We start from the raw sequence: 144,179 nt of genomic DNA on the forward strand, positions 1-144,179 counted from the left end.
GTAAGCAGCTAAAACCCAAATAAGAGAGAAAGGAAAAATTTCCTAGACCTTGGAAGACTGCCAGCTGACAATGCAGTGGAACCATTTGCTATGTCTCAGGGTGGCAACACTTTTCCCACGAGGGCTATTACTACTAGATAGCAATACTGTCTAGCATAGATCAGAGTATAGGCAAATACAGAGACAGGCCACCCCTAAGTTCACTTTTTGATTCTACACCTAGGTCTGCCTAAGTCTAGAGAGAAGTGAGAGAAAGAGCACCATTTACAGATTGCTGGAGAAGGCAATGGCACCCCACTCCAGTACTCTTGCCTGGAAAATCCCATGGATGGAGGAGCCTGGTAGGCTGCAATCCATGGGGTCGCTAAGAGTCGGACATGACTGAGAAACTTCACTTTCACTTTTCACTTTCATGCATTGGAGAAGGAAATGGCAACCCGCTCCAGTGTTCTTGCCTGGAGAATCCCAGGGACGGGGGAGCCTGGTGGGCTGCCGTCTACCGGGTCGCACAGAGTTGGACACGATTGAAGCGACTTAGCAGCAGCAGTAGCAGCTGAAGAATATCTCACCTGCTTTAGGACAGTACCTCATTCTTGCAAGAATTGTTTCCAAGATGCTGTTCTAACTGTGTCCTCAATGGGCTCATCCACAATGCTGTAACATTGGTTGCTTCTGGGGGTGAGATATAGGATAAGACCAGTAAATCCTTACATCTACTATAAATTAGTTCCTTGGTCAGAAACAGTGTTGTATATAAGATATGCTGATGGTGAATAGACATTCAGTAAGTTCAAGGATGATGATGTTGGCAGAAGGACGGTGAACAGCTAAGCATGTATTAGTCCAGAGTAAGTGTCTATTCTGGTGGCAATTTCCCTTCTTGATGGTGGAGGCTCAGTGTGCTAAACTGCCACTAGGTGGCAGTCTTGATTACTGGGGACCTGGTCCCATGTTGGGGTCCCAGGGTTGGGTGCTGCAGCTGGCAAACTGGGCCCTGAGGATTTGAACCCCTACAGATAATTTATACTTGTGTTCCTCTAACTGCTTAAGAAAAAAGCCCTTTTGGTGAATATAAAAATCTCATTATCACCACATACTGACTTTTTGATATATTCACCCTAGTACGGCATACTTTCAGTTAAGAATAATTACATTTTTTTAGTATTCTCTATCTTCACTAGCCAGAATATGTTTGTGACACCTGGAGTTTCCAAAAAAAGTTCACTTTTAAATAGAAAATAGTGTATTAGTTAAAATATTTATTTATTTATCAGTGGAAGCCTTTCCCCAATTCTGTCTTTTCCTTCCCCTGCCAAATGCCCCCTTCTGATTTTTTAATGCCAAGAAAGGAGAATGTCTGTCCTACAGAATTTAGTTTTGTTGGTTTCAGCTACTGTTCAAGATCTTATCTATGTTTTTTTTTTTTTCAAACTGGTGACCGTGTGTCTTTGGTGTCCAAAAGATTTTCAATCCTTTGGGTTGTAATTGGTAATCTAGGAGCTTTGTAAAGATTTTTCAATGATCTGTAGGCACAATGCAACATACTTCCTGATAAATCCAGTATCTATAATCGCCATGAGTATGATCTTAATTGTGTGACTTTAGATAAGTCATTTTTGGTCTATGGGCCTCTGTTGTCTTAACTGTGGTTTATGGACGTGGGTCTATGCCAGTGGTTTCCAATTCTGATAGATGGAATAACTCCTTTGAAGTGTTGTTAGTATTTTGAAATTCTCCTTGATACGGCTGAGCTTCAGCGTTATCTTTGTTGTCCCGAAATAAAATTGATATGTAAAATAAGCCACCAATGCAAATAATCTTGAAACATTTATATAATATCCTAACTGTGATAAAGATGATAACTAAAAAGAAGTGGTTAACCACAGATAATGATGTGTTTTTAATATGAAAATAACTGATCATTGGCTATAATAAAAGAAAAGTAGAGAAATCAGATGTTTGCATCTATTTGGAGGATTACTGTGAATATAATAGTACAAATGCAGATGGATTAGGTATGTAGAAATGTGACTCAAACGTTGTGAAAAGTGTTGCTATTGATAATGTTATTTTGCAAAATGTTGAACATCCATGATAAAGTTCTGAACTAGTTTTCCAAGTATACAATCTTCCTTTTATGTCCATGGTCTTTGCATTCCTGACAATCAGGCAAAAGTACTTTGTTTTTGTGTATATTAAAGTCTGTGGGTGTGTTAGTTGCTCAGTCGTGTCTGACTCTTTGTGATCCCATAGCCCGTAGCCAGCCAGGTTTCTCTGGCCATGGAATTCTCCAGGCAAGGATACTAGAGTGGGTTGTCATTCCCTTTTCCAGGGGATTTTCTTGACCCAGGGATTGAACCTGGGTCTCCCGCATTGCAAGCAGATTCTTTACTGTCAGAGCCACCAGGGAAGCCCATATTAGAGTCTGGCTTTAGATTAAAAAATTTCTTGAGAAATTTGTATGCAGGTCAGGAAGCAACAGTTAGAACTGGACATGGAACAAAAGACTGGTTCCAAATAGGAAAAGGAGTTCGTCAAGGCTGTATATTGTCACCCTGCTTATTTAACTTATATGCAGAGTACATCACGAGAAACGCTGGACTGGAAGAAACACAAGCTGGAATCAAGATTGCCGGGAGAAATATCAATAACCTCAGATACGCAGATGACACCACCCTTATGGCAGAAAGTGAAGAGGAACTAAAAAGCCTCTTGATGAAAGTGAAAGAGGAAAGTGAAAAAGTTGGCTTAAAGCTCAACATTCAGAAAACGAAGATCATGGCATCCGGTCCCACCACTTCCTGGGAAATAGATGGGGAAACAGTGGAAACAGTGTCAGATTTTATTTTTCTGAGCTCCAAAATCACTACAGATGGTGACTGCAGCCATGACATTAAAAGACGCTTACTCCTTGGAAGGAAAGTTATGACCAACCTAGATAGCATATTCAAAAGCAGAGACATTACTTTGCCAACAAAGGTCCATCTAGTCAAGGCTATGGTTTTTCCTGTGGTCATGTATGGATGTGAGAGTTGGACTGTGAAGAAGGCTGAGCACCGAAGCATTGATGCTTTTGAACTGTGGTGTTGGAGAAGACTGTTGAGAGTCCCTTGACTGCAAGGAGATCCAACCAGTCCATTCTGAAGGAGATCAGCCCTGGCATTTCTTTGGAAGGAATGATGCTAAAGTTGAAACTCCAGTACTTTGGCCACCTCATGTAAAGAGTTGACTCATTGGACAAGACTCTGATGATGGGAGGGATTGGGAGCAAGAGGAGAAGGGGACGACAGAGGATGAGATGGCTGGATGGCATCACTGACTCGATGGACGTGAGTCTGAGTGAACTCTGGGAGTTGGTGATGGACAGGGAGGCCTGGCGTGCTGCGATTCATCGGGTCACAAAGAGTCGGACATGACTGAGCGACTGATCTTAGATAAACAAGCTTTAACCACATGAAATGAGTCTTTATTCTTTAGCCAATCTGACAACTTGCCATTTCATTAGAGTTTTTAGGCTATTTAGGTTGAATGTTACTATTGGAATGACTGGGCTTAAACCTACCATTTTGCTATTTATTATCTGTTTTTCTCGTTTGGTATTTGTTCCCTCTGTCCTCTTTGTTTTTATTTGAGCTAATTGACCATAGTTTATGGTTCCATTTTGTCTCTTGTATCATCTTGTTAGCTATACCGCCTTTTTGAATTTTTTTTTTTAATGGCAGCTTTTAGGTTTATGACACACATAAATCCTGTGAATGGCAGTCTGCCTTCAGGGAATATCATACAACTGCACACATGACACAACAACCCTATTACAGCATATTTTCATTTCTGCCTGGACCATCCATTGTGGTGTGCATGCATGTGTGTGTATATATATACTATATATGTATATATAAAATAAAAGTATTTATTTATTTAGCTTAGATTCTTAGGTAGTGAGTTTGTTTTCTTCATCAAATTTTGGAAAATTTCGGCTATAATCTCTTCAAATATTCCCCCTCCTTTAAGGACTTCAATTATACATATGTTAAGCTGCTTACTGATGCTCTGATTATTTTCTTTTCAGTTTTTTTCTCTGTATGTTTTGTCTTGGACAGTTTCTATTGCTATATCTTCAGGTTCACTAATCTTTTTTTCTTTAGTGTCTACAATACTATTAATATTAATTTCATCTAGGGTATTTTTTCATCACAGGCATTGAATTTTTCATCTCTAAAATTTCAAGTTAGGTTTTCTTTATTAATATCTTCTATGTCTCCACATGGCATGCTTAATCTTTCCTCTATATTCTTGAGCATGTAGGATATAGTTTCATGTTTTAATATTTTTGTTTACTAATTCTATAGTTATGTATAATTTATGAACCAGTTTCTATTAATAGACAATACTGCATGTTTGATGGCCCGTATTTACCCATTTCCTTGCATGCTTGGTAACTTTTGTTTGATGCCATATATTTGGAATTTTACCTTTATAAGGTACTGGAAGTTTTTGTATTATTATAAGAATATTTAAACTTTGTTCTAGGATGCAACTGAGTTACTTGGAAATAGTTTGTTCCTTTTGAGACTTTGCTTTTAACTTTTGTTAGGGCTAGAAAAACTTTTGTCTAGGGCTAATTTTAGCCCACTGCTGAAACAATACAAGTTCTGGGTACTGTGTACTCTGCTGAAATGCCCAGTGAATTACAAAGACTCTCACTCTGGCTGGTGGGAATAAGTGCTATTTCTGGACTTGTGTGAGCTTTGAGAATTGTTCCCTCTGCCTCTTTCCCCAGCAGTAGGTAACTTCCTCATATACATGCACTGAACTATTAATATACGCTCAACTGAAGACTTCACAGAGACCCTCTGCTGACCTTTGGAGTTCTCTGCCCGTTTTCTTTTATCTTATCAGGGCTTTCTTCTGTGAAGTCTAGTGTCTCAAACTCCAGCTCCCTCTCTTCAATTCAAGGAGATCACCAGACTCCAACAGAGCTCTTCCTTTTTACATAGCAGTCTAGAAATTCCCTCCAATTATCTGGGGGAATCATGGGGCTTATGTTATTTGTTTCCTCTCCCTCATGGATCACTGTTGCCTGGTGCCCAATGTGTGAAAACTATTATCTCATATAGTTTATTCTTTTTGAAACATTGTTTCAGGTGGGTAAGTTAAATCCAGACCCTCTCCCTTCATCTTGGTTGGAAGCAGAAGTCTCCTGAGCCTTCTTTCTTTTCCGAAGTTTGGGGCAACTATGTTTATAATGTATCTATGCCTTGAAAATACGGTAAACATTTGTAAAATCATCCAGGCATGGGTCTTTTACATTTTGCTTGTTTTATTTTGCTCTTTTCTGCTTTTTGTATTGTGGGAAAGAAGAAGTGATTGTATTTATCACTCTATTTTTAAATTATTGCTCTTTTCAAATCGTCTATTTCTTTTTGTGCCGATTGTGCATTTCACATTTGTCTAAAATTCAGTCTTTGCATCTAGGTTTTCAAAAAGATGGGCATGTAGTTTTCCACATATGATTTTATGGCCTTTACTACTTCTGTGTCAGCAATGTATCCCCATTTTCCCTGTAATTTGTTCATTTTTATCTTTTATTAGTCCTCCCAGAAAATTATCTCTGTTATTGGACTTTCACAGGAAAATTTTTTTTAAATCGGTATTATTATTTTTTGCTCTCCTTTCAATTTTTCCCCCTGTTTTTCTTGTCTTAGATTGATTTCATTACTCTTTATCAAATATTGCCTTCATTGTTATTCATTTATAGTATTTCACAATTCCTTTACAATGTCTATTTTATCTAATGGCTGATCTAAAAATAATTATTTTAATTTTCATACAAATGAGTAATACAACAATGTTTTTATTAGTTGTCTGTAATTTTTTCATCATTTTATTGTGACTATAATTTTTAAGACTCTGAGACAGAGTCTGTCTAATAATGATCATTTGGAATTAATTTATATTTCTTCCATCACTTAATACATACTTAAAAATATATTTCATAGCTACTCTAGAAGGATCATAAGCTGTATTTTTGGGAGGTGACTGTTCAAATATCTATTCATGTTTGATTTTTGTCTGCCTGATCTATAATTTTTGGACATAAATGTGTTAAAATCTTCAACTATAATGTACTATAGACTTGACTACTTTCTTCTTTCTATCCATTGTTGCATTGATGTGTTATATAATTATAATAGAAAAAGAAGAAAAATATATTATTGATACATATCCATTTATGATTGCATACCTTCTTATAATATTTTTCTTTTTACCATTTGAAAACTTTGAGGTATTTTAGAATTTTTACTTTAATATTGTCACTCATGTGTTTTGGGTTTTTGCTTGTTTCATATTTGTCTTGTGTATCTTTTAAAAAATCTTTTCATTTTCAACTTCTCTGCTGTCTGTCCCTTCACCTTCTATAGTCAACAATGATGTATCTTTTTGAAAGGTAAAAATAATTTGATAATCTCCTTATTTTAGTCATTGAGTTTAATTATTCTGCTTATTATAGTTACTTAATACTTATTACTGTATTAAGACTTATTTATGATGTTTATGAGCATGAGAGTGCATTTTTTATTTTCTATGCTTATTATTTTTCTTTTCCCATGCTGACCTTTCTATTTTGCTATCAATGATTTGAAAGGACAAGAATTTTTCTTTGTTTTCTTTTCATTTTTCTACTGGTGAGAAGCATACATTCTATTTTTATATTTTCTGCTAGTTTTTCATACTCACTAAGAGCCATTCTGATACTCATATTTCCCCTATCAATGTCTTAGGCTTATCACTTATAATGTCTTCACCTCAGACAGAATAAGAACTTTACCATACTTTCAGCTTTTTTGGTACCTTCTCTTGCTCCAGATCTCTTGTAGGATTATTTAAGATTTTATTTCTAGGTAATTAGTCAGTATATACTTTTGTAGTTATTTATTTAGAGATTTTTAAAAATATATTTATTTATACATCCCATTGTTTCCCTTTGGGTTAATTTTTATTTTTACTAGAATGCTTTTAAGTCCTGTATTGACTACAAATATCTTTATTTTATTCCATGAAAATAAAAGTTGTTGTTTATTTTCTACTAAGAGTAATCTGTTGAGAAGATAGATGTTTATTTGATTCCTATTTTGCTTTTTCCTCTTCTGTAAACTTTTCAACTATTGATGCCAATTCTGAGGTACCTGGGTGTGGTTTTTAAATTTATATTTATTAAAATATCAAATATTATTATACATGTTTGCTAGGCATTCTATGATCCCTTTCAATCTATGATTACTTTTAATTACTAGGGACTCTCTCAGTTTTTATTAATAGGTCTTCACTTATTGCCTCTCCTTCTTCTTGTCCTTTTGAGATTTTTGTTAAGTTGCTATTGGCATTTCTTTTTCTGACCTTGTATCTCTTACCATTATTAGTATACCTTTCACCTCTTTATTTGTTCCAAATTGTTTGTTCGACTCTTGGCTTATAAATTTACTCTTTGGCTTTTCTAAGTCTGTCTTTCATTATGCACATCAAGTTGTTTACTTTGACAAATACATTTCATGGACACTGTATTAGTTTTCTATCGTTGCTATTGCAATTTAGCACAATCTTAATGACAGAAGTTTGCTATCTTGCAATTCTGTAGGTCAGAAGTCTGACTCAGGTCTCACCGGGTTAGAACCAAGGTGTGGCAGAGCTGTGTGGAAACCCTTGGGGGAGAATTGTCCCCAAGCTCAATTAAGTTTTTGGCAGAATTCAGGCTCGTGTGGTTGCTGGACTGAGGTTCCTGTTTCCTTGCTAGCTGTCCCCTCTCCGGTTCTGGCAGCTGCTCACACACCTTGGCTCAGGAGTTCCTTTGTCTATGAAGCTAGTGATGTTGAGTCCTTGTCATGCCTCATCTCTCTCACAGATATTTAAAGGCTGAATTTTAAGGGGTCTTATGATTAAGTTGAAGCCACTTATATAACCCAGGATAACCTTCCAATCATAAAATCTGTAATCTTAATTATATCTACAATATCCCTTTTGCCAGGCTACATAGCATAGTCAGGGACCACATCTGACAGAAACCAGACAGAAAAGCAGTTGATTCTGGACTTGGGAACCCAGAGCTGAGGGTGCTGCTGAGGTTCTAGGGAGTTCTTCACCTTACTTGATACTTGGTCCTTTCACAAGGTCCTATTTCCTCTAATAACTTTTGAAGGCTGGTTGGCTGATGGAGAGTGCTCTGGGGTCTGTGCCCAGACCCAGTTCCTCTGGTATTACTGCTCTTTCATTCAGGATGTAATAAATCACTAGTATCAGTACCTTGCCTTTACATTCAGAGCTCTTACGTAAGGAGTACGCGTGCTTAGTCTCTCAGTTGTGTCTGACTCTTTGCGACCCCATGGACTGTAGCCCACCGGGCTTCTCTGTCCATGGGGATTCTCCAGGCAAGAATACTGGAGTGGGTTGCCATGCCCCCCTCCAGAGGATCTTCCTTACCCAGGGATCGAACCCAGGTCTCTCGCATTGCAGGTGGATTCTTTATTGTCTGAGCCACCAGCGAAGTGTGCCTAGTTTGCAGAATACTGAATCTTTGTTGTAATAATAGTGCACATATTTCATTGCATTTCAAATTAAGTTACATGTTGTTCTTTATAAGGCAGGCAAACAGTTTTCACTAGATTTCCTTTCTCACGTAATTATTTATTCAGTCAGTGAATCTTGTCTCTTCCATCCCACCATTCCATCCTATCCCATCATCCCATCCCATTCCATCCCACACCATATTACAAACATGTATTGCTAAGTCGCGTCAGTCGTGTCCGACTCTGTGTGACCCGACCCCAGAGACAGCAGCCCACCAGGCTCCCCCGTCCCTGGGATTCTCCAGGCAAAAACACTGGAGTGGGTTGCCATTGCCTTCTCCAATGCATGAAAGTGAAAAGTGAAAGTGAAGTTGCTCAGTCGTGTCCAACTCCTAGCGACCCCATGGACTGCAGCCCACCAGGCTCCTCTGTCCATGGGATTTGCCAGGCAAGAGTACTGGAGTGGGTTGCCATTGCCTTCTCCAATTGGGTACCTCCTAAATGCCAGGCCCTATATGGGCTATAAAGGCTACAGGGGAAAGCCTATGTCTGGTGCTTTTTGGAATCTTTGTACTGAGACATAAAGTTGCTGAGAGCAGAGACAGGACTGAGGGATCCTGGGCCATTCGCCCATTCTCAGCCTGAGCTAAGCGCATCACCCAGGCCCAGACATTCCTTGCTTGGTCTTTGGTATGCCTGGCTGTCCACTCTTTTCTACTCCCTCTGCGCTGTACTCCGTTTACCCCGCAGGTGCTAGGGAAACCTTCCCAAGACAGCATTAATGTCACAGCTCCCTGCTGTCTTCTTTCTTTGCTGATGTCCTGCTGCATACAAAAGGCCATTTCAAGTCTTTCTGCCCAAGTCCTTGTCTCCAAGAAGGGAATAAATGCAAAATTCCATGGCCTGAGGATAGAGCTCAATAGATGAATTTTTGCAAAATTGCAAAACCGGTATTTAAACAATAAGTCCTTGTATTTTGTCTTTAAAAGACACAGGGCTTTGGCATTTCGTATGTACTTCTGAATGCTTTAATGTAAGTCATCTTAAAATAATTTTTGATGAAAATTTTCAATTTCTGTACACATCCCACCACGACTCTAAAAACTTTGACCAATTAGAAATATGCATCTACTTTGTTTGTGGCTTCTCATATTCTCTGCTCCCCTCTCCCCGCTGCCCTCTGCTGTGTGGACCTGGGAACTCTGAGATCTGGACTTAATGAATGAAAACCAAAATTCTTAGCTCAGCTGTTTAGGGCCTCCAGAAATCTGCCCTCCAGACTGTTCAGTTGTCTTCTCCAGATCCACCTTCTTCTTAGAGGAGCATATTCACGGGGGTCAGGTCACGGTTTCTTGACCTTGGAGAGTGTGGTTTGCTACGCCCAAAGGCTCATCAGTTTGGGAAAATAAAGCCGTTTGCCACAGTTTAATCCCATTAGAGATGTAGCTTCGAGTACCGGTGCTTTTTATTCCTTCCTTTCCCAGCGTCCTCTTTTCTGCTCTGTCTTTTCTTCCTTCCTCCTTCCCCTCCTCCTCTTTACCAAAAAATCAGGTATAAATATTTATTTCTTGATCGATCATGAAACTTTTCCTACCACTGTTTCTTCCCAGGCTCTATTTGTATTCAAGAGTAGGATGACCGGCTTCCCGGGTTCCTAGGCACACCTATTGTCCTTGCAAGGTTATGACTCCTACTCCTTTCACTCTCAAAAATGTCAGGGTTTGGGAGATGAGTTAAATCACAACTCTACTGTCATATGAACCTGTTATTGCTACTAAATATGTTGCTGGAGTTGGGAACATGGATGAATTCAGTTGGATGTGCAGGACACTTTGTGGGTAGTGACCCCTCACTCTCTCCATGCATCAGCACTACATTCCATAGTTACAGGGAATGGCTGAATTAGTTCAACATGATCCTTTCTCCACATGCTGTACTGCTGAGGTTTTAAAATTGTGAATATAGATACAAGTGATTCCAATTTTAATAATTTAAAATACAGTAACACTGTGGTTAATATTATGGATGGGTTAATAAAACCTTTCCTGTGTGACAACTGTGCATGGTCCTTACATGTTTTCATTTCTTGATGGTGGAGGTGGGGGTTTGCTAACATGAACAATAATCTAACAAGTGACCACCATTTAAAACAATTTGTAACTTTTAAAATAGTTTTCCTCCCATTGTCTCCCTCTCATGATAACTTTGAGGTAGAAACCACAGGTGTTATTGTTACCTATTCTGTGGATGAAGAAACTGAGGCTTGAAGAGTTTTGTTGAGTTGCTTCTGGTCAAATGGTAAGTTGGAAGTAACTAGGGCTTCTAACACTGCATTTCTTTTTAACAAGCCTAGGCTAAGCTGAGATAAAAGGTAGACTCCTTGATTTTAGTAGCTGGAAAAAACAAAGACTTCTCACATAAAATCTGCTGTGAAGTAGCAGCTTCCTTCTATCTCGTATCTATGTCACTTGGAACATTAGAATTCCAAGGTCACTGAAGCAGGAAGATAGAACCATGGAAGAGGTCCCTGGCTCTTAATGCCTTAACATGGCAGGATGCCAGTTATCGCTGCCCTTGGCTTTAGCTAGGAAAAGTCACATGACCCTGACCTAGGTATAAAGACTGGAGGATATGGTAACCCCCAACTGTTTCTGGCACAGCCACATACATATTGATCTTCTGGAAAATCTTTAGTAAGTACACATATCAAGCAAAACACTATATTTTCTTAAACATGCTTTAACATTCTATAAAGAAAAAGTGGGGAGGACTGAAGGATGAAAGAATATTGGCAAAGTGTTGTTAACTGTTGAAGATGAGGGGTGAATACATGAATACATGAGAAATTATGATATTATTGTACTTTTGGGTATCTCTGAAAATTTTCATTATATATATATATTTAAATAAAAGAATAAACATTGATCTAGGGGGCCCTTAATCTGTATATCTGAGGTGAGCATTTAGCAAAATTTTTCCAGATAACCTAGGTTCAATCCCTGAGGGGAGAAGATCCACTGGAGAAAGGAATGGCTACTCACTCCAGTATTCTTGCCCGGAGAATACCATGAACAGAGGAGCCTGGAGGGCTACAGTCTATAGGGTTGCAAAGAGTCGACCACAACTGAGTGACTAACACTTTCGTTTTCATACGGGCTTTCCTGATGTCTTAGCAATAAAGAATCTGCCTGCAAAGCAGGAGACCCTGGTTGGATCCCTGGGTCGGGAAGATTCTCTGGAGAAGGAAATGGCAACCCTCTCCAGTGTTCTTGCATGGGAAATCCCATGGACAGAGGAGCCTGGCAGGTTAACAGCCCATGGGTGGCAAAGAGTCAGAAATGACTTAGCCACTAAACCACCACTACATATATACATATATATATGTATACATATGTATACATATGGGATTTATAATTTATGGGATTCCCTGGTGGCTCAGATGGTAAAGAGTCTGCCTGTAATGCAGGAAACCCGGGTTCGGTCTCTGGGTTGGGAATATCCCCTAGAGAAACAAAAGGCAACCCACTCTAATATTCTTGCCTGGAAAATCCCATGGATGGAGGAGACTGGCAGGCTACAGTCCACGGGGTTGCAAAAAGTCAGACATGACTGAGAGACTTCACTTTCTTTCACTTTCATACTTATTTCTAGCTATTGGAAGTTTAGTTCATGAAAATGATTGAGTTTCATTATTTGCTTTCTGATTACATGTTGAATTTTCCTTAACTTTGAGTCGTTTTGAATCTGGTAATTCTTAATGTTACGAACTAAATGTTCCTTTCCTATGAAGAAATGAAAAAATTAAATAAAACTCTGCTGGGGCCAGAATGTTAAGTCCTCTCCACTTCTGCATTTTGGAAATCTGATGGTGTGCTTGATTTAAAAGGGCCACTGTTCCTGCAGTTTCTGCCATAGAGAATGGGCTCTATTTTCCTACTCTTGGATTTGGATGGTCCTTGTGGCTACTTTGACCAATAGAATGTAGCAGGAAGGATTTGTAGGAGGTGTCAGCCTAGGCACAGGCTTCTGTTCTCACCGTCCAGTGATCAGCTGCCCTGTGAGGAAGCCCATGCTCGCTTGCTGGAGCTATGTGACCCAGTCCACCATCACACCAACCACAGGACATATGAGTGACAGCTACAGTTAAGCCTCCAGACACCTACAGGTATGTGGGAGACCCTAAGTGAGATCAACGCAAGAACCACTCCTCTGAGTCCAGCTCAAATTGTTGACCCTCAGATTCATAAGCAAATCAAATAGCTGTTATTTTAAGCCACTGAGTTTTGGAATAGTTTGTTATGCAGCAGAAGACGAGCGATCAGAAAAAATAGTGTTCCACCCACAGGCCCCCAAGGCAACGGTTAAAATTTCAAAATGCGTTTTCTATTTTGGGGAAGCTTTTCTTCTTTTTTCCCATTTCTTGAAAATCTCTAGGCAGCACAACTTAGAGATGATAAGAACTGCGTCTCAGAAGTCTCTGAGCTAAAAAAAAAAAAAATATCAAACTGTATTTCTCTTGGAGGGAATTGGTGTCCTTTATTCACTCAGCTTTAGTTTTATCTACTTTTCTGACATCTGAATTGCACAAGGATGTGATTTAATTCTGGGCTTCGAACAGAATTTACATTGGCACTGGGGGACTTTTCCTGAGAGATAAATTTCAAGGAAACACATATTGTAATTCAAGGGAAAGTGTGAGTTTCAAACCAATATGATTTTGAGAGCAACAGAGTTGAGGGGCTGAAGACTAACTTCGTCCCCAGTGGAGTGGATACTTACCTCTTCTGGGATTAACCCGAGAGCTGCATGAGGCAGGAGACGTTCGCTACGGAGGTGATGAAAGTAAGACTGAAAAAAAACAAAAACAAAAACCTCTTTCACGTGTCCTAGTTTCTATCACAGTTCGGAGAGGTATAATGTTCTTCACAATTACACCAAGGCCCTAGATTTTAATGAAGCAAACCCTCCCTTTCCTATCAATCTTCAGTGGATCAGACAGAGAGGACCATTGTTTCCCAACCACTCTGTTCTGAGTCTCTTTGCATTTAGAGAAGTTTGAGAAAGAAACTTGCATTCCAGATACAGCTCCGTATATGTCCTGAAGCAGAATAAAGCTGAATTTATGAATTCCTGAACTCCACCAGTGAGTCTGAACTACATGAATTCCTGAACTACACCAGTGAGTCTGAGCATCTTTGGGAATGATTTGCTAAACTGCTGTTTTTCAGGTTAAGGTACCTTTGCTACAGATTGAATCTTGCCTATGAGAGCCAGTCTAAAAGAGAATCATGAATTGAAATGTATCACTTTGGAGAGTGCCTTTCATCTTCAGAATACTCACTGTATATATTAGAGTTTACAATCTGGAATCTTTGACCCTTGGTAATCATTTTCAAAATATATTGTAGCCAAGAATAACTGTTTTTTCCTGTCCCTAAGAGGCTATATTAGATTTATTTTTCAAGGATGTGAATAGTTCACATCTTTTCTACTAAAAAAAAGTCATGAATGGGAACAAAGATATTTACCAGGAGAGAAGGCTGAACACTGTATGAGGGGTTGAATGGATAAAACAGGCGATTTATTCAAGCCTGGAAGCCTACTGACAAAGAAAGTGCTTGAAAGAGCGGAGAAATTCAACAAGAGGAGTTTGATGGGTTGCTTCTCTGTGCAAGGCCTTGAACCTGGGGCTGTTATGACTCCAAAAATAATGAGACACAGCTTGTCTATCCTCAGGAACTTACAGCCTATGAAGGCATGAAAGACATAATGTATCTGAAAAGTTAAGGGCAATGTAACAGGGAAACACCAACAGAGCAGACTGACACATCACAGAAGTGCCAGGTAAACATGAAATGACTATATAGTGTGTGCTATAAGAACTCAGGTGCAGCAGAGATTGTTGAAGCCTGGGCCTGGGAGAAGGTCATGCATTTTATGCTGCTGGAGTGAATGAGGATCCTGAAGAATGGACAGGATTTGGAAAAGCTGAAAGGGATGGGGAGGTAATTCAGTCTGCAGAAGAATAGAGAAATTGGTACATGGGATGACAAAGGAAAGAGGCAAGACAATATACGACATGAAACATATTTGGTAGACAGTGAGTAGAAGAGTTTAACTAGAACAGACTGAAGGTGTATGTTGATGGATTTTGGGGTGATGAACTGTATTTGAGCCTGATTGTGGCTCACCTCTTTAGTGGTTAAGGAGTTTGATCTATATTTTCTTGGTAATTGTGATCTTATACAAATCTTTTGATCGTTTCAAACATTTGTTAAGGGACACAAAAGACTAAAGATTTTGTGGGGCCTTGATGAATGAACAGGTACTTTCTGAAGGGTTATAAGCTGAAATAAGATACATTACTCTTTCCATCTTTGGATTAAAAAAGTGATCAGAAACCCAGCCAATCTATTAATTAAGATCAGGTTGAGAACCTCTCTACACCAAAATATGAACTTGGTTCTATCATCTAAATTAGGTTTCTCACATGAAACTGGACAAAAAGAAATTGAACAGTAAGCTTCACCATTCTCCTCTACCCAAAAACACACATGTGCACTCAGAAATGATATTCAAAATATCCAACATTCAGAAAGTAATAGAAAACATAGCTTACAAATGATACATGTGGGGATACATGTGTCATTGTACTGCTTATTGAGTGATTTAAAATGAGGTGCAAATTGCTCATAAAATCATTTTAATAATTTCCAAATAATTTGTTGATGAACAGAGATGGTGATTGCAATATTTGACATGACTGTCATCCAAAAAATAATGACCTGGTCTCAACTTTGGTTTGATGAAGGAAATTACATTGAATGGCACCAAACTGTTCCAAAGTGATTTCATCGAATTGTGAGCCTTTAGGTCCTTGGGGACCAGACACTTTGTAGCGGACAGAGGAGAGAGGATGCACAGTCTGCTTTGTGGCTTGGCATCCACTTGGGCACAAGGGCTTTTCATGAAGCTGGGGCTGGCCTGAAGATCTCTGTTGCCTTCCTCCTCCCCCACTGCACTCCAAAGGTGGCTCTCGGAGCTGGAAGCAGAGATGTGGACACCCCTTGCTCCCTCTTGTGTGCAGCATCAGCTTCATTACCACGAGGGCTGGGTTTAATGGCGTTATATAAGAAGTGACCGAAGCAGGACTTACATTTTCTGAGCAACGAAGGCTGCCACTTCTGCCTTGATTTCAATAGGATGGATCTGTGCCTGTAACAGTGAGTTTAAAACACAAACAAAAAACGACAGAAAAACTCCTCAAGTTGTAGTAAGAGAGAACTCGGGCAAGGGCAGACCTCTATGTTAAGTCAGATGCTGGCAAAACCATGCCCAAAGGTGAATGCAGATAATTCTAACAGCAGTATAGAGAGCACATGTGTGTGTGTGTGTGTGTGTGTGTGTGTGTGTGTGTGAGTGTTAATAGCTCAGTCATATTTGTCTCTCTGAGACCTCATGGACTGTAGCCTACCAGGCTCTTCTGTCCATGGAATTCTCCAGACAAGAGTACTGGAGTGGGTTGCCATTCCCTTCTCCTGGCTCTCTTCCTGACCCAGGGATCAAACCTGGATCTCCCATATTGCAGGCAGATTCTTAACCCACCAAGCCACTAGGGAAGCCCCCTAGAGAGATCTGTGTCACAGCAGAGAATGCAGACTAGATGAGCTTTGGCCTCTTTCAGAGGCACTCATCATTTTTTCAGTTAGGAGACTATGTTCAAAACTCAGTTACCTATCAGTGTGTATAAGAAATGGAAATTGGTTTTCTGTATAGAATGGCCTGAACTGATCTGTCATCTTTATAAAATCTCAAGGAAAATAACTCTCTTTGGATATTGCTTAATATAAATACTTGGACTAGGTAGACCATTCTTGCTATAAATGTCAAGATCAAGTAATACAGGTAAGTAGCTCCCGTTTCAACATTCTATAACCATGAAGTCTACTACAGCCTGGACACACTAAATACGTTAGTGTCTGAATAGGATCACAAAGGATTATCTGGGTTCAAGGTTGAGAGGTTCAATCCTTAAAGTGCTTTGTGACGACCAAAGGAAGTTGTAGAAGAACAGATCTTGGGTTCCATTCCAGAGATGCTGATTCATCAGGGAAGGGCTCTGGAATCTCCTTTTTTTTGCAAATGCCTAAGGTACTTGGCTGTCCATATGGCCCTGTGTTACCGAACCTTAAGAAACACTGAACTAAAGCTTTTAGTTTCAGGAGACTGTAATTGCAGACTTTTTGAAGGAAGGAGAGAATGATTAAGGGTGTAGGATAGAGGGAAGATAATGATGGTATTCTTGTTATCTACATCAAGAAGTGAAACCATTGGTGAGCAGCTTCTATCTTCCCAAGAACTGCCCGAACAGCCACAGTTTTCTAGAAGCTGTACAAAACAGGAAGGTTCTGCTGTTAATTTCTCACAAAGTTATAATCAGATTATGACAGAGACAGAAGGCAGGGAGAAGGGGAGAGGCGGGTGTCATCCTGCTAGTTTCTTACTTCCAAACCTATTATCATCTCTGAATGAAATGAACACACTGCCAACTCTGATTCTAGATCGTTAACCAAGAATTTAAATTTAATAAAATCCCTGACTAATCCAGACAATTGGTGGCCAACTAGAAACTTTCCCATCAAATTCTTAAATAGTATTTACTTTTATAAGATGCTCATGGTTTCCAAGTCAATTATCATGCTAGAGAATACTACACATGAGTCAGAAGAAATGAGCTTGATTTACATGTAGCAACATGAGTGGATCTCAAAAACAAAAGACTGAATTGAAAAAGTAACACACAGAGGTTGATAGTAAAATACCACTTATGTATATAATATGCACACACAAAAACAATGCTTTTTCCAGCCTGAGTACACATCTAAAAAAAAGTTGGAATGGGAATATATGTGTTAAATAGACTAAAATGAGGGCCTGTGTTGGGAAAATTAAAACTGGAGATAGACAATAAAAAGGAAAAATAATTCACACTATACCAAACCAAATAAAACCAGGACCTTGCCACAGATAAACAATAATTGTGGATCTTGAGTTGAACAGTATGATATGGACTCAATTTGGGACCTTTGGACCTCTGAGGGACAAAAGGAAAAATGTTCACGACTTGGTCTCTGTACTTATGGAATTGCACTATAGCTGGATTACATACATGGAATAAATATGATACTGTAATAGAACCACAGTGGCCAAGGGGTAAAGAATCTGCCTGCAATGCAAGAGACACAGGAGGCATGGGTTCGATTCCTGGGTCAGGAAGATCATCTGGAGAAGGAAATGGCCACCACTCCAGTATTCTTGCCTGGAGAATTCCACGGACAGAGGAGCCTGGTGGGCTGCTGTCCACTGGTGACAAAAGAGTCAGACACAACCTAATGTCTAAACAACAACAACTATAGAGCCTGTCCTGGCGCAGCCTTTAGCAGGCAGCCATTGCTTCTCAGTCAAGAAGCAACAGTTAGAACCAGACATGGAACAACAGACTGGTTCAAATTGGGAAAGGAGTGTGTCAAAGTTGTATATTGTCACCATGATTATTTAACTTATATGCAGAGTACATCATGTCAAATGCTGGGCTGGATGAAGCACAAGCTGGAATCAAGACTGTGGGGGGAAATAATCAATAACCTCAGATATGCAGATGACACCACCCTTATGGCGGAAAGTGAAGAAGAACTAAAGAGCCTCTTGAAAGTTAAAGAGGAAAGTGAAAAAATTGGCTTAAAACTCAACATTCAGAAAATGAAGATCATGGTATCCGGTCCCATCACTCCATGGCAAATAGATGGGGATACAATGGAAACAGAGACTTTATTTTGGGGGGCTCCAAAATCACTGCAGATGGTGACTGCAGCCATGAAATTAAAAGACGCTTGCTCCTTGGAAGAAAAGCTATGATCAGCCTAGCAGAGACATATTAAAAAGCAGAGACACTACTTTGCCAACAAAAGTCTGTTTAGTCAAAGCTATATTTCCGGTTGTCATGTATGGATGTGAGAGTAGGACTATAAAGAAAGCTGAGCGCCAGAGAATTGATGCTTTTGAACTGTGGTGTTGGAGAAGACTCTTGAGAGTCCCTTGGATTGCAAGGAGATGCAATCAGTCCATCCTAAAGGAAATCAGCCCTGAATGCTCATTAGAATGACTGATGCTGAAGGTGAAACTCCTATACTTTGGCCACCTCATGCGAAGAGTTGACTCATTGGAAAAAACTCTGATGCTGGGAGGGATTGGGGGCAGGAGGAGAAGGGGACGACAGAGGATGAGATGGTTGGATGGCATCACCAACTCGGACATGAGTTTGAGTGAACTCCGGGAGTTGGTGATGGACAGGGAGGCCTGGAGTGCTGTTATTCATGGGGTTGCAGAGGCAGACACGACTGAGTAACTGAACTGAACTGAGCGACTTAACTGACTGACTGCTTCACGTAACCCAACTCCACTCCTGCCCCCCACCACTCTGTTACTAGGCAGCAGTTGCCATGGGACCATTCGTGATTCTGCCCAGCCATTGGTCGGCACTGCAGGGGCTCCTCCCCCAAGCTAGCAACTGTCACTGAACGACCATTAATAGACCTGCTCAGCCATTGGTCAGTGATGCAGTTGGTCCCTCCCCAAAGTGAGCACCTGCCTGAGAGCGACAATTAGTGGGACTTTTCAGCCAAAGTTGGTAGAGTGGTGGTCGTCTAGAGGAGAGTGAGGTAAGAGGCTTCTCCCCTCCAGCTCACTTGGCTTCGGACCAGCAGGAACAGGCTGAGGGCTGTGTCCTGCTGCTCCAGAGCCCTCGCCAAGGCCACCCACTGGCTTGGCCCAGGCCTCGAGGTGGTGGTGAACTTCTCCCTGAGCCCTGCCTCTGCAACATAATGGCGGCGGCCGACTGCATGGGACAGTGGTCTGAGGGACCTGGTTCCTGCCATTTGGGTGGCCCAAGGAGCCTGAGGGCTGGCTGGTCCTGGACACCTGGCTCCCACAGTGATGTAGCTGGGCAGGGTCTGGGGCCCGACCCTGAGGGAGCTGCCACCTGAGACCTGCTTCCTCTCAGCCAGGGCTGGACCTCAGGGTGAAAGTGGTCCCTGAGGACCTTGCCCTTACTTGTCAGAACAGAGAATAACATTCATTTGGTAGAGATTTATGGGAACTTTGTTACCTGACGGTGACCTTACTTCAAGAACCAAGGCTCTAACACCAAGATGTTTGCAACAACTCACCGTGCCCCTCCCTCATCTTTCTTAGAAAAGGGCTTTTCTGAGAACTTTCGGAGAGTTTGGAGTTTTTAAAGCATGAGCCACCCATCTCCTTGCGTTATTGTTGCTCAGTTGCTAAGTCGTGTCCGAGTCTTTGTGACCCCATGGACTGCAGCACACCAGGTTTCTCTGTCCCCCACTGTCTTCCAGAGTTTGCTCAAATTCATGTCCATTGAGTCAGTGATGCTGTCTAACCATCTCATCCTCTGTCACACCCTTCTTCGCTTGCCCTCAGTCTTTCCCAGGATCAGGGTTCTTTTCCAGTGAGTCAGCTCTTTGCATCAGGTGGCCAAAGTATTGGAGCATCAGCTTCAGCATTAGTCCTTCCGATGAATATTCAGGATTGATTTTCTTTAGTATTGACTGGTTGGATCTCCTTGCAGTCCAAGGACTCTCAAGAGTCTTCTCCAGCACCACAGTTCGAAAGCATCAATTCTTGGGTGCTCAGCCTTCTTTATGGTCCTACCCTCACATCCATATGTGACTACTGGAAAAACCATAGCTTTGACTATACAGACCTGTGTCTACAAAGTGATGTCTGTGGTTTTAAATACGGTGTCTTGGTTTGTCATAGTTTTCCTTCCAAGGAGCATGTGTTTTTTAATTTCATGGCTGCAATCACTGTCTGCAGTGACTTTGGAGCCCAAGAAAACAAAATCTGTCACTGCTTCCATTTTTTTCCCCTTCTATTTGCTAAAACCTTTCTCTGATCCAAACGCCAACATTTTGACATTTGACCCCACTGTGCGTTGGGCACACAGACTTGCATTTCAGTAGCAAAATAGTCAAGTGTTAGGCAATACCATGGAGAAGGAAATGGCTTCCACTCCAGTATTCTTGCCTGGAGAATCCCAGGGACAGAGGAGCCTAGTGGGCTGCTGTCTATGGGATCGCACAGAGTCTGACACGACTGAAGAGACTTAGCAGCAGCAGCAGCAGGCAATACCAGTGACTACTATAATAGTTCAGAGACTGGGAAAAAAAGAAAAAGAAAATTACAGAAAATTTTAAGGTGAAAGGAAAGGAAAAAGCAAACATTTGTCCGTGTCTGCTAGTGGTCCTTAATGGATTTTCCTGTGTGACAATCTTTGAAAGTCTGTTCTTTTCACCATTTCCTCAAGAGTCTGCAAGAATTAATACCAGTATAGATCCTCTAGGCCTATCCTAGTTTCAAAGAACTATTTTGTTCACTTTGTTCTTTTCCAGATGACTGAACTTTGCATACATGAGGATGATGTTATTTTAATCTAATTTCATGTATTTATTCTTATTGTTTTTTATATTGATTTTAAAAATATTTTTTCTGTAAGGCGAGGTAATATATGCAAAAGTTTCCCAGTGTTAAAGTGTGCTCTTCTGCCTCACATTAGTTAAGGTGATGCTAACTACAGTAGACACACATCAGAGGCTGAAGACTCACATTACAGTACAATGATGGTTCTCCTGGTCTACTGGCTCTTCTCCATGCAGTGATTCCAGACTTCAGTTTCCTGCAGTGTTGAATCTTTGCCATGTTATACATATGATTCTCAAATTTCTCTGGGGGACTTTTCCATTCCAGCCTGCTGGAAGAGGGAAAGAGGATGGAACACCATGTTTGGAGAATTTGATGGACCAAAACTGGAAGAAGTGTTACATCACTTCTTAACTCCATGCCCTTGGCTAGAGCTCAGATGGAGGACTAACAAGACGGTTGTGAAAGGTAATCTTTCCGTATGCTCAGGGATATGGGGAGATAGTCTGCCATGTAACTCCTTCTTATTTATTTATTTTCATTGAGCTTCCCTTGTGGGTCAGCTAGTAAAGAATCTGCCTGCAGTGCGGGAGACCTGGGTTTGATCCCTGGGTTGGGAAGATCTCCTGGAGAATTCCATGTCCTATATAGACCATGGGGTCGCAAAGAGTCGGACATGACAAAATGACTTTCACTTTCACTTCACTTTTTTCATAAGATGTGTAGAAATAGAAAATGTTAAAACTCATAGGAAATATCCCTTTGACTTAACTTGATATGTTTGATATATTGAATCTGAAGTTGGATAAAAGGACTTGGTTGTGCCCTTTTAAAGTCTTCTTCATTAATTGATCATAAAATAAAGAAGGCTATATGAATAGCACAACTGTATGAATTGAAAAAGTTTGCAAGCCTTCACCTGAAAAATATTCTGGCATCTGGCCAACCGGGGCACTAATCAGCCATTCACCTCTCCTTCTTAAGCTGCCTTTTCTGACTTCTCTGAGCCAATAAATATCCAGATGTCTGAATCTTCCAGTCTTGATTAAATTTTATAGATTTTACCCCTGACCTGCCCACAGGGAATAGCCTGGGCCTTTACGCCTTAGCGGTTTTCCTTGGACTCCCATTTCCTGACAGCCTGAATTTCTCTGCCTAATTGCTTCAGCCATGGCTGTGCTGGTATAGAATTTCCTTCCAGCTTTTTCAAAGCAAGGATCAGCTCCCTCCTAAGTAGCTAGATTCTGGGTAGTGCTATATCCTGCTTAGTATCACTTTGTTGCTATCTTCATCTCATTGTAACTCTGGCGTACTAATAGTTGGGATTTATATGTGAAATCCCCACAAAAGAGCTTACTATTTTATCCTGTATATGTTTGGAAGAGTGCTGAGTCATCCAGATATTTCAAATAGAAATTTAAATCTGAATCCTGTAAGAAAGTTCTCCTGGAGATATCTGCTCCAGTGTCTCTGCCACGTGTTTGGGAATTTGCTCATCATTTTTGGTAACTGTTCAAAGTTGTAGAGGGAATGGAATCAAATTTCAACTCAGGCCTAGGAAAGTCAATGTGACTGAACACAGACTTTGTTCCTTGGATAACCTGGGGTCTAAAGTGTGTGCAGCTGGGTTATCAATTCATAATACAAATATCGGTAATATATCTTTTAATCACACTTTTACATAAACTGATTGATAATGAATAGTGCAATCATTTCCTTGCCTTTGCCTTATTATAAAGGTCAGATATTGGCAAATTACCATCTGTTGGTCAAATCTGGCCCGCTGCCTATTTTGGTAAATAAAGTTTTATTGGAACATAGCAGTACTCATCTTTTCACTTATTGTCTCTAGCTACTTTCATGCCACAACAGCATAGTTGAGTAGTTGTGACAGAGACTGTAGGGCTTCCCAGGTGGCTCAGTGGTAAAAGAGTCCGCCTGTGAATGCAGGAGACACAGGAGACCTAGGTTCAATTCCTGGGTCAGGAAGATCCCCGGGAGGAGGAAATGGCAACCCACTCCAGTATTCTTGCCTGAAAAATTCAATGGACAGAGGAGCCTGGTGGGCTATAGTCCAAGGGGTTGCAAAAGAGTCAGACTCAACTGAGTGACTGAGCACACACTACGGAGACTGTATGGCCATCACAGACTGAAATATTTATTATCTGGTCCTTTACACAAAACGTGTGCCTATTTCTTATATGATTTATATGATTCCTAACATCCCTTACATGATTTATATGACTTATATGATTCCTAACACAGAATATGGCCAGTGAATGTGAATTTTTGATCCCACCTTCCTTTGCTTAGACTGTTGCTTCTACCTGGAGAGCTTTGACTCTCCAATCATTTATTCACTTATCCAACAGGCACTGTTCTTGGTGCTGGGTCAGTGAAGATCACACACAGATGCTCTGTTGGGGCTTCTGTTCTTCTGGGGTAGGAGACGAGGTTCCAGGTAAGCGAGTAGATGCGTAACATCACGTCTCCTCACGATTAGCCTCACAAAGGCAAATAAAGCAGTGCACAGGGCCTGTTTAATTCCTCCTCGTTTTCCAAAGTTTTGCGCAAGCCCCACTTCCTTCACGAGATGTTCCTTGGTCTCCCCATTTCGTCTTTGCCTCCCTGTTAGCTCACAGATCCTTCTATTTTGTGCTTTTTTGTGTTATTCCACTTTGAACTGGAGTTCTTTGTGGATGTTTTTCTTCGTAACCAGAGATTGTGAGCCTTAATAACAAGAGTCATATGACAACTTTTTTTGTTCCCAACAGTAACTAACACAGTAACTGAAAACAGGAAACTGGTGAATAGCCCCAGTTAAGCCCGGTTCTAACAATGGAGGTCTTTAGTAAAGTACAATTTAATGCACCCGCCTCACAGTCTGTAGTATTCCTGAGTTTGTGATCATCACTGTGGTCCACCAGTTGCTTACAAGAGAGGAGGAGAAAATTTCCCACTTTTTAAGGAGCTGGGATCCTTTCAGAAATTAACTACACCCACAGATATATCCTAGCCATAAGTTTTATCTTCTCTTTTGATATAGAAATCAGATAAAATTTTAATTGATTTACCCTAAATTTCCCCCAGTCAAGGGGGAAAAGTCCAAGCAATCAAGCAAATAAAAGAGAGAAAGGGATGAAGTTGCATATACCAAAGCAGTTACCAAATAGGTGATATAAATGAGAAATTCTTGGCATTTTGTTGCTGTATTAAATCATTAAATCACACACACACACATACACCCTCTGAGTTCATGGGCTGGTCTGTCAAGAAAAAAAACAGGTTACTTTGTTGGAAAGAAGCTAGCGTTGGAGGTTGCATTAATCAGTGCTTAGGGATCAGCCAATTTCTCCCCTGATTGGGATGAATGGGGTTATTCATGAGAGGGCATCTGGGAAGGAAGTGGGGGGAGTTGTGGCTTGCTGGGCTGGCTAGTGCCTGAGAGTGGAAGGAAAATCTGTCATCAGAACAAATGAACATCAGCGAGGTGAGGGCAAAGGCCAAAGGTGCTGGTGGAAGCTGAGTGAGAAGGCAATGAAGAGCTGCAGCCTGTTAGAAATTCGCACGTTTCTCCAGGCAAAGCCAGAGACACAGAGCTGGGCTACAGATTATGAGCCTATCGTATTTCACTCATCACAGAGGCCTTCGCGGAAAAGACCCGAGTCTGTAACCCTTGGCCTGGAAGAGACTAATTTTATTATTGCCTCATTCTCTTCAGCATCATCACCAATGTCCCCCAGTGTTTCTCAGCACTGACTGGGAGGAAAGAGCCGGTATGGAGGTCTTGTAATGCCTAATAAAATCGTACAGCTCCTAGGTACTTGTAGCTTCTATCTCAGGACACCCAAGTGCTACTGAACTAGTAAGTCTGGAAATTTCTGTTGATGATGAGAGTGAATTGGAGACAAGACAGCAGTCTTGCCTGCTGTGGGGCCTTGGATAAGATCCTCTCCTCAGCCCACAGTGTTAACCTTCCCTTTGAACTTGACCCATGCTCATTCCCACTCTGTTACAACTACATATCCTTGAAAAAAGCAATCAAGGACTCTGGCCTGTTGGAATTCAGACTGTGTTTTTGAGAACAAACTGTTTTATGGGACAACCTGCAGGCACCTGGGCTAGGAGTGCCCCCTGGGACAGACAGTGCAGTGGTTGGTTAGGCAGTGGGCTTGACTGCCCTGTAGGTTTCTCTCACTGTGTATTTCAAGTCTTTCCCATGAAGGTTGTACCTCTTGATGCTCATGTCTTTGCATATTTATAAAATGAGACTGATTCCATTCCTAAGATTCTATGCTCGTGTTTCTAGTACAGTCTAAATTCCCCAACACTATCACTGTGAACTTGAGCTGTCTATAATGACAGTCACAGCACTTGTCCTGTAGTAAATATAAGTGCATTTGTCCGATGATATAGACACTACTGTCATAAAAATGGGCCTCCCAGGTGGCGCTAGTGGTAAGGAACCTGCTTGCCAGTACGGGAAACACAAGAGACACAGGTTCAGTCTCTGGGTGGGGAAGATCCCCTGGAGTAGGAAATGGCAACCCACTCCAGCCTTCTTGCCTGGAGAATCCCCTGGACAGAGGAGTCTTGACGGGCTATAGTCCATGGGGGTCACAAAGAGTTGGACACGACTGAAGCAACTTAGCGTAGCACACATTATAATAATAGCTATCATTAATCAATAACTTACTATGTGCCTGCTACCCTGCTAAACACTTAAAAATTATTTGATATACTTATACATTGCAAAATGATTGCCACCATAGAGTTAGCTAACACATCCATCATCTTACATAATTACAATTTTTTTTTTTTTGTGGTGAGAACAACAAAGATCTACTCTTTTAGCAACTTTTAGGTGTATAATACAATATTATTACCTATAGCCAGCAGTACATTGTACATGAGACTCCCAGAATTTATTTGTCTTATTACTTTGACCAACATTTCACATCTGTCTCATTCTCCCACCTCTCAGCTCCTGGCTAGTACCATTCTACTGTGTCTCTGTGAATTTAGCTTTTTTAGATTCCACGTATAGATAATGATATGTAATGATATTTGTCTTTCTCTGTTTGACATTTTATTTATTATTAACTTACTAATTATTAACTTAGCATAATACCCTGAAGCTCCGTCCATGTTCTTGTAAACAGCAGAATTTCCTTGTTTCTCATATATAAATATAAATATATATAATATGAATATGTATATCTTCTTTGTCCATTTATCTGTTCAGGGACACAGACACTTGGGTTGTTTCTATGTATTGATGACTGTTAATTTTGAACAGTGCTGCAATAAATATGGGAATACAGATAAAAACATACAAAGTAACATTTGCAATAACACTATGAGGTAAGTACTAATATTCTTCCCTTTTTATAGATGGGGAATGTGAGGCTTAGGTTAAATATCTTTCCCAAAGACTCACAGTCAGAATCTGCAAAGCTAATTCCAGAACCCAGGCTCTTAGCTTCTGTGTTATGATTGCTCCAGTTCACACAGCCTAACGAGGGAGGGTAACTGAGGTTCAGGCGCCGGCAGCTGGGCTCAGAGGCGCCACTCTTCTTCAGTGCTCTATGCTTTTATTTGTGTCTGTGTTTACATATGTTTTCACCAGATTTGCTGCACTGAGTGGTAGCTCTTTTTTTTCTTGGGGACAAGTGGAAGTCAGGAGAACTCACGGCCTGAGGCTTAGTAACTGTGCATTTTACAGTGTAGGTTAGCTCTGTGCATTTATGGAAGAATGAGACATGGCACTGAGATGTAGAAATAGTCATAGGCACTTTTAAAACTGTGCACTTGTAAACTGTGGCAGGAAGGTTGCAGTTATATCTGTTTCAAACACCATGAAGTTGCACTGACCTTTTTTGATCCTATGTAACAGTGGACTCCGGAGAGGGTGATGGCAACCCACTCCAGTACTCCTGCCTGGAGGATCCCGTGGATGGAGGAGCCTGGTAGGCTGCAGTCCGTGGGGTCGCTGGGGGTCGGACACGACTGAGCGGCTTCGCTTTCACTTTTCACTTTCATGCATTGGAGAAGGAAATGGCAGCCCACTCCAGTGTTCTTGCCTGGAGAATCCCAGGGACGGGGGAGCCTGGTGGGCTGCCATCTATGGGGTCACACAGAGTCGGACACGACTGAAGCGACTTAGCAGCTTAGCAGCAACAGTGGGCTCAACTGTAGGTAGAAAAAGGAAATTGCAGTCAGTGGAGAAAGAGCGTTGTCAATTCTGTTTTACCTGAAGTGATTAACTCATTACCGTTGGATATAATTTATGAGTAACTGCAGGTTACCTTCTATGACTTTCCCGTTATCTGAAATGTTTCATATTTCAGGCTGCTTTGGCCAGATCTGTGCTAAAAGAAATAAACAGTAAGAGAAAGAGTGAATTTCTATCTTATTTGAAATATCTTCTTCCTTGTGATTAACCAGCAGAGAGGTTTTCTGTTTAGCTAACAAAGAAAAAGGAGTTTATAATATAGTATTTGGAATTTGAGATCCCAGTAACCTGCTTCGTAATTTTCCTTTAATATAAGCAACATAATCCATTCTCTGATTTACTAGTTTCCACTTTCAAAGAGGCTCAGTTCAGTTCAGTTCAGTCGTTCAGTCGTGTCCGACTCTGTGACCCCATGGACTGTAGGACGCTAGGCCTCCCTGTCCATCACCAACTCCTGGAGTTTACTCAAACTCATGTCCATTGAGTCAGTGATGCCATCCAACCATCTCATCCTCTGTCATCCCCTTCTCCTCCCACCTTCAAAGAGGTGGCACATGCTATTTCCACAGCATTTGCCAGAGGTTTGTTTAACCCATGTCTTGATTTGCATCTAGAATTGCACAATGTAAATTACCAAGTAGACCCTGAGTAACATGGTGGAATGAGATTCTTTAGATTCTGAACGCAGTCTGTTAACCCTCAGCTTCCTGTTTCTATCTGTTCCATCTATATGCCTGTAGGAAGGCTGCTGAAACCGTTGGGATAGTGGTGCAGGTGATGGTGATTAGTTCAACAAATGTTTTTGGCTGCCTTCCAGAGACATGGTCAGTAGAACTTCCTGGCTGCCTTGGAGTTTGGTGGGGCCTCCGTGACCAGTTCTGGTAAATGTGTTATGTTTGGAAGTGTGTGTCATTACTGTCAGGGCATTCCATTGGCAGAACATCACCCTCCAGAGCTCTTTTTCCATCTGCTGTGGACCAGCAATGAGCCTTCTACATCTGTCCTGTTAGCCTTGTTCCTAGAATGGGGACTTCATGGAAAAATGCTGACACAAAGGATATATAACATGAGCAAGAAATTGATTTTTTTTTTTTTAAGTATGGGGGTTTGTTAGCAGAACAGAAGCCAGCCTATCATGAGGCCAGAGTTATCTGTTAGAGTATTGTATGGAACTAGCTAAGCCCAAGAATCCTCATCAGGATAGTCCCGAAGAACAAGGTGCTGGGATGGGCAGGCTCTCCTTTTGTATTAAAATAAAGCATATTATTATAAAGCTGTGTTAATTAAACCAGTACAGTATTGTTAAGGTGATAAATAAAATGGCCAATGAAAGAAAAGTGAGAGTTCAGAGCAGTCTCAAACTTATTGGGGAATTGTATATTTGATATAGTAATGTTGCAGATTGTTAAGGAAAAATAGAAAAGTCAAGAAATGGTGCTGGGAAAGTTGGTGTTCCAAATGGAAAAAAATGAATTTAGCACTCTATCTTGTACACAAAAATCAATTCACATGTAGGTTAAATAGCTAGATGTGAAAGATAAAATTTTTAAACTTATGAGGCTTTGAGTAGAGAAGGAATTTTTAAAAGAGAAATAAAAGATTGATAAATTAGATGCACTATACTGGATGCTGGGGGCTAGTGCACTGGGACGACCCAGAGGGATGGTATGGGGAGGGAGGAGGGAGGAGGGTTCAGGATGGGGAACACATGTATACCGGTGGCGGATTCATTTTGATATTTGGCAAAACTAATACAATTATGTAAAGTTTAAAAATAAAATAAAATTAAAAAAAATTAAGAAACATGTATAATATCATGTATGAAACGAGTTGCCAGTCCAGGTTCAATGCACGATACTGGATGCTTAGGGCTAGTGCACTGGGACGACCCAGAGGGATGGTATGGGGAGGGAGGAGGGAGGAGGGTTCAGGATGGGGAACACATTATACCTGTGGCGGATCCATTTTGATATTTGGCAAAACTAATACAATTTGTAAAGTTTAAAAATAAAATAAAATTAAAAAAAAAAGAAATCAAAAGCCTTTATAAAAATTTATGAAAAAAGAGAAGCCACCACAGCAAATGAATATAATTTGCAAAGGGTTACATATCAGAAAGAAAAAGATAACTGTGTAATAATTCAGTTCATAGGAAAAAACTTTAAGCCATTTCACAGAAGAGGGAATACAAATGCCAAATAGATACAAGAAAAGACATTTACTTCATTAATTATCAGAAGAATGCAAATTAAGTACACATAAGCACTCAAAAATTTAGAAGTTATACCAAGTTGTTATATCACTTGTTATACCAAGTGTAGATGAGGGTGTGGATATATATGAATCCTCATTTACTCCTTATAGAAGTGTAGGTAGTTAATAACACTTCGGAAAACAAGTTTTCGTTCTCTGTAAAGCCAAACATTTCATTTCTCTACAAATGAGCAATTTCAGTCATAATTTGTCATGAAGAAATACTCTAAATATGTATACTAAGACATATTCAATGGTATAGCCATTAGGGAAAGCAGTTTGGAAGTGCCCCCTAGAATTACAAATGGAATTACTGTATGATCCAGCAATTCCACTTGTGGGTATATATGCCAAAGCTATGAAATCAATATCTCAAAGAGATATCCGCATTCCCCTGTTCATTGCAGCAGTATACAGAATCATCCTGTGTCCATTGACAAATGAATGGATTAAGAAATGGGTCTCTCTCTAAGTATGTATGTATGTATGTGTGTGTGTATGTGTCTGCTGTTAGTCATATTCAACTCCTTTTGACCCCATGGACTGTAGGCTGCCAGGCTCCTCTGTCCATGGAACTTTCCAGGCAAGAATACTGGAGTATTTGATCTATATAAATACATGTATAATATTCAGCCAGTTATTTATGACAATATGGATGAAACCAGAGGACATTATACTAAGTGAAATAAGCCAGGAACAAATAATGCATGATCTCACTTTTACATGGAATCTAAAAAAATTGAACTTGCAGAAGCAGAGAGTAGAATTGTGGTTTTCAGGGGCTAGAGGATAGGAGAAATGGGGAGATGTTGGTAAAAGAGTACAAGCTTTCAATTATGCAGGATGGGAAATTTTGGAGAGCTAATAGCATAGTGATTATACTTATAAAATACTATATTTTATAGTTGAAATTTACTGAGAGTACATCTTAAGTATTCTCATAACCTACACACATAAAGTGGTAACTAGGTGAGGTGGTGGATATATTAATTATCTTTATTGTGGTTATTTTACAATGCATGTATACATCAAAGCATTGTAATATATACCATAAATACATACAATGTTTTTTTGTCAATTATACTTCAATAAACATTGGGGAGGTGGAAAGATACATGCAATACTGTTCATGGCAACACTGAAAGAGCAAAAATACTAAAATCAAATCAAACAAATCAATATGCCCATTGACAGGGACATAATTAATTGTGGAATGGCTTTAAATGGAATATTATACATCAGTGAAAATGAAATGTATCACCTGTGTGTCATATTTGTTTGATTTATGTATAATTATGAATGATGAATATTTGAATAACGAAAATAAGTTATAGAATAATACATACAGAATGAAACCATTTTTGAATGCTTAAAAACAAGAGCAACTATGTAGAGAAAAAAGCTGGGGAATGAATGAGCAACGGTAACACACTTGCAGCTACAGCGATTTTGATAATACTCCAAGTGTTTAGTAGGCGATAGAGCCATACGTGTTTGTTTTATTAGAGTATTTTCTCCTTTATTTATATGTCACATATATGTAACAGATCTTATTAAATAATTTTTCCTAAAGATCGTATATATGTCCAGTGAAGTATTTAAAGAAGTGTCCAGTGAAGGTGGAACAAAAGATACATCTCCATTGGAAACCTCTTTCCAGCAACATGTTAAACACCTTTGAACAGTGTTCCCAAATACAGTTGCTTTTCCCAACATTTTTTCATTTCTGATTCTGACATTCATGAATGCCTCTGAAATCCTCGGATAACAGAAGAAGGGCCCTTCCCTGGCAACATATTCTTTTCCTCCTTTTCTTTCTCTTTCTTCTCTTCCTTTCTCTTTTTCTTTTCATTTAATAAGTTCAACTAAATCACAGATACTTTGTTGCTTTAATAGTTGTTATTATTTTTCTTCCTTAGACATGCATCATTTCTAAGACATTTGCTTCTAAAGTACTTCTTTTTTGGTCAACACGAAGTACCTTTCTCAGATGATAGCTTGTCTTCTCAATATTTGCATTTAAGTTTTCAGATAATTCTTTCCTGCCTCTGTGTCAGTGTCTGCAGTTTCCCTGGAACCCCACTAACTGCGATAGCCCACGTTCATATAGCACATACTATGCTCTAGCTTATACTCTTAGTGTTATCTCATTCAGTCCTCACAAATCTTGCTAGTATTATCCCCATATTGCAAATGAGAAAGTTAAGGCCTGAAGAGGTTAAAAATCACCAGTGGCAAAGCTGGGATTCAAACCAAGTGGTCAAGATACATTTTCCATGTTTCTAACTAACTAACACATCATTACACCTACCCTGTGCTTTTAAAGCAACCAGTTTTCTTTAAGAAGCAATACAATTGTCTATTGCTTTCAAAAAAATTTTCCACTGGGCATCTTCCAACACGCCTGTATTGAATTTATCTCTGGATGAGATGCAAGCCTTTACCAAGAGTGTTGCCTGGTTTTCAAGTATTGGATTGTTCTATCTAATCCTGAAATATGCAAACCTAGCTAGTATAGCCTGCTAGACTAGTTTGGATACAAATAAAGTTCTGTCTTTTTAAAAAAAAAATCATCAAACTCAATTATCATTGTATCCGTAATACACTTACCTGATTCAAAATTCTGAAATTACAAAAAAGACTATGCAGTCTGAAATAGTTCCCACATGCACCTTTCACCCAGGCTCCCAGATTCTCCGTGCAAAAATTTATTCTACCGTGCAATAAACTTTTCCAGTTTCTTGAACACAGCAGAGAAAACTTACAAAATTTATTTATTTTTAATTGGATGATAAGGGCTTTACATTACTTTGTTGATTTCTGCCATACATCAACATGAATCAGCCATAGGTATACCTATGTCGCCTCTGTCTTGAACCTCCCTCCCACCTCCCACCCCATCCCACCCCTCTAGGTTGTCACAGACAACCTGTTTGAGCTTCCTGCATCATACAGCAAATTCCCACGGCTATCTGTTTTCCATATGGTAATGTGTATGTTTCAATGATCCTCTCTCAGTTCATCCCACCCTCTTCTTCTCCCACTGGGTTCACAAAGTCTGTTCTCTAGGTCTGCATCTCCACTGCTGCCTTACAAATAGGTTCGCCAGCACCATTTTTCTAGATTCCATACATATTTATTAATATATGATATTTGTTTTTCTCTAACTTACTTCACTCTGTATCATAGGCTGTATGTTCATCTACCTCGTTAGAACTGAGCCAAATGTGTTTCTTTTTAGGCTGAGTAACATTCCATTCTATACACATACCATAACTTCTTTATCCATTCATCTCTCGATGGACATCTAGGTTGCTTCCATGTCCTAGCTAATGTAGTGCTGCAATGAACATTAAAAAGACAACATGTGTCTTTTTAAATTATGGTTTCCTTAGGGTATATGCCCAGTAACGAAATTGTGTCATATGGTAGTTTTATTCCTAGTTTTTTAAGGGCTCTCCAGCCTGTTCTCCATAGTGGCTGTATCAATCTATATTCCCACCAACAAGGCAAGAGAGTTCTATTTTCCCCACACCCTCTCCAGCATTTATTGTTTGTAAACTTTTTGGTGATGGTCATTCTGACCCGTGTGAAGTGGTATTGCATTGTAATTGTGATATTGCATTGTAGTTTTGATTTGCATTTCTCTAATACTTATATGCAGAGTACATCATGAGAAATGCTGGGCTGGAAGAAGCACAAGCTGGAATCAAGATTGCCGGGAGAAATATCAATAACGTCAGACATACAGATGACACCACTCTTATGGCAGAAAGTGAAGAGGAACTAAAAAGCCTCTTGATGAAAGTGAAAGAGGAGAGTGAAAAAGTTGGCTTAAAGCTGAACATTCAGAAAACTAAGATCATGGCATCCGGTCTCATCACTTCATGGGAAATAGATGGGGAAACAGTGGAAACTGTGTCAGACTTTATTTTTCTGGGCTGCAAAATCACTGCAGATGGTGATTGCAGCCATGAAATTAAAAGACGCTTACTCCTTGGAAGGAAAGTTATGACCAACCTAGATAGCATATTCAAAAGCAGAGACATTACTTTGCCAACAAAGGTCTGTCTAGTCAAGGCTATGGTTTTTCCAGTAGTCATGTGTGGATGTGAGAGTTGGACGGTGAAGAAAGCTGAGTGCCGAAGAATTGATGCTTTTAAACTGTGGTGTTGGAGAAGACTCTTGAGAGTCCCTTGGACTGCAGGAGATCCAATCAGACCATTCTAAAAGAGATCAGTCCTGGGTGTCCTTTGGAAGGAATAATGCTAAAGCTGAAACTCCAGTACTTTGGCCACCTCATGTGAAGAGTTGACTCATTGGAAAAGACTCTGATGCTGGATTTATATACTTTGGATTGTGGGCAGAAGGAGAAGGGGACGACAGAGGATGAGATGGTTGGATGGCATCACTGACTCGATGAACGTGAGTTTGAGTGAATTCTGGGAGTTGGTGATGGACAGGGAGGCCTGGCGTGCTGCGGTTCATGGGGTCGCAAAAAGTCGAACACGACTGAGCGACTGAACTGAACTGAATAATGACCGATGTTGAGCATCTTTTCCTGTGCTTATTAGCCATCTGTAGGTCAGCTTTGGGGAAATGTCTGTTTAGGTCTTCTGCTCACTTTTTGATTGCCTTGGTTGTTTTTCTGGTACTGAGTTGCATGAGCTGCTTGTATATTTTGGGGAATTGTCCTTTGTCAGTTGCTTCATTTGCTATTATTTTCTCCCATTCTGAGGGTTGTCTTTTCACCTTGTTTATAGTTTCCTTTGCTGTGCAAAACCTTTTAAATTTAATTAGGTCCTACTTATTTTATAGACAAATAAATATGCATATTTAAAAATCATTTTGAATATGAAATATTCATTTTGCACTTAATTTCATGTCAGGCACTACACTTAACCCTTTTGCTTAATCTTTCTAATAGCTCAGTCAGGTAGATTTTACTGCATCCCATTTTGCAGATGAGAAAACTGAGGCACAAGAATCACACATACTGTACCAAACATAGCTGAGATTTGAACCCAGAGAGTCTGACTCCAGAGCCCATACTGTTAACTGCTATGATATATTGCCTTTCCCTGCTGAAGTGTTTTATGAGAAAAATGAGATACCAGATTCTTTAAAGTTTATATAGTCCACACAGGGGAAAATATCCCCATTTCTTTAGGGAGAGTAAAATATTGTACTTGTACATTTCTTTTTTTACAACATCTTTAGTGAGATATAATTTGTTTACCATAAAATTTACCCATTTAAAATGTACAATTTAATGATTTATAGTATATTCACAGAGCTGTGTAACCATCACCACAATACAAGTTTAGAACATTTTCATCATCTATAAAAGAAACTCTATACCCATCAACAGTCACTCTCCATCCCCACTGTCCCTATAGCACTCGGCAACCACTAACACACTTTCTGTCTCTGCGGATTTATCCATTCTGGACTTTTCACATAAATGGAATCCTACAGTATATAACCTTTTGAACTGAGTTCTTTCACTTTGTATAATATTCTCTGTTAATTGTTCTATCCCTGACATGTCCCTTTAGCAGGAAGTTAATATTTTTATCCTGTGGACTTCTCCCTGTCTCCAGTTTCTTAATCAGTTCAAAATTCTGGCACAATAATTGGTTAAACAGGTCAGTTTTGCTAATGCTTTTGTGGCTCTGCTGATATCTCATTTAAAGACTAGTCTTGCACGTTTCAGTGGACTCTTCTAGACCATGGAAGGATGCACTCACTCACCCAAATTCTGCTTGGAGTGCCACATGCTTGATCTCTGGGATCTTTTTGTTGTTGTTGATCACGTTTACATGCCTACCCACTGCTTTTTTCAAATAAGAGTCATGGTGTCAGTTGGCCAAGTTTCAAAGTGGGCGTCTAGCTCCAGCCTGGACCAGAACATCTAGATCCCTCCGTTAGAACTGGGACAATAGTGCAGTCCCATTGGTGAGTTTACTTTTAGGGTCCTTGGGGTCTTGTTTGGCTAGTGGAATTTGGATCTGGCAAATCTTGTCTCTGCTAATAGTCTTCCTTAACTTTGAATTTTAGGGAATAGGTGTTGGGGGTCTGTGTTCCTTTCTTCACAAAAAACCTTGAGGAAAATCATTCAACTTCGTATACTCTCTGCTGGCACTAGTTTAAACCTTCAAAAGTGTGTCTTATTGGAACATAAAGGTATTTGCTATGTCTACTTCTAGACCAATGACTGGCTATCAGATAAGGGAGCCGCCCTTAAAATTCTTCGAGCAAGGAAGACCATTTCCAAGGCTGCTTGCTATATCCAGCTAAGCAAAGAAGTGAAACATAGCTTCAGCAACCTACTACACAATGCAAACATTTCACATCTGGTAAATAATTCCTTTTCATTGTTTAAAAGAAATTGCATCAGCTCAGTGCTCTTCATAGTCTCCATTGACATTTCCTTGAAATTTCAGAGCTCTGTTTGTGCATTTAAAATTTTTCTTTTTGTTTTTAAATTTTTTTCGAGCTATGGTTAATATATAATGTTGTGTTAGTTTCTGCTGTACAGCCAAGTGTATCAATTATACATATATCCACTCTTTTTTAGATTCTTTTCCCATGAAGGTCATCACAGAGTGCTGAGTAGAGTTCCTGTACTAAACAGTAGGCACCTATTAGTTATCTGTTTTATATATAATACTATGCATAGTAGTATGTGTATGTCAATCCCAATCTCCCAGTTTGTGTTTGTGCATTGAGTATGGCAGTGTGGACTTGGAAATTTGCTCACTCACGTCATTTCTCCTACCATTAAGTTAAACTCTTCTGTGTCCCTTTCAGAGAGATGGATTATCTTGCCTTTCGGGGAGGTAGATTTGACAGTCTGTATATCCCATCAACTTTTCTCTCTTTTTTTTTTTTTTTGACACAGTGAAGAGCAAGAAATTTAAAAGTTTAAAGAAAATTTGCAAAGATAAAAGGGAGAGCAGTTTGCAGGAGATCCACTTACTGTAAATACGCCTGCAGACGGTGTCAGCCAAGTGATTGCCAGCTGCGGTGAGTACAGCTGCTGATCGGAATGCAGAAGCATTGTTTGCAGAGCTTAGAGCTCATCAGTATGGGGTTCGGTCCTGGCCGTGCTGTGAGAGTGGGGAGCATCCTTAGTTCAGCAGGTTTAAATCCAGGGTCGCTTGTATTAGAATTCTGTTACGTACGTTTGTTAATGGAGAAGATTTCTAGTACTAATATAATGAGTTGTTTTCCCTTCTTGTTGCTCTCAAGGCATTACTTTTATTATAATAGATTCTAGCTAGTTTATGAGAGCAAAATGAAGCCAGTGACTGGAAAGGCAAGAAGTTACTTACTTTTTTTCTTAAGGAGGAAAGTAGATATTTCACATGTATGATTTACAGTTGTTTATCATGCAAGATGACTGACTGCTGACCCCCAAAAGGTTTCATTTTCTGGTTCAGATCTAGAAAGGGCCATACAGACAAATGTGGTAGAGTGTCATATGGAAGATTTAGATGGTCGGACTTCTGCCAGCCTTCTCAGGGTGAGGAGGCACACAGACCAGACAGAAAGCTGAGAGATCCCTCCATTGCTTGTGCCTGAGCCCCTTCTTCAGGCCAGCTGTTATACTAGGTACTTTCCTTGTGGAAAAAGAAAATTAATAGCCCTATCCATCTACCTGTCTAATTTTGGCCTTCCAAGTGGCTCAGTGGGTAAAGAATCTGCCTGCAGAGCAGGAGACCTAGGAGATATGGGTTTGAGCCCTGGGCTGGGAAGATCCCCTGGAAGAGGGCATGGCAACCCACTCCAGTGTTCTTGCCTGGAGGAGCCCGTGGACAGAGGAGCCTGGGGGACAGCAGGCCATAGCCTCACAAAGAGTCAGCCACAACTAAAGCGACTATGCATGCATGCAGGCACACTGTTTTAATTGAAGTATAATTGGCTTACAATGTCATGTTAATTTCAGATGTACAGCAAAGCTATTCAGATGTATATGTGTGTGTGTGTGTGTGTGTGTGTGTATATATTTATGTATATATTCTTTTCCCTTATAGGTTATTACAAAATATTGAGTAAAGTTTCCCATGCTCCCTATGCTATACAGTAGATCCTTGTTGGTTATCTATTTTATGTATAATAGTGTTATACATAATCCCAGACTCGTAATTTATCCCCGCCCCTTCCCCTTTGGTAGCCATAAATTTGTTTTCTCTATCTGTGGGTCTATTTTGTTTTGTCTGTAAGTTCATTTGTATCTTTTTCTTTCTTTTTTATTTTAGACTCCTCGTATAAGCAGTATCATATGCATTTGTCTTTCTCTGGTTTACTTCATTTAGTTTGATAATCTCTAGGCGCAGCCATATTGCTGCACATGGCATTATTTCATTCTTGTGCCTGAGTGATATCCCACTGTATAAATATGCCATGTGTTAAAAGTCATATTTTTCTATTCACAATTTTTCTAGGTCACAAGTGTGGCTGAACTATTGCTATACATCTCAACAGACTTAGAGCAAATAGGAGTTGAAAAGAAGACTTAACTCAAGTGACTGTGGGACTAGAAAGCCTTGGGCTAGTTCATTATCAATATCAGAGCTTAAAGGCTATTGACAAGTCAATTACTGTAAAATGACAAGCAAGAAAGAACTTTAGCCAGGTAAGACAAATGTTTTTGAAATAGTATCTGTAGGAATTCTGAATTATTAAATTTCTCACTATGTTATTTGCTAAAAAAAATAAACTCTCCTTTGCTGATCCGCCATTTAAAGTACAAGTATTTATTTCTATGGAATGTAACCTTTAATTATATGGCTAGATTTATTTCAAAATTCACTTTTTTGGTAAGAAATTCTATTTATACATTAGAAGTTCAGTAAGAAAGTGTTTTGTTAGAAAATGCTATAGAAATTGAGTTAATTTGCCTCAGTTTTTACATACACACTGATTATGAACTCCTTGTTTATGACATTTTAACTTCATTCTGTCACCTCCGTATATTGTTGCTGTTCAGTCGCTCAGTCGTGTCCGACTCTTTGCGACCCCATGGACTGCAGCACGCCAGGCCTCCCTGTCCATCACCAACTCCTGGAGCTTGCTCAAACTCATGTCCATTGAGTCCGTGATGCCATCCAACCATCTCATCCTCTGTCGTCCCCTTTTCCTCCTGCCTTCAATCTTTCCCAGCATCAGGGTCTTTTCCAACGAGTCGGCTCTTCGCATCAGGTGGCCAAAATACTGGAGTTTCAGCTTCTTCAGCATTAGCCCTTCCAATGAATATTCAGGTGACCTCAGTATATAAATGACAAGAATTTGCTTGTTAGAAAAAAGCATGAATATCTCATGCTTTGGCTTTTGTTCCTTTGTTCCCTTTAGCAAAACAGATGAGTGAGTCAAACAGATTCATTTCTAATCACATTTGAAGTTCTTTTTGTTGTGCCATTGTTATTGTTTTCAGTCCTCACAAAACCCCTCTGAGAGAAATTGCATTATTGCTGGGGAAATAACTGCTGGGAAAACTGGGGCTTAGAGGCTTAGAGACCTTCTGCTCCAAGGCAACATGGGAGGTGACAGAGCCAGGAATCAAATCCAGACCTGTCTGTACTTATGGCCCAGCTCTTTTCACGCATCAATGATGCAAATGTTAGATGTTTTATAGTAGGCTCACAGGTCTCTGGGTCTCCCTCTGAGTTTTTTTCAATCTGTTTTTTTCCTGTTGTTCATATTGTGTTATTTCCGTCATTTTGTTTTCAAGATCACTCATTCTTTCCTTTGTCATCTCCATTCTGCTGTGAAGCTTGTCCATTGGGTTTTCATTTGGATTATTCTTCATTTCTAAAATTTCCATCTGGTTTTTTTCTTGTTGTTGCTGCTGCTGCTGACCTTTTCTATTTTTTCTCTTGTTTCAAGCATACTTGCTATTGCTTATTGAAATATTTATACAGTGGCTAAATTTACATTTCTTGTGAGACAATTCTGTCATTTCCATGTCGATATCTGTATATTAGTTTCTTAGGGCTATTGCAACAAATTACCATAGATTTGGTGGCTTCAGACAATAGAAATTTATTCTCTTACCATGTGGAGGTCAGAAATCTGAAACCCTGGGCTTCCCTGGTGGCTCAGTGGTAAAGAATCCACTTGCCATTCAAGAGACATGGGTTTGATCTCTGGGTTGGGAAGATGCTCTGGGGAAGGAAATGGCAACCCACTCTAGTATTCTTATTTGGGAAGTCCCATGAACAGGGGAGCCTGGTATGTTACAGTTCAAGTGGTCACAAAGAGTCTGACATGACCTTTTGACTAAACAACAATGATCTGAAATCAAGTGTCTGGTGGGGCTGTGCTCCTTTGAAGCCTGTAGAGGTGAATGTATCCTTGCTTCTTCCAGTATCTAGTTGGTTAAAAGACTTACAGGAAAAGTTTCTGTACTCATAATTCCATTTCTAAGGCTCTGGGTGCTTTATAGATGGCAAAATAAACAGCTTCAATTTAAGGCTGAGGTTGGCGGGGATGCAGTTACTATTGCTTCTGCTACTTTTGGGAGACAGAAGAATTTGGGTTGTTTCCATTGACATTTTTGGTTCATTGCTGTGTTTGTGGTCTTATTGGGGCAGCCATGAAGGTTGTTGAGCATCAGCAAACTGCTTGGACAATCTAATCCTGAATAAAGATTCAGACTTTCTTTAATGAATCTTGCCTCCTTAGCATCAATCCCCTTCATCTTTTCATCACCGATCCCAGTGCCATTGCTCTTCTGTCTTGCCTGAACAATTGTCAGTTTCTACTCCTAATTTTTCTTGTATACCTACCCACGGAGAAGGCAATGGCACCCCACTCTAGTACTTTTGCCTGGAAAATCCCATGGATGGAGGAGCTTGGTAGGCTGCAGTCCAGGGGTCGCTGAGGGTTGGACACGACTGAGAGACTTCACTTTCACTTTTCACTTTCATGCATTGGAGAAGGAAAGGGCAACCCACTCCAGTGTTCTTGCCTGGAGAATCCCACGGACGGGGGAGCCTGGTGGGCTGCCGTCTATGGGGTTGCACAAAGTCGGACACGACTGAAGTGACTTAGCAAAATACCTACCCTAGAAAAGTGAAAGTGTTAGTTGCTTAGTCGTGTCTGACTCTTTGTGACCCCATGGACTGTAGCCCGCCAGGCTCCTTTTTCCTATTCTCCAGGCTAGAATACTGAAGTGACTAGCTGTTTCCTTCTCCAGGGGGTCTTCCCAACTCTGGAATCGAGCCCCAGTCTCCTGCATTGGAGGCAGAATTTTTACCATCTGAGCTACCAAGGAAGCCCCATAATATAGTTAAAGGTATTAAAAATATTTAAGATAGTATAAATTAACTGCATGAATGTGGTCCCAGACCACTTCTGCCCATGTTTCCTGACACAGAGAAGAAGCTGAAGAATAGAGTCGGTGTTTAGAATGAAACAGAAATGAGAGGTTGAGAGAAAGGCCTGGGTATTGGATCTCTGAGGTCTGTCTTTTATTAGCCAGTAACCTGGTAAAGTTAATTAACTTCTGTAAACTCTGTATTTTTTAACCTATGAAATAGCGAAATTAATACTACTTATCCAATAGAGTTCTTATGAAGATTATGTGAAATAAAAAGCATAAAAAGTGCATAAAAAGTGCTTAACAGTGTCTGGCTAGAGTAAATGCTCAATAAACTTTAGTAGAATTCATTATAGCTAAAGGTAGAAGACAGCTTCCTCCTCTTTTTTCTCATCCATAGTGATTGGGGCTTCTCTGTCAGTATTTAGGCTTAAGCTCCCAAGTGGTGCAGTGGTAAAGGATCTGCCTGCTAATGCAAGAAACGCAGGAGACTCAGGTTCGATCCCTGCCTTTGGAAGATCCCCTGGAGGAGGAAATGGCAACCCACTCCAGTATTCTTGCCTGAAGAATTCCATGGACAGAGGATCCTGGTTGGCTATCATCAATGGGGTCGCCAAGAGTTGGACACGTGTGAGTGCACGCACACATGGACAAACACGCATCACTGACTGCGGGACCAATTTCCGGTCCCCAGTATCCTCTTAGCCCATCTGTCAGGCTCATTACCATCCTTTGGTGTCTCACTTTACTCATCCTTATTCCTTTAAGACATTTAAGTAAATTCAGTCTTAACAAACATACTTTGAGAATATTTTCATTTAATTGCAATAAGATTGAAATATTTAAGGTACTAAAATGCATTAGGAGATGGGACCAGTGAAGATTTTTTTTTTCCATTTTTGGAAATCGAATACATTGAAACACAAAATAATTTTGATTGTTTCAAGTATCACATTACCAAGTGGGTACCTTATAGGAAGAATGTGTTTGACAAGGGCATTCTGTAGGCAATTCAGCCTGCTCAGCACAATTGCTCCAAGAAGTTGAAATGTTTTTCCTCTTATTAACAGACTGACTTCATATTTTTATGGGAAAACTGATACTTTCCTTTGTAGTGTCCTCTTAAGATGCATATGAACTCTAGTTTAAAGCGGGCAGCCAGTGACCTTATTGCATTTCTCTCTTCTGACCCAGTTTTTAAAAGAAATGCAGCCTCAGCACCTCTCTTATCTTTTCCTTTAGCTGCTTGAGATCTAAGCAAAATTCCCCCAGAATTCATCAGTGAGGTTGGTCTGGGGAGACTCTAATGATCTCTGCTATTTCTCTTTAATATAGAGAAATATTAAAGGCTGTTTTGACTGCCCCAGTGGACATAATCATTGGAAAGAGCAGAGTCAGTGATGGCAAAGTAATAAAGGAACCCTGGACAACATGAAGGGCCCGTGGTCCTAGTCTTCATTCCATCAATTGCTGTGCACCTGGCTATCTTTTTTTTCCTTCTAGATATCTTTTTCCTCATCTGTAAAATGAGAAGCTTTTACTAAAGAATCTTTAGGATCCATAACACAAGTGTACTTTATAGCCTACAGATAACCTCAATATTTCAGGATCAACATGAATATGAATTTGACACTCTTTATTGAAAGTGAAAGTGAAATCCCTCAGTCATGTGAGACTCTTTGCGACCCCATGGACTGTAGCCTACCAGGCTCCTCCATCCATGGGATTTTCCAGGCAAGAATACTGAAATGGGTTGCCATTTCCTTCTCCAGGAGACCTTCCTGACCCAGGGATTGAACCTGGGTCTCCTGCATTGTAGGCAGACACTTTACCGTCTGAGCCACCAGGGAAGTCCCATTGGGTATAGTTTAATTCAGGCCTTGTTAACTGCAAGAACAGAAACCTATCAGACTAGTCCAGAGATAAAGGGAGATTATTGAAGGACTGCAAAGAACTTTACTGAAGGCATCCCAGGATAGGAGGCGAAGTTCTGCCAGGCCACAGGGGAGCTAGGGAGAGTCAGGAACAGAGCCGCCCCATTCCAGAATTTCTCAGCGCTGCCTCAGTTGGACATTTGGTCTGTTCCTCTGCTTTCTACTACAGACAGGTTGGTTTCTTCTAATTAATTTTGAATTTTTAGCTCCCTTGTAATTCTGAGTTGTCTTGGCACAGTGCTGATGCTGATTAAACCTTATGATGTTTTTTGCTATTTTAAATTTTATTTTATATTGGAGTATGATTGATTTACAATCTTGTGTTAGTTTCGTGTGTACAGCAAAGTGATTCAGTTATACACATACACACATCTATTCTTTTTCAAATTCTTTTCCCATTTAGGTATTATAGAATATTGAGCAGAGTTCCCTGTGCTATACACTAGATTCTTATTGGTTATCTCTTTTATTTATAGTTAGTGTATATATGTTAATCCCAACCTCCTAATTTATATCTCTTCTCCCATCTTTCCCCTTGGGTAACCATATGTTTGTTTTCTAAGTCTGTATAAGCTCCATGATGTTTAACTAAAAGATCTGATACCTCTCATGATCCAACTTCTTTAGCCCTTTAGAGATCTTCTTCTTCTATAGCCTTTAGAAGACAGTGCCCAGTTTGAGTCAGGCATCCATCCTGGGTCCCACCAGTGGTGGCTAGGGGCCATGCAGTGCTCAGAGTCACTCCTGTCACAGGCTGTGTGTAGGGGTAGAGGCATTGAGACGGTGATGGGCGTGTCTACTAAAGGCCTAAGGAAATCCAATCTAGGGGCCCGGGGGCTTGAGTGGACCTTCATCTCATTTATGAAAATCCACTGGAGAGATTGGGGGTGGGCAGACACTAAAGAGGCTCCTAGTCAGTCAGTTGCTCAGCAATACTCAGTAAAGACCCTTACAGACAGATGACATCTGTGTATTCAGTAATCTATGCAGAGTGCCTGGTGGGGCGCTTACCACTGAGCACGTGCTGTGTGATTGACGACTCCCCTCTCAGTTGAGCTGTAAAAATAAAATGTCCTTTTATCTAGTGTTGTATAGGGGAAATGGGATGGGCCTTTGAATTCCAAACAAGGGAGAGCTCTTGGGTTGAAGCTGGAGGTCAGAAAAATCTCAGGTGACTGTCTAGCCTTGAGGGGTGGATAGAATTCACACAGGATACAGAGAGAGAGGGGTGAAGAATGCATTCAGATTTCAGGAATATAAAGAGAGAGAGGCCAGCTGCTGAGATTTGTGGAGCAGAGAGCAGGCCGTTTCTGGTTGGGGTGGGGAGTTTGCCAAGTAGATAGCAAAGGCCCTAACGCTTCAGGATGGAAGGCTTGCCCAGGGACTGTTCGTGAGTTGGGTGAAAGGTAGAGCCGTTCCTTGATAGGCAGACTCCTAGGTGTTCACTGAGCACGACTTGACTCAGAAATACTGTCAGTGGCCCAGTTTGCCATGAGGTCCAGCACATAAGGCACTTGATGACCTGGCACTTAGATGATTCAGAGGCTTATTATGTAAGCAGTGAAAAGGTATTTAAAGTACTACTTCTCAGAAGAAAGACTCCTTGAAGGCAGGTAGATGCCCTGGTAGCAGATGAGAGCTGGCTAGCAGGCATACTTATGACCCAGAAAGTGAACATAAAGGGTTCCACACTGAGACTGTTCTGTTGAGATCAAATAGATCATATTGCCAAAAAGTTTTTAAGAATGGAAAAGTTCATTATAAAGGCTTACCAGATATAAAACTTATTTTTTTTCCTCTAAATTACTCCATCACTTAAAAGTCTAGTGTGTCCTGAGTTTCACAGGTGCTTATGTTTCTTACTGAATATAGGATTCCCCACCTTGGGGATGATAGAGGTGGATACGCTATCTCTGTTGGGTCCTGCTGTTGCGAAACACACATAGTCCTGTGTATCAGTTATCTGCTGCTGTGTAACGAATTACTCCAAACCTAGCAACCTAAAACAATGAACATTTATTCAGTTACTGAGAGTGAGGTATCCAGGAATGGCTTAGCTGAATGGTTTTGGTACAGGGTCTCTAATAAGGTTGCAGTTAAGCTGTTGGCCGTTATCTGAAGGCTTAACTACAGTTATCTGAAGGCTTAACTTGGGCTAAAGTATCCGCTTCCAAGCTCTTTCACACGGTTTTCTGGTTCTTTGCTGGATTTTGGCTGGAGACATCATTTCCTCACCACATGGACCTCTCCTAGGTGGCCTGAGGCCTCCTAATATGTCTTGAGAAGTGAGAGAGGAAGAGTGAGAGGGAGAGACAGAGAAAGAGAGAGAGGACCTCCCAAGACTGAAGCCAGTCTTTTTTGTCATCTAATCTTATAAACAATGTGCTATTATTTCTGCTGACTGCTATAGGTCACACAGCCCAATCCTGGGACAATATGCCTTGGTCCAGGGACCAACTGGTCATCTTGGAGGCTGGATATCATATCATGAAGCTTTGGGTAAGACAGCTAACTTCTCTGAATCTCCTCTTCCCCTCCATTAAACAGGAATAAAGACATGAGCTAGAATTGCTGACGTCATGGAGTCAGGTGATGGATGAGAAAGCCCTTTGTAAACTATAAAATCTATTGGATGAAAAAGTTGATACATGATCTGGAGGTGAGAACTAAAAGGCAAAAAACAGTGGGAAATTCCAGCCCAGCAGAGGGGAATCCTGAGTTCTCTTAAGCCATAAAACCCTTCCCCTTCTCACAGACACGGTAAGTCCCCCTAGGGCTTGGCAGATGGAGACTATGTAGAGTTTGGGGTTGGAGTGCTTTTTTTTTTTTTCTTGGAATAATAAACTTCATGTTTCTAAGGAAAATAAATGAAGAAACAAGTCTTCCTGCAAGGTTTAAAAGGTTTGAGGCCATCAGCTTGTTCTTACAATACAGTTTGTTAATGCATCAATTGTCAATGAATTTAAAACATGTGGATTCAATTTTACTGAAAGGGTTCATCACTTGCAAAAATATATTTGGGGTTCCATTGAATGCAAGGACATCTAATAAAAGTGCCCATGTCCTGAGCTCACATACCCTTTTTCAGGCCAGCATCAGAGGCAGACATTCTTGCCCACAAACTGGCTGGGCTTATTCCTCATTTGCATGTTACCTCTTGACATGATTAGAGCTGAGTGTAAGTAGATAATTTTGACAAAAATGTGCAAGATTGATTAGAAAGTAGGTACACACTGGTCAGAATGACCATCACCAAAAAAAAATCTACAAACAAAAAATGCTGGAGAAGATGTAGATAAAAGGGAACGCTCCTACACTGTTGGTGGGAATGTAAATTGGTGCAGCCACTTGGAGAACAGTACGGAGGTTCCTTAAAAAACTGAAAACAGAACTGCCATCTGATCCAGCAGTCCCACTCCTGGGCGTACACCCAGAGAGAACCATAATCCCAAAGGATACTTGCACCCCTGTGTTCACTGTAGCCCTATTTGCCACAGCCAGGATGTGGAAGAAACAAACGCTCACTGATGGAGGATAGACAAAGAAGACACGGTACATATACACAATGCAGTGTTCTTAGACATAAAAAAGAATGAAGTAATGCCATTTGCAGTGATATGGATGGATCTAGAGACTGTCATATCATATGATATCGCTTATATATGAAATCTAAGAAACGGGACAAACGAACTTATTTACAAAATAGAAATAGAGAGTCACAAATGTAGAAAACAAAGTTATGGTTACCAAGCGGGGAAGGGGTAGATACATTGGGAGATTTGGATTGACATGTACACACTATATAAAATAGATCACTAATAAGAACCTACTATATAATGCAGGCTCAGATGGTAAAGAATCCACCTGCAATGCGGGAGACCTGGGTTTGCTCCCTGGGTTGGGAAGATCCTCTGGAGGAGGGCATGGCAACCCACTCCAGTATTCTTGCCTGGAGAATCCCCATGGACAGAGGAGCCTGGTGGGCTACAGTCCGTGGGGTCACAAAGAGTCCGACATGACTGAGTGACTAAGCACACACATACAGCGCAGGAAACTCTTTTCAACCTCTGTAATGACCTATTTGGGAAAAGAATCCAAAGAAGAGTGTGTGTGTGTAATGGATTCACTTTGCTGTACACCCAAATCTAACACAACATTGTAAACCAACTATATTCTAATGAAAATTAATTTAGTGGAGGGAGTGGGTAATGGTAAACTAGATAATTACACCCAAATAACCATTTTGTTCAAGCCGCTAAAATAGCCAAGACAAATCTAAAAATTATTTTCTTTAAAGTGTGAAGGAACTAAAAAGATAACGAGGAACTACAAACTACGGTCTTGGCAGACACGGGAAACTAGAAAGATGAGATCATCTTTTAAGACCACTTTATATACACTATCATGTGTAAAATAGTTACTAAAGTAGAAGAAAGAAATGAGAATCTAAAAATTAACACAGACTGAGAAAGTAAAATCTGCCCCGCCATGTTGGCATCAGGTGGACATAGCCACAGATAGAGCTAGCTGCTAAGTTAGTGGGAGACAATGTTTGTCCAAGGACATGCTGCCCTTGTAAAATGTCATAACGACTTCTTTCTTTAAGTGATTCCTGCTTTCTTACCTGTGAACAGTACTTTTTTTCCTCTGAAATCTTTTGTTACTTGAAATTATATCAACAAGAATGAAACATCTCACTTTTGCCAAAGGATCTGAGCCACTTTGATAAAGAGAAGGAACCTCAAGCTTCAGTCTATCTGCAGAGTTTCAGGTAATTGGTTGCTAGACACAGCATTCCATATCTATCTTAACTTTTAGTGTCTAAGGAAACAGGACCCTGAATCCACTTTTCAGTCCAGACTTGTTTTGCTTTGAGCCTGTCCCAGCACTGCTTCTTTTAAGTTTCAACTAAACTCCACCTTTCCCCCAAATTCTGTAACTTTGTCATTTCTGTTGTTTGGTGAGATGTTTATGGTTCTTCTGTCATTTCCCTGGTGGTTGGTGGTGGTTTAGTTGCTAAGTGGAGTCTGACCCTTGCAAGCCCATGGACTATAGCCAGTCAGACTTCTCTGTCCATGGATTGTCCAGGCAAGAATACTGGAGTGGATTGCCGTTTCCTTCTCCAGGGGATCTTCCTGATCAAGGAACTGAACCCAGGTCTCCTGCACTGCAGGAGGATTCTTTGCTGACTGAGCCACCAGGGAAGCCCTATTAATCTGACTTTATAGAGCTATGGGGTTTGCTGCTGGTTGTCTTACACTGATGGGTTAGTAGAGGAAGAAGTCATTTTTCCACTTCTGACAGTGACTGTAAGCCCTTACAGCTTTGATGTTGGTTTCTGCAGCATCAATGGGGTTAACTCCAGAGCTTCTGATTAAAAGTGGTGGGTGAGTTTCAATAGCAGTGGCAAGAGCAGTGGCAATCACGTGGGTTAGTGGGCTCTGAACTGGGACGCGAAGCAGCTTCCTGGTCTCTGGGTGACTTACTCTTTTCCTCTTGTTCCTCTAATTCTTCTAACATTTTACAACCAATTCTCTCTTCTGCTTTTTTCATCCTTTCGTCTATTTTTAATCTTGATAGATTCTTTTAACCTAATTTTCAGTTCAGTAATTCTTCAGCTGTGTCTAATTTAGGATTAAAGCCAACTATTGAATGACTTTTTTTGTTACTGCTTTAATTTTCACTTCTAAAATTTCCAGGTTTTTTTTTTTCCCCCAAATCTGTTGTTACTTTTTTAGTCTCCATTTTCTGAATTTTTGGCCTTATCTGTACTTTTAATTTGTACGCTCTTAATAACATGCTGTGTGTGTGTGTGTGTGTGTGTGTATTTGATAGAATTACTAAGAGAAATAAATAAATCTGCTGTCATAATGGAAAATGACAACAATCTCTCTCTCAGTAATTGATAGAATAAACAGACAAAACTTAAAAATAATATAGATGTGAATAGCACAGCTTACAAAACTACTTAATTCCCATATATAGAACACTGTACCCAACTGAAAAATGTTTATTATTTTTTAATTACATGGAGAATAGTTACAGAAATTGACTATAGACCTATAGATCTATACATTCATTAGGGAAGATATGTATCAAAGATGTCAGTTTGCTGGGAGCCAGCATATTGCATATTGAGTGCATATTGCATATTGCATATTGAGTGCAGCACTTTCCACAGCATCATCTTTCAGGATCTGGAATAGCTCAACTGGAATTCTACCACTGCCGGGAGCCAGCGTGAGGAGCTCCACCCATGACAAAGGTCATGAGGAAGGAGGCTCGGCATACGCAAAGGCGGGATCGAGCCTCAAGAGTCCCCCTGGAAATTCTTGAGCATTTACACCCCAAACCAGAGTCTGCCTACTTTCTGCTTTGTGCTCTCACCTACACCTCTGACTTTACGGGGGGCTGTCCCTCACTACCTCTCTCTGAAAAGAGTTAGCTTACAGCTCCAGTTAATAATTCCTGGGTGTGACAGTGTTTAACCTACAAACTCCTTTGGAAATCCTCTAGCCTGCCTGAATAGGTTTTTCCGGCCACATGTGATTGCTCAGAGCCTTCCAACTGTGAGAGGCATGAGATGTTCTAAACTGTCTAAACACAGATTCCTTTGAGTAGTTAAAAGATTGATTAGAAATTGTATTGGTGAAGGGATTTTCACTTACTGGGCTAATGTTTGCTGCTAGGTTTCCATATCCCTTACCTGCTGTGTCCCTGGCAGTGTATTGATTAATATAATTGGTGTAAGTAGTAGCTTTAATGTTTGTAACCTGGGACCCCTGAGTTAATTCTTTTTCTTGTTATAGCCCACCACACCTTTGCTCTGTAGGAATGCAACTTTATCTAATGCTTTTGGAGGGTGGCTCCTGACCAATCACCTTTAGAGAAAAATAAGTTTTCTGAAGAAAGGGTCTTAAAATGTTAACAGGCCTCCTGGCCAGAAGATGATGCAAATCACCTAAGCTTTTGCATATGATGAGTTTGCAGGAAGAAAGCCTGGATTGCTGCATGACTCTACCCCTTCCCCCATTATCTATGCATAACTTAAGGTATAAAAACTACTTTGGAAAATAAAGTGCGGGCCTTGTTCACCGAAACTTGGTCTCCCCATGTCGTTCTTTCTCTTACCTTCTGGCTGAATTATTCAGCCTCTTTTCTCCACTGAATTTCCTCACTGAGCTATCCTTATTCTATTACTCTTTATATCTTTGATAAATATTTAAATAAATAGGTCGCCTATGCCGTCTCTCCTTCGAATACCCTGGATCAGCCGGGGCTGGACCCCGGCATCAGTTCTTCCAAATGGATCTATAGATTCAATGCAATCCCATTGAGAATACCAGCAAAGTATTTTCCAGAACCCAACAAGCTTATTTTAAAATTTGTACTAAAACTAAAAGAATGAGAAGCGATATTCTTAAAAAAAAACAAAAAACTTGGCCTACTCATTGTTAAAATTTATAAATTTATAGTAATTAAGACTAGTCTAGTATTGGCAAAGGGGACTTCCTAGGTGGCCCAGCAGTAAAGAATTCATGAAAGAGATGGGCTTGATCCCTGTAGTAGGGGTCCCCTGTAGTAGGAAAGACCCCCTGTAGTAGGAAATGGCAACCTGCTCCAGGACACTTGCCTTGAATACCCATGGACAGAAGAGCCTGGCGGGCAACAGTCCCTGGAGTCGCAGAGTCAGATATAACTGAGCATGCATGCAAACCTGCCATACAAAGTATTGGCAAAAAGCTTAAAAAAAACAACCAATGGAACAGAAGAGAGGACCCAGATATTCACTGATGTATGTATGGACTTGAGTTGTGACAAAGGAAACCATAGACTAGAAAAAGAATGTTTTTCCCAATAAATAGAGTTAGGGTAATTGGATAGTCGTGCAGGCAAAAATGAAATAGGATCCTTTTCTCATTTTACATGTAAAAACAATTCCAGGCATATACAGACCTAAGTGTGAATGGAAAAACATAAAAGCTTTTAGAATGTAACATAGGTGAGCATCTTTAAGACCTCAGAATGTGGAAAGAACAAGACAGACGAGTCACTAACTGTAAAATAAAGAATTGATATATCTGATGACATTAAAATTAAGATATTTTGCTCACCAAAAGACAAATAATGAGAGACAAAAAGCAAACTACAGAGTAGGAGAATAATTCCATAACGTATCTAACAAAGAAAAGGTTTGTATCTAGAATCTATTTCAAAACTCCTTCAGATGAATAATAAAAATGCATGTTATCTATTAACAATAGAAAAACTTTGGAAACACTTCAACCATAGTTTATTATCTGCTGCTGCTGCTGCTAAGTCACTTCAGTTGTGTCTGACTCTGTGCGACCCCATAGACGGCAGCCCACCAGGCTCCCCCGTCCCTGGGATTCTCCAGGCAAGAACACTGGAGTGGGTTGCCATTTCCTTCTCCAATGCATGAAAGTGAAAAGTGAAAGTGAAGTCGCTCAGCTGTAGCTTCTACCATTAGATTGTCATCTTAGCAAGGACAGGACTGTTTTGTCTGTTTTATGTTATGTACCTGAATGCCCAGGCTTCCCTTGTAGCTCAGCTGGTAAAAAATCTGCCTGTAATGCAGGAGACCCTGGTTCTATTCCTGGGTCGGGAGGATCTTCTGGAGAAGGGTTAGGGTACCCACTCCAGTATTCATGGGCTTCCCTGGTGGCTCAGATGGTAAAGAATCCACCTGCAATGCAGGAGACCTGGGTTTGATCCCTGGGTTAGGAAGATCCCCTGGAGGAGGGTATGGCTACCCACTCCAGCATTTTTGCCTGGAGAATCCCATGGACAGAGGAGCCTCGTGGGCTACAGTCCATGGGGTTGCAAAGAGTCAGACACGACTGAGCAACTTAGCAGAGCACAGCACCTGAATGCCCAGGACAGCACATAATTGGCACATAATTGTTGCTCAAAAAATATTTATTGAATATCCTCATTTAACTCTCATAACAAACCCACAATTGAAGGACTGCTACTCTTCCTAAATTACAATGAGGAATCAGAGGCTCAGAGAGCTCAAAAATGGCCCATCCAGTCTCTCTAGATAGCAATTAATAAGGGCAAGACCCAAATTCGTACCTTCAGATGCCAGAAGCCCATTTTGTGTCCACTGTATTACCTGAGCCTCTTTACAATCCTGCTAATGGCCAGTCATGGGTAGCCAGGTGAGAGTACTTCAACATGCAGGCCCCAGGTAACTTACACTTTACACGAATGACTACATCAGGCCAACATAAGTGGCTCAGAATAATGGAAATTGTCAGATCCTGGTCATCTAATTTAACAGTTTTCCAATGAGATGTTTCCCTCAAGGGGCAGGGCTGCTTAGCCTCCATTCCACAGAGTAAAGGAAGAGGCTTTCTTCTCTGGCTTGACCATTTACTCTTTCCTTATGAGATAATCTGAATGAAACTACAGTTTTCTTCATCTGCTAACATTCAAAAGGCTCAGCTAAGAACTCTCTTTCCTTGTCTTCTGCCAGTATTCTTTATTACAGGCTCTGAGCTTGATGTACAATTAATGCAAGGTTGATTATATTGAGATTATAAGAATTTACAGTGGTTTACTCATTCTTAGATTTAAACAATGTCATATAGGATAAAGCTTCATGAAAATGCCAGCCATTTATCTTGAGTTCCGTGTAGGCCAGTCAGATCTAAGAGCAGAGTGCAGCATATTGACCTCCAGGGCTAGGACCTGCCATGGAGGGTAGACACGTTCCAGCCTCCTGACTGGCCACAGGATGGAGAAAGACTCCTAGGAGTCTTGAATGAATCGATCTTTGAAAGAAGGCAGTTTTTGTTTTTGTTTTCCCACAAGGAGATTTTTTGCAGTGTTTAAGAGAAATTAGTACCCAGGAAGTTTGAGAGTCACACAGGAAAGATGCTCCCTTCACTGTCACAGTAATTCAAAGATATTACTTCCATTCTGAGCTTCAAATCAGATTTGTTGCTTGATTAAAGAATAGGGTTCCTTTGTGTCTATATGTTTGCTCTTTCCCATAGGTTACCACCTTTTCTCTCACTTTTCAAAGCCCTTTCCATTCTTCATGATCTGCCTTTTTAATGACTCATACTGTCTAAGGTTGGCTGGTCAGGAGGATAAGAAATTGTGGCTGTGTATTACCAGAAATGGGGCTTCTATGGTGGTTTAGTGGTAAATAATCCACCTGCCAATGCAGGATATGTGAGTCTGATCCCTTGGTCAGGTAGATCCCCTGACAAGGAAATGGCAACCCACTCCAGTATTCTTGCCTAGGAAATCCCCTGGACAGAGGAGCCTGGCGGGCTGCCATTCATGGGTGGCAAAAGAGTAGGGCATGACTTACTGACTAAACAACAACATTACTAGAGCAGAGGCACAGACACACCTGGATAGTGAGCTGCCGAACAATAGGACCAGCATCCAAAACAGTTCAGTCGCTCAGTCGTGTCCGACTCTTTGCGACCCCATGGACTGCAGCACGCCAGGCTTCCCTGTCCATCACCAACTCCTGGAGCTTACTCAAATTCACGTCCATTGAACTGGTTATGCCATCCAACCATCTCATCCTCTGTTGCCCCCTTCTCCTCCTGCCTTCAATCTTTCCCAGCATCAGGATCTTTTCCAATGAGTCAGTTCTTCGCATCAGGTGGCCAAAGTATTGGAGTTTCAGCTTCAACATTAATCCTTCCAATGAATATTCAGGACTGATTTCCTTTAGGATGGACTGGTTGGATCTCCTTGCAGTCCAAGGGACTCTCAAGAATCTTCTCCAACACCACGGTTCAAAAGCATCAATTCTTCGGTGCTCAGCTTTCTTTATAGTTCAACTCTAACATCCAAAACTTGATTTTCTGGTTATTTCCATCCCCAGGTATGGATCTGTCTGGTGGGGTTATGCCCAGTCATCTCTGAACTGTGGTGCTTCTCCTAGTGCCTTGGTTTTGAGGGTCCATCAAAGTTGAATGTACAGCCGTAAGCTCTGCATGGGAGCTTTCAAGAGCTAGTGGGTTTGTCAAGGTACCAAATGTGGTGGGTTGAATGGCAGCTCTAAAGATATGTCTATATTCTAATCTATGGACTCTATAACAGTGAAAAAATTAGGCTTATTTGGAGAAAAGTTCTTTACAGATGTAATTAAGTTAAGGATCTTGAGATAAGATTATCCCGGATTAACCGCATGGAACCTAAATCCAATGACATGCGTCCTTACAAGAGACACACAGATGAAAAGACCCAGAGAGAAGGAGGCCATATGAAAAGAGGCAGACGTCAGACTGATGAAGCCACAGGCCCAGGGACGCCTGCAACTACAAAGCTATGACAAACCTAGACAGCATATTAAAAAGCAGAGACATCACTCTGCTGACAAAGGGCTGCATAGTCAAAGCTATGATTTTTCTAGTAGTCTGTATAGATGTGAGAGTTGGACCATAAAGAACGGCTTGAGGCCCAAAGAATCGATGCTTTCAAACTGTGGTGCTGGAGAACACACTTGAGAGTCCCTTGGACAGCAAGGAGATCAAACCAGTCAATCCTAAAGGAAATCAATCCTGAATATTCACTGGAAGGACTGATGCTGAAGCTGAAGCTCCAGTACTTTGGCCACCTGATGTGAAGAGCTGATTCATTGAGAAAAAAACCCTGATGCTGGAAAAGATTGAAGGTAGGAGGAGAAGGGGATGACAGAGGATGAGATGGTTGGATGGCATCACCGACTCAATGGACATGAGTTTGAGCAAGCTCCAGGAGTTGGTGATTGACAGGGAGGCCTGGTGTGCTGCAGTCCATGGGGTCGCAAAGGGTCGGGCACGACTGAGCGACTGAACAACCTGAGGCTGGAGGAGACGAAGGACAGAATCCCTTATAGCGCCTCTGCACAAGTGTGGGTTTAATTTCAGAGTTCTGGCCACCAGAGCTGTGAGGGGGTGAATTTATGTTGCTTTCTGTCACCTGGTTTGGGCAGTTTGTTACAGAAACCCTAGGAAGCTGATCCACCAGGCCATGGGCCTCATGCTCAGGCCAGTTAGAGGCCCACTGGGGATTAGGTAAAACTGGTAACTGGGACTGAAAGAGGCTCAGTTACAGGAATGAGACCTCTAAAAGGGGGCCAGGTATAGACAAGAAGCTGCAGGTCAATGAAGGCCCAGTTGGCCAGGGTCTCATCTAGGACATAAGACTAATTCCAGACATTCCGCTGATGGGAATATGGTTTATGTTAGAACAGTAAGTTCAGTTGTTTTTGATGAAGACAAGTTTGATTCCCCAAACTATGGGTCACTACTCCTTAGTTGATTGTGAAATCAATTAAGTGAGAGACAATAGTTTTTTAATGTTTGTTTGCTTTTAAGAATGGAATAAAAAACATCAGATTGCATCACACAGGGCAGAAGTAAGGATTTGTATCAGTGAGATACTTTCAGGAAACAGATGACACTCAAATTGAATAACTTGAGTTAGTTTAAACTTGGAAAGTACTATTTGCAAGAGCAAAAGCAGCAAGAGATGGTGCAGCATTGGGGTATAATATTAGAAGGGAGACCTTGCTATTTCTGTGGGCTTCACTGGTGGCTCAGGCGGTAAAGAATCCACCTGCCAATGCAGGAGATATAAGGAGGGCATGGCAACCCATTTCAATATTCTTGCCTGGAGAATCCCATGGACAGAGGAGCCTGGCGGGCTATAGTCCATGGGGTTGCAAAGAGTCGGACACAGCTGAGAGACTAACACAACTCCGAAGCCTGAAGATGTAAATGGAAAGAGCTTCTAGAATACTGTAAGGTTGGGGGTTGAGTTGCCTGATGGGGCTGTGGTCTTCAGAGGAAGCAGGCAGATGCCCCACACTAAGCTGGCAGGTGAGGGCCAGTATAAAATAAGTGCCCAGTCCCACTCCCCTCCTGCTTCCTCATCTCCCGCCTGCAGCTCTCAGTGGCCAAGACCACCTTCGGGCAGAGAGCAAATGAGTCCATGGATCTGCTGCATACACATCAGCTGGAGAAGGGTGGATACTGAGCTAGAAGAGCAGGAAGAACTAATCTAGACTAGTACTGCTTCCTGATGCTCTTGTGAGTGCCGAGTGGCAGTAGAAAGTAGCAGTACTTTGCTTACTGTGTGTTATGGTTAAAAACTGGAGAAAACGTAGGAGGAATTCCAAACCTTCCAAACTTAATGATTGGAATTGTTCTGGGCTGCAAGTTAAAGGTTTCAGAAACTGTAGCCAGGCCAAGCCAGGAGGGACAGCACGGATTCCATGGAGAACCTTCCCTTAACTCCACACCATATCCATCCCTCCTTACGAGAACTGCCTGCAGCTTTTACTGCACATGATGGGCTTGGATTATACTTTATTCAGCACTGCACGTTATGCTAGCATTTAAAATTCTTTGCGTCAAGTATGTAAGTTGGGTCTCCCTGATATTCTAAAGTCCTTCAGGGAAGAAGCAGGGTCATGGGCTTCTCATGTAACCTCCGCAGTGCTCAGAGGAGAGTGAAGCTGGCCAACCCCTGGAAATTTAATTACATATGAAGTACAAGAGGCCAGGGAGCCTCCCGGTCTTTCATCAGACCTGGTGCTTCAGACCTTGGTTCGCGCTGAGGAAACTATAATGAGTTGAACTTAAAACCTAATTCGTCCTAAGAAAAGTTTCCTTTAATGGTTAGTAAGGATATAACTGAAAGCCAGAAGTCATTTAGTTACTAGACTCATTGGAACCTTTGCAGGATCCATCTTTGAATTTTTTTTCCCCTTAGACTTTGACCTCTGCAAACCCAGAGACCATCCAAACTTGCCTCAATTATATTTCTAAGAATCTCAGTTCTCTACAGAGCCAAAGTATGTCAAAGAAAGTTCTGAACCTGAAAAAATGGAAATTCTACACCCCACTGAGTCCTAGGCTTCACCAGTCACCATTTGGGCAATCCTGAGTGGGTGAGGTGGCCTTGGTTGCTCAGCCATCTCATCATCAAAGCCACAAGGAGTCACTGTGAGGCTGAAGAGAGTGGTAATCAGAGCAGTTGAGGTTCAGAAAGAAAAGTTTCAAGGGTAGGGATGGAAGGTTTTTCCTATCTTCTAAATCCCATAAAAGAAGCTACGTTTTCCAACCTTCTTCCTCTCCAGTCCTTCATAACAGACAGAGAGACACAGACACACTCCTCCAAGAGAATCTCGCTGTCTCTAAAGGTGGCCGATTGCTGGTGGGGTGGGCGTCGGTTGTCTTTGCTGGAACCTTGGGTGAATGTGAAATCAAACGTGGGCTGAGGAAAGCTGCTCCCTGGTCATTTCTAGCATTACTTTACATATAGATTGGTTTTCTGAAGAAGCAACGTGGATTTTAGTTGTTCTGCACCGGGAGGGAGAGACACGGGGCTCAGGATATTGTCTTTGACATCCCTTTGATGTCCCTTTGACATCTTATTTTCAAGGAAAATAGATGTTTTGAGAAACACACAGTTTGCTTACAAAGCTTAAACGTGTCGTGTACCAACTCCACGCTTTCAATGTCTGTTACCATCTGTTATCCTTCAGAGTGAGAAGGTGGTAAAGAGGGTTCTGCCTGTTACAAGCTGTGTTGTATCCCCCAGAGGACTGCTGAAATCCTAACCCTGGTACCTGTGAATGTGACCTGGTTTGGAAAGAAGGTCTTTGCAGGTGTGATTGAGTTGACATGAGGTCGTATATGACAAGCATGTGTGCTAAGTTGATTCAGTCGTGTCCAACTGTTTGTGACCCCATGGAATGGAGCCCGCCAGGCTCCTCTGTCCATGGGATTCTCCAGGCAGGAATACTGGAATGGGTTACCATGCCCTTCTCCGGGGGAAATCTTCCTGACCCAGGGATCAAACCAGTGTCTCCTGAATCTCCTGCACTGCAGGCGGATTCTTTACCATGGAGCCACCAGGGAAGCCCCATATGATGAGAGAGGACCCTAAATCAGTATGACTGGGGTCCTTCGAGGAAGAGAAGAGGACATGTCCACAGAGGGAGATGATGTGAGGAGATGGAGGAGAAGCCAGGTGACTATGGAGGCAGAGAAGGGAGCAGCGCTTCTGTAGATCAAGGAGCGCTGGGGATTGTTGCTGTCAGTGGAAGCAAGGAGACAGGCAGGGACCAAATTATCCCTCAGCAGGAGCTAACCCTGCTGACACCTTGATTTCCAGCTTCTAGGCTCTAGACCGGAGAGAGAATCAATTTCCCTCAGTTTAAGCCACTCCTTTCTGTAGTATTGATATCAATACTTTGTTGTGGGGGGCCCTAGCAAACTCATATATTACCTCCTTTTCTAGCCAAGGGTTGTAACATGGTCTTAGCCACTACCAGCTTCTACAGAACTTTCATGATTTCTACTCTTAACGTTTCAAATGTTATAGACTTCATGTTTACCGTGTAGTATCACACATCTGGCAGATGTTGTACATTTAGCTCTTCATTGCAACATATTTTAACATCCTGAGTTTTCTGGGAAATGGTAAGGCTGGACTCAGGGCCCTCGATGATCCCTGTGAACCCATCCTCTGATTGGACCACCTGCTTAACAAACCTCTGGGGATAAAGCTTTTTAAAACTGAACTCTTCCAGGTGGAGAGAGACCTGGGTAAAACAGGGCCTCCTGGAAACTGAAGATCATCACACAGAAAGGCTCTCAGTGATGCTGAGAGGGGCACTTGCGGCTAAGGGAGATGGTCTGGCAAAGGGGAGCATCTGGAGGGAGGGCCAGGAGCGAGGTGCTGGGATAGATGGAGGCACAGAGAAGCCCTCCTTCAGATGTGTCGCCTGCTCCTTCCCGCAGGGCCGACGCGCTGGGATGTCATCCCTCTTTTAAGAGCAGAGGACGGGCTGCCTTAGGGACCCTCTGGGCCAGGCTTGGTCCAGCTCCACGTCGTTGTCCCTCTGAAGAGCCGCCCAGTCCCACAGGGCTGCCTCCCATCACAAGGATCTGGCTTGTCGGCTTTGGTTTTCTTTGGCTCCTCGGTTTTTCTTCGGAAGCTCCTCACGGGGCAGTTGGGCAGGCAGCTGCGGGACCGCTGCGGTGGTGGTTGTGCTGATTGATTGAACACCACAGGCGACACCGGCCAGAACACTCCTCACTCTGATTGTCCTGAGGGTCGGGCTCACTAATGAACGGGCTCTGATTACAGCCCGGCCTCTGAGAGCCTCCCTTCGGCCCAGGGGCTGACGCTTCTGCTGTAAGTACATCTTGAAAAGCATAGCAGAGTTCTCAGTGGGATCTGCTGCCATGGGAATGAGATTTGTTCAGCCTGCTCGTTGTTCTCAACACTGTTGCGAGGTGGCAGGCGATTCCACCCAAGCCAGGTGCTGCCACACAAAGCCACCTGCCAGTGAGCAATGGGGAAGAGCTGGCTTCCTGGATCCTGACATTAGGCCTGCGTGTTCCCAACTGGAACCAAGCTGGGAATCTCTCAGAGTTTGCTGGGGAGACTAGAGAGTGTGATGGCTCCTTCTAGCAAGGTCAGCTCTTCCCATTCAGAGACTGCTGCTTAAAGCTTTGGAAAACAATGAGGTTGACCTGTAATTTCACCTGCGCCCAGTTCCTGGTCAGTGACCTGGCAGGAAAGTGACCATAGGCATTTCACTCTTTCATTCTCTATTTCTGTCTCCAACTCCCTGGGTTGTAATAGGCAAACGGAGATTGATCCTTTTTTTTTTTTGGTAAAATAAAATGAATTCAATATGATTTCTAAAGTATCTCCTTGTTTTTAAAAAAAGTCTGGTGTTTCTATTTTAACTATTTCCACCCATATGTCATCTTCCATGGGCTCAGAGCTAACCATCCCTCGAAATGGGTTTCTGCCCTGAGAAGAAGCACATGAGAAGCTGAGCAGGAAACTTGTCTCGTTTCAGATTTACCCCAGACATGATTAGACAGTTACCCAGAGTGATGCTGTGCTGTCCAAGGTTCCCAGCCTCCTTGACCTGGGCATAGACACCTCATTCTCCCTTACTTGTGAGGAGCATCCTGGGTTTCTGCCCACTGAGCTGCTTGGGCCAGTGGTAATTGCATATCCTGACTGGGGCCAGGCTCTGAGGATGATTACAGTACCCGGAGAGCTGCCCAGTGTCATGCATACCACACTCTGCACAGACTCCTTCAACGCTGGCTGGGGTGGATGAATGGGAAGTTGGTTTCAAGGCTGAAGGTTTCAGCCCATCATAACAGGCTGAAGGGTTGAGGAGTCTAATTTTGGAGGCCCAGGGGAAGGAAGAAGGGACATTTGTGGGGCTTGTAGAAGCTAGGACTCTGGTGCCAGGAAGAACACAGGAGAGAAAGACAGGGCTTAAATCTGTGTATGAGAGGGTAAGGCAAGATCTGAACCTTCTTCCAAAAACCTTTGTTCAACAAGGTTTAGTTTTAGGAGAAGAGATTACAGTAGGCCAGTTAGAAGAACCTGGCTATGAGTTGGCAACTGCTTTAATAGCTTCTTTGGATTGAATTGTGCCCCCCCCAATAATAGATGTTGAAGATTAACCCCCAAATCTGTGATTGTGACCTTAGTTGGAAGTAGAATCTTTGGGGATGTAATCAGAGTAATATCCCCCAGTGGGTTAAATCTGATATGACTGATGCCCTTGGAAGAAGAGGGAAATGTGGAAGCAGATACTCAGGGAAGAAGGCTGTGTGAAGATGGGGGCAGGGATAGGAGTCACGCGCTTCCTTGCTAAAGACCACTACCGCATGCTGGCAACCCCCAGAAGCTAGGAGAGAGGCATGGAAAAAATTCTCTTTTATAGTCAGACGGAGCCAACTCACTTTGATTTCAGACTTCTAGCCTCCAGAACTGTAAAAGAGAATAAATTCACTTTGCTTTAAGCCACCCAGTTGGTGGTAATTTGTTATGACATTGCTAAGAAACTCAGTAACCAAGTTAATCTGATGTGGAACTGCTGAAGGGCTGATCTGGCCCTGCTTATATGTTCTTTGTGTGAGAGTCAGATGGGTTTCAAAGACGGATAAAGGGCTGAACCAAAAAGGGGGCTGTGAGGGCAGTGACTCTCGAATGATGTGGCTGGGTTGTTTTGAAGGTGGGTGTGTGTTGGTACATAACATAGCCACCAAGGCTTTATTACTAAATGTATCTATGTGTCATGATTACCAAGGTGGGATTATTTGTAAGTGGGCTGGGGCAATGTAATACACCATTTCTGTAGCTCGCGTCCCTATCCTTGAAGGCACAATCTTACAACTCCCCATCCTCCTACCTTAATTCCCTGACTTCTTCTCAACATGCAGTTTCAAAAACACATGTTAGAGGAACGTAGGGCAAAAAGATAAGGAGATTCCCTACCTAGTTCATCTGACAACTCTGTCTTAGGGAAACGCTAGATGATGTAACAAACAAACCCTAAAAATATTACTGTTTCACATAGTAAAAGTTCTTTTCCTCACTAATGTATTAATAATAGTTCAGTAGTCCTGGAAGGGAGGACAAGCTGGATCTGCTCCACACTGGTGATTCAGGGACCCGGGCTCCTTCCACATTGACATTTACATCCTTAATGGCCTTGAGTTCCCTGTTGTAGGGAAGGGGGTTTGTAAAAGTTCCATGTATATCTCAAAAGCCATGGTCTGTAAGTGAAAGTTTTGAGTTCCTCCATATTCTGTTGGAAAAGCAGACGCATGGCCCTGCCTGGGAGGGAGTTGGGCTGTGCTGGGAAATGTGGTGTCCGGCTCCGTGTCTCCCGGTCGTGCTCCCACGACAGATGGGCCCACTTTCTTGGTGGACAGCTGTCCATCTTTGTTATGGTCTCTTATATAATTTCAGAAATGTCACCACATAGTTCTCAGAAACTTCCTTTTACTTTTTATTTGAATTTTTATATAGCAGATAATAGAATTGGCAGCTAACTACAATAAAAAAAAATTGCCATTTTTTTTTATTCAGGTCTTCAAATAAGACCTGTGTTTTAATCCTGGCCCCAACATTTAATAATTGGCTAAATCTTGGGCAATTTACCTAAATTCTCTGAGTCCCCATATCCAGATGTGTAAAATAGAAATAGTAAAATATTTATTTGAAGTGTAATGATTAGAAATTATAAGTATACAGGGCTTGCATTTAATAAGTGCCTATTAAATAGGAGCTTTTCTTTTAATTTCAATACAGTTATCAGCAATGGATTTTTATAAGTTAACATGTTACTGTTAAACTAAAAATTTCCTTAAGTCTGAGATATTTTTCCTGTAATTTAAATGTTTCCACTTAATCATGGAAGTTAGAGTTAAAGATCTCTTGGACATCACTGTATTTGATTTCTGGGGATTTGGAATGACTTAGTCAAGGTTACAGAAGGATTTAGTCGCAGAGATAAGACTAAACCTCGTGACTTTTCGGCTTGTAGTTCAGTGCGCCATCCACGTCCTCCTGTTGAATTTATTGAAGATTGAGTACACCAAAATAGTAGCTTCCAAATAGGAACTTTCGGATAAACTTTTTGTCTGCTTTGGTTGGGTATGACTTCTGGGCTAGCCGTCATTTTCCTGAATCTCATCTCATTTTTAGTATTGTTGTGCCAGAACGCTTCCCTGATGGCTCAGACGGTAAAGAATCTGCCTGCAGTGCAGGAGACCTGGGTTCGATCCCTGGGCTGAAAAGGTCCCTTGGAGAAGGGAATGGCAACCCACTCCAGTATTTTTGCCAGGAGACTCCCATGGACAGAGGAGCCTGGAGGGCTATCGTCCACGGAGTCGCAAAGAGTCAGACACGACTGAGCAACTAACACACAATGAATTTTGTTGTTTCTAGAGAGTTTATTCCTTCCTAGTCATTAAAATATGACTTAAATAGCAATGCTTTTAAAGGACATGAAAACTGATTTGCCTGTGTGCTGTGTTTTACACCAGTATTTTTCTTTTTGCTCCTCCCTTTCCAAACCTTTGGACCTCCTTTCTTTCAATGATTTTCTGATGGTTAAGAACAAATCATCTCTGTATGTTTGTGAGTATATGGGTGAGTGTGTGTGTTATCAGTTCATAAATAGATTATAATATTGTACAGTGTAAATGCCAAACAATTAAGCAACTTTATTTTGAGAGAGCTGAATTTCTGATAAACATTATCAAGAAGTATATAGACCTCCAGGTCTGACTCTATGGTCATGTGTTGAATATTAGTAGGAAGAGTGAGTAGTCATAGCTGGGCATAGTAGCATATTAACTGGATCCAGCATGGTCCTTTCCTTTTTTTTCTTAAGGGATAGTCTTTGCCAACCTCAGTAGAGAGGAATTAATAACCAGGAACCAGAACTGTACTGCCTGACAAGCCTGGAGGAGGTCTGCTGTGGTGTTTCTGTAACCCTGGAAGACTAGGTGATGGTCACCCACCTCAACAAGGCTTCACCAGATCAAACACTCTAGGCTGTGGGAAGATCATAAAGTATTCTTAGCATTAGAGGCCTATGACATGGAGATGTCAGAGACTGGAGCCTGTCTCCAGCAGGATTAGTTCCTCTAGACATGCTTCCAAAGGGTAGTTCAGGCTCAGGCCTTGAATGGAGGCTCTTCTGGGAGTGCTCCTTCTCCTTCCTCTGCGCCTCCCTGTTCTCATGCGTCTCCTCCTTGAAAACTCCTCAGTTTGGATCTGCTCATCTTCAGCTTCATGAATGGCCTTCTCCTGCCCACCTTCAGAAGCAAAGGTGGGATCCCTGGTCCTTCCATGTCTTGGAAATGAGAAAGCTCCATTCTTTGTCCAGATATTAATAAAAGTGTTCCTTAGCTGCAATAGATTGATCAGAATATGTTCTGGCCCCCAAAACTATAGCCCATTTCCTTATTATTCACCTAGGAAGTAATCTCATTTGACCACATTGAGAGTCCTAAAAGGGCAATCCCATTTAATATCTCAAGAAGAACAGAGAGTTCTAGAGGTAACATGGATTTCACTTTACCTGTGTTGAAATATTGGATTGGCCAAAAATTTTGTTTGGGTTTTCCTGTATGATCTTATGGAAAAGCCTGAATGAATTTTTTGGCCAACCCAATATTAAGCCCTTGTATCATTGGATTAAAGACGTTTTGACTTCTTCCTACTTCTAAGTGGCCCAACAAGTGTTTCCCCATCCTACTTACTATACATATCTGGCACGCTCATATTGCTATCCAGAAAGTGAGGCAATGGTTTTGATTATTTTCCTCTATTCAAATATACCAAATATGGGGATTGGCATCCAGGCTATTTTCACTTCATTCTTCCAATAAAGAACACAGAAAAATAAAAGACACTCATTAATAATTTGGTTTAGATTAGGAAGATGTATTAGTAAAAATTCTTAACTGTGCAAGTGACAGAAAGTCAACAGAAGCTAAGAAGAAAAAAAAGGTTAATTAATATAAATGTGAAGTTCAAGGGAAGTAAATTTAGCTCCAGACCTGGCTGGTCCTAGATAGCATATTAAAAAGCAGAGACATTACTTTGTTGACAAAAGTCCGTATAGTCAAAGCTATCGTTTTTCCAGTAGTCATGTATGGATGTGATAGTTGGACCATAAAAAAAGCTGAGCTTAGAAGAATTGATGCTTTTGCACTGTGGTGTTGGAGAAGACTCTTGAGAGTCCCTTGGACTGCAAGGAGATCCAACCAGTCCATCTTAAAGGAAGTAAGTCCTGACTATTCATTGGAAGGACTGATGCTGAAGCTGAAACTCCAATACTTTGGCCACCTGATGCAAAGAAGTAACTAATTTGAAAAGACCCTGATGCTGGGAAAGATTGAAGGCAGGAGGAGAAGGGGATGGCAGAGGATGCAATGGTTTGATGGCATCACTGACTTGATGGACATGAGTTTGAGTAAGCTCTGGGAGTTGGTGATGGACAGGGAAGCCTGGCGTGCTGTAGTCCATGGGGTCAAAAAGAGTTGGACACGACTGAGCAACTGAACTGACTGACTGGCTGGTCCAGAGATACTGAGCACTATTCTCTCTCTTCCCTTATCTCAGTGAAACCCTTGCTTTGGATTTCATCATGGATTGGCATGACTGCTGGCAGTCTCAGAGCCAACTGTTGTTACAGGTCCTGAATCCTCTTGGATGATGGCTCCAGAAGGGATCTTGGCTTAGTGTACTTTTCATCTGAGAACCACTCACTGGGGAGAGGGTCATTTTACTAATTTGATAAATCTGGGTCTTATGTCCAATTTGGGTGGCAGAACTAACCCAGCTCAACCAAAAGGATAGAGCAGAATTATCTTAGAAAGTTGGAGGGCAAGTTTCTCTTAGGGAGGAATGCTGTGTAGATAACAAATCTCCGTGTGTCTACTCCAGGAATGGTCTATGGTGTCCTAATGGGAAACACCTAATATACAATAGCAAATGTTGTATAATTAAATACTGAAACGCAGATCCCAGAAGGGCAGTGTGGAAGGAGCTTCCAAAAAAGACGGAAAGCACAGAGAAATGAGGATAATCAGAGAATATTTCATACAGAGGGGATCTTCAACCTGGATTTTAGAGAAAGGTTTCAGACAGATAGTGGTTAGTAAAAGAAACGAAAACACTGGCAGGAAAACAGAGTTGGGGAGCCTGAGATAGTGAGAGTTCACATCAAGGCAAAGCACGGTTCATCCCAGACAGAAGACGGTCCACGGCGCAGCTCCCTACCTTGGCAGTTTCTCTGTCAGCAAGCTGACTTACGATGGTTCACTCCTCTCTGTTCACTTGGCTTCCTTCAACAGAATCAAAGCACTGCTTGCATTTGGGGAATCTGAGACCTACTAAATGGTAGAGGCTTTGGGGACTGGAGAAGGGAGTGAGAGACTCTAGGCTTTTCCTCAATCCTCTTCCTTCCCTGCTGTCAGGTGCTTGAAATTGCATCCAGAAGACAATGTTCATTGACAAGACTTTGGTTTTTGGGGCTCTAAAATCACTGCAGATGGTGACTGCAGCCATGAAATTAAAAGACGCTTGCTCCTTGGAAGAAAAGTTATGACTAATCTAGACAGTATATTAAAAAGCAGAGAGATTACTTTACCAACAAAGATCCGTCTAGTTAAGGCTATGGTTTTTCCAGTGGTCATGTATGGATGTGAGAGTTGGACCATGAAGAAAGCTGAACACCAAAGAATTGATGCTTTTAAACTGGGGTGTTGAAGAAGACTCTTGAGAGTCCCTTGGACTGCAAGGAGATCCAACCAGTCAATCCTAAAGGAAACCAGTCCTGAATATTCATTGGAAGGACTGATGCTGAAGCTGAAACTCCAATACTTTGACCACCTGATGTGAAGAACTGACTCATTTGAAAAGACCCTGATGCTGGGAAAGATTGAAGGTGGGAGGAGAAAGGGACAACAGAGGAGATGGTTGGATGGCATCACTGACTCGATGGACATAAGTTTGGATAAACAGGGAGGCGTGGTGTGCTGCAGTCCATGGGGTTGCAAAGAGTCGGACACAACTGAGTGACTGAACTGAACTGACAATGCTCATGAAATGCCTGATGTGCCCATTCCTGGAGAGAGGGGCTCTGTGACAGATTCTTTCATGTGATGAGGCTTATGAATGAGATCAGGAGAGTCAGGTTGGTAAAGTAGGTAAAGGACTGGAAGTGTGAAAGTGTTAGTTGCTCAGTCGTGTCTGACTCTGTGCGACCCCATGGACTGTAGCCCACCAGGTTCCTCTGTCCATGGGATTCTTCAGGCAAGAATACTAGAGTGGGTTGCCATGCCCTCCTCCAGGGGATCTTCCCAATCCAGGGATCGAACTTGGGTCTCCCATATTGCAGGCATATTCTTTACCATCTGAGCCCAGGAAAGCCCAGGTAAAGGACTGGAAAAAGATAAAACCCAGAGATGAAAGGTGGGTGAGTGGGGAACAGAGGAATGAGACAAGAAAGGGTAGGACACCTCAGTCAGGGACAAACTGCACGGGCCAGGGCGCTGTGGCCTGGGGAGGCGGGCGGGTGCCCGACAAGCCCCTGTCCTGCTGTGCTGCTATGTTGTAGAAGCTTCTCTCACAGCAATGTTGTGGTTTTCTAGTCGCCAAGTCATGTCCGACTCTTTTGTGACCCCATGGGCTGTAACCCTACCAGGCTCCTCTGTCCATGTGATTCTCCAGGCAAAAACACTGGAGTGGGTTGCCATGCCCTTCTCCAGGGGATCTTCCTGATCCAATGATGGAACCTGTGTCTCCTACATTGGCAGGCGGATTCCTTACCACTGAGTTACCTGGGAAGCCCCTACAACAATGTAAAGCAGTGTAAATATTTCTGTGTAGGCACATTGCATTTTATATGCTGAGAGTGTGCCTGTGTGTGAGTGTAAATGTGTGTCGTGTTGTGTTATCTGAAGAACTGTGTAACCTTTGGGTTTTAGGTCATATTACGCTGGGGAGGAGTGTCCTCACTCTGGTCCACAGCACAGGGCTCAGCGAGTGAGCTGAACGAGCAGGCGGCTTCGTGGTCTGCCTCTGGCGTGATCACGATGCAGCCCTGCTCCTGGGGGCCCTTTGTGACTTGCTCTGGGCTGCACTCCCATGTTTATTTTGGGAATAATGGAGACTCAGAACCCAGCATGACACTGCCTGACAATTTATTTTTAAAGGGGTTATAAATATGTAATTCCTTGAACAAGAAATCAAAGCTCTTCAAGTATGTTTTATAATCAGCTGTAATCTCTGAAATAAACTGGCTTACACCTTAATGCAATTTGCATTAATAATTTCATTTTCTTTAAAATATCAGCATTTGCTTTGCTGGCATGTGAGACACACCGCCAACAGTTGTCTGTTGCAAAGCCGAGCTTGGAGGCCTGTCGCAGGTGCCCCTGACAGAGTGCCTCCCACTGCAGCTCATGCAGGGTTCATATCCCCTTTCTTACTTTCTGAGACATTCACTCCCAGTTCTCCTTTTTGTCCTGAATCTTCTTTTCTGATATCATGAACAGAAACACTGGTAGAGCAGAAAAATAAGAGGCAGAAAGATGGAAGTAGGTGTATTTTGCATGACTTTCTGGGATGAAGAGTATGGACTTGAGAGTTAGACATGAGTGGTTAGGTTCAAATCTAAGATCGGTCATTTGTTACCAATCTTGGGATATTACTTAACTTTTCTGAGTCAGAGCTGCCTTATTTGTAATAAGCATAATACTTTCTTCCTCACAGGGCCGTTAGGATAAAACACTGAAAAGACACCACATATAAAGTACCAAGCAGGAAGTAGTCATGAAGTGCTAGTTTCTTCTAATAAGGGTGAGTTTCCTCCTTTACTTAAAGCAAAGGCAGGAGCCTTCTTCCTTGTGAAGGAGATACAACACTGACTTCATTTGGGGACATAATCAGAATAGGCTAGATGGTGTTGCAGTAACAAACAATCCCCAGATCTCAGTGACTTACAAAGCAAAGGTTTATTTTCTACTCTTGCTACCCATTCACTGTGGGTCAGTTGCGTCTCTTCTTCACCGTGGGATCCAGGAGGACAGGGTGGACGCTACTGGGATATACTAGTCATGGTGAGAGAGAGAATGAAGCTTATGAACAATGCTGCTGCTGCTGCTGATGAACCATGAGCTGCCTCTTTTACCCATCTCACTTTGCCCACGTTTCGTTGGCTAAATCAAGTCACATGACTAAGCATATTGATTAAGGTAGAGAATTAGAATGCTTTATCCCTTTCTGACTAGGGAGGCCTCCTTATTGACAGCATAAGATAAAACTGAGGTCTGAACCAGGACATTGTGTACATGACAAAGATAAATGTCAGTTATCTTTGTACATAGATGACAAAGTCCTAGTGAATCAAAATCTTGTGAGAGGCTCATGACACACATTTTTGCTACTTTCCACAGATAATTCTGGTATGCATTGTCTGGTTAACAGCCACTGTGTTAGAAGGTTAAAGTAGATCTAAGAGTCAGGAAAAATAGTAAGCTAATTAGCTTTGGAGGGAAGTGTTATAATAGAGAAAACTTGACTTTTTTTTGTCTTACAAATCTTTTTTTTTTTTCCTGTTATATCTTTATTGAATTGTCCCATGGTCTCCTTATTTATAATTTAGGAAGCAGGTGAATTGAATACTTACTATTTCTCCAGGGAAAATAAAGAACTAGGTTGCTTTTCGTTTGTTTGTAGACCTGCATTGATTTTCTGATGGGTCAGGGGCTCTCAAGGCAAAACAGCATCAACATCTTTGACTTAAATCTTTCTGGGCTGTCTGAGGATGGATGCTGAGAGTCAGGCTTTGATTAACCATTTGCTTTGGGTACATTCTACCGTCTTCTGTACAGATAGTCTTCTGTTAGCTTTTCATTGCTTTGTTAGTCAGTCAGGCATATTGAGTTTCCTTCCTAGCACACTCATTTTTCCTGTGGTACAAAGTAAGTCTAGGAAAGAAAATCAGTGGGGATGTGCCTATGAGAGAGGAAGACACAGGAAAATGAAGGGGCAAAGGAGCATGTCTTAATTGAGTGCCCTGACTTCAGATTGCCTTTTTAACAATGCTGTGTCTTTAATCTTCATTAATCTCATCCTTAGGTTCCAGACATTCCTTTGGCCGAAGAGGAGCCTGAGCCAGCACCTCCCCCACATCCAACCAAGGAAAGACCCGATCCATACTCCAATACTTACAGACGTTTAATAAAGATATCTTACTGATGGGAGGGAGGTGGCAACAAGTATTTTCCTGGATCCAAAGAACACATCATAGTTCAAGACTACAAAGAACTCTCCGTGGGATTTTCTGGAGTCAGTGTGACTTCTCCCAGGTCAGTGCTTACCCTGGGCTTTGGCTTTTTCTTCTCATGTCAGAAAAATGGGAAACTGAATTATAGAAAGTTTAAGCAAATATTCAAACACCTTAGAAGCTGGAGGCCCACCAGTTGCAGGACTTTGATTAGTGTGACTTTGTTCTCGCACTGTTCACCTTGACTCTCTGTGTGTTCGCATGCCTGGGGAGTGCCTGACGGGCCGACGCTGTGTCTTGGCAGGAGCTCCTTGCACCGAGGTCTCGGAGCAGCAGAGCGGCCCCTCAGCTCCCCTTGCCTGCTGTCAGGTGAGCTGGAATATTTTTTGGTTTAAGTTTTCAGTTTTTGTTAAAATGGAAATGTCTCTGGGAGGAGTCAAATCTCATTTTTTGTGGGGCGTGTGCATGCGAGTGCTATTTGAGGAAAGAAAATCTATGCTGGGAAAATTATAATAGTGCTCTACAAATGTTTGCTGATTGTTTTTTTTTTTTTCTGAGAGAGTTACACAGATGGCCAGCTCTTCTACCATAATGTAGATTCTTCCCTGGGAAGTAGCTGCCTAAGGTCTACCCTCTATCAGCCCTTTTATATCTAAGTGTGGCCACGTAAATGAGTTCAAGCCTATGAAATGTGATTGGAAATTGTCGAGTAGAGAACCTTGCACTGGTTCTCAATGCCTGGGGAGGGCTCCCACTACATGGAAGACAGCAAAGATTGTCACAGTGCCAGCCACTAGGAGTGGACATTCAAACATTCTGCCTCCTGCGTCCAGGTATTAGAGTTCCAGGGAAAACACTGGGAGTCAAGAACTGGATAGAACAATGCTGAACTTCCACAGGAAAAGGCAGAGCAAGATCAGTTCCTGTGGATATCGGTCCCCCAAGGTCAGGGAGTCTTTCCTGGCAGTCCATGCTAAGCAGTTGACCTACACACACTCCTGCAGTGAAAGGAATCCACTTGAGGTCAAGGACTTTTTAAAGATGCATGAAAAGGTCAGGGGTTGATTGAACCCCCCCGCCCTTTTTCCAAAGGTTCTCAGCAGGTCTGAATAAGGTGTGGCTCTAAATCAAATATTCACTGATGCCCTAGGGACAGAGGCAAAGAGGTATTATGGGAATTGGACACATAAACTGGAAATTTCTGCATGGTGAATACCAGAAGTATGGGCGTTCAAGGGAGAGATTTCAACTGTGGACTTGAAAAGTGGCCCCAAACTATGTTATACAAAAAGTGAGTGAGAGGTAGACGGATAAAAGAAGGGATGGCTAGGGTAGGCGAGTGCACTGAGCTCTGCAAAGGGAAGTGTCTCTCCAGCCACCTGCATCTTCTCTGCTGGGCCTGGGGAGGTAGGTTTGATGAGGGAGCAACTCCCTGGACTGAGGTTGGTCCACATCAGAGACTAGACCCACCCTTCCTCACAGTGCTAACTAGAGGCTGACACTGTGGTCAAGTCCTTGCAACAGTGATCCTCACAGATATCTACTCCTACACCTGTTCCTCCTTAAAGGCTTAGCTGATGGACCAGAGGTGGAAAGTCTCATTCAGCTCCCATGAGGTGTGGAACTCAGTGGAAAGCTCTCATTTAGCCCACGTGGGACCCTTCCTCCTTTTAGGAAGCCTAATTCATTAGGCTCAGTGACCACACCACAGACTCAGGTATAGGGGGAAGGTTGGCTGACACTAGGGACCTGAGCCTGAGAATTGGACACAATTTTTTTCTATTTTGTCTGAGACTTTCCCCAGCTCACATTCAGCCAGACCTCCACCTCCAATGAGAGACCTGCATATCTGGGTCACAGTTACAGCTTCAGTTCTGCCAGCTGGAGTATCTAGTTCTGACAGCTGCTTCTTGTGGCTCAGCTGGTAAAGAATTTGCCTGCCATGCAGGAGACCTGGGTCTGATCCCTGGGTTGGGAAGATCCCCTGGAGAAGGGAAAGGCTACCCACTCCAGTATTCTGGCCTGGAGAATTCCCTGGACTGTTTAGTCCATGGGGTCTCAAAGAGTCTGACGCGACTGAGCAACTTTCACTTGCACTTTGCCTGCCTATACATCCCAAGTCCAAGTTAGACCTGAGGCTTTTTTTTTTTTAAGGTCTACTGGCCTGGATTTTACCAAAGACAAAAACAAGCCTGTCCTTTTCTCCTGGTCCTCCTTTCTTGTCTCTCAACCTGCCCCCAGGTGAGCCCATGCAAATCACCAATGTGTTACCCAGCCTGATTCATCATCAAGCAGACTTAGGAAGTATATGCCCCAAAGACCCCGGTGTCGGCAAAGGTGAAATGTTTTGGTTTATTGTAGTATCTCTCATGCAATATCTCTTTTTACCGACATGAGCATGATCATTGCATACTTCATTTACTCAAAGGCCTAAAAATGACAGAAAAATTTGAAAAAGGATTTGATTGTGTGTTTTTAGCAGGAACAAAAGCTTTCATGCAAAAGTAGCAGAGTGGAATTTCTGGCTTTTTCAGGTTGATGGGGATATAGCATTAAGAATTCCCCATTCCTAAAATAATACCTCATAGTTTGAATGCCAGGAGAAGGTCTAGTATATAGCATGTGGTTGTGCCTTGAAATTCAGGACAGAAATGGAAAGGACATTTGGAGTGGGTAGGACCTGGAGAGAAGTGCTCATTTGCTTTTTTTAAAGTGAACTAAACTAGAGCTTGAGTATTCTCTGGAGATCAGAAGATGGAGAAAAGATGTTAAATAACTCCAGAGAATGTAAAAGGGAAATTGCTAGGGACATTTAGTAGGATTGCTTGGCAGTGTCTAGTGTTTATTTGGGATTTATGTCATTAGATTAAGATGACTTGGCATAATGAAACGTTTTTTTTTTTTTTCCCCCTCCCTAGGAACATTCAGGTGTTACAGAAAAGATTCAGGATATGTAGATATTTTAGTTTGACAAGGATTGGGGTTTTCTAGGTGTGTGTCAAGTGGAGGGGGGACAGTGGAGCTAAAGATGTTTTCAGTGGAAGTCTAAGAAAGGTTACGTGATTCATCTCAGGTCACGTAGCAAGTTAATGGCAACAGCCCCAAATATGAACCCAGGTCTGCTACCCCATCATTAGAAACCCCTATCAGGGCCCTGACACTCTGGGCTGGATAAAGTGGGAAGGGAGACAATGAGGGGTGGTTTCATCCAGATTATTCATCTGGTCTAATATTGTTATTTTGTTATTGTGTGTGTGTGCACGCGCTAAGTCACTTCAGTCATGTCCAACTCTGTGCAACCCTATGAACTGCAGCCTGCCAGGCTCCTCTGTCCATGGGATTCTCCAGGCAAGAATACTGGAGTGGGTTGCCATGCCCTCTTCCAGGGGATCTCTCCAACCCAGGGATCAAACGCATCTCTTATGTCTCCTGCAGTGGCAAGCAGGTTCTTTACCACTAGCGCCACCTGGGAATAAGTTCCATATTGCAAATACTGTGCCAAATAAATTTGACACATTGCTTTAACGTTAACAGGTATCTGCTTGTATTTAAGAAAATCATCCCCGTGTATGCTTGTGGTCAAAGAGAACAGCTGTACCCTATCTGGGAGGTTGATTGGAGGACTCGCTAAGAGCTCTGAGCAGCCTTAGCCACACTCTTCACAGATAGACAGGGAGGCACAAAGTCATAACACGTTTTATGGAAAAACCCATGAAAACTTCAAGCCTTCTGTAACACCAATTATGAATAATTTAAATCATTCATATTGTATTAGAAAATGTCAGTGGCTATGAGCTAATTCGTTTCAAATGTATTTTATTTGCATAAAATTGGCATTTTAGAAAGTGAATTTATTGCTCACAATCATCTCTTCCAATGTGAGATTATTGCCATATTAGTAGTAAATGTGCTCTGACTGAATCTATATCATTTAATCAAATATTCCTAGATTGAAATCCTAATCATGTCTTATAAGATTAAATAAAAAGACCCAGAGGATGTTTTTGCAAGGCCTCAACCAAGGAGGACGAACTGGTGACTTAATAGGAACATTTACTGCTTTGACTGCCTGGAGTGTGAAACCACCTATGTTTGAGGAGTCCCTCATTTCACACATCATAGCAGGAGGCAGAATCCTGCTTGAGAAGGTGGCCGGGTAGCAAACTGAAAAGGCCAGATCCTTTCCCCGTCTCCTTTGCAGCTAGCGTGGCATTGTGATCTAGGCTCAGCCAATCAGACACACCTTCCCCAGCCCCCATTGAGGCTTTGAATCACTGCTAAGGAAGCACAGAGTGGGCAGAGGAGAAGCCGTTCTGGCAGCACAGGTGACGGTAGAAGCAACTCCAGGTCTGATGCCAGCGGCAGAGAGAGGGCAAGCTGGCATCCGGTGTTCTTCGGTTGTAGAAGACGTGTCACTGTAAGTCAGTCGCAAGTGGGATGACGATACATCGTAGTTTGCTTGGGACAGGCCCAGGTCATGCCTGTTGTCTTGTGACAACAGAATTCCACTTCGTTTTCAGAATTGTTCCAGTTTGTCAAGTTAACAATCTGGCCGCCTCGGTTGTAATCAAGATCCTTTAGATCTGCAAACGTCTCTTAGAGTGTTCCCTTTACCTCCTTGCTTTAAATCAGGTTCTTTGCTGAGAACGCTTCTTTATTTTTGTCCCTCCTCAGTGATGGCTGTCTTTCTTCCTACATTCATTTCATTCCTTCATTCTTGCCTCATTCTTCTGTGCCCAGAAGGAGAATATATGCCTTCCTTGTCATCCTTGCTTCTTGTTCCAAATTTCAAATCATTCTCCAAATCATTCCTTTCAAATGTAATAACCCTAGTCCTTTCTCACCACCTATCACCCTTTTAGTATCTTATTTATTGTCACTTATTGTGTTTATTCCCTGTGGCTCAGTTGGTAAAGAATCCGCCTGCAATGCAGGAGACCCCGGTTTGATTCCTGGGTTGGGAAGATCCCCTGGAGAAGGGAGAGGCTACCCACTCCAGTATTCTTGGGCTTCCCTTGTGGCTCAGCTGGTAAAGAATCTGCCTGCAATGTGGGAGACCTGGGTTTGATCTGTGGGTTGGAAAGATCCCCTGGAGAAGGGAAAGGCCACCCACTCCAGTATTCTGGCCTGGAGAATTCTATATAGTCCATAGGGGGCAAAGAGTCAGACCCAACTGAGTGACTTTCATTGTCTTTATGGACTTGAATCCCATGATTCATGATTATTATCATGCCTTTGTGTATATCATCAGCTAGCTTGATCTTTCTCCCTCTTATGCACTTGCCTGGTAAAACCTTCACCCAGATTCTATCCAATAACAAGCTTGAGATCAGCTGAGGTGAAACCACTCAGTCGTGCTGTGAAGAAGCTTTTAATTTTCTACCCTAGTAGCCCTTTCTCTGTTTTTTTCCCTTAGTAAAATCACACTTCAATTTTAGCTGATTGCATGGAAAAGTGGGCATCTCAAATGCCCATTGAGATGAAAGCAGAGTTGTTTTATAAATTTGTAGGGAAATGTTCCCGAAGAAAGGGTATATGTGTGTGAGAACACCTATAGCTTTTTTCCTTTCCTGGAAAGAACACATTTGTGAGGGCTGGAACCCGAGCATCTGTCTTAGGCAATGAGGTCATGTGTTAAGAAAGTAGAGGTTGGGTCCTAATGATCACAGTGATCATCATGCACTGGAGACCTAGACCTCCTGTTTCTGGACCCCATGACAGAGCAAAATGAACTTTCGTCATGTTGTGCTAGTCAGAATAATGATTCCTAACGATGTCTATTCCCTTATCTCAAAAACCTATAAATATATTTCCTTCCCTGGTGGCTCAGACGGTAAAGCGTCTTGCTTACAAGGTGGGAGACCTGGGTTCGATCCCTGGGTCAGGAAGATCCTCTGGAGAAGGTAATGACAACCCACTCCAGTACACTTGCCTGGAAAATCCCATGGACAGGGGAGCATGGCGGGCTACAGTCCACGGGGTCGCAAAGAGTCGGACACGACTGAGCGACTTCACTTTCACTTACCTTGGCCAACGGGACTTTGCAGATGTGGTTAAATTAAGGGCCTTGATGAGAGGACCCTGGATTATTCAGGTGGGTCCAATCTGATCACATGAATCTTTAAAATTGATAATTTTCCCAGCTGTAATCAGTCAGAGAGAAAGGTGTGAGGATGGAAGTTGGGACAGAGAAACGTAGTATTTCAGGCTTTGATGATGGAGGGAGAGGATGAGAGAAGCTGGAAAGGGCAGGAAAACGGATTCTCCTTTAGATTCTCTGGAATTGAATGCAACCCATCAACACTTGATTTTTACCCTCAAGACCCATTTTGGACTTTGCATCTATGGAATCATAAGATAACATATTAGTGTTGTTTTGAGTTGATAATTTGTAATGTCAGTAATAGAAAACTGATGCAATTGGTTTATACATTGTTATCTTGTGTTTATATATTACTCACAAATATACTCAATCTCAAATAATAGACATACTGAATGGTTTTAACTGAGTAAGATACACATTGAAGAATCCAGGACTGCTAGTCTTGAGGAGGTTTTTGAAACTACCCAGACTTTATGTTGAATTGACCAAAAAATTCATATGGGCTTTTCTATACCATCTTACAGAAAAACCTGAACAAACTTTTTGGTCAACCCAGTACTGTATTTCCCCAATTGACTCATACTTCCCCTCTTTCAAATGGCATCTTCTCTATTCTTCAAACCTCAAACATTTCCTTCCCATAACATATACCAGTGCCTTTGCTTCTTATTTTATTTAGAAAATAGAAGCAATGCAAGGGGAACCTCCTGGTCCTCTCTCCACCATACATATTAACTTGTTGTTTCTTGTTGTTATTAGTCACTCAGTCATGTTGGCCTCTTTGCGACCCCACAGAATGTAGCCTGCAAGGTTCCTCTGCCCATGGAATTCTCCAGGCAAGGATACTGGAGTAGGTTGCCATTTCCTTCTCCAGGGGATCTTCCTGATCCAGGGATTGAACCCTGGTCTCCCACTCCAGTACTCTTGCCTGGCAAATCCCATGGACGGAGGAGCCTGGTGGGCTGCAGTCCATGGGGTCGCCAGGAGTCGGACACGACTGAGCATCTTCACTTTCACTTTCCACTTTCAAGCATTGGAGAAGGAAATGGCAACCCACTCCAGTGTTCTTGCCTGGAGAATCCCAGGGACGGGGGAGCCAGGTGAGCTGCGGTCTCTGCGGTCGCAAAGAGTCAGACACGACTGAAGCGACTTAGCAGCAGCAGCTCCTGCATTGCAGGCAGATTCTTTACCAACTGAACCACCAGGGAAGCCGATATACTAACCTACCCACATTTTATCCATTTGCTGAGCCATCTTTGCCTGTTTCGTGGACAGTGTATTAATGCTTAGTTTAGACTCTTCACATGTGCTCTGTGAAGAGTATTCCTTGCCCTAGTCTCTATGCAGAGATGTTGTTCCTTTAATTACACCTTTTTTCTCCAGCATCATCAGTATTTTCTATTTGATAACTTCTTCTATGCTTTTTGCTTTTACATGGAAAGGGAGAATTGAGGGAATGTATATGTGGTTGGGGGGGTGGTGTGTATGTGTGTGTGTATATGCAGAGGAGAGCTATCTATAGATCTTAGTATTTATTCTCTGAAGCCTTAACTAGAAAATCAATACATATCAACACATGTTTATTTATAATCTATACAATGCCTATTTACTTAATAAAGAGTTATAAGGTTATAAAGTGATGTGTTTATCACAAGTCCTAGCTTATTTAGAGAAGTTCTAAAATAAAATACCTTTACTACTGATCTCCATAGCTACATCTTTCACTGTCAGCCTAAGTAACTAATTTTGGGTTCCAAAAATAAGTCAATCTATCCATTAGACAAGAATGATTTCAAGACCATCTTTGAATTCACGAGGGGTTAGCACACATGAAACACTAAAGGATAAAAGACACAACTTGAGGTGGCAACACGACTGGGTGAGATTGGAGGTAGGAGAGTCTGGCTCTGCTGGAGTAGCAGAGTTTGTCCTGTCCAGGCCTGAGCAAAACGAGTGGTTTTGGCTGCAGTGCTGTGGTTTGGCTAAAACTGTCCTGGTATCGGAGAAGGCAATGGCACCCCACTCCAGTACTCTTGCCTGGAAAATCCCATGGACAGAGAAGCCTGGTAGGCTGCAGTCCATGAGGTCGCGAAGAGTTGGACACGACTGAGCGACTTCACTTTCACTTTTCACTTTCATGCATTGGAGAAGGAAATGGCACCCCACTCCAGTGTTCTTGCCTGGAGAATCCCAGGGACAGCGAAGCCTGGTGGGCTGCCGTCTGTGGGGTCGCACAGAGTCGGACACGACTGAAGCAACTTAGCAGCAGCAGCAGCAGTCCTGCAGTATAGACAGACATCCAAGTTTGTTAGAAACGGCCGTTGGTCAGAATAGCTGCACCATTTCCACTCCACCGGCCATGGAAGAGTTCCCCTTGTTCTACAATGTTGTCAAGATCTGTATTGTCAGTCTTTATAATTTTTAGGCATTAGGTGGCTATGTAGTGATCTCTAACTGTGATTTTAATTTGCATTTCCCTGATGAACAATCATATTGAGCACTTTTTTAATAGGTGTTTTGGCCATTATGTATCTTCCTTTGTGAAGTGCCTGTTAAAATCTTTTACCTATTTTATTGGGGTGCTTGTCTCATTATTACTGATTTGTGGAAGTTCTTTATTATTCTAAATACAAATCCTTTGTCACCTCAAAGCCAAGAAGACTTCTGAAAGCAAATAAAGAACTTGACTAGTGGTGACTTAAGCAGCCACAATGGCAATTATCTGATAAAGCAAAAAGGCCAGAGCCAGTGAGTTCATGGCTTACTAAGCGGACCTGTGGGCCTTGGCAGTTTGGCTTTTCATTTTGTGGTTGTGACCTCATGGCTACGAGATGGCTGCCATTGCTTCAGGAGCTAGGTCTTCATTCAAAGGCCAGAAGCAGTGAGGCAACCAGGGAGGCAACATAAAAATGTCCTTGTATGATTTTTCCTTCTTTCAAGGGAGATAAACATTTCTCAGTAGCACTCCCAAACTTCCTTTGGTTTCTGATGGGCCACACACGCTCCAGCAGCAGAAAGGCTGGGAAATGAGCATTAGGCAATGGTCTGTATATTAGTCAGGGAGGCTAAGATCGTAAAGAATATGCAACCTGAGTTCAATCCCTAGGTTGGGAAGATCCCCTGGAGAAGGGAATGGCTACCCACCCACTCCAGCATTCTTGCATTCCATGAATGGAGAATTCCATGAATGGAGGAGCCTATCAGGCTATAGTCAATGGGGTTGCAAACGGCTGGACCTGGCTGAGCAACTAACACTTTGAGTGCTATATGTAGTCATGACGGCATTAGGCCATTGTGAGTCATGCCCTGGGGCTGGGCACGTTGCATAAGCACAGGTGCTGTTGTTTAGTTTTTATTTATTCATTTTATTTTTGGCTACACTGGGCCTCTGTTGCTGCTCATGGGCTTTCTTCAGTTGCTGTGAGTGGGAACTCCTCTTGGTTTCGTTGCAGGGGCTGCTCATGACGGTTTCTCTCGTTGCAGAGCACAGACTCCAGGCCTGCGGGCTTCAGTAGTTGTAGCACATGGGCTCAGTAGTTGTTCCAGGGGCTTAGCTGCCCTGCAGCATGTGGAATCTTCCCGGACCAGGGATCAAACCCACGTCCCCTGCATTGCCACAGGGACTCTCAGCCTCTGGACCACCAGGAAGGCACGGGTGCTATTATTTAGGAGAGAGGAATGACACTGCATAGGCACTTAACAAGGAAACATTAAAACCCCAAACCTATGTGTTACTCCCTGATGCAATGAGGGATTCTCTGGAAAATGTTGGGAAATCTTGGTAAGCTTGTGGACATCATGGAAGTCTCATAAAAAAAAATTAGAAAACCAAATTGTTTGACTTAAAAGCACAAACTTTCCTTGAATGTCTGATCTCAAAGAAGCCCTACTGGCTTAAAGAGCTGAATCAAGTTGTTAGTTCTGATCAACTTCATTGCTGCAATAGGAAGTCAGGTTTCATATCTACATTGTCCAGGGGAACAAGGGCAGATGGGGTGCCACAGGAGTGCTGAAGGCAAGTGGGGGTTAAAGGGTCTATGCCTTTGTCTGGGTCTCCTTTGAAAGTGGAGCCTGAGATAGGGATGTTTGCGTTTGAGAAGTGATTCTAGGAAGCAGGAGCAAAGGCCTGGGGAAAGTCAATGCAGAAGCACAGAAAGGGTTGGTCATTCCTGGTGATGGCTGACACATGACTGTTCTGGGGGCCTCTGGGGAGCGGACAGGCTGCAGGACAGGCTGGTTCTCTAAGTGTGGCCCTTGAATGAGCTGCACTGGCCTCACCTTGACTGGATTATACGTGCAAATGCATGCCCCCCTCCTTGGTCTACTGAATCAAGACATCTGGTAGGGAGGGGACCAGGGTGTTGTATTTTAACAAAGTCTTCAGGTGGCACTTACACATGCTCACATTTGAGAAGCAATGGTTTGCCCCACAGAGAGCGCATTCATTTAATTAGCTCACATGCCCCAGTGATCAAACCATGTGGGGTTAACTTCCTTCTACTTTAAGGTTGCTCATGCTCTAGGGCATCGCTCACCACCTGTCAGAGGAGCCCAGGATGGAAAGCAAGAGTCTTCAGTGCAGCTGAGGCAAGGCCTATCCACAAACACTCCCAGGATGCTAGTTTCTAGCGATGGTTGGGGTAGAAGGAGGGACAAAAGAACGTGACCACGGCATGCCAAGCCATCCGTGCATGCTAAGTCATGTCTGACTCTTCAGGACCTCATGGATGGTAGCCTGCCAGGTCCTCTGTTCATAGAATTTCCCAGGCAAGAATCCTGGAAGTGGGTTGCCAGTTTCTACTCTAGGAGGTATTCCCAACCCAGGGATCAAACCCACATCTACCTCTCTTACATTGGCCAGTCACCACTGCACCACCTGGCAAGCCCGAGGAATGTAACAAGAGCTGTCTGATCCATGAGAGGAAAACAAGGATAGGCCAGTGTAGATCTGACAGCTGCCGTAATACCCGAACTTCAGAGAGGAAGCCAGGAAATCACTTTGTAAAGCATTAAGCGCTTCATCAAGGGCCTTGAGCTCCCAGAAGGAAACACACTGTATAATTGCGTGGGACTTAAGTGTACAGAATGCTTTAACAAGACACATGAGAAACAGTAGTATTTAGGCTGTAGTGTATCCTTGAGGCAGGTGGAGTGTTTCCATCTGTTGAAAGTGGCGTCAGTGATGTCTCCCTGCTGGGATCAAGTTAAAGAGAATGGATTTGTCACTGTGTTGGGAAAGAGCTTCTCAAAAGAAGATATTCACCAACTCTCCCTTGGTTTCTTCGGAAAGTTAAATCTGTGCAGTTTCCCATCTCTATTCTCCTTCACACGGCCCCAGGAAAACTTCCACTTCTTTGCCACAAATTGCTTCCCATCCAGTTTTCTCCTTTCTCCTTCGACCCTAAAATTGTCACTGGTCTGATTTGAATTATTCGAAGAAAGGACAGAAAAATAGCCTGTTGAGACTAGTTAATGTGGGTTGGTGGGGTGGGGATGATTAACTCAGGTGTGGAGTAGAGGGATTCATCTCACAGGTCCTTCATAAGTGATGTTTGATTCAACATGAGAAATTTCCAAATTTTATTCAGAAGTATCATTAAGCTGGGAGGCAATAACATGAGCTGTAAAGATGGAGAGAGAGAACATAGTTGCAGGCTTTTTCTACTGTGGGTGGGAGGTGCTTGAAAATTCAATTTGAAAAGTTATAGCTACTGCAATTTTACATTTATGCGTCTATGTGTATACAGATCAGGGAGAACTGATCAACCTCTCCACCGCCACGCTGCCCCACCCCCTTTTAGGGCTTCCCTTCTAGGGCACATCTCTTAAGCTCAAGTTGTATCTGGTGACGACATTTATTTTGTCTCCATTGTTGGAAACTTAAAGTGTCCAAGACACAGGTCATGGCCTAGGCTTAGTATCTCAGAAAGCATAGTAGTGCTCTTCTAGTTTCCTTTAAAAAGAAGATGGTCGGATCCCAGAAAGAAACAATTCTCCCTTGGAATAAAACTCTGATTCATCTTCATAAAATGTACCTTTTCTCATGTTCCAATTCAGCTCTAGACTGCAGTGATCTTTAATAAAACAGCCCAGAAGCCGGCCTAGGTCTCTGTCCTCCAGATCTAGGCAAAATTAATCCCAAACTTTGTACATTATAAGCCCCCAATGATGCCTATGGCCTGTGAGCTGATGCACAGGATGGAACTGTCAAATCAGACTCATATCAGTTGGAGATCTTACCTTTGGCGTACTCTTCTAACCATTGATATTTCCGTCTTATCCCTGGCCTCTGGGATGTGGGCAGCATGATCAGAACAGCACTGAATCTCATTCTTTCTGTTCCTTTTATCACAACTGAGGCAAGTCAGTTTTAAAAATGGACTATTCACTTACAAATGAAACAACAGGGACATACAGGGACAATGTTTCTGAAATTACCTTTTCTAGCTCACTTTCAGGCTCATGTGTTTTTTCACCTGCCCAATCTTGTCCTAGGAAGCAGAGTTCATTATGGGCTAACCTCCAAGGCTGTTTTCCTCCACATTTATGGCTCCATCAAACGGTTCATGGACCCAGTAGTGCAGCCTTGATCCCTAGACTCACAGTCAAGGAAGCAGAGAGTAACCCTACCACTTTTATTTGTCTAGGGCTACGACCCCACCTTCTTAGGAAAGACAGAGGAACCAGAGATCAAATTGCCAGTATCCGTTGGATCATACAAAAAGCAAGGGGATTTTAGAAAACATCTACTTCTGCTTCATTGACTACGCTAAAGCCTTTGACTGTATGAAGAAAGTAAAAGTGAAAGTAGCAGTCACTCAGTTGCGTCCGACTCTTTGTGACTCCATAGACTGGAGCCCGTCGGGCTCCTCTGCCCATGAAGTTCTCCAGGTGAGAAGACTGGAGAGCATTGCCATGCCCTTCTCCAGGGGATCTTCCCAACCCAGGAATCAAACCCAGGTCTCTCCCATTGCAGGCAGATTCTTTACCATTTGAACTATCTGGGAAACCCAAACTTGTGACTGTGTGGATCACAACAAACTGTGGAAAATTCTCCAAGAGGTGGGAATACCAGACTCCTTTACCTGCTTCCTGAGAAACTGGTTTGCAGGTCAAGAAGCAACAGTTAGAACTGGACATGAAATAACAGACTGGTTAAAAATTGGGAAAGGAGTACAACAAGGCTGTATGTTGTCGCCTTGCTTATTTGACTTATATGCAGAGAACATCATGTGAAATGCTGGACTGGATGAAGCTCAAGCTGGAATCAAGATTGCCGGGAGAAATATCAATAACCTCAGAGAGGCAGATGACACCACCCTTATGGCAGAAAGTGAAGAGGAACTAAAGAGCCTCTTGATGAAGGTGAGAGAGGAGAGTGAAAAAACTGGCATAAAATTCAACATTCAAGAATTCAATATTCATTCATCACTTCATGGCAAATAGATGGGGAAACAATGGAAACAATGACAGATTTTATTTTCTTGGGCTCCAAAATCACTGCAGATGGTGACTGCAGCCATGAAATTAAAAGACACTTGCTCTTTGGAAGGAAAGCTAAGACAGACCTAGACAGCGTATTAAAAAGCAGAGACATCACTTTGCAAGCAAAGGTCCATATAGTCAAAGCTATGGTTTTTCCAGTAATCATGTATGGATGTGAGAGTTGAACCATAAAGAAAGCTGAGCACCCAAGAATTGCTGCTTTTGCACTGTGGTGTTGGAGAAGACTCGTGAGAGTCTCTTGGATTGCAAAGAGGTAAAACCATTCAGCCCTAAAGGAAATCAACACTGCATATTCATTGGAAGGACTGATACTGAAGCTGAAACTCCAATATTTTGAGTGAAGAGCCAACTCACTGGGAAAGACCCTGATGCTGGGAAAGATTGAGGGCAAGAGGAGAAGGGAGTGACAGAGGATGAGATGGTTGATGGCATCAGTGACTCAGTGAACACGAGTTTGAGCAAACTCCAGGAGATAGTGAAGGACAGGGAAGTCTGCCGTGTCACAGTCCATGGAGTCACAAAGAGTCAGACAAGATTTAGCGACTGAACAGCCTTGGGGCCCACTAGGAAGCTGTCTTTCTGAAGAGCAGTCCTCTCTCCCTATTGGCAGATCTGTTGAGATTAAGGAAGTGAATGGCCTCCACATTTTGATGTTATTCTTCTTATACACAGGGAATCCTTTGCAACCTAAAACAGGCCCACTAATTTAGTGCCAGAATTCTTTATCTTAGTTAGGAATTTTTAAAAAATGTTATTTATTTGTATGTTTATTTTTGGCTGTGCTGGGTCTTTGCTGCTGAGAGGGCTTTTCTCTAGCTGCTGAGAGGGCTTTTCTCTAGCTGCAGAGAGCAGGGGCTGTTCTCTAGTTGCGGTGTGCGGGCTTCCCATTGCTGCAGCTTCTCTTGCCGCAGAGCACAGGCTCTAGGGCCCTCGGACTGCAGTAGCTGTGGCTCCTGGGCTCTAAAGCACGGGCTCCATATTGTACTGAAGGGTTGGTTGCTCCACTGCTTGTGGGATCTTCTTGGATCAGGGATTGAACCTGTGTCTCCTGCATTAGGAGTCAGATTCTTCACCACTGAGCCGCCAGGAATGCTCCTAGTGCTAAAATTTTAAAAAGTACCCAAACACCCAGAGCTATGGTGGAAGAAACTTTATTGGAGAGTCCAAACATTACCATCTCTGAGCAATAAAATTATTCTAAAGGAACTCACAAATAATTTTTTCTATTTTTCATCATACCCTTGTCATAATTCAAGATTTATTTTATAGTCTATTTCCCCCAGGCTGTGATTGATTAGTCCATGATTCCACAGTTGTTCAATCTGACACATGTTTTGGCAGACAAATACTCTTTTGAATAATAATTGTAAAAATATAAATGATCCTTCTTATTCCTTAAATCTATACAGAAAGTAAATTACCAAACTGGACTGGATCTCGGCTTTGTTGAGCTGCAAGTTTGGTTTGAAGTTGAGTTAAATCAAAAAGAGTGCTTACCAAAAGAAACCACTGCTTCTGGCAGTGAAGCAGCTCAGTCATGTCCAACTCTTTGCGACCCCATGGACTGTAGCCTACCAGGCTCCTCCCTCCATGGGATTCTCCAGGTAAGAATACTGGAGTGGGTTGCCACTTCCTTCTCCAGGGGATCTTCCAGACCCAGGTATCGAACCCAGGTCTCCCGCATTGGAGGCAGACACTTTAACCTCTGAGCCTAACAAATATCCCAGATACCTTTGGGAGGGTTAGCAAATCATAAGATCACATGCTTGCCATATGAATTAATATAGGTTATCCTTTCTTTATAGCGGGTTTGTGTAGAGAGAGAGAGGACAGGGATGCATAAAGGACTAAGGGGCTTTCAGTCTGATGTCTGCCTTCGTGATGGTGTCTTCACAGGTGATCAAGATATCTTTAATCTACAATCGTATCATGAATGTACAATTGCACAGACTCCACAAATATTACTGACATAGTTCTGACAGTTCTCTTTCCCTTAATGAGTTCAGAAATCAACTTTCCCCCTTGCTAATTCATGACAGTGGGTGATGAAGAGGTGAATTTCTCTCAAGCATTTTAGCCTGGGAATAAGATTTCTAGCAACACATTGCTTTTCCTTAGATTTCAGTAGCTCGCACCATTTTTCAGGTCTAGTGGATTTTGACAGAATGTGATTTTTATGCTGAGCATTTCCTGTGAATATTTGAGTCTGGCTCTGCTCTAGGAGACCCACAGCCTAGCCTAAAAGGGGAATATGCAGGAGAGATGACATTGGTGGGATGCTCAGACGGAATATAGTCTCCAAGGTGTCCAGCCCATGAAGTATTAGGAGTCCTAAATCCTATGGGCAAAACTCCATCACTTCCTGTCTCAGCTCCCTATGGGAAAGCCTTAGCCTTTGGGTAATAAGAAGGAAATTCAAAAGAAATCCTGTCTAGGAGTTCACATAGGTATGGGGTAACATGTTTCCACTGATACCCTAGATAGCGCTGGGTTTATTCAGAATTTGCAGTCATGTTCCTGTCCCATTCATTTCCTGATCATAACCAGGACTTATTCTATCAGGAGAGTCAGTTTCCATAGATTATCAACTATGGATTGGGGCATGCAGAATGAACAGGGCTAAGCTTCCTGTTGGCTCATGGCTATGATGAGTGCTTGGGGCTTGAGTGAAATGGAGAGATGGAGGTGATGATGGGAAGGGATGTTGGTACTTTTCTGGCCCTGGACCAGGAAGCTTCTCTCTTGTGCTGCTTTAAAGAAAATCACCACAGCCTCAGTTAATACTTGATTTCTACAAGAAATTTTATGTAAGCAGAAAAATTACTTGTATGCCATTTTTTGTTTAGCTTGTTGGCAAACGTCACATTCTATTTTTTAAACATCATCTGAACCAATTTTATGAGTCTCCAAAGTGTCTTGTTTTCAAACTCAGAGATTCTCTTAAAAATACTCACTAGCTGAAATAGTCCAAACCAATTTTTTCAGTATCATGGCTTAAAATGTTTTTTTTTTTTCCAGACAAAATTTGAACTGCTGAAAGCTTAGTTTCAAGGGAAATGTAAACACACTAGAAATCAAAACAAATAGGATGAAAAAAAGGGACAGCAACGTGATAAATCCACTAATATGGATCCTGATGCTAGGGTGTATTTTAACTCTAAATGACTCTCAGCAGGTGATACTTATAGAGGAAAAAAAATACCTGTTAGTTGCATCTTAGTAACCAGTTGTATGACCATTTTATCTGTCTTAATCACTCCATGAAACTATGGGACTGGACTATGATATCATAAGAACCCCTTCTCTTCTCATGTACTAGAAATCTGGCCAATATCTTTTATTTTGCATTTAAGAAAACATAAATTTTGAAAAGACATCACATTTAATTTAATTTAAATTTGAGAAAATACTTAGTTGTATTTAATCCATCAATTTAATTTTAGTTGAACAAAACTTCTTAGTTAGGGTATGTCCTTTAGATTTCCCATGACCTTTGACTGGAATAGTAGATGATCAGCTTTGCCATGTGAACAGAGATGGAACAATGGAGTTGTTAGCTGCTTAGGGCTTCCTTCAAGCAATTCACATGATCCGGGGCACATTTTCTCATCCAAACCACTATATACCCCAACTGGCTCTTGAGATACTGAGGGTCAGTACAGCCAGACACCCACCATTCTCTTCCCATGCACTGACTTAACACAAATGACACTAGAATGGGACCAGAGCCATTCTTTCCAGAGGAGACGTACCATATTGGAAGATAAGTCAGCAGATGAGTTTTGTGATATGTACCCCTCCCAGAGGACAAAATGTTGTCCTATAATCTTCCATATTGCCATTCACAATTGACAAATAGCCAGGTAGGATTCCTTAATGAGTGCGCTCCTCAGGATCATATAGAGAGAAGTTGGGTAAAAGTTAGATCAAGTGCCAGGTCCTAACTGATGGATCAGATTTACTTTTTTCTAAATTGAGGTATAATATATATGATACATAATATATAAAATATATACTATTATATAAGTTTCAGATATACACAGTGATTCACAATTTTGAAAGGTTATACTCCAGTTATAGTTCTTATATTCCCTATGTTGTACAGTATAACCTGATGTGCATGGGTGCTTGCATGCTAAGTCACCTTCATGTCCAACTCCTTGCAACCCTATGAACTATAGCCCACTGGGCTCCTCTGTCCATGGGATTCTCCAGGCAAGAAATACTGGAGTGAGTTGCCATGTTCTCCTCCAGGGAATCTTTCTGATCAGGGATCGAACCTGAGTCTCTTATATCTCCTGCTTTGGCAGGCTGATTCTTTACCTCTAGCACCACCTGGGAAGCCCAAAATATAACCTTAGAGCATATTTATTTTATACATAGTAGTTTATACCTCTTAATCCTCTACCCCTATCTTGCCCCTCCCCCTCCTTCCACTAGTAACTATTAGTTCTCTGCATATGTGAGTCTGTTTCTTTTAAATTATTCACAAGTTTGTGTTATATTTTAGATTCCACATTTAAGTGATATCATACAGTATTTGTCTTTCTCTGTCTAATTTATTTCACTTAGGATAATACCCTTCAAATCCATCCATGTTGTTTCAAATGCTAAAATTTAATTCTCTTTTATGGCTGAGTAGAATTCCATTATGAATTCCCCAGGAGGTGCAGTGTAAAGAATCCACCTGACAATGCAGGAGATGCAAGAGATGCTGGTTCTATCCCTGGATGGGGAAGTTCCCTTGGAGGAAGAAATGGCAAGCCCCTCCAGTATTCTTGCCTGAAAAATTTCAGATAGAGGAGCCTGGGGGGACTGCAGTTCATGGGGTTTCCAAGAGTCAGACAGAGTGACTGAGCACACAGAATTCCATTATATATGTATACACACCACGTCTTCTTTATCCATTCATCTGTCAATGAATGCGTAGGTTACTTCCATATCTTGGCAGTTTTATTAAATAAATAATGCCGCTATGAATACTGGTGTGCATGTATCTTTTCAAATTAGCATCTTCATTTTTTTCAGATATATCCCCAGGAGTGGAATTGCTGAGTCATATGGTAGTTCTGTTTTTAGTTTTTTGACACAGATCTGTAATGTTTTCCACAGTGAATACACAAATTTTACAGTCTCATCAATACTGTACAAGATTTTCCTTTTCTTCACATCCTCACCAATGTTTGTAACTTGTGTTCTTTTTAATGACATCACATTAAAAAGCAGAGACATTACTTTGCCAACAAAGGTCCATCTAGTCAAAGCCATGGTTTTTCAAGTAGTCATGCATGGATGTGAGAGTTGGACTATAAAGAAAGCTGAGCGCCAAAGAATTGATGCTTTTGAACTGTGCTGTTGAAGAAGACTCTTGAGAGTCTCTTGGACTGCAAGGAAATCCAACCAGTCCATCCTAAAGGAAATCAGTCCTGAATATTCATTAAAAGGACTGATGCTGAAGCTGACGCTCCAATACTTTGGCCACCTGATGTGAAGAACTGACTCATTGGAAAAACCCTGATGCTGGGAAAGGTTGAAGGCAGGAGGAGAAGGGGACGACAGAGGATGAGATGGTTGGATGGTAACACTGACTCAATGGACATGAGTTTGAGTAAGTTCTGCAAGTTGGGGATGGACAGGGAAGCCTGGCGTGCTGCAGTCCCTGGGGTTGCAAAGAGTCAGACACGACTGAGCCACTGAGCTGATTGACTCTAATAGTTGTGAGGTGACACTTCATTGTGGTTTTAATTTACATTTCTCTGATGATTAGTGATGTTGAGCATCTTTTCAAGTGCCTGTTGGCCATCTGTGTGTCTTCTTTGGAAAAATGTCTATTCAAGTCTTCTTCCCATTTTTTGATTGGATTGCTTTTTTTTTAACTTTTGAGTTGTATGACCTCTTGATATATTTTGGATGTTAACCCCCTCTTCATCATATGATTTGTAAATATTTTCTCCCATTCAGTAGGTTGTCTTTTCATTTTTGTCAATTATTTTATTTGATGTGTGAATGTTTTTAACTATGTACTAGTTGTTAATTTTTGCTTTTATTTCCCTTGCTTCGGGATACAGATTAAAACATATTGTTATGATTTATGTCAAAGAATATTCTGTGGTTTTTTTCCTAGTAGCTTTATGGTTTTTGGTCTTACATTTAGGTCTTTAATAAATTTTTGACTTTATGTTTGTATATGCTGTTAAAGAATGCTCCAGTTTCATTCTTTTGCATGTAGCTGTCAAGTTTTTCCAGCACCACTTACTGGAAAAGACTACATTTTCTCCACTGTGGTTGTTTTTCCCCCACCCGCCAAGTAAATGAGGAAGTTGGACAGTTTCAATATTTTCTTAACTAAAACCGTATTTTTCACAGAGTGTTACGCTTGAGGAGTTGCTATGTATTATAAGAAAAGACGGTTCCATGATTGAATGTTTGGGAAATGGTATGTAAAACAATGTTAACAGGTTTCTTTACTACAGAATTTCTCCTAGTCTCTTCTATGCAGATATGCTTTTGACTCTAATACGGGAGTTAAATTAAGCTTTTATTTATTTGAAAATGATTTTTTGAGGAGTGGCCTATGATATTAGTATTCACAAAAGTTCTTTCAGCTTTATAAATCTCACCAATGCACTAATCATTTTAGAAGATTTGAATGTCCATTAAACTCAATGAAGATCCACATTCTCTGGGAAGTCATTCTGTATTTCACTGTTTTCCAACAGGAACCTTCTCCTCTCAATGGAGAGAATATTTTCTCTGATCAACTGAAAAGGGAATTATCAAAGGGAGTGCTTCTGAATAATTTGATGCAAATTTCCCTGGCTTTTATTGACTCTCCCATCTCCACATAATGATTTTTTCTTCCATTTTCTGAAATGTAGCCTTATGTAAAAAGTCAACATATGAAAATCCAAACATGTAAAGCATAAAAGATGAGGGGAGAGCTATTTATATAACAGGAGAATTTTTTACTTTACAAAATGATTCCTCCCAGAGTCTATTTTAGAGCAAAAGTTGGAGACACTGAAGAAAATTCAGTGGTCTCACAGTTTCCTCTAACTTCACCATCTATTACCTTTTAGTAATCTTAACCTTTAAAAGGCACTTCCAAAGTGGTGCTAGTGATAAAGAACCCATCTGCCAATGCAGGAGACATAAGCGATGAGGGTTTGTAAGATTGCCTGGAAGAGGGCATGGCAACCCACTCTAGTATTCTTGCCTGGAGAATCCCATGGGCAGAGGGGCCTGGTGGGCTACAGTCCATAGGGTGGCCAAGATTTGGACTTGACTGAAGCAGCTTAGCACACAGATGCCTCTGTTTACCCACCAGTGGGATTGATTTAGCCTTAGAATGGCACCTTCCTCTTCCACATGGCCGGTGGGCTACTCCCAAGATCCTCTGCTGGTCAGGGAGGTCTTTCCGTCTTTCCCACCAGCTGGGGACCACTGTTCAGTGCCAAGCAAGCTCCAGCCAGAATCTCATTATTTATTTTCCCAGTGGTGCTTGTGGCTTGGAGACTTATTTATCTACAGAGATTATCACCCATTGGAAACAAATCTTTGTATATCATTTTTTAATTATGCCTCTGAAACATGTATTCTGTTTTGCCAGTTGTCTGAGTTGCTGGGACGTTCCCCCTTGGTTGAGAAAACGGTTTCTCAGACAGCCACAATGAATCAAGATGTACACAAACTTGATTTTTAAAGGTGTTTCCTGCCTTGTTAACCCAATCATTATGAAGACAAAGGAACAGTTGGATCATTGATACGTTGGCGAAAAGCATTAGCTTTCTTGTAAGGGCAATTTGCCACTTCAGGCATAATTAGGCTAGTTAAACACATCTTTGTGAGTCAGTGGGCTGGGAAGTCTTTATCCTTATCGTGAATGGTGTAATTCAAAGAGACTCTTAGCTCTAAATGGAGATGCCCTTTCAGGGCAAGGTAGTTCCTATGATTGCTGGATATTTTAATCTCTAGGCCTAACTAACCCATTGGTTTATGTGCCTCAAGAAGACCATCACCTCTAAAATATTTCTGCAGTCCTTCATTAAGTAGGATTTGAAATCCTTGGCGACACTTGAGGAGAAGAGAAATCAGTTAAAACACCAAGTCCCGAGAGTGAATGTTCTTTTTCAGGTTATTTTGTGCTAGTTGTCTGAGAAAAGAGAATGGAGTATGTAAGGGGTCGGGAGGAGGCCAATAAATCCTTGCATCCCCCAAACCCATGCTCTGCCTGTAGCTCAAGCCTGAGGACAGACACAGATGACAGAAGATCGGTGTGCTTGGCTAACTTCTCCTATGGCAATGAAGCATATGGATCTGCCCTTGAGAGTGAGGGGCGGGGTGTGGGGGGTTCTGATCCTGTTCCTGGTTCTGCTTCTCCAACCAGCTCTGTGATCACAGCGGTCCATTAGCCTCTGAGTTTTCTCACAGGAAAGTGGGGATCCATCTCTGCTTTGCTTGGATGCCCAGAATGTTGTGCTGAGGGCTGTGCTACTAAGATCATGGCTCTGAGAATTACAGATTATGATGATTAATAAGGGCAAAGGTCATGACTTTTTTCTTTGCTTCTTTTACGTCTGTTTGGCTTATGTGGGAAGAGCACAGGTATTAGAATTGCACCCATCTGAGATTCCTCTGCTCATTGCTCAGTTTCCTCATCTGTACACCAGGCAGTGATCATCTGTGTCTCGGGGACCGTGAAGTCTTGGCAAATTCTACTGCCTTTAGTTGCGTCATCTGGAGTTGGGCCTAGCAATCTTTCCCTAGTAGCTTTCCCTTGTGTGTTTGGTCAATGGCAAATGCAGCTTCATCAACACTTTCCCAAGTCATTCATGGCACTTAGTTGTTGGGTTGTGGCTTTATAAGAAAAACACTAAATTGTGACATTTCCACATTCCCTGCTACGCTGTTTCTTTGCTTGTAACATATAAAGTCACCTTATTGTGTAATCTTTTTGAAGACACTTAAAGCAGCAGTCCTCAACCTTTTTGGCACCGGGGACCAGTTTCGTGGACACAATTTTATAACAGAGCACAGAGGACAAGGGGATGCTTTCAGGATGATTCAGGGGTATTGCATTTATTGTACATTTTATTTACATCAGCTCCACCTCAGATCATCAGGCATTAGATCCCGGAGGTTGGGGACCCCCGATTTAAAGCAATAATTAATGATCCAAGTATAAGTTAAAATTGAACTGCAGGTTAAAACCATAATAAGATACCAACAGAACATTAAAAAAAAAAAGCAAAAATTAGTTCTACTCCCCCTCCCTCGCCCCTGCCCCCACCCCCAACTCATGCATAATGGAAACAAACCAAGCAACCAAACAAAAACTAAACACAAATCTGACAATATCAATTTTTGGCAAGGGTGTAGAACAACTGGGATTCTTATATATTGTTGGTGAGAATGCAAACTGGCATAACCATTTTAGAAAACTATTAGATAGTACCTAGGAAAGCTGAACATATGCCTACCTTATGACCCCTAAACAAATGCACATGCACACCAAAAGTATACAAGAATTTTTCTGACAGTTTTACTTAAAACCACCAGAAACTAATATCAGAATCCACTGTGGTGTATTCACTCATTGGAACACTCATTGCAACACTCACTCATTGCAGTGTAATGAGAGGGCAGTGGGAAGCTTCCATGGTGCTGGTAAGGTTTTATATTTTGATCTCAGAGGTAGTTATATAGGACTATTTATTTTATAACAAATTATCAAGCTGTACACTTAAGATCTCTGCATATATCTTATACTTTAGTAAAATTTTTGCTAAATAAATAAATATTGATATTATTTTTAAAAAATTCACTGCCAGATGGCTGGAAAGTTTCTTTAGGCTGCAATTAAAAGATGTCACAATTTTAGAGATCTTAAAATAGATATAAAAGAAAAATGCAACTTACAATTCAGCACTCACATATTCATGCAATTGTGCATTACTTTTTATTCAGAAATAATTTACCAAAAAAATCCCCCCCACAGATATTAAGTGTACAATTCAGTGAGATTTGCTACATGCATACCTTCAAGTTTATAACTCCAGTCAAGATATAAACATTTCCTTTCCTTCACCACTTGTGCTTCTCCCCAGTCAATTCTCCACCTCTTCTACCCAGAGTAAGCTAACTGTTCTTTTTTTTCTAATTGTTGAAATATAGTTGATTTACAATATTTCAGGTATACAGCAAAGTGATTCCGTTATGCACACATATATATTCTTTTGAAGATTCTCTTTCATTATAGGTTACTGCAAGATACTGAGTATAGTCCCTGTGCTATACACTAGCTCCCTGTTGTTTATCTGTTGTATATACAGTAGTACACGTACCAACTGTTCTTCATTGCAGCACATCAGGTTAGCTTCACTTGTCCTTGAACAGAATAGAATTAAAATAGAATCACAAAGCCTATGTACTCTTGTGGCTGGCTTCTTCATTCAGCACTATGCTTTTGATATTCATCCAAATTGTTGAATGTGCCAGTGGTTAATTTTTTATTTTATAAATATATATTTTTTTCATTTCTCTGCTGTTGGATATTTGGGTTATTTCCAGCTTGGAGTTACTGATGAATAAGACTGCTATCAATATTTTTGTGCAAGTTTTTCTTGAAATGTGTGTCCTAAGAACTCTTTGCCTCTTAGGTCATAAAGTCATTTCTTATGTCCCTTAAGAAGCTTTTTTTTTTTTTTTTTAATGTTTGTAACTGTGATCTATCTCAAAATATTTTTTACGTATAGTGTGAGGTGAGGATCAAGTTTCATTTTTATCTGGTTGTTCTAACCCTGTTTGTTGAGAAGAACCTTTCTTTCTCCATTTGATTACTTTGCATTGTCTGTTGAGAATCAACGAGTCATTTATGTATAGATCTATCCAGGAGTTTCTGCTCAGTTCCATTGATCTATGTACTTACCTTAATTCTCATAGCACACTGTTTTAATTACGGCAGCTGTAGAATAAGTAGTGAAAGCATAGAATGAGTATTTATGTATTGATTTTTCCCATTAGGTAATACAAGTGCGTTTATAGACCTCTTGCCAATGAAGATAAACTGCATCCAGTGTGCTGTATGGTAAGTCGATTTTATGTTAGATGAGAAATAATCACTCTGATTTCAAAAACCTTTCAGGCAGGATACCTTAAAACATGGAGGTGTCTCTGCTACTCAATAAAAATTTTACTACTGTTTATCCTGCTTATCAAGGGTAGTAAGTACATTTCTTATGGCTCTTTTGACATTTCTGCCTTACCGTGAAGTTCTTAGTACATCTAACCATATTAAATAGTGGCTTTGGGTATATAGTAATTGATAAATGTGCTTTTATTTACATTTCAGTCTCCAGTATCACTTTTAGCATACTTAGTTGGTCCGAATTTTCCCTTTTTTTCCTTTTTTTTTTTTAATGTTTCACTTTTTCTTTTTTTTTTTTGCTTATTTTTTCCTTTTTTTTTTTTTTTAGAAAAGGTGGATTATAACCTCAGCCCAGAGCAATAAAGATTGACCTTAAAATAATTAGGTGGTCTCATTTCTTATTTGTCAGTGACTGGTTGAGGTGTGGCAATGTGGTGCAATTCTAGGCAATAAGAGGGGATGGGGTATGACTTCTGGAGTTCCTGTGAAAGGTTTTCTGGCTGATAAAATGAATTGGGGGTTGTGAACAAGGTAACAGTTTCTCTCCTGCTGTTATTGTTGCTGGATGTTGTGAAGTCAGGAGGTGATACCTGGAAACTTTGTAGCCATTTTGTGACCAGGAAGAGACTTACAAGCTGATTTGCTGAATTAAGCAGAGTCAAGAGAAGGAAGAAATCTGAGTCCTCAAAAAAAACGAGGGAGTTTAAAAAATAATGTTTTAATATATCCCCAGTCTTCTAGTTATGGGGCTTAAAATTTTTTGCTCTTTGTCAAAATCATTTGAGTTGGGATTTTTCTTATTTGCTCCCTAAAGCATGCTATCTTGCATTTCAGCAGCTCTTTGATGTGCTAAGAACTCATACTCAGAAAATTAAATGAATGAGGCATTAGATTAAGAACCAAAGCATGAGCAAAGGCATACTCTATTGACCAATTTTAGTCCTCAGAATGTATGATTCTAAAAGTGAGGGGGGACCACTCATTTTCATAAAGTTTGAAAATACCTGCATGAACTCGATACTGCTATGTCTTGGGATATGGATATTCATGACTCGGGTAACTATAGATGAGAGTAGAATGTTGGGGGCAGGAGAAGCAAAACCAACTACAGATCTTGAGACGAAGTTCACGATCATGTCCCCTGCCTAAAGAACCACTGGACTATAGAGACCTGAGCTTATGAGAGATGTCGAGTAGTACAGCTAAGAACGCTGAGCGCGAGGCAGGACCAGACATAGAGCTCCTGAGTTTCTGTGTAGGAGGGGCTTAACGGCTGCAGCAGGTTTCTGTTTGGACCTGCCGTTGCAAAGAACTTTTCCTATTAGCTATCCATGTCAACGAATGGGGCGGGACAGTAGCCAAGACACTGGTTACCTCCTCTGAGTCAATGATTAACACTAAACCAATTTTCCTGCCTTGGATTGAGAAAACCCACAGTCATTAGAAAAGCAAGCCAACCTCAAGATCCATAGCTGTTTTATTTTGAAATGAAGTCATTATTTCAAGTCAGAGTGCATAAAGTATTCCTGAAGGGTTTTCAAGACAGAAAAATTTCAGTTCTGGTTGGTTTGCAATCAAGGTAGTCTTTCAGTTTTCAATTTCATTGAAGGGAATGCTCCATAATTTGAACTCCTGGTGCTGAAAATTGAGCTGAAAATGAGACTCTCATGTTGTTCAACCACTGCTTTGTTATTGGCCTGATCATTACTAGTAAATCATCTCATCCATGTCCGAGGAGAACAAGAGACTCCGTCCTTGCCCTCAAGGTGTACAGGCAAGATCCCTGGAAATCCTTTTTTCAAAATAGCCTTCGCAAGGTGGGGAATGGTATCTTCCACTGGTTTGAGTCATGGTTCTTTCCATTTCAAGCAAAGGGTCTTCTTTTTTGGCTGAATTTCTACATTTTAAAAGTTCTTCCAATGGGAAAGCGTTAATATCCCTATTATACAGGACATGGCAGCATGAAATCCATAGACTGAATTGCCTGGGTTTCTTTTAACCACTGTACACAGGCAGGGTTGGGAGTTCTTTGGGAGACCTGTCTTTCTTGCTAATATGTTAGCATGGTACTTTTCTTGGTTAATACATTTGTATATTTGCAGGGGTCTTTGGAAAAATGATGTGAAAAGCTATTTGTTCATAATGCATGTTTTACCTACTATGGGGTGGATTGAACTGAATAATGTATGTTTAGCTCATCTAAAAACTATAGACCAAGAGAAAGAAAAGACCTTGCACCAAATTGTTTCCATTTCAAATTTAACATTGGAGATTACTGTCTTTGTGTTGTCAGGCTTACTGTGTGTGTGTGTGTGTGTGTGTGTGTGTGGAGTGTGGCCTTCAGGGTAAAGCTGTTCTACCAGCTATGAGCATATTTTTTAACTTGAAGAAAATACTACCAGCTTTTACAAAAAATTCAAGCCTGTCTCTCATGAATCACAGAAAATTGTACCAAAGAGTACAGCCCTAAAGTTTATGGAGGTCATACTGAAGCAGATGCTCAGAGCCTGTTCATATCGTGCTGCTGAGTTATTAGTAGAACAGTAAATTAGCCTGTGCTGCATACTGATACTGTTGACTGATGAGTGACTTTGGTGACCTTATTGTAAGTTTGGGGCACTTCTGATCTGACTCTAATATGTACGAAAGGAGGTGGGAACTGCCGTTCAATATGATCATGGGACAGAGGAAGCCTACTGAAGCAGGGGTACGATGGCCTCTTCCCTCCTGCACCTTCGGGGAAATGTTTGCCTGCATGCCTTTTTAGGATCAGCAAGGTAATGACAGGGTAGTGCAAATGGGGATATCAAGAGACTGGGCCAGTGACTACAGGGAGAGTGGATGTGAGGAAAGATGGCAGCGAGGAGTTTGGAGAGGATCAAGTTCTTAAAGAGGGTTTGTGGAAAAGAGGAAGATTCTGGGAAAATAGCAGCCAAATGGGACTCTGAGGAGATAAGTAAGAAAGCATAATTTTTAGTATTTTTTTCCTTTGCGTCCATTTATTTCCATTTTCTGAAATCTTCAGAAAAGATGCAATCAAAATTGCCTTTGGCCACTGGAGGTGGTCCAACTTCATATATACACAATCACTTATTTCACATTGTACAACCTGTTCCTATCACTCATCTTGCAAGTTCCCAGATTAGTTATTGAAAAGTTTCTTGAAATTATGTCTTGGTGTTGCTCCGCTATCAGGCAGGAAGTGCTAGAGTTGGGCGAGGGTCCAAGAGTTGAGCATGTGGTCTGGCAACTTAGACAGAAAAGATTCTGTTGGAGGACTTTGGAAAAGGTGCTTCCCTGGTGCAGGGAGAGGATGCTTACAAAGTGAAGGTCTCTTTCTGTCCTTGCCACCCTTTGACCTAGTTTTCTGATAATTTTTTTGGTGGCTCGTGACCATTAAGTGACTTCCCAGAGGTAAAAGGACAGCCTAGGATGGAAATATGGAAGGCACTGGGGTCCTTTACGACTCTGTTGAGCTGGTTCTGTATCGTCTACCTTTAGAGTACTTGTTCAAATCTTCTTAACCACTATTTCTAACTATGCATTTTTCTGCATTACTAAATTTTGTTAATCAAGAGTGAATTTCCTTACGGTTAAGCCTCTAACATTAAACTGTTTTCTCACCTGTAGCCAAAGTCATTACTAACTGGCATCCAACACATTTAAAACTTTCACCATTCATAAGGTGCAACCAAACAAAACAGAAATAAATTGGAAATTAGAACCTATGAAAAATTGCACTTGTCATCCATACCGTCTGATTTTTCAAATGTTTATATGGGTCAGAACTGTTTGGCCTCATTGATTGACTTTATCATGAGCAAATATCATAATTGAACTCAAATATAAATGTTCATGAATAAATGTTTGCAGTGTGTCTGTTTTACATATTGGTGTTCAATTAAAATTTCATTTGAAAAGAGCTAAAATAACTAAAAAGCTCTAGCAAAAGCCAAAGGGAAGTAGGATAGTTAAATATTTGTGTCTGTGTATATGTGCATGTGTCAACCACTGCATTTAATATCTGATCATTTAAGTTTATTAAACTCCTATGTGGGATCCACTGTTCTGGGGGCTAGAGATACAACACTTAATTTGATACAGATTCTGACATCGACAAGACTCCAGCTTGATCAATGGTGCCACGATCTGACCACATGCTGAGAATGAAAACCAAGTAGTCATCCTTCAAAGACTTCACACATCCCATCTGTAATGTGTGAGCAAATCACTTTGCTCCACCCCCGGGGTACAACCCCCTATTATGCTCTTCTTTTCTCCCGCCTTGAGCTCAAGCCATCCCTGTTTCCCACTTGTCCTCTGTAGGTTCTTCTCTACATGGTAGGTTCTTCTCTACATGGTAACAAGGGTGATTTTTTTTTTTTTTAAAACCTCAAGGAGATCATGATGCTCCCTTCTTTTCAGCTTTTTCATGGCTTTGCATCACTATTAAAAAAATAATCTAAAGACCTACCCCTTGTGCACAGAGCTTTGAGATCTCACACCGGCTACCTCTGCATGTGAATTCTGCCTTCACTGAGTCCAGCCCAAGTATTCTGGTCTCCTTGCTGTTGTCCCGCAGCAGGTTCCCTTCCTGGTAACCTTGCCCTGATTTTCTCGCTTCAGTCAGGTCTCGGCTCTGAGTCACCCCAGGTGTGTTGTGTATCTACTCATTTATTCTCTGTTTTTCTCACTTGAATATCAGTTCCAAGAGGGCAGGGTCTTGGCCATTCTAATAAATCCAAATGAATGAATCAGTTAACGAATTGTGGGTGATAAGCTCTTTTTCTTTTTTCCCTCGTCTTGAGTCTGCCCTGACTGGCAACATTTTCTGGGCCGGGTTCATCCACTGTCTGTGCCTGTGTGTTTGCATTTGTGAGACGAGGGGAAATTTCGGGCCAGTTCGAGGGTGGGAGGTTTTCAAGCGCGGGCCTGGTGGCTCTCCTCCTGTATTGCTGGGGTGGCTCCCACCTTTGCTTATGCATCAGATTAGCTTGTTGCCGGGCAGGGTAGGCAGCAGGACTGTGCAAAGGTGCTGACTAAAGCAGGTGTCTCTCCCTTTATCCAAAGAAGAAGAAAAGCCAGCTCAGGTTGCCCCAGGCAGAGAAACACAGGAAGTCAGCAGTGCTCTCTCTGGCTTGGCGTCTGCTGTGCACAGTCCTTGCCTGTTTCTGCTCCTCCTGCCGGTGAACTGAGTGGGATCCTGCGGTCCTGTTTCGCATTCCAGGAGCATGGATTAGAAAATATAATCGATCCACAGAAACTCAGCATATATTCCTTTCTATGTGTGCACTGAGTGGCAAGAAGATGTCTAGAACCACACACACCTGTGTCCAGCTCTGGCTCTTCTCTAGCTGTGTGACCCTGGGCAGGTGTCTCTACCTTTCTGAGCCTCAGTCATATTGTCAGCAACATGGGAGCTCTAAGACCCACCTCATGTGGTTGACACAACAGCTACGTGATATCTAGAAGGTATCTATGTAGCATCACAGCCGAGAAGATTGTAGTGAGCAGATGATGGGTCGTTCATCACTGTTTTGGCCCCCTTTGTCTTTTTAGCAGCCTTTAAATTCACTCTCGTCATTTCTGTTCAAATAAATCGCCAGTCTTGTTGACAAGACCTGGGAACTGTGGGAAACCAGGCTGAGACAAATGGGAAACAATTGCAAAAACCTGAACACACTCATATGCCGGGACCCATTTCAGAAGAAACTGCAGCCTGTACACCGTTCATGGAACACCGCTCTGAGGCTGGAGAGGCTGTGGAACCCACAGCGAGGCTCTCCTCTCCCATCGGGACTTCCCTCCCAGTGGGCGGTCCTGCAGGAGCCAGGGGTGGCCTGGGGGGCAGGCCCCTCATCTGCAACCCCAGCCCGGCTCTGGGGGCGGTGGTTTCACTGCCCTCCTCCTCAATGCTGGCCCCCTTCCCCCTGTAGGGTGGAAGGCCTGTGAGAAGGGGGCCCAGTAAGCATCGCGTCAGCCTGTCCTCCACGCAGCTCAGCTCTCTCTTACCTGCCACGTTTCAAGCTCCTTTGTGGGAGGGCAGGGTCTGGGGTGGGAAGGGGTCTGGTCTGGAATGATTGGAGTCTTGTCAATACCTCCACTGGATGGTGGAGTTGTCAGCAAAGGAAAGCCCATGTTGAAAGACCAGGAGTCCTCAGGACAAAGGGGTTTGGTTCACCTGGAAGAACTAGTCTTAGGACCCTGGCAACAGAAGTTTTGGGGGCAGGGCCACTCTGAGATGGCGAGTTCAGACCGAGGGCTGGGAAGGCCCTGGGTCTAACAGAGAGGGAGAGGCAGGGATAGCATGAGGATTTGGGATTCTAGCCAAGGGAGGAAGGGAAAGAAGTCAGAGGAGTCTCCTGTGTCCTGAAACATCGAGATCGTTTCCACCTCAGGGCCTTTGCACATGCTCTCCCTGGAATGCTCTTACTTCTAAATCTGCAAGACTTCTTTCTTGCTTCGAAGACCCAGGGCTTGTCCAAAAGATGCATTATCTTTGAGGCCTTCCTGGATTTCCTCTCTCCCAGTATCAAATCTCCCCTTCCCCTTACTATCTACAGAGCATCTCTAAGTGTTTTACTTGGTATATTCAACACTCCCATGAGGTTCTAAGTCCATGTTCAACAAGTAAAAGAATGCATTTTATATCAGAGACTCCCCAGCTGATGAATGTCCCTACTTTGTAGTCAGTTTCCAGAACATAAGTCTGGGTTCAGAATAAACTGTAGAAACTTTGGCCAAAAGGAGTAATACTCAGACAGACCTGATGAGTGTGGCTGGCTTCTCTTGTGAGCAGAGGCTGTTTATACTCAGGTGTTCTAGGGTTCCCCTTCAAGGCACATCTGTGAAGCTAAATAAACATGAGCTGTTTTTGTAAAGTTACAATTAATCTAGTGTAAAAGGGTCACAATCATGACTGTCCCCTTACTTAAAACTTCATTCTCCAAGCAAAATGATGAAGGCCATTATTAGAGGGATAAGAATCATTTTTAAAACACTGAACACTGCAAGCTTGTGTGCTTAGTTGCTCAGTCATGTCCGACTCTTTGTGACCCCATGGACTGCAGCCCGTCAGGCTCCTCTGTCCATGGCGATTCTCCAGGCAGGAATATTAGAGTGGGTTGCCATGCCCTCCTCCAGGGGACCTTCCCAAGCCACGGATCGAACCCAGGTCTCCTGCATTGCAGGCAGATTCTTTACTAACTGAGCCACCAGGGAAGCCCAAGGTGAAGTGAAAACATTTTGCTTTAGCCATCCGTGTGTATTTCTAATTTTTTTTTTTTAAAGTGTTAGTTGCTCAGTCATGTCCGACTCTTTGCACCCCCATGGACTATAGCCTGCTAGGCTCCTCTGTCCATGGAATTTTCCAGGCAAGAATACTGGAGTTGGTTGCCATTCCCTTCTCCAGAAGATCTTCTAGAACTTAGAAAAGAAATGCTATAGAATGTTAATTGCTATGTCTGTACGTCTTACCAGGCTCGGGCAATTCCTAACAAACTGGATTGATGGCTGTGAAACTATTCCACTTTGGTAGAGAGAAAAGGCAGGCAAACTGGCCACTTCTAGCTCTTTGTGTATCCCAAAGATTAAGCTGTGACAGGCTTAGCCACAGAGCCAAAGAGATAGAAGCTTCATTCATTCACTTATAAAGTATTCACGGATCCCCTACCACGTGCCATGCTTTTTTCTAGGGGTTGGGGATTCAGCAGTGACAAAGAGACAGGTGTGTCTGCCTGCAAGCAGCTGCCCATTCTAGTGGGGGAGACAGACAACATCACAATAGATGAAGTACCCAGGATGGCGGAAGGCGACCCACAGTGGAAAAGAGGCAGAGGAAGGTGAGGCAGGATGCAGGAAGCTCTCAGGTGACATCTGGGCAAAGATCAAAGGCAGTCAGGAGCACAGCGGGGCGAGGGGTGTGCCAAGCAGAATGGCCAGGGGAGACTCTATGCATATTTGAGGAGGGGCAAGGAAACCAGTGCATCGGGACTGTGAGCAAAGCAGCGGACAAAGGGCTGACGAGCCAGAGAGAAACACAAGCGGTGATCGCTTAGCGCCTGCAGCCAGTGGAAGGAGCCTTGGGCTCTATTCCGAGTGAAACACCAAGCCAATCCAGAGTTTCACAGTGGAGCCGCACGATAAGTTCACAATGTAAAAGGACTCCTGAATTCAATGCTTGGACAGCCTGTGTTATTTTAGTCAAAACATTCAAATCTAAAAAAGGGCTTGCAGGCAGCATCAATGCTGGGTATAGTGGGGACCCTGATGAAAATCCCCATCTATGCAGCAGATACTTGCCATCCGCTAAAGCTTCTGCATTTTTTCTCGCAGCAACGCTGAAGGCCAGAGCCAGGGGCAAAAGGGTTTGAGCTCTCAGCCCATCTTGGCCCCACAAGGTCACCCTCCCCCTCTTTTTGGCATCCTTGACTGAAGGGAGGAACTGGGGGGGTCATGCTGATGCCCAGCTCGCAGAGTCCTGGTCACTACTGACCTCCCCCTGCAGATTCTGAGGCTAAGATTGCCCCCATCATTCTTCTCAACTTTTGGCATTGATGCAATTCTTCATTTCATGGCTCATGATCAGCGATGTCTTTTAAACCTGGGGCACTCTGTCTAATGGGATTTTTGAGTTATTTTAAAGTTTGAGAAGTAGCATGTGAGATGTGGTTTGGATGCAAAATGTTCAAGTTAGCCTCTCTGGAGTTTTGAGTTACTTACCTTATGAAGACAGTAAGGTAATGAGTCCTGGCCAGTCCTCCTAACGAGATGGGCCAGGATGAGGTGTTAAGACAGAGGCACATATCCAGAGCTTCAGGAGCTGGGAAAGCAGGAGCCCCTGTATTGTACAAGATGAGCTCACCAATCTTCTAACTGTGTCCCCTCAGAGGGTCCTGAGGGCACTCCCTTCACCAAGGCTGGGGGAGATACATTTATGGGGGTGCCCCAGTGTTCTCTGTGCAGGCTCTTATCCATGGCCAGAAGTGATGGTGTGGGCAGCTGCCATCCCACAGGGCTCCTTGACTTCGGTGGGGATGACGGAACACAGCACCAAGACGGGGTATTGCATTGCTAAAGACAAGGTGGGTGTGTTTCCTGTAAGAGTTCGCAGAACCCAAAGTAGCAATCAGAATAGTATGGCCTGCAGAGCCATTGAATGGGCCCGTTGATCACGATGTTCCTTGAGCAGAAATAGATGGGCAGGCTATTAAAGCCTTAATTGACTTGCATCAATGGGAAAGCTCTAGCTCTGGTGAATAGAATCACCACAATAGAAAGCAGTGATCCCTCAACCCATTCTCAGACTTGAGTCATTTCATAGACACAGAGCCTCTTGATAAATGGGAGGAAAAATCTCCTTGGAAATCCTGCCACACAGCCAACAGTTTACACTTTGAATCCTCCTTCTGACCCTCGCTAAAGGGGCCTTTGGCAGTGTATTAGGGTGACTGTGTGGGGGTACGGGGTGTAACTGGACTGTCAGGGATGAGAGGACCCTAGAGACCCAAACTGCCACTGTATTCCACTGACCAGGTGATCGGGGGGTCTGGCTCTGTTCCATCTCCAGGGGGGCCCTAGACCCACTCTGGGGTTATTTCTCCAGTTTCAAAAATCATAGTTGGAAAAAAAAAAACATGACCCAGTGCCCTCACAGGGGTCAGAATCCGGCACCTCTTCGTTTAAGCGCTTCTTGTTCCTGAATGCTGAGTTTGCCCAGTGCTCAGAGCACTCTCTGTGCACAGATGACCTCGCATAGACCGCTGTCTCGGAACTGTGTCTCCAGGGCCCGGCCACCCTGGCTTGTCAGCTGGTTGCTCATGAGGCCGAGCATGATGGAGTGGACAGTGGCAGGACAAGGGAGGACTGTAGAGGACAAGGAGGAGAAATCTGGTTCCAGTTCTGCCATTAGCTCCCTGCGTGTTGCTGGACAGACCACTCTGCCTTTCTGTGCTAGAAGCCAGTGATTCTCAACCCTGGCAGCATACGTATTGATACGAACACCAGAGTGACTCATTGTCTGTGGAGGATATGTTCCAAGACTCCCAGAGGATGCCTTAAACTGGGGATCGTCCCGAATCCTATATACACTATGTTTTTCCTATGCATACACACCTATGATATGTTCACTTTATAAATTATGCACAGATTAATAATAATTAATTATAAAATAGATAAATTACAACTATATACTGTAATAAACGTTTGGATATGTAGTCATTTTATCTCTCAAAATATTGTACTACTGAACTCAACCTTCATCATGCTGTGAGATGATAAAATATCTACGTGATGAGACGAAGTGAGGTGAATGATCAAGGCGTTAGGCTCTGGACCTTTGGACCACGTGTCAAAAGCAGGTCACCTGGAGGAGGTGATCCTGGATCGAGCTCCCATGATAATGTCAATGGTTGGGGATCCCAGGCTGTATGGTGTAAGACTTCATCACAACACTCCAAAAAGCATACAGTGTAAAACTTCTGAGTTACTTATTTCTGGAATGTTCCATTTAATATTTTTTTGAGCTATAGTTAACTGTGGGTAACTGAAAATACAGAAAGTGAAATCACAGATAAGGATGGTGGGTCTACTGTACTTAGACCCCACACTAGAGAATTATATTTAATTGGTCTGGGGTGGGGCCCTAGCATTGATCTTTTTTTTTTTTCAAATATACATCTACTTGGATCTCCAACTCATTCTTTTATTTATTTATTTGGCTGCGCTGGGTCTTGGTTGCAGGATGTGGGGTCTTCGCTGCGGCTCACAGCCTCTCTAGCTGTGGCCCGTGGGCTTAGCTGCTCCACAGCACGTGGGATCTTAGTTCCCTGACCAGGAGCCGAATCCTTGTCCCCTGCATTCCTGCTCTAATAGGCTGAGTCTCCACGATGTTCCTCCCCAAGAGAGGAAGAGCATTGGACACATTTGAAGTCAAAGCTCCAAAGGGCCTTCAGAGAAGAAAACCCCGAAAATCCCTAATTCCCAAATTAAAATCTGCAACATTTCTCCTTGGAGGGGGAAATGTGACTGACCAGACCACAGAGCGGTTGGGTTGGAGAAGAGCCCAAATATTGGTCTCAGTCATCTCAGTGACATTTTGGAGGGCTGCTCAAAGGTTTGTCCATGGTGTGTGTCCATATCCTAGACACAAGTCAAAATCTGTCTTCTGTGTTATCAATATATAGATTCAGAGAGACGGACCCAGACCTTTATTTACTTACTGATGGATGCTCTTCTGTGTCTCGTTCCTACCTCCATCTCTGCCCAGACTTAAAGAGAGTTTCCATCCTGTGAACAGCAAATTGGTTCTAGTTTTTGAGCCTGATCCAACCATAAAATAGCTGCGTGACCATGAAGAAGCAACTTTTTCTCCTTGGGCCTCCATCTTCTCATCTTTTAAGCGTGTAGCTCTAAGGAGTCTCATAGGTGAGATGACCTACAGTAATGAAGTTTTATAAAACCTTGCTTATCCACCCAGAATATTAAGCTGAGCTGCTTTCCTGAAGTAAAATGGACTCCAAGCTGTCGCCAACAGATCGTGCTCACTGATAGCAGAGCTGGATTTGCAGAGACCATCTCTCCAGCTTGGTCAGCCTCAAGAGAACCGTCAGCCTTTTCCAATGACTCAGTCAACAAACCCAGCTTCGAAGCACTTAGATAGAGGACTGCTAGGTGGCGCTGTTTCCCCAGATTTCCAGGGAGTCTTCGGTTAAGCAGATGGCTTTTGGAGAAGAATTAACAATTAACGTCCACAGTATGAGCCAGAGCCTGTAGAAAATATGTTATGTTCTAGAAACTACAGAGAGCCGAGATTGCTCAAAGATATGCTTCTGCCAGCCTGGTTCTCTCCTGGCCAAGAATGTAATCACACAGCCTGTCCCATCCACAAATTAGTGGGACGTTAATAACAAGGGTAAATAAGGAATATTATAATAAATGATTTGTATGCTTGTTTTTTTTAGCCTTATTGCATTTTATTTTGGAAATTTTCCCTGCATATAATAGCTAGAAAAGAATTGCCACTGGGCAGGAGGGTAAACCAATTCTGACGTGAACTCAATTTCCAACAGCTTAAAAAAGGAAATCACCAAATGAGATACCTAGGTTTTTCCCCTGAATTCATATGGATGCTTATAGGGTATCCTAAACAAGGGTGCCAGGGCTGTGATGACTGGCAGAAAATATTTCTTGTGTTTTCCTGACTTTTCCTTTTCTAGAAAAAGACCATTTGAGTTAAGGATTTAAGCTCTGATGCTATGGCTTTCTTCATCAAAGGCAAAGGTGTCCTTTGTCACACAAGGAGTGCAGGAAGGCAGGAAGAGGGAAGGGCGAAGAGGTCATTCGGCCCATTTTTAGCTCTGTTTTCTTGCACTTTTTCCCTTGAATGATTGTAAACTTGATTATTTCCACGGATGCCTTTCCATGGAAAGGCAAACTCCTCCTGGACAGCAGAATTTGCGAGGAGGAGGATGACAAAGGTTTTGCTTCCCTGCCCGTCCTTCATGACATTTTTCTTGTAGAAATGACCATACAGAGGGGCAGCGAGAGGCGCAGTGACGGGTTGGGTCAGGAGAACCACAGGGCACTTCTGTCTTGAAGGCCAGGACAGGCTCTGAAATAGAACTATCTGCGCCTCCAGAGCCACGCACCGCCCCCTCCCCGCACTGGCTCCTGACTACTCCCTTGCCCAGAAACTGCAACTTGTCAAAATTAAATCAACTGCCTCACCCCGCCTCTGCCACGCCCTTTGCAGCTGACGTTTGTAGGAAGCAGAGTGAAACCCCTACATTTGTTCCCTGTTTCCACTTTAGTTTAATTCTCCCTTTCATGAATTCATGGTATGCATTGTTAAGTCTATAAAAATGTTCCCAGTGCCAACTCCTCTGGTGTGCATCCAAAAATAAATCATTTGCAATCAGCAGCATCAAATACTCAGACTCCAGCCTGGTAGACGGGATCCTTGCAGGGAAGTGGACGGGGGCGGGCGGTCCGCATCACTGGGAAGCAGAGCATCTCCCCTCCTGGCAGGGAAAAGCGAGGCGCCTTGACCCCTGGCGCCAATTACTATCTTAACCACCCTCCCCCACGGCCCAGGGGCAGCTGGAAAGGAAACCGCACCCTGGGGGTCCCCACAGCGTCTTGCCGGCTCCCTAAGGCTCCCGGGCGTTTGCCCATCTGGTGCGGCCTGCCGGGCGGGGGGCCTCATTAGGCGTCATCTGGCCACCTGAGAAGGCTCGGTGGGTCTCCCCCGGGGCCCCCTCCTCCAGGCAGGACTCCACCCGCCAGCTGCGGATCTCCGGACCTTGTTTGCTCGAGCAGCTGCCCTGGCTAATTATTGGATCTCAGTGTCCCCAGGTGGCTGCCCCAGACTTGGAGGGGTTGGGCCGAGAGAGGGCCGGGGACATAAAGGGACAGAGACGGGGACAATAGGAGGGGTGGTCAGAGAGGGTCGGGGGGTGAAGTAGCAGAGAGCATTAGATGAGCATCGCAATTCAAATCTCTTGAGCTGGAAGACAAGCTGACCTGACCTGCAGCGGGAAGCTGGTCCCATAGCGGGAGCTTATCCATGAGAGACACCCCTGCCCCACTCCACCCTCACCCTCACCTCCCACCTCCCACCATGCCACGATAGATTTCTCTTTTCCTGCTCTTGACTGCCCTTTTAGTGCAGGGTCTAACCGGCAGTTTTCCACTAGGAGAACACGGCCTTACAGCCCTACTTCTGGGGAGTCGCTGTGGGAAGAGGATATTGTTAAACTCAAAACTATTCTTTGTTCTTGTTGGGCGTCTAGGCGTGTGGGAGTGTATGTGTTTTAAGAGGTATTTATTTCACCCTTTGTGTGTCTAAACCAGGCTTCCCCGGTGGCTCAGATGGTAAAGAATCTGCCTGCCATGCGGGAGGCCTGGGTTGGGAAGATCCCCTGGAGAAAGGGAACAGCTACTGTCTCTAGTTGGGAGGAGTCCAGAGAGTTGGGCAGTTGCTGATATGCAGGCCAGGCCCTGCCCATCACTTCTTGGGCATTTTTCCTTTGTCTTCTGGGCAATCACACCCTCAGGGTAAGACATATGACAAATGTCACAGTGACAAAAATGTTGGGACAAATTGAGGGGAAGCAGATGGAAAGCAGGATCATCCCCAAGGGGCCGTGTTGGCAAAGATGCTGCGTCCAGGTCACCGACGGCCTGCTGTCTGTTTGAACCCTGGCTCTCGAGAAAACCGGGCTGAGCCACCAAAACAATTAACTCGGTGGTTTTCTCTCTTGTAACATAGGATCGTTTGAAGCAATGGGATTCTGTTGAGTAGGGGGAGGATCCCTGGACTAGGTCCGAATGAAGTTTAATTTCTGGTTCTATTATATCTGGGGTTTTGACCATCGTAGTTCATTGAGTTTCCTCTCTCCTCCAATGTTCTCATTGGAAAATGTAAGAGAACGTTTCTTTTAGTGTTCTAGAAGTTACCATTTTCTGAATATATTAGAGGTTATAATATTATGTTTTTATATTTGGCTTAGCAGGGTTAAAAGAGGAATGTCTTTCTCCGCACCAACCCCCCGAACTGCCACAGTGCAGTTTTGCTCAAGAAAAGGATAACTGGTACATGGAGAACAGCTGTTGCGAAACTCATGTGCCCCGCACAGCAGAAGGGTGGGCTGTACAGATCTGCAGCAAGAATCGGAAGGGTGGCAGGAAGATAATCTCATTAGGTTTTTGAAGACTTGTCTGGTTCCCACACGGCTGTCTGCCCATCCTTGTGAATCCAGGGCTGACATGGGAAGCCTCAGACTCAGATTTAGATCTGTCCAAGGAGATTCACAAAGGTGAGCAGCTCTTTTCAGAACACTCACATCCTTTGATTCCACTAGTTGTGGGCGGAGGTCAACTTTGGCTCCTCCAACGGGCCTCTGCGCATAAAATGCAGGGATGCAGGGTGAAGCCCTAGAAGCAGAGAGGGGAGCAAATGAAGGGAATCTTCCTACTAATGGGTGTTGCCTTCAGCTGGGCATGCAAATAGAGGGAAGTTGAATTTTTCAGTCTCAGAGGAAAGGTTATGATTTTAAAGGGCCCTTGGGGCCAAGATAAATCTTAGAGGGATGACTGATACTCTTTTCTGCAGGCCACAAAGCACCCCAGTTTTGTCCTTGAGCTCCAGTAGAAAATGATTAATCTCTTTCTGACTTATTTCACTCCGTACAAAAGACTCTAGGTCCATCTGCATCTCTACCCAAGTTTGTTCCTTTTTATGTCTGAGTAATATCCCACTGCATGTATGTGCCACAGCTTCTTTATGCAGTCCTCTGTCATTGAACACTGAGGTTGCCTCTATGTTCTGGTTACTGTAAATAGTGCTGCAATGAAAATTGGGGTGCACGTGTCCTTTTTAAATTATAGTTTTCTCAGAGTATGTACCCAATAATGGGGATGCTGGGTCATATGGTAGTTTTTATTTTTTTAGGGAACTGTTTTCAATAGTGGCTGTATCAATCTGCATTCCCACTGACAGTGCGTGATGGTTCCGTTTTCTCCACACCATCTCCACAGCATTTATTGTTTGCGGATTTTTCTGATGATGACCAGTGAGAACTCCTGTACAGTACAGGAGTTCAGCTCGATGCTTGTGATCACTTAGGTGGCTGGGTTGGAGGGTGGGGTTTGAGGAGGTCCAAGGGGGAGGTTAGATATACCTACCTATGGCTGATTTTCTTTGTTGTATAGCATAAACCAACACAGCTTGGTAAGGCAACTATACCCCCAAATATAAAAAAAGGAAGGAAATGACTAAATCTTTCATTAAAGTCTATAGATTCTGCAGGAGGATATTTGAGGCTCAAGAGTTGATCTGGCCCAGCACATCAGTCTGGTGGGCACCTCTCCCGAGTCTCAGATGAAAATCAACCCTCTGTTTGACTGCTGCTGCTGCTGCTGCTGCTAAGTCGCTTCAGTCGTGTCCGACTCTGCGTGACCCCATAGACGGCAGCCCACCAGGCTCCCCCGTCCCTGGGATTCTCCAGGCAAGAACACTGGAGTGGGTTGCCATTTCCTTCTCCAATGCAGGAAAGTGAAAAGTGAAAGTGAAGTCGCTCAGTCGTGTCTGACTCTTAGTGACCCCATGGACTACAGCCTACCAGGCTCCTCCATCCATGGGATTTTTCCAGGCAAGAATACTGGAGTGGGGTGCCATTGCCTTCTCCTCTGCTTGACTAGCCCCCTACAAAAGTCACCAGTACATTCCATTGTGGGCAGTTCAAGGACTTAGAGGACCGTTCCTCTTAGAAACCTGCTCCCAGTGAGTGAGAAAACTTCTGCCTGCTAATCCTTGTTCTGCCCTCTGGAACTACACAGGATAAATATAATCCCTTTTTTGATTGAAAGCTCTTCAAGTAGTCAAAGCTGGTGATCACATTCCCTAAGTCTTGCTTTGAACGAGACATGCATTCCAAGTACCACACGGTATCCACCTCTTCCTGTGGACGTCATCTGGGTTTTCAGCATTTGCATCATTCAGACCCTGAAAAGAAGACAGAAATCTTCTCAACATTTCCAGTAAAGGGAAAGTAACACAGGAGCTTCTCATATAGCTACATGAGGACAGAGAGTAAATGTGAGATAACCCAGACATGAGTAACTAAAGGAAGCAATTACCATCCCTATAAGTGGGGGGGTGAATGAGAGGACATTCGCAGAGAAGAGAATCGCAGAGCAGAGCCACCAGGGGGCCATGGCGGAGGTCCCGTGGCCATGTTGGAGTGTCTGAAGGGGCACCAGCTTACTGATGCTGGCACTGCCAAGGCTGTGTTAGTACTCTTACTGTGCTTACAGCCAACTAAACCCCTTATTTACATAAAGGAGGTAAGGCCAAACCTGTATTCTTGAAAATGAGTGTAAGTCTGAAGTTCACGTCTTTTTGCTGTTGTTCAGTCGCTCAGTCATGTCTGACTCTTTATGGCTGACTCTTTGTGACCCCATGGACTGCAGCATGCCAGGCTTCCCTGTCCTACACTATCTCCTGGAGTTTACTCAAACTCATGTCCATTGAGTCGGTGATGCCATCCAACCATCTCATCTTCTGTCGTCCCCTTCTCCTCCTGCCCACAATCTTTCCCAGCATCAGGGTCTTTTCCAATGAGTTGGCTCTTCGCATCAGGTGGCCAAAGTATTGGAACTTCAGCTTCAGCATCAGTCCTTCTAATGAATATTCAGGACTGATTTCCTTTAGGAACACCTGGTTTGATCTTCTTGCAGTCCAAGGGACTCTCAAGAGTCTTTTCCAGACCACAGTTTGAAAGTGTTAGTTCTTCAGTGCTCAGCCTTCTTTATGGACCAGCTCTCATAGGCATACGTGACTACTGGAAAAACCATAGCTTTGACTAGACGAACCTTTGTCTGCAAAGTAGCCTCTGCTTTTTAATATGTTGTTTAGGTTTGTTGTAGCTTTTCTTCCAAGAAACAAGCATCTTTTAATTTCATGGCTGCAGTTACCATCTGCAGTGATTTTGGAGCCCAAGAAAATAAAGTCTGTCTCTATTTCCAATGTTTCCCCATCTATTTGCCATGAAGTGATAGAATTGGATGGCATGATCTTAGTTTTTTGAATGTTGAGTTTTAAGCCAGCTTCTTCACTCTTCTCTTTCACTTTCATCAAGAGGCTCTTTAGCTCCTCTTCGCTTTCTGCCATAACGGTGGTATCATCTGCATATCTGAGGTTATTGATATTTCTGGCAATCTTGATTCCAGCTTGAGTTTCATCTAGCCTGGCATTTCACATGATGTACTCTGCATAGATTTTAAATAAACAAGATAACACTATACAGCCTGTTGTACTTCTTTCCCAATTTTGAACCAGTCCGTTTTTCCAGCTGTTGCTTCTGGTTCTAACTGTTGCTTCTTGACCTGCATACAGGTTTCTCAGGAGGCAGGTAAGGTGGTCTGGTATTTCCACCTCTTTAGTGGGTCTATTTTTTCTTTCTTATTCCACATGCTACCCCTTTCCTCTAAGAACTGTGCCCTTCCTTTTCCCTTGGGGCAATTACCCTCCTCTGTCCACACGACCCCAGCTGTTCCGATCAAAGGGAAGGGGGCACCTGAAACAGCGTTAGAAACTTGGGCCGAGACCCAGAAGGACCAATGGCCAGCGGAGCTGAAGCTCTTGGTGGCGCCTCCTTAAGGAAGCTGTGTCTGGGCTCTTTGTGAGCTCTCTGGAGCTCCTCTGACCAGGGGCCTTCCCCTATCTTGTTTGCCTCTTCTGCTATTGAAAGCATTGCTGTGCAGCCTCCTAAAAAGTCCTTCCTGGCTTAGTCAGCCAGGGTCTATTTCTACTTCTTACAAACAAAGAACCTGGAATGATACACGGTCTTTATTTATATTCCCGAAAGCAAGAAAACAACATCTGTTTTGGTGGAGATCTATCAAATATTGACTCTGAAACCAGCCTCCATCTTTCTCTCCTCATGAGTATTAGAAGCACAATGAATTATTGCCAACCTGAAAGTAAATGTCTCAGAGAGAGCTGAAGATATGGATCCTTACTGTTATAGAGTTCCAACATCTGTAATGCATATAAATATGTGAAAATCAGGTCTGGAAAGAGATTTTGATGTGACTACTTTGATTTGGTCATATTAAAATGGGTGCATCAAAATACAGGCACATCTTTTTTCATTCCCTAGCAAAGTCAATAATGAATTTTGCAGTCTCATCTCACTCTCGAATTTGACCTTACTGCCCCTCTAAAATTCACTCAGAAGTGGGACGAAGGTCAGGAAGTGAGTGTGTATGTAATTATGTTAATTGGCATTTGAGAAAAATTCTTTAAAATTAAATTATTTCACAGGGCTGTCAAAATACCTTCAAAATAATTGTATCAAAATATCTTGTACCTGATTTCTGTATATCCACATGAGTCATAAACATTATTTATACACTGTGTCTATCTTTTCCTTGTCAATTTTTTCTGAGATTTTGTAACATTTTTTTGTCCAAAGTTCATTTTGTGATATCAAACATGATTCATAAAATACTAAATCAAATATATATGTTTTACTTTAGAAACACAGTTTCATCTGTGTTATCTGTATTAATTATAGTCATCAATTATTAGTCACTCTAATTTGGAAAATAATGTGATTAGTTCTCAGTGTTAAAGAACTTCAGAAGACGCTTTGTATTCTGAAATGTCTTTATTTAGAATTGATTTTGCTGATTTTTACTTCAGTTACCATTACTACTTAACAAAAAATACTTGGGCCATCTATTTGTTTTAAAAAGATCTTTATGCTTACTAAAATGATTGCCCTAATAAAAGTCTTCATGTCTGTAAAAAATATTGCCAGGTCTTGATACTTTTCCCTTTTTCTAAGATTCATCTTTTGAAGGTTTTTGTTTCTGTTTTGTGTATTATTTATTTTATTTTTTAAGTTTATTTTGTGTTGAAGTATAGTTGAATTACAGTGTTGTGTTCATTATTGCTGTACAGAAAAGTGACTCAGTTATACACACTTTTGTTGTTCAGTTGGTAAGTTGTGTCCAACTCTTTTCGACCCCATGGACTGCCAAAAGCCAGGGTTCCCTGTCCTTCACCATCTTCTGGAATTCACTAAAACCCATGTCCATTGAGTCGGTGATGCCATCCAACCATCTCATCCTCTGTTGCCCCCTTCTCCTCATGCACTCACTCTTTCCCAGCATCAGGGTCTTTTCCAGTGAGTCAGCTCTTCACAGCAGGTGAAGGCCTTCACAGAAGGCCAAAGTACTGGAGCTTCACCTTCAGCATCAGTCCTTCTGATGAATATTCAGAATTGATTTCCTTTTAGGATTGACTGGTTTGATCTCCTTGCTGTTCAAGGGACTCTCAAGAGTCTTCTGCAGCACTACAGTTCGAAACCATAGATTCTTCAGTGCTCAGCCTTCTTTTTGGTCCAACTTCCATACTGTCATACATGACTACTGGAAAAATCATATCTTCGACTAGACAGACCTTTGTTGGCAAAATGATGTCTCTGCTTTTTAATACACTGTCTAGATTTGTCATAGCTTTTCTTCCAAGCAGCAAGCATCTTTTAATTACACACACACACACATATATATATACATTCTTTTCCATATTCTTTCCACTATGGTTTATCACAGGATATTGAATATGCTGTACAGTAGGACCTTGTTTTTAAAAGTTGGAGCATGTGTCTGTTCTCTAAAATCCCCTCAAATCCTCCAGCACTCACTGCAGCTGGACCTGTGGACCTGAACTCACTTGAGGTGCTTGGTATTTCCTTGTTGTCTCCTTGCCTATCTCAGGGTTCAGTTTCCTACAAACCATATTTGTTTAAGTTTTCCAAGTTTGAAGGTCGCTTTCCTCAATAGAGAAGGCAAGACAGAGACCGCTTGTCCTGTCTTTCCTCTGTTAGCTTTCAGCAGGACATTCTCTGACCCTGAGCACAGGGCTCTTCCTTTCTGCAGTCTTCTCCCTGTTCTGAACTCAGCCCAAAGCCAGTCAGTCTTTTTAGGCCTGGGGCAATTTTAGCTCTCTTTTTCTTGGTACATTAAGAGTGGCTAGTATTTCTTGGTTATAAATACTTCTTTTCTTATTTCAGGCATTTCTTTTGTAATCTGAGATCATTAGAGAGCTATCTGCATAGATTTTGTTTGCCTTTTTTTTTTTTTTTGAAGGACACTTTCCTCTTCTTGATCAATATCATTTGTTTTTATGGACTGAATATTTGTGTTGTCTAAAACTTAGGTGCTGAGATAAAATTCTTAATGTGATGATATTTGGAGATGGAGCCTTTAAGGGATTAGTGCCCTGATAAGAAATCAGAGAGCTGGATTACATTTTGTGCCCTGTGAGGGTTCATTGAGAAATGGGCAGTCAGCAACTCAGACGAGGGTTCTTGCCAGAAACTGAGCGTGCTGGCACTCTGACCTCTGACTTCCAGAACTGTGAGAAAGAAATTTCTGTTGTTTATAAGTCATCCAGTCTATGGTACTTTGTTTCAGTAGCTCAAACAAACTAAGACATTAGTGATTGTTCTGATAGAATTCTTTTCTATGAATCTTTCCTCTTTTAGCCATTTTAACTTTTATCATTGTCACCAAGGAGTCATACCACCCCTTTCTCCAAACTTTTATAAATTACTTTCTTCTTAAAGTCTAGACTTTATGTCTAGTTGTGGCCAATGCTTCCTTCCTTCTTTGGCTGTTAATAGTTCTACCATGGTAACAGTCAATTTATCTGAGTGTTCATTCGACTGTACTAAGCTGGTTTGCCTAGCAATTGATAAGAAGGATGCTGTCATAGTTGAAAGGGCAGGGGCCTCTGAATTTGGCAGATCTTGATTCAAATGTCAACAGATCTGCTGCTGATCTTGAACAATCCACTTGAGTTGTCTGACTCACAGGGCTAAAATATTGTCATTTATACAGTTTTGCAAGGATGCTTTTAAAATCATAAAGAAGGCACAATGCCATTAGCTATTGTTATTACTGTTTGAATAGTGGTTTTGATCTTCTGGGAATCTTTCTTGCTCTAGCATATGTGTTAATATATGTACATGAGTTGGTAGTGTAGTGTGAAGAAATTAAAGCTACAGTAGGTAGCATTAGGGTTGAAGTATAGACACACTGGTGGCAAACAGCACACTGGTTGAGCACATCGGTCCTGAAGCCAAACTATGACTCAGAGTTTGCTGTGCTACATATCAGCCTTGAGATCCTGAGAAAAGGGCAGGAACATTTCGTGTTCCCATTTCTTTATCTGCAAAACAACTCTAATTCATGGAGTTATTAACTAAGATTTAAATTAAATGTATGCAATTGTTCAGAACATTACCATGTACCCACCCAGCACTTAATAATGTTAGCTTTTATTATTAGCATGCTGAGGATGGCTTGGATGAACACCGAGCCAGAAGCACCAGCATTCTTGGGTCAACCAAATTATCTGCAGCAAAGCTGAGAAACCTTCGAGATCAAGGCTAAAAGGAATGAACAAAAGAAAGTTACTGAAAAATGTTGACAAGAAAGCTGAGGTTGATGTTATTCCATTGGCAAACATATGGACATATTTGGAGGGAATGTTTTCAGAGTCATGAAACTATAAGGGATGAGCTTCTAAGAGCAGCTGAAACCTGACCATCTTTTTGGGTGCATATTGCTGAATCGCTAGAGCCCTCAGCACTGTGCTAATGCTCCCTGCCTTCTTAGGAAATTGGAGGTGTGTACCATTCTTGATGGGTTGGCAGTGGACACCTGGGTGGACAGATACACATCTTTATAAATCCTTCTCTTTCTTGTTTTCTGCTGTCAGGCCATCCAGCTTTTAAAATATGGGTCCTCATATTGTGAGATTAAAGTTTGGGAGAGTTGCAAAAAGGCAGGGCACTTAAAACAAGGTTAGTGCCCCTCAGGACTATTCCCTAGACTCAAAGGGAGCAAAACATTGCTCAGAGATGGAATAAACATGTTTTCAAGTTTGAGAAACTCTCCTCAGGGAATGGAGTCATTTGCCGCACAGAAAGAGACAGATAAATAGTTATCCCTCTTTCCTCAATCTCATAGTTACTCAGGAAGTTGACTCCAAAACTGATGACCTAAGGCCCTTTACTTTCAAAACATAATCACGTGTGCACCCAAATGAATATCGAGTCTTTTGTCACATATCATCTTTCTAACGTTTCTCTTCCCATGTAATGAACTCAGCAAATTCCCCTAAATTTCCACCCAGGCTAGGTTGTCAGTGTAGCTGATTGTTAGAGAGAGCTGCTGTCACTGGACTCTCAGGGTCTAAATCCTGTCTCTACCATTTCCTACCTGCTACATCTTGGCCAGGTTCATGTCATTTTAAAGCCGGGCATGGTAACAATACCTCACCCTAAGTGTTTGGATAAGGATTAAATGAGTTAATACCGTGGCTGGCACTCGGTGAACACTCAGCAAAGTTTGCCTTCTCCTTGGAGGCCTGTTGAAGAACTGGGGACTCACAAACCAGGAAGCTTTTCTTTGTTTGGGAATTCCACTCTCTGTCACCCATAAATATTTTTCCTTATCAAAAGAAATATTTGAGGTGGATTTTTTGGAGATTCTGGTCTGTTTAAACCCAGGCTCTACATAAGGTAGAATGAATTCAAAATTATATGGACTCTTCAGAGCTGATTCAAAACACTGTTTCTCTAGCAGCCCCTCCAGGGACTCTGAATTGTATGAAAAAATTAAAAGTGTTAGTCACTCAGTTGTGTCCAACTCTTTGCAACCCCTTCTGGACTGTAGCTCGACAGACTCTTGTGTCCATGGAATTCTCCAGGCAAGATACTGGAGTGGGTAACCTTTTCCTTCACCAGGGGAGACAATATATGCTCCGTATTTTTTAATATAATGAATGCATTTACTTCTCTTGTATACTCCCAGTTTGGCATATAAAGAGCAGATTGTTTGGTGTAATTTTTAAAAATGCAGAAGTATTGAGTCGGGCTCCTCACCTTATTTTGCTTCGTGACCCTATGCAAGTTATTTTAACTCTCTGAACCTTGATCTCTTCATCTAGAATATAAGAATGATTGAGAGGAAGGAAATGGCATAAACCACATGCTCAAGTGCTTGGACTAAAGCAGATGCTGGACTCACATGAGCCAACTCAAATGTTAGCTCCTCACCAGTATCAGTGGGCACCCTCTTCTCAGTCAGACGACCTTGATCTCCACCCATCCTCTTGGTCCTTAATCAATTGACAATCAATTAGGTATCAGTTTCTGACACGTTAAAAAAAAATCAGCCTTGGGTTTTGATTGGACTCCCAAGACCTTTTTAGGGCCATTCTCAAATCTTAGGAGCTCTTAATCTATATACAGTATAAATACTACTGGAGTGCTTTTAAAAATGCAAATTCCCAAACCCTATAATGAATGAGTCTGATTATTTAATTCTGAGAAGGGGCTCAGGAATCTGCATTTTCAGCAAGGACTAGGTGATGGTACCAGGTGGATGTGACGTAAATGCTGCAGGAGGCACACTTTGAGAAATTGCTAGTGAGGTTATTATATCCTATAAATAAACTGCACACCTGGTCCATTCAAGAATGCCTCCTAAGCAAGGCTTCTTGACCTTGGGTGCACACTTGGGATTCAGGGTTTCTGTGAGCCCCCTGAATTTGAAGGCAAGTCATGTGTATATGCATTTCTTTGCAGAAAAAGTTTGACCTGTAGCTTTCATTTTACATGTTATTTTTTTATTGTTGTTTTTTTTTTAAATTTTTTCTTTATTTTGACCACACCACATGGCATGTGGAATCTTAGTTCCCCAACCAGGGATGGAACTCATATCTCCTGCATTTGAAATATGGAGTCTTAACCACTCGGCTGTCAGGGAAGTCCCTATATATGTTCTTGAGCCCTCTATCCCACTGCCAACTCCTACCAAAACCACAACCAGACAAAAAACTTAAGAACTGTGTCTCCAAGCCCCAGGCTATTTCCCATCCCAGTTCTCATGGTCTTTCTCTAATAACCAACTTGATAGAGCTGTGTGAACAGCTAGTTATCCCCTCACTGGCTGACCTTGCCCTGGAAACTCATGTTTAAAAACATTTATTTATTTATCTGCGGCTGCGCTGGGTCTTTGTTCCGATGCGGGCTGCTCCCTGGTTGTGGTGTGTGGGGATACCCTCTAGTTGCAGTGTGCCGGCTTCTCCTGTTGCAGAGCGTGGGCTCTGGGCTGCATCTGGTTTCAGTCATTGCAGCATGTGGGCTCAGTAGCTGGGGTGCCAGGCTCCAGGGCACAGGCTCACTACTTGCGGTACTAGGGTTCACTTGCCCTGCGGCTTCTGCGCCATGTGGGATCTTCCCAGACCAGGGATCAACCCGGGGTCTCCTGCATGGGCCGTCTGGTTCTTCACTGTTGAGCCCCTGGGGAAGCCCCTCATTAAGGTTTTCACTGCCGACAGGTGTTCTTCCTTGCCAGGCACGGACAGGAGCAGAGCATGCAGATGTAACTTATCTGGCTTCTCTTCGGCTGTTTCCTGACCATTTTGTGCCCCTGTGGAGCACAGGTCTGGGAAGAACCCTGCTCTGGTTCCCGTGTGGGCCTACAAGGGGCCCGAAGACGGCAGTCTATAGTCCTCTCTGGGTTTAAAGCTGTTTGCCAGGGTCTGTTGTCAGAAGTTCTGTTTTTCAAAAGAAATGCATAGAGCATCTCCACGGAGGTCTAAATCATCTGCCCTGAGGTAGGACTGAGCCCCCCCCCCGTTACCAAGGTGGTTCTCTCTCTCTGGAGACTCTGGCCACATTGCAGACTCTGGCCACACTGCCTTCGGTACCAAGCTTGAATCGAGGTGTGATTTCCCTTTCTCCAGGAAACACACTGCAAACAGATCGGATCCTCAGGGAATGGGGAACACTTGCTTGCTGCCTGTACTCATGGTCCCCTAAATTTTCACTTTCTCTGCTGTCAGCCTGTGGGGTGGGACCCACCTCGACCCATGAGCATTTAAGTACCTTGTCTCCCAAGCGTCTCTCTTGACAGAGGAATATCAAAGTCATCCATCCACCACCTCCACCACCACCACCAACTCCTGATTCCCTAGTGATGAGAATCCTGTTTCCCTTATTATGAGCTTCTACACTGTTCCAGGGCTTGGGCCACCTATAAACGGCTATCAGATGATGCCTGCAGGCATGTGTTCGTTCTCTGGGCAGACCCTCTTTGTCCCAGTCTTTAGAACTGATGACATCTGGGTTTTGTGTGTACTGGAGAGGAGGGGCGTGGAGCAGGGAGGGTGCAATGGGGCACTGGTGTGGTCAGGCAGCTCTGCCTGACGGCCCTGGGGATCTCTGAGTGGATCCAAGTCCACCTTTTTGTCCTTCATGACAAAACCTTTCCTGGAGATGCCCAGCATTGGTTCCTATATTGTTAGTGTCTACCTGGCTGCTAAAAGCAGTCTGGAGATAGTAAAGGGCCTTTGACGTTCATTCCCATCCCTCCAATCACTCTGTTCTCCTGCCTAGTGTTCTATATGAAGAGCTTAGCAGCACTGGACTCTAGAAGAGAACAGGCAAATATGGTGCTTGAAAATGCTAGCAACAGCAGATGGCAAGACGAGTTTCCTTAAAATCCACATGAGCAATTGCTTCTCCTAGTGGGTTTTTATTATTAAATTCATTTCCATCATTTGACTAGATAGGTCCATCCTCATGTTCACTTAGCATGTGCTAAAATCATCTTGCTTGTAACATCTGAAACGAAGAGCTGTTCATTACACCAATTATAAATACAGCCAGATGGTCCCATGCGCAACTGTCAACTCAGTTCCATGGATGTGGCCTTTGTATTTGTGGGGAGTGAATGCTCACCTTCTTCTACAGAAAATGAGGTGCCTCTGAGATTTTAGGCTCTTGCCAGTCATTTTCATAAGGATAAAGTGAAACTTTTGGGGGCCCAAAGTTATCAATCCTTAAATTGATTTCAAATATATTACCCTTATCTTAGGCCCTGCTGCTGCTGCTGCTGCTAAATCGCTTCAGTCATGTCCGACTCTGTGCGACCCCATAGACGGCAGCCCCACCAGGCTCCTCTGTCTCTGGGATTCTCCAGGCAAGAATACTGGAGTGGGTTGCCATTTCCTTCTCCAGTGCAAAGTGGAAGTGAAGTTGCTCGGTCGTGTCCGACCCTCAGCGACCCCATGGACTGCAGCCTTCCAGGCTCCTCCATCCATGGGATTTTCCAGGCAAGAGTACTGGAGTGGGATGCCATCGCCTTCTCTGATCTTGGGCCCAGAGGTCCTGAATCTAATCCTTATTTTGCAACTAAATAAAACTCAGTGCCTTAATGTTAAGCCATCTCTGCTCCTTCCCTCTGTGAACTTGTGATTTGTTTTCATTTCCAACTTCCAATAAGAGGAATCAAAGTTCATCAAGTTCTTTGGAAATTAAGCTCAAATGAGTCTTATACCTTCTACTCCCCACTCCAAACCAAAGTAGAAGTTTTCATGATCACCGTTAGCAGCAGCAGCACTCACATGATCACTATCCTGATGTACGGTTGTTACTTGTGATATTGATTAACTTCATATATGGCAGAAATAGCATATGATATATTTTTGGCTATTTCCGGCTCAGGAATCCAGGAATTGTAACATTCCAACACACCAAGGGACATCGGGAAGTCATCTACCCCACCCTCTGCTTTTCAGAGATGTTCAAACCATATGGAAATACTTTATTTTCAAGCAAAATATTTGTACGTGTGTGATGAGATGGCTAGTGAAAGGAAAATAGACACCAACAGGAAGTTAAAATGAAATGCTTCATTTTTTTCCATAGGGTTTTAGTTAGCAATAAAAGACCTTCAGTGCTGTGGGAGAAAGGCCATCATGGGTAGTTTTGTGAACTCAGTGATAAGCTCACCATTGAAGAGAGATGTGCAGTGAACCTGATTATTTCTCCAAGTGCTGTCATTTTCGCAAGAGCTGGCATTTGCAGCCTCTTGAAGAACACCAACACTGTCATCACAGCTCCAACTTGAGCAATCAATCAGGGGTTTGAAACATTAAACTCGAATATATAATTTCAAAGAGGATAATTTTAGGAAAATTCACCCCGAACAGAAGCAGCTTCAGTCAGCCCTTCTTTAACAAGAAGGTCACTGCTGTTCTTGGCCCTGACAGTTGCCTCCCTGCACTCAGTCTGTTCTCCTTCTCAGCCAGAGGAGATGAGGCGCCAGGCCATGGATTTATGAGGTTCCCTGAAAAGAATGCCCAGAAACCTTACCAAGGAGGCAAACACAGGCTGCTTGGGAGAATTACCATGCGGTCTAGAATAGGGATGATATAGATGGAAAGGTGGCGTGAATGTTATCTCTGACCCTAGTGAATATCATAAATGATACAACTTCGGCTCCGGAAACCTCACAAACCAATTTAAATTCATTAGCTACATTGTCTTGGCTAATCGCATAGCCCTTAATTTCTTCTTAGCTAGCCAAGAGGAAATTTATGTTGTAGCAAACACTTTTTGTTGCATCTAAATTAGAAATCTATAATTAGGCTCCATTTGGATCTCAAGAGAACGCTATTTGGAACGTGGGACAGGTTTCCGTGGCCTGTGTTTGGTAACCTAGGTCCCTGTCTTCTGGGTCTATTACATGAACTAACTACCATTTTTGCTGCTGTTTCTCGTGACTGCCTGTGTTACCGTTGGCTGCTGTGTCCCGTCCAGAGGTGTAAATGCTAGCGTGCAGCCATTGTCTTGTCGGATGTTAACCACTTGTCCTACCACAAAGAGAACTGCAGTGACAAACTCTAGTCCCATTGCATTCTGCATCCTTTTCAACCTCCCAATCAGCAAAAGCTCAGCAGTGATGACAACAGGAATATCTTAGATGAGTGTCCTGCAGCCCAACTTTACCTGCCCTTGACCAGAAGAGGTGACTGAGAAAAGAAAGCAGCTCCGACAGCTGGAAACTCACCTGGCCCCATCATGGAGGCTGTGCTGTTGCTGGGAGCTTTCTGTCCTTTACAGCTAAACCGTGGGGCCGTCTGGCTCAACATAAATGATTTCAAAGAACACTAGCATCAGGCAAGGCCGCTCAGACAAGACACAAGCAAGATCATTTCGTAGTTGTGTCTGAACATAGACGAAAACATAAACAATGTCCCTAAAACAAAAATGACCAAACATCACCCATCCTGTACGCTTCCGGGTATGAATTATGAAGTTATCCAATCACAGAATCACCCTCACTTCTCTACAGCACCCAAAGCAGAGCAAAACCCCGTTTCCTCGCATGATCCCCAAATCACCTACGAGAAGCCCAAATTCTGTAACACGTCCCTTCTTGCACCCTCGCCCTGAGGCGCTGTGCAGGTGCCCGTCACGCGCTGCTGCTCGGTAGCCAGCACACCCAGCTTTGCTCGGGCGCAGGCAGGTCTCCAGCACTTGTCCGTTTCACATCTCGGTCGGTGTCACCCCATCTCCTGCATCCTGCTGTGTGTGCAGGAGGCACGACGACACACTGGGCATTTCCCTCTCAACCTCATCGTGTGTCAGTCACAGAACCTGATGATTTCACCCTATAAACAGCTCTCTGAACCAGTTGCTTCTCTCCGTCTTCAAAGCGACCTCAGTGGCCCGAGAGCCCGCCTGTCTCATTTTGTCTGTGGCAGCTGTCTCTCAGCTGCTTTTCCTGTAATTCCATTGACTCTCTCCAGCGTTTCCCACACTGCAGCCAGAGTAATCCTTTCTAATTAGAAATCTTAAAAAGTCATGTTGAAAGCCCTTTAATGCTTCCTAATGCTCTTGGAATAAAGCCACGCTTGCTTAAAATGGCTGACAAGGTCATGAGGAGTCTGACCAGTCCTTGCCTCTTCCGTGTCTTCTCATGTCACTCCCCCATCTTTCTGGTCCAGACACATGGCCTTCTCTGATTTCCTTGATCCTCACATGCTTCCTGCCACCACAGGCCTTCGTACATGCCCTCTCTCTCGATATTCCCTCCTCTCCCTCACTGAGTAAACTCTCCTTTGCCTTTCAGACCTCAGTCCAATTCTGTCTCCAGTTAGTCCCCTTGGACTCCTGAGTAAGTCAGCTCGTCTTATTTACATCTCGTAGCACAGATACCTGTCCGTGGTAGCAATTATTATAGTTTTATTTGCGTTGTGTGATTCTTTGACCGGCCTCCTCCAGAAGACTCCTTACACTTTGTAGGTGTTTAATAAACAAATATTTGTGCAGTGAGTGATGTGTCCCAGCTCTCCACTGGTGAGCTGCCTCGTTTTGAACATATCATCTAACCTTCTTAACTTAGTCTCCTCCAGCTGCCATAATGAACTACTTCTGGCTGTGGGGCTCATACAACAGACATTTATTTTCTCACAGTTCTGGAGGACAGAAGGCAGAGATCAAGGTGTCATCAGTGTTGGTTTCTGACGAGGGCTCTCTTCCCAGCTTGCAGATGGCCACCTTTCTGCTGTATTCTCAGATGGCATTTTTATCTGTGTATAGAGAGAGAGAGGGAGAGAGAGAGATCTCTAGTGTCTTTTCCTTTGCTCACAAGGATACCAGTCCTTTTGGGTTAGGGCCCCACCCTTATGATCTCATTTAGTCTTCATTACCTCCCTCATGGCCCTGTCTTCAAATACAGTCATGTTGGAAGTTAATCTTCAATGTATGCATTTGGGGAGGGACACAATTCAGTCCATAACTTTAACCCTTAGCTTCATCACCATGACAGGAATAATTATGAGGGCTTTTCCCCTGGAAGATGTTTTGAAGGCAAAATGGGATACTGTATGTGAAGGCCTCTTAATACATACAAAGTACTAACCCACGGAAATAGGTGGGATTCCTCTCTTTGATCAAAAAGGATTTTTGTTAATACCCTCTCAGTGTAGAAATAGGTTATAGATAGGGAAGCTTAAATCTTATCTGTATAAGATAGATGGAGGTAAGGATTGTTATAGTTTAATATCAAAAACATAGCATGTACATGTGTACCTGTGGTGGATTCATTTCAATATTTGGCAAAACCAATACAATATTGTAAAGTTTAAAAATAAAATTAAAAAAAAACTAAAAAAAAACCCCAAAACATAGCATGTAGAGTAGAGGTGTTTGATGAAGGGCTAGGCTTTTTGGAAGCTTGTTGAGTCCTCACTCCTGTATTTCTACAGGACATACTATAGAGTGGAAGGCTGGACCAGGAGTCTTCCAAATTCTCTTTGAACTTTAAATTTGTGCCTTATACTGTGTCACAGGACTTCCCTGGTGGCTCAGACGGTAAAGCATCTGTCTACAATGCGGGAGACCCGGGTTCGATCCCTGGGTTGGGAAGATCCCTTGGAGAAGGAAATGGCAATCCACTCCAGTACTGTTGCCTGGAAAATCCCATGGACAGAGGAGCCTCGTAGGCTACAGTCCGTGGGGTCGCTAGGAGTCGGACACGACTGAGCGACTTCATGTTCACATTCAGTGTGTCACATGATACCTTTACTTCACAAGAGATGGAACCTGAACTTATCTTGCATATTAGAGGTTGGCAAACTTCTGGAAAGTGATAGCTAGTGAATACATATTTTAGGATTTGCAGGCTAAGTGGTATCTTTTGTGGCTACTCAGTTTTGCTCTTGTAGCAGGAAAATGGCCTCTGACACACATTTATTCATTAATGAATACTTGTGGTCCTGTTGCAATAAAACTTTACTTTCGGGTACTGAAATTCACATTTCATATGACTTTCCTGTGTCATGAAATATTCTTCTTTTTTGATTTTCCTCCCATCCATTAAAAAATGTAAAGCCCATTCTCTCCAGTGAGCCTACAGAAACGGGCGGTGGCCTAGGTTTGACCTGCAGGCCATAGTTTGCAAACCTCTTGGTATTGTACGTCATTGACTGAGAACTTGAAATACCGTTATCTTTCTGGCTATCCTTAGACCACCAAACTGCACTGGTTTTCAGGTCTGTTTGGAAGCATCTCCTCTTCTCTCATGTAACTCACTGGCTAGGCAGAACATTTACTTTATTTTTTTCATACGTTTAATTTTACAACCGGCTGTGAAAAAATTGCTTATTCCACTTGCCAGGTTGCAGCAGCTGATGCTGAGGCTCTTAAGCCAAACCTGGCCTTTTCCACACTCCCTCTGCTCTGGGCAGCCTTCGTCCTGCCATATTCTCCAAGCCCCTCAGCTGCTGACAATGCCAAATTCTCAACCTGTAAGCCAGCCTCTTCCAATAAGTATATCCAATCTCTGGATTTTAAAAGTACCCCAATGCCATATTTAGATTCAATTACAAAGCATAGACATTCACGTAGAGAAAGGAAGAGTAAAAAAAAGTGACTGATGCTCTACCAGCAACTCTTGGGCCACTTGGCAAGAACGTGCCACCGATTTAAACTGTGGGTAAAACATTGTCACGTTTCCCCAATAGCCTCAAATAAGAGAGCACAAAGGCTTCTTCAAATGCCCCCCATGGACTGTAGCCCACCAGGGTCCTCTGTCCATGGGACTCTCCAGGCAAGAATACTGGAGTGGGGTGCCATGTCCTCCTGCAGGGGATCTTCCCCACCCAGGGATCAAACCCAAGTCTCTTGCTGCGGGGAGATTCTTTACCATTTAAGCTACCCAGGAAGTTCCTTCAAATGCCCAGCCAGATGTAATTCTTCCATGGGTATTTTTAGTGCTGGCCTATTATTTAGTGATCAAGAGATGTGTGGAATCTTAAGCTTCAGATTTCCTCTTGGCTACTAAATGGTTTAGCTGTCCACCCCAGCCTTCCTCTGCTTCATAAATATGAGACTGGTTAGGGGGATGTCATATGTACTAGCAGTGACCCATATGGCTTGTGATATATGGGAAAAAAGTGTAGAACTGCTTCTGGCTAGCCAGGAGTACATGGATTATTCTAACTACAGAGCTTAAGCTTTACAGTTATAGTCCTGGGGCTTTTCTGTGCAAAACTATCCAGCTCATTTATTGATCAATGTTTATTGGTAATTTCCCATGTTTTATGTGGCACAAAACTCCCCATCAGATGATTACATGCCCATGTCCTGATTTTAAAGGTGCCAGTTTGGGTTACAAATGTGCATGTATGCCCCACCTCAGGTAGTGCAATGAAATCTTTCCCACTTATATGTTCATGACTCATTCATTTATGTGCTCATTCCATCCAGCCACCGTTCTGTTTACACATTGTATCCATTCTTGCTAGAGATATTTGATCAAGCACTAAGAGGAGAATTAGGTAATTAGGATAAAAAAGATGAATAGACACAGCCTCCTTTGAAAAATAGCATGGGTATTTAGTTGTGGGGAAGTCAGACATTTTAGGGAGAAGGCAATGGCACCCCACTCCAGTACTCTTGCTTAGAAAATCCCATGGACGGAGGAGCCTGGTAGGCTGCAGTCCATGGAGTCCCTGAGGGTCGGACATGACTGAGCGACTTCACTTTCACTTTTCACTTTCATGCATTGGAGAAGGAAATGGCAACCCACTCCAGTGTTCTTGCTTGAAGAATCCCAGGGACAGGGGAGCCTGGTGGGCTGCCGTCTATGGGGTTGCACAGAGTCGGACACGACTGAAGTGACTTAGCAGCAGCAGGAGCAGAAATTTAAAAAAATACGTCAATTCATGTGAAAAATGGCATAGCAGATGTGTGGGCCAAGTGTCTTAGGATTAGTGAGAAAGATATAAAAGTTTGGAGGCAAGCATGTTAGCCACTCAGTCATGTCTGGCTCTTTGCAAGCCCATGGACTGTAGTCCGCCAGGCTCCTCTGTTCATGGAATTCTCCAGGCAGGAATACTGCAAGGCAGGTTGTAAAAGACTTCAAAGGTCTTTCATGAAGACCTTTGGAATAGGTTATGAAGGATGAGTGGTCTATTGGAGAGAAAATAGGAAAGAACATTCTAACAGAGTAGACAGGACAACCCCCTTACGATCCCAGCTCATGCTTTTTCCTACACCCAGCCTCAATCATATCTCCACTCTGCCCATAGCTCACCCGCCACCTTCTGCTACTCCCCTTCCGTGGTCACCCTTTCCTAGCCAGGCTGCTATACGGAGAACTTGACTGACTGGTAGATGGCAGGTGTTAGAAGGAAGGACTTGAAAGCTAAACCAGTCTCTTTCCACTGGTGGTCACAGAAAGGTTTCTGAGCAGAGAAGTAAGCTGAGTAGATTGTGGAACACTCTGCATGGTCGTGGTATGTAACCTGAGTTGGAGGGAAGAAGCTGGGTGTTGGGAGGTCACCTGGGAGACTTTGTTGGGGAGGCACCTTCTGTCTCTCGTGGCATGAAACAGGCCCCACATTGAGGGGGCGATTGATGGGCTGTCCGGGTCCTGGTGGAGGAGGTGCATACGCAGACACCATGGAAGCTCCTCTGAGAACAAGGCAGAGCCTGGGAGGAGAGGCTTGGGCTTAGCTTGCAGCTCACTCAGTCTTCCTGGGAAGAGCCTGGAATCACTCAGCAATCAGGGAAACTTGGCCAACATGGCAGATGGGCAGGAGCAACACTAGCGCTTGGCCTGAGGTTGGAAATGAGGTCGGTTGCCATCGTGCTGAGTGGGGACAGGAGAGAGAGAGGCCCCTGGGAAGGATATGGCGAGAGCTGCCAAGGTGCGTGTCAAGCAGGACTCACAGAGCTCCAGAAGCCTGAGCCAAGGGGAGGAAGTGATAAGTAGATACAAGCCTCCCCGCAGAACCCTGGCAGGTAGAAGAGGGTTATCAGGAAATACCCTTTTCTCACCATAGAAGGAAATTTGTTACTTTCTGGGTCCAGATATTCCAAAAGCTGCTTCCCTAGAAGGTATCATCAAAATTAAGATGTCAAGTGATAGCAGCCGTGCAACACTGCTGTTGAACAGATAAATAGATCGTCAAGTGGTTTTTAGTTCCTGGGGAGACAGTAGGGGAGAGTGGAAGGGCGGACCTGGCTTCAGCCCAGTTCATCCCCCCAAGTGACCGTGACCCTGGGCAGACCACTGAACTGGCCAGACCTCAGTTTCCTAATGTATACAAGAAGGAGGGAGTCTTCCATCTCTAACACTGTTTTCCTATTACAATTCAAAACATGATGGTTTTGTGTGTGCATTTGAAAGAAATTATCAAATTTAAAATGATGGTAAAATCCAGATTACTGTTAGTGGGGAAAAATTAGTGCAACTCATTTGGAAAGCAGTTTGCAATCTATCTCAAGAGCTTTGAAAGTGTTCATATCCGTTGGCTCGATGGTTTGTCTCCTAGAGAACTACTCTATAAAGTGTTCTGAAATTCAGAAAAAAAAAATTTCACCTTACTGTTATTTCTAGTAGTGAAAAATTATATAGGATTGGACAGAATGTATAATTGATAGTGTGTGCTCCATATAATTAATTTTTTTAGTCATTAGAAATGATTATTGAGCATATAAAATGATAATTTTAAGTCACTTAAAATGGTAAATAGGGAAGTTATTGAAATTCTTGAAGTAAGCAGGGAAATGTTTATAACAGTAAGTTAAAAAACCTAGAATATAAAAACTGTAATCTAAATTATGTCAAAATGCATAGACATATTGGCAGAAAATATTCATTTAAAATGTTTGGAGATTATTGATTTAATTTATTTTCTCTTTGTTCTCTTCTAATAATCTATAGTAAGTTCATATTACTTTCATTACAATAAAAACTGAAATAACTCAAGTTTATGATTATTAGTTGGTAGTGTATATTAAGATACTGTCAGAAAAAATGGAAATAACCACAATTATAGAACTTTATTTGTTAACATGATATGAAATGGTGTCTACAGAGCTCAGTGGTACATGGGTTATTGGAAAGGTCCCTGAACTCAGTCAAGCTCTAATTCAAATCATGGTTCTTATATTTCCTGGCTGTATAGCCTCTAGTGATGAGAGAGTTCCATCTCTGGAATCTCAGGAGGGTCCTCTGTAAAACAAATTAAATTAATATTAAACAAAGTATTTATTGCATATCTACCATCGAATTGATTTATTTGATAAAACAAATATTTATCGAACATCTATCATGTGCTAGGTACTTGTGAAATGCAGTGGTGATGCAAAGGTAAAGAAAATGACTCACACCAATAAAAGATTCATAAATTAATGGGCTGAGTCTTTAAGCTCAAGCAGTGAAATAAAAGATTCATAAATTAATGGGCTGAGTCCTTAAGCTCAGCGAGTCAAAGAGGACATTACAGATAGAAAGAGTAGGAAACCCACTTTTAGGGACCTACTGAAGTGCTTCATGCAGTGAAGTGACCTGGCAGCACGGCGAAACAGAAGGACCACAGTCCTGGCGCCGTAGGTCTGGCTTCAAACCCTGACCGCCTTTGTTGTGGGGCTCGACCTCTCTGTGCCTCAGTTATCTTCACCTGAATATAAAGATGATAACACTTACACCTTATGAAAAGCATGTGACAAAGCCATGATCTGCCTTCAAAAAATACGTATTGAATGCCTGGTACACGCAACACATAGGGAGACATTCTGAGACTAAATAAGCCAGACAGACACTTGCTCTTGCTCTTTCATCTAGAATAAATGATGTCATTATTGCTGTTATTAGTATTAATCACATAATTGTTGGAAAGACGTTCTCAACATTTTCTAGGTGCTGAGTGGCCCCGTCGGTTTTCATCACTGCAGTGGTTTTCAACCCAGGGGCACGTCGGTTCGTGCCATCAGACATCACGATATAGATGGTTGATCTGCTGGTGGAAAATGTCCCTTCGGGTACCCTGTGATGCCCTTTCCTCCTTGCTGCCTCATTGAGTCTCCTGGGAGGGGGGAGAACAGATGTGTGGATGATGGTGGGCAGGATGGGATACTGTGATGGCCCCCAGAAATGGGACGCCCCCAACCCCTGGCAGCCAGGGATGGCTGTCCCCCTACCCAGAGTGGCAGGGACGGAGGAAGGGAAGGAGCCAAGGGCACACTCCTTCCAGCTCCTTAGAGCCACAGCGGGTAATTATGGCAATGTCTCAGCAACCCCAGGGGCAGGAGGGGGTACGGAGGGGAGAGCCTGGTTAATTACAAAGCAGATGCCCGCAGCACCTTGGGGTGAATGCATTAAGGTCGGGGAGCTGTCATCTCACTCACCCTGTCACATTTATTTACAGACCCCTAGGCACCCAGCTGGGGCTGCCTTCATGTGGATTCTGGCTCAGTCGGAGAGATCTGCAAGTTCAAAGCCTGCGCCTTCTTTCCAAATGGGATTCCCCCTCCCACCTTCTCTCCCTTGCTTCCCACCCCGCCTGCCTCCCATCAGGACTCTCCCCACCCCACCCCATGGCTGCCTCCTGGCCTCCTCCTAGCCTACAGACAGCCTGAATTGTTTTGCCTGCACTGGTTTAGAAAGGAGGGTTTCAGGCCTTCAGGCAGATTGGAGGAGGGGGCTTCCAGGCCTTCCCTGGACCCCCAGCTCACTCCTGGTCCCCTCCTGGGCCTGCCCACGGCTGACAGCAGACCTTTGTATGGATGGACGGTGCCCTGAGAAGAGTCTTCAAAGCCCTGCTGTCCCTGCAGAAATGGGATCAGCCGGGAACTGTCACAAAGAGCAGAGGCCCCAGTGCTATGTGCCCAGCCCTCTGCCAGCTTGCAACTGTGCCGTGGGCACCCAGGCCACAGCGGTTTATGCCGGAGGTAAAATGTGCCAGGGCCAAATAGGGGCAGAAAAGAAGTCAGGGACCCCCAGGTTGTCCTGGTTCATCTTCAGTCTCCTCATTGTCTTTCCCACACGCGTCCCAGGCTGCCAAATGGAGATAAAACTTGCAAATCCGAAGAGGAGAATTGAATTTGCACCCTCTGCCTTCCTGCCTGCATTTTCGAACATGACTCACCTCCCCAGGGGCCCGACTCCATCCACCTCTGCTACAAAAAAAGAGCAAACTCCTCTACCACCTCTCATCTCTCTCCCTGCTGAATTTGTCCCTGAGTTAGCTCTTGCTTTTCTATTAATAGGCAGAGATCCTTTTGCTCTCTGGCTAGATTGTCAATTTCTGGAGAAACTATGCCCACTTCAGAGCCACCCTGAGTTAATCTGGTGAAACAATAGAAAAGGCGATCTTTTCGTACAGCCTGCCTCATTCTGCACATGCTTGCCCTGGGTGTAACAATTTTGGCCAGTAAAGCAAAATGCCACCAGTAATTAGGCACGTCTGTAATCTCTGGCACAAGTATCCAAAAAAGGATGAGCAGGTCCGGCTTATATTTTACCCATAGTGTGTAATTCAGTGATAATGTTTCCTGCACAAATGAGATGATTGAACACTTTGAGTAATTTAAACCAGATAACACGGGCGGACTCACTGGAAGTGAAGTATTTAATGCATCATTGCCTTCATTATTGTTATGCTGTTATTATTCTCATAATTTCAAGCTGGGGGTTGTCAGTTAGATTCAGAAGCGACCTTTGAAGTCACCTAGTCCAGTGTCCTCCTCAAAAGATAGCTCTTTCGCTTGGCAAATATCGAGGTAAAATGCGACGTCAGTTTATAAGGAATGTGGAATTGCTGTGAGGTGTTTGCCATGCTGGAGAAGAAGCCCAGGCTCTGGAATAATGGGATCTGTCTGGCTTTGCACTCTGAGATCTATAACCTTGCACCACACCATTTCAAGGCCGAGGCAGCAAACTGGCTCCTCAAAAGTTGAGTCCCACCTGCCAAGGTGTTTGGTTTGGCCTGTTTGGAATTTAATTTTTTTATATGAGTCAACATGTAAAAATCAGGAGAGTTCACCTAAAAAAAATCAGAATTATTGCTTTACTTTAAAAAGTGAAGCTTTGGAAACAGTGGCCCTGCAGTTATACTTGGAAGCAATTAGCTGAAAGAGTGTCCTATAGATCCGGGTGAATGCTTGTTTACCATGGTCCTCACCACTCTCTATCACCTCCCTGTTCCTAAGCCCAGGTCCCAGTTGCCACGTACCCTCATGCTTCTTTTTATTTTCCTGCTTTTCTTCTTCCTTTCCTCCCCTTTCAACTCCCTTCTTTTATTCTTTTTCTTCTGGTAAAGATGGAACAACAAAAGACAGATTAATATTATTTATGTTTCATGCTGGAAAAGACCCTGATGCTGGGGAAGATTGGGGGCAGGAGGAGAAGGAGGCAACAGAGGATGAGATGGTTGGATGGCATCACCGACTCAATGGACATAAGTTGAGCAAACCCCGGGAGATGGTGAAGGACAAGAAAGCCTGGTGTCCATGGGGTCGCAGAGTCGGACACGACTGAGCAACTGAGCAGCAACAACAGCAACCCTTTAAAATGCTGTTTACGCATCTGTGCTTTCCTTCCATAGCTCTTGTACTCATACAGCTGTTCCATGCTTTCCTCTCCCTCTGGACCGTGAATTCTAAGCAGCCATCCACTGCCTGTCTTGCTCACGACTATACCTCATGCTGTGCCCAACAGGGTCCACATCCGATATATGTTCTTGGACTCTTATTAAATTCTCTTACTCTTGTCTGACAGGTAGCGAGATACCTCCTCAGCCAGAATTGACTACAACCTCAGCCGTAACAAGATAAGTGGGCTGTAAAAATTCAGTGGCGTACGATGCGGTTGACGTCATCAGGAGGAAGAGAAAGGGCTCTTTTCCGGTTGGTCTGTACTGTCACAGGAGCCCGATGGGGGAAGGATAATGGTCACACATCTGCCACTTCCTCACCCGCCTCTCCCCACCAGAATATAAGAAGCCAACCCACTCACATTTGAGAATAAGAGCTGGCGCAGTGAGGGAGTCAAACATCACTGGAGACATACAAACACCTGTAATCACAGCCACAGTTTCTCAGGACCCACAGTCGGGGTTTCGGTGAGTGCCGAAGCTCTGGCTGGCAGCTGTGCAATACAACGCCCATGTCTTGGCTGGCTAACCAACGTCCCCTGCAAGTAGCCCAGCTAAGATGGTGCTGGCCTCGGCGTCACTGTGTCGCTGTCTCCTTCACTCACTTTGAAGCCTCGGGGAACAGGCCTTGTCCCCATCTCTGAGCAAAGTGCCGGCCCACCGCATGTGGCAGATGCACTTGCTCCCTGGTCCAGCGTGAGCTCCCAGAGGGAGGCGTCTCTGCTTGGTGGTGGGACCCCAGCTCTGCACCCTGAGGGGTCTGCCTTTCTCCAGGAGCCTCAAAACCCCGTGAGCAGGGAGCTCGGATCAGAAAGGGCAACTAACTTTCTCCTGGGGTCTGTGTCAGAACTATGGTATGTGTCAGGGAGTCCCAGTCTTTTGTTACGAGTTTTGGGGCAGGGGGTTGGTGGGCATGACTCCTGGGAAGCTTATGTTAGCATCCATTGGCAGCTACTGTTCCTTGCCTGAAAGGAACATCTAGCCCTTGTACTTGGTCACGCTCTTGTCCCTTTGGGCCTTGCTGGATTCCTGGGTGGGGAACCCGGCTGGAGCACCTGAAGATCATCCCCAGGTCCCGGTCTAACCCAGTGTGTGGGTGAGGCTGCTTGACTACATGAGACCCTCAGTGTTTGCTCGACACCCAGCCTTCTGTCCTTTGTCTGATCACATATGACTGTTCAACATTTTTGTTGTTGTTCAGTCGCTCAGTCGTGTCCGACTCTTTGGGACCCCATGGACTACAGCACGCCAGGCCTCCCTATCCTCCACTATCTCCCAGAGTTTACTCAAACTCATGTCCATAGCTTCATTGATGCCATCCAATCATCTCATACTCTGTCGTCCCCTTCTCCTCCCGCCTTCAGTCATTCCCAGCATCAGGGTCTGTTCAAATGAGTCAGTTCTTCGCATCAGGTGGCCAAAGTATTGGAGCTTCAGCTTCAGCATCAGTCCTTCCAATTAACATTCAGGGTTGATTTCCTTTAGAATTGACTGATTGGATGTCCTTGTTTTCCAAGAGACTCTCTTCTTCTCCAGCATATAGTTTGAAGGATCAATTCTTTGGTGCTCAGCTTTCTTTATAGTCCAAATCTCACAACCATACATGATTACTGGAAAAACCATAGCTTTGATTATACAGACCTTTGTTGGCAAAGTGATGTCCCTCCTATATGGAAAACCAAAGGAAAAGTGACTTCACCTACTTGGACTCTCTGCTTTATCATTTTTAAATGAATATTTTTCTTTGACCAATTCTTTATGCCCTTCTTGATACAGCATCTGGGTGGCACTGGAGCAAGTCGGTGCTGAAGCAGGGGTGGCTGAACCCTCGTGGGGGTGTGGCTGGGGAGGTGGGCTTGCAGGAAGCCACGGTGATGACTGACAGGGCAAGTACCTGGACTTAAGGAGTGGTACTCGGCATTAGTGATGCTGATGATTTGACATATATTTTTTGCACCAGAAGCAGTGATTGTGCATCGAGAGGGACCTAATGGGCCAGTTTTGATAATCCAAGCTACCCAGCAGGCTTCTTTGCTTCTACAAGCAGTCGGTAGAAATCCCACTGTGCTAGGCTGTTGGCAGGTTTTTCTAGGATTCAAAAGTCACCTGAGGGTCATCTCTAATCCCTTCTGATCTAGCAGATGCCTTCCACTCTTCGCCTGCGAGCTTCCCTCTCCCCCAGAGCCTCCTTGTCTAGAACTGTCTGTTTCAATAGTGGCTTTATCTGTCCTCACACTGACACTTTTAGTACCTTATTCTTGTCAAAATCTTTCACAAAACCACTGCCTCAGCTTCCTGGGGTCTGTTCCCCCTGAGCGCATCCCTTCATTAATGCTCCATTTCTCTGATGAGATCCACACTTCATCCGTTTAACCCGTTCGCTGTGCAGTTTGAACCCTTCCCTTGGAAGACCATCTCTTTCTATTTACACTGTTATTCAGGACATGTTTGAAATGTGCATTATTCATGTGCATTATTGGAGATCAGTGTGCAAATCAGCTTTATTGGGAACCCTAGAGACTGCAGCAGATTCCTGGGTACTTACACATTGAATAGTATCATTTTCTGATGAGCAGGCTTGCTCTGCCTGTTGGGGGGACAAATGACAGTTTCAGGCAACTTCCAGGAACAATCATGCCTTTGAAAGAGATTGAGCAGCCGTTTGATTTGCTGTTTGATGCACGTCCTCTAGCCAGGCTGGGGAAGTCCTCAGCTAGATTTGACTCATTTGATTTTGAGAACGTATTCAGATCCAGACTGGCCAGGACTCTGCCGAAGTCATGGGAGAGCTGTGGCTTTCAAAAAAAAAAAATCATCCTTTTTGCTTAACAAGCATGGAAAGGCTACTGTAGAGAATGTCCCCAGTCTAAGGACACATACAAGCAGCAAAAGGGATGAGCATGGTTGCAAAGAGAAGACTTGGGTGTAACTTGGGTGCTTAGTTTGCCTTTCTGAGTGTGTCTTCTCTGCTCAAAATGCCCTCCATGCTCTGCGGCTTTCTTTTCTTGGAGAAAGTGACCCATGCCATGGGCTGTAGAAGCTGATCTTACTGCTCCTCTGAGGAATACTCAGCTAGTGTATCCAATTGGGATAGTTCTGTTGATGGAGATCAAGGGTTCTTTGGTGGGAAGACACCCTGGGGGACAAGACGGCTTTCCTAGAGTCTCTCTAAAACCTGTTGTGTATGCGACTTAGATCCCATCTGAACTTTGAAAAGACAGCCCCTTCTCTGCCTATAGGTTATAATAGGCTCTGTGCCAAAGTGAACTAGACCCTCTGACCCCATTTTCTCTGTACTCATTTCCCACTTGCTTCACTAGTCCTCAGGGGTAAATTAGGGTTTTTGGAAAACACTCACTCTGTGAGGCTTCTGTACTATAGCAGGTTGTATATTCTAAGACTATTAAAGTTGATTTGTTCCTGGAGACCAAAGTGACACCATAAAAACAGCTCCTATGCCATTGATGGCAATGGGCAGAGTTCTCACAACTCTGCCATGGTTCTGGCTTTATTCTATCTATAGACGCTGTTATATGGAAAACTTTAATTGAAAGGTTTTTGTAGAGGGAAAAAGGTGAATGACTCCCTTAAAAGTGTAAAGTGTTCGTTGCTCAGTCGTGTCCGACTCTTTGAGACCCCATCGACTGCAACCTGTCAGGCCCCTCTGTCCATGGGATTCTCTAGGCAAGAATACTGGAGTTGGGTGCCATTTCCTTCTCCATAAAAGTGTAAAGGTAAACTTTATTTTCGTAGTGCATTTGTATGCACTTAGCTCCTGACAATCTCAAATTGTCAGAGCTCTCTAAACCTAAAAATTTTGGTTCATTCATTCACAAATGGAATAAAAAAAAATTGTGAATGTTTACGCGGTGTCAGCTCTATGCTAGGTGCGGGGATAAAGCGAACTGTGTGTGTGTGTTTGTGTGTGTGTGTATGTGTGCACGCTCTTCATCATGATCATGCTCAGTTGTGTCTGACTCTTTGTGACCCCATGGACCAGGCTCCTCTGCCCATGGGATTTCCCAGGCAAGAATACTGGAGTGGGTTGCCATTTCTGCACCCAGGGGATCTTCCCAATCCAGGGACTGAACCTGTGTCTCCTGCATTGCAGGCAGATTCTTTACCACTAGCCACCTGAGAGGCCCATGTACTCTCCTGACACACACACAAATGCACACACATGTTACAGGGCACTAGTCCAATAGGTATGGCTCAGTGGGAGTTGGATGCAAGGAAGGTGAGGACGTTAGGGAGTGAGCAGATAAAAGGGCCCAGCTCAAGGTTGGAGGACCACAGCTGGGGAGATGAGCCAAAGGAACTGATGCCTAAGCCGGTTCTTGAAGGATGATGAAGACCTCTGTGTGGAGAGGAAAGAGGGTGGTCAAAGCAAAAGAAGCATTTAAAAAAAAAGGCACAGAAGCAAGAGGGAACAAGGCTGCTTACGAAACTGGGATGGGGTCTGTTGGGAGGTCTGAAGCATATGGGGATTCTAGCAGGAGAAAAGGTTAGAAAAGAAAACTGGATCACACCAGGAGGTTGCAGGCATGCCAGGCTTGGGGGTGGGGACCCGCCCTTAAAGCAACAGGAAATTCCTGCTGATTGAAGCAAGACCGTGTGCTTTGGTGAGACCACTGTGATGCGATGGTGGAAACTGGGTTAGAGGGCTGCTGCTGCTAAGTTGCTTCAGTCGTGTCCGACTCTGTGCGACCCCATAGACGGCAGCCCACCAGGCCCCTCCGTCCATGGGATTTTCCGGGCAAGAGTACTGGAGTGGGTTGCCATTGAGGGCAAGAGATGAGAAGAGAGTAGTGCTGGGACCTTTTCCAGGTGGGAAAGGCTCAGCAAAGATGGGGGCAAAGGGGCTGGGGAGAAGGGGGTGAACCAGAGAGTCACTGATGAGAGAAAAAGAGGAGATGCTTGCGGGGAGGCAGAAGATGGTTCTCAGGGTTCGGATGTGGTGACTGGATGCTTGGCGGCCCATTCCTGAGACACAGAACTTGAGGATGGTCTTCCTTTAGGTGAAAGAATACGCATCACCTCAGGGAACTATTCGAAAACAGAATTAACTTGTATTAAGAAAAGGGAATTTTTAAAGATATAAACAGACAGCCCACAACAGGCAGTACAAATTCTAGGCTCAGTGGGGTAACACATTTTAGACAAAAATGTCTCTTTCCTGGGGACAAAGACCAGTGATATTAAGGATGGTGACTTTGAAGCCTTGTAAGTCATTATCAAGGCTGAAAGATTCAGTTATTTGCCTCAAAGCAGGAGAGTGCACTCAGGTATTTGCTGCTGCTGCTGCTAAGTCACTTCAGTCATGTCTGACTCTGTGCGACCCCATAGACGGCAGCCCACCAGGCTCCCTCGTCCCTGAGATTCTCCAGGCAAGAACACTGGAGTGGGTTGCTATTGGTATTTGAAGTTATTCCAACTCCGCGTGGTGCCCACTTTGAGTCTGTTTACAGATTTTGACTGTTCAAGATAAGATGTTTCTGGGGAAAGCAGGAGGAGTTGGAGCTTTCTCAGCACTGGAGTCGAGTAGACATTGACACTGGATGATATAATATCACAGCAGTTTGGGGTTCTTTCTGCTGAGGCCAAAAAAATTGAACTCATTCCTTCTGGATGATATAAAGAGTGTGCCTTCATCACTTGTAAAAGATATTTCTGCAGGAAAACTTAAACAAGGTCCATTAATCATTATTTCTAGTATGGTAACAGCAGTCGTGAAGTCATCCAAAGTGTTTAATGGGGAATATTTGTCTTCATCCCCAAGGCCACAGAGTCATCCTTAAAACAACCTCAAAGAGTCTCTCTTCTTTGAACTCCACGCCCAGACTGCCAATTTTCTGTGCCTGGACCATGGTGGGACTTCCTCGTGGCCCCGTCCCCATCACTCCCTGTCCTCTTAGACCCATCTTATGTGTACCCCCGTCTGCTCATCTATACATGAAAGACACCCTAACCTTCCTGGCCCCCAACCTCCCCACCGATTCATACATCTGACGCTCTGATATTGGAGCAACGTCACCACGAGGGCCACCTCCTCCTAACACATCCAAACCAGATTGCCAGTTTCGTCTCCAGCCTTGCTCTTCCTGCCGTCTTCCCGTCTCAACGAATGACAGTTCCATCCTCTGGTAGCTTATTTCAGCAAATTCTGTTGGCTCTATCTTCCCAATATGTCCAGATCCTCACTACCTGTCACCAGCTCTACCATCGTGGCAAAAGTCATTGTCATTTATCACCTGGACTGTTCATGAAAGCCTCCTACCTGGTCCCCTGCTTCTACACCCGAGCCAAAAGAATGTTCATGGCAGAAGAGTCAGAATGACCCTATTAGTATCAGTGACTGAGTCCTTTCTCTGATCCTCTCCTGCAGTTCCATCAGAATAAATCTGATGGCGTTGCAGTGGTCTGGTGGCCCTCTTAATCTGGTGGCCCTCTTAATCTGGTCTCTGGTCACTTTCCTCTTTTCACTTAGTACCAGTCCCCACTTACTAAGTGTGTTCTGGCTGCACTAACTTTCTTCCTTCCTAAGCTCCCAAATCCCATCTTGCCCAAGCATGAGTTCCTGCCCTGTTCTCCCGTCTTGGGTCATACTGTTCCCTCCTGAGTCCTTTTCACTTTTCCAGCTCCTTCTTACTTCTGAGCTCACCTCACGCTCACTTCCTCCAGGAACACACACATGACACTCGGATGATATTTTTCCCAAACCCTGATGTTAGACTACTGTGTTCATCTCTTCACACGTGATAAACAGCCTGGAGTCCTTACTTGAGTGACACAGCTGGGTTTAATGCTAGCCAGCCAGTGGGATGAGGACCAATTCTTTCGTTTCTGGCTCCTGAAGACCCTCAGCACGGCCTGCCTGTAAATAAATCTCTTTTGGATTCTGGTAGACAGTTTGCATTACTATATCAGGCTAGGAAAGAAGGTGCAGGAGAACTGATGGGCTCTACCTTAAATGTCATCTCGGATGACTGCTGAGCAGTGAGGAGGAAGGAACTATGAACGCGTTTCACAGCATGGATGGAGCGCAAAGGTGAAGTGAAAGACGCCACACCCCAAAGGATTCATAATCTATGATCCAAATGGTGTGAGATTCTGGAAAAGGCAAAATTACAGGGCTGGAGTGTAGACCAGGGGTTGCCAAAGGGTTGATTGAGAGTGAGGAAGGCAACAGAGAGTCGGCAGGAGGGAATTTGGGGGATATTGGGTCTGTTCTGTATCACCGTGGTGGGGAATTCACAGACAGGGAAGTCTGATCGTTGGCTGAGAATAAATTTGGAAAATACATGAAAAACAGACCACTGATAAACAATTCCACTGTTTGATAATTGTTTCCATTGTGTGTGCCCAGTTGTTCAGTCTTGTCCGATTCTCTGTGGTCTCACGGACTATAGCCCGCCAGGCTCCTCTGCCTGTGGAATTTTCTAGGCAAGAACACTGTAGCGGGGTACCATTTCTTACTCCAGGGGATCTTCCCGACACAGGGATCAAACCCGCGTCTCTTGCGTCTCCTGTATTGGCAGGTGGATTCTTCACCACTAAGGGAAAAAAGCTTGCTTTGCAGAAAATGTGGACTATACCAATTGCAAAAATGTATTTATCTATGAAGTATTACCTGGATGAAACATACATAAAATGGATTGCAAAAATATTTTTCAGTTTGTGAATATCCGGTTGTATTTATGCTTGACAGAGATTTTATCTTTGAAAGAATGAAAGAAAATATTGTGAAACATCGCAAGTAGGTGCTGATTATTTTAAATAATACAAATAAAAGTAATTGTATTTTTAAAAATGTTCTGATGTCCAAAGAAACATGCTGTCATCATTGTAACGAATGTGCAAAAGAATTTTTTTCGGAAACACACACCTATACAGATAGCTATCATCTCATTTTTCAGAGAGAACAACTGTCAAGGGAATTCAGCTTGAGCCTAGCTGTGCTGGGTACTTGCGTTTTTTAGGTCTTATAATAATCCTATGAGGAAAGCAATATTATCCCCATGGGATGGATAAAAACGATGAAACCCGGAGAGGTTAAACGAACAAAGGGCTGGTGAGTGGCTGAGGTAGGGTCCCCCCGGGTCTGTCTGACTTGGATGTTGCACTTGACACAGACACGCGATTGTCTAGCTGTGCAGATGGAAGGCAGCCAAGGGAGCCTTCAGCCTGAATAACACCCAACCGGGCTTCTGTTGAGACCTCCGTCTGGCCTCGGGACATGGAGCCTCATCACTCCTGCCCCGTTAGTGACCTCAGTTCGGTCAGTATGGCGAGAAAACTGTCCCTTTGCAAAGGCAGGGCCAGGCTCTTAAGTCCTCTCTCTCTCAGCTGCAGTCCCAGCTTGAAAACAAACAGCCTTGGAGGGGCCGCTCTGTCGGGAAGATCAATGCTGCCTCCCTGATTCTCTCACCGGGGAGCTCGGCCTAAGCGGCAGCTGCTAGATGAAAACGCTTTGAAGGTTGAACTCAGGAGTCCAGCACCGCCCCTTCTGGCAGGCTTGCCGAGCAAGGCAGACGCGCAAGGCAAATTAAAGTCCCCGTCACAGGCTACGACAGAAAGTAAAATGCATAATTCGTACAACTTTTCCAGGGAGATCCTTAGAAAGTTGCCAGGACTGAGCACGCTGGATTCTCCCCACCTTGGAATTAACGGCCACCCACCCCAGGATTGACAAAGCTCATTTACAATGAACGGCAAGGGCAAAGGGCATTCCTGCAGGCAATGAAGTCATAAGAAGGGAGAAGTGTAAAGTCTCCCCCTTTGCAGGAGATGGTGAAAGGTGTCATTTGGGATTGTACGTGTGTATGTACGGATATTTATACTGTACCAGTGAATGGCATCACCCCATCCCTCTCTGGAACCCGCTCCCTCATGTCACTGCCCTACTCCTAGCAAGCATCCTCAGAGAGTGGGGGCTCAGGGAACGTCCCCCAACTCCCCATGTGCTGGGAAAGTGGCACAAGATCTCAGATGAGATAGGGGCAGGGATGGGAGCAGAGGGTCGTGTCCAGTCTTCACAGCTTCTCACGACGAAGGATCCATCCTAGTGCAGTGGCAGATCTCTCCACTAGGTGGCACTCAGAGCCTGGCTTTATTTTTGTCTCTATCCCTGGAAAACTTTGCTCTGCTGTGGAGGGACGCAAGACTTTTGCTTTCTTCCCAATTAAGGTACTGATTTCATGTACTGTCATCTTTGTCTTCTATACAATTATAATTTATTGTTTCTCTTGGGGTCTTGGCAAAGGTCACTGTAAGGGGAGAGCGGTTATAACCTGAGTGGGAAGGGTCATTTCATCATCATCTGACACACACACACACACACACACACACACACACTCCCACACCCACACCTGCTCTAGGGGTGAAATAGTGAAAGTGCAAGTCTCTCAGTCGTGTCCAACTCTGAGACCTGTGGGCTGTATCCCGCCAAGCTCCTCTGCCCATGGAGGGCACTCCTCTCTCCAGGCAAGAGTACTGGAGTAGGTTGTCATTTTCCCTTCCAGGGGATCTTCCCAACCCAGGGATTGAACCTGGGTCTCCTGCATTTTCACAGACAGATTTATTACCGTCTGAGCCACCAGGGAAGTTTAGATCCTGCCATATTTTTCTTTTCCAGTTTTCCTTACCTCCTGCCTCTCTAGCCCTCCCTTGTTCTTCTCTGCAGTCAAAATGGTGTGACTGGCTGGCACACTCCGGGGTACAGAACCCCACACAGGATTACCTTTTCAGTATTTGTCTTCATTCCATGGTGGTTAAGGCTTGGATATGCAGCCTCCAAAAAAGGCTCACCTGTGAGTCTTAAAGATCAAAGGCCAGAGAGAAAAAGATGATGGCAGACTTGTCTTTGAGAAAGGACATTAGAATGGTGTGTGTCTGGGACGTTGTGACTGGATTTCATCCAGCTGTTCTCTGTGGGAAAGCAGAGACTCTAGGACTGTGCTGACCAAGGTTCTTGGAAGCCTCTATTAATATTATTGGACACAATTTATTTATTAGAGCTTAGGACAAAGGATATAAGATATGGTCTCTGTCCTCAAAAAATCCAGTCTACTTAGGGAGATCAGAAACGTGGCCATTTCAATAGTATTATTGGAGTAAGGCAATCTCAGCTAAGAGCTTCATGTTAACAGATTTGCTCAAAGAGTTCATAAAGCCTGTGCCTGAGTCCTGGGAGGTTGGGGGAGTTAAGGGGAAGGATCAGCCTAGGTGGGCTTTGATAGGATTAAGGTGATACAGGGGGTGGGAGAGGGCATACCCTGGGAAGCAGGAGGAATCTTGCAAGAGAGGCTCAGATGCAGACCTGCAAAGCCACAGATAGCCACGTCTCAATTACTTGGTGCCTTCAATGATAAATGGTTCCTTTAAAAATCCCATCTTATGAAAAGACCAAACCACAGTAAATTCCTCCAGCTCCAGCACGGGATGATGGTATCTCCAAGCTCCACAAAAGTATTCATCTTTAAAGCAGTGTTTATTCTTATTCTTATTAAGTATTGAGGGTGACCTCATTCATCCAACACATATTTATGGAGTACTTTCATTGTGCTGAATGTTTTGTGGGAAACCAAGATATATCAGGCAGGATTGTTTTCTCTAGAGCCTTCTTGCTAGGAGGGAAGACAAGAAGTGTGCATATAATAACTATAAATGTCTGAGAGAGAGAATCTTGAAGGTACGTATAGAAAAATATTATAGGAGTTAAGCATAAGAGCAAAGTGGTACTCGGCTGTGGGTTCAGTGGTGGGATAAGATCATGTAAAGATGAGGGGAGGGGAAGGGTGCTTCTCATGAAGGAAATGACAAGTACAAGATAAAATGTTCAGAAAGAAAGAACTGAATGGGACACGCATACAGGAGCAGGGCCGTGAGAAAGGATGCTGAAAGTTTAGGCCAAGGCCTGACGGGAGCCAGCCTCGTATGGAAGGTTAAAGAACATGAACTAAGTAGAAAGTTACTGTATAATTTTGAGTTCGTGTATAAATTGATCTTTAAAAAGGCCTGTGTTTCCAAAAATTAACACCTGACACCAACGTATATGATGGACTGGGCAGGGGAGAGGCGAGAAATTAAGGACTTCTCAGCTCTGGAAGGAAAATGACTTCATAAGTCGGCATCTACTCATGTGTGTGCATGCTCAGTTGCTCGGTCATGTCTGATTCTA

The 144,179-nt window shown here is 42.9% G+C and overlaps 1 long non-coding RNA gene and 1 other non-coding gene across 3 annotated transcripts; one reads left to right on the top strand and one right to left on the bottom strand.

Annotated features, from left to right (window-relative positions):
• The first annotated feature begins 18,779 nt into the window (after positions 1–18,779).
• Positions 18,780–94,331, top strand: LOC132343790 (uncharacterized). Of its 2 annotated transcripts, XR_009492750.1 has the most exons (10): positions 18,780–19,279; positions 21,384–21,524; positions 33,209–33,969; positions 35,754–35,903; positions 36,449–36,573; positions 37,995–38,185; positions 45,352–47,575; positions 67,909–67,995; positions 69,277–69,506; positions 94,056–94,331. It is a non-coding gene; the product is annotated as an uncharacterized lncRNA (long non-coding RNA). The 2 variants fall into 2 exon arrangements; XR_009492749.1 differs by lacking the exon at positions 35,754–35,903 and having other exon boundaries at positions 18,782–19,279.
• TRNAC-ACA (transfer RNA cysteine (anticodon ACA)) lies at positions 42,648–42,720 on the bottom strand. The gene has a single exon. It is a non-coding gene; the product is annotated as a tRNA-Cys (tRNA).
• Positions 94,332–144,179: the final 49,848 nt, after the last annotated feature.

The sequence above is a fragment of the Bos taurus genome, chromosome 24, assembly GCF_002263795.3.
Source record: "Bos taurus isolate L1 Dominette 01449 registration number 42190680 breed Hereford chromosome 24, ARS-UCD2.0, whole genome shotgun sequence".
In the NCBI taxonomy this organism is placed as follows: Eukaryota; Metazoa; Chordata; class Mammalia; order Artiodactyla; family Bovidae; genus Bos; species Bos taurus.